Here is a 140791-nt window from a genome sequence, read left to right on the forward strand (position 1 = left end):
TGCAACAGAGTTCAGGGCCACTATGAGGGCCTTAAGATATGAGGAGTTATTGATTCCACCCTAACTTTCCTTTACCCAGGTGTTTGGGGAAGGTCTATAGAAAGGTACTAAAGTAATACCTGCGGGAAAGCAGGGTTCCACACCGACGTACTGAGTAAACCACAAACTAGGGAATCTTTATATCATGTTTGTTTTGCTTATGGTAATGTGTTTTTTGATTTGTGGTGATAAAGATTTGCCCCGACTCAGCACTACTGTTGGATTTGTGCTGAGTCTTTCCACAGCTATGGAACTGGTCAAATATTGCAAACAAAAAAAAGTTTTTCAAATACATTATTTGATGTCTCATTTATCTAGAGGAAATTGCTTACTCTTAATAGCCCAGATGTTGTCCTACAAGGGAGAGTTGTACTATAAACTGCCAACACATTCTCTCCTCTCGTGTCATAGATATATCGAAAATACTGGCATCTTGAGCATTAGTACTGGCACATGGGTGTTCCACATCAGTGTGTCTTTCCGTGCAGCACAGTTGCTGCAAGGCGATATTTTTGGAAATAATGCTGTAACTGCTACCCTTGCACTGTGTAAGGTCATACACAGAAACAGTGTATGTTTTTTATGTTGAGTTCTTCACTCAAGTAAGCCCCAGAAGTCAAAGCAAAAACTTAGATAAATCTTCTTTTTTTCCTGCTTTCTGGTCAAAATAATATGTATCCATTGCACTTTACATGGCTTCAACCCAAACCATAACTGTTCAGGCTTGCTCTAATCTTGATGCAGGTTCACAAAATGTAATGCATGAATTTCAGCGAGCCCTTGGGAGTACCTGAACCAAGCTTTAACTATTGCATGTTTCCAAGCTTACGTACACACACACACACCCTCTTGTGGGCGGTATGATGGCCCTGCCATGAAAACTTTCTCACTAAACTCAAATTAAAAAAAATCCCAATACTATATAAAAATCAAGTTACAAGCACATCTTAGAGATTTTGGCAGTGGCCTTTCCCCACCTGCCACAGATGTTAATCTAAAATAACTTTCTATCTTATTTGTTGGGCTTTTTTGGGAACCTCACCACAGTCTCTGAGCATCAGTTTGAAAGTGGCAGATTCATATATACTTCTTCAGAGAAAGAAAAAGTGGGATACACTTTTTGGGCTAAGTTGTCATAGAAGCTGTGTCTCCGACTCAGAGTTTTGGGTCCATAAAGCTAGGCATAAATGGAATGTCTATCCACTGTGTATTTTCAGAAATGAGACCTGGTTGTCACTTTTCAAAGTTTTGGTTAGTTTTATACCCATAAAAGCCCTAGTGTGGAAGTGGTTATACGAGTATGAAGGTGCTTTAAACTGGTAGTTATTTCCCTTCCTGTATGAGAATAGCTATACTGCTATAAAAGAACCTTTATATTGATATAACTGTGCCCACTCTACAGGGGATGCTCTACTTTAATTATACAAGTATGGTAAAGTGGAATAACTTTCTAGTATAGATAAAGCCTCCGATGCAAATTGGTTGTGCTCAGACCAAAATTGAACCTGCCAGGAGTGGCATATATGGGACATGCCCAAAATTTGCCATAGAACTTTTGAATGTCTGCACCCAAAAGAAAGTCAGAGAGGACACACAAAGCTACAGCATCTCTAGCATCCTCCCTTAGGGAAGTGGCCTTGAGGTTAATCTGCAAATCCACAGATTATCCACTTCAAATCCATGGATATCTGCATCTGTGATAGGATATCTGTGGACCGTTTTTGTGGAGAGTGGATCGGATGCAGATACAACTGCGCAGGGCTCTACTCACCGGTGGTGCCTGGCCTGTGACATCTGGCTCGGGCAGCCCGGGGGGCGCAGTGCGCTCTGTGCCGGCAGCCAGCAGTCAGCGGCTGGGGCTGGGTGGCAGGTTGGAATCAGGGCTGTCCAGCACCCGCTTGCCATGCCTCTTCCTGTCCAACAACTCAGGCTCCTCAGGAAGTGCCAGTGTACCCACCATGGCCCAGCCCAGCAGCCCTGGCTGCACTCCCAGTCCTGGGCCCGGCCCGCCGACTCCTGGGCAGCAGGATCTGCTTCCTGCCCCAGGGATTGGAGTGGGCAGAACAATGGCACCCTACCCCTCCGCCCCACGGTGATGCAAGATGTACTGCTGCTTCCGCCGCCATGAGCCTCCGGGAACAGCACACAATGCAACACCCCTTTCCCCAAGTCCCCGCTCTGTACTGCCCCTTCTCCTCAAGACCCCACCCTCGCACTGCCTTTTCCCTACAAGACTCTGTCCCCCCATTTGCTCCCCCCTACCCCATCACTAGCCCTTGTGTGACAGCTTGCTGCTGTGGGTGCGGATGCAGATACAGGTAAAAGATGGCTAGCGGATTGCAGGTTGAATCATCTGTTGATACTGGTGGATGTGGATCCACATTTTTGTATCTGCGCAGGGTTCTACCTGAGATAACTGCTGCACTTCATTGACTCATCACATGACCATGTTATAAAGAGCAGAAGGAAGCACTCAGGCACTCACTGTCATTTCCCAAGGCGGTGGCAAGGTGGCCATGAGGGACACTCTTTGTGGTTGGAGTTGCTGAAGACTAGGATCTGAGCAAAGAACTATTGGTTGTGAGGCCCTGGTGGCAAAATTTTTGCCCTTGGCCATTGCAAGGCAGGCAGGAATTAGTCCTCATTTTCAGTTTCCCCCTAATTCCTTTTAAATTGATGTAGTAAGTTACCCATCTGCAGCCTTTTGCCTCTGTGCACTGGATTGTAGCTATAAAGTCAGTTTGGAAAATGTATCCCATTAAATAGTCTTGTCCACACAGTGGAGGAGCAGATCGGTGGGGGGCATCTTGTAGCCCTGGTCTACACTACGGGGTTAGGTCGAATTTAGCCACATGAGGTTGATTTTAAAATGGATGCGTCTACACAACTAACCCCGTTCCGTTGACTTAAAAATCAACTTCTGTACTCCTCCCTGGCGAGGGGAGTAGCACTAAATATTGACCTTGCTGGGTAGAATTTGGGGTAGTGCAGACGCAATTCAACGGTATTGGCCTCCAGGAGCTATCCTAGAGTGCTCCAATGTGATCACTCTGGACAGCACTTTGAACTCCGATGCACTAGCCAGGTACACAGGAAAAGCCCCAGGAACTTTTAAATTTTATTTCCTGTTTGGTCAGCGTGGCGAACTCAGCAGCACAGGTGACCATGCAGTCCCCCCAGAATTGCGAATGAGCTCCAGCATGGACCGAAAGGGAGACACTGGATCTGATTGCTGTATGGGGAGAAGCATCTGTGCCGGCAGAACTCTGAGCAAAAAGAAGAAATGCAAATATATTTGCCAAAATCTCACAGGGCATGTTGGAGAGAGGCTACAACAGGGACACACAGCAGTGCCACGTGAAAGTTAAGGAGCGGAGGCAAGCCTACCAAAAGACAAAGCAGGCGAACGGTTGCTCCAGGTCAAACTCCCATACATGCCGCTTCTATAATCAGCTGCATGGCATTCTAGGGGGGGACCCTACCACTACCCCACCACTGTCCGTGTACACCTCCCAGGGGGGAGTCTCATGCAACAGGGAGGAGGATTTTGTGGATGAGGAAGAGGAGAAGGAGAAGGAGGAGGAGGATGTGCAGCAGGCAAGCAGTGAATCCATTCTCCCCAGCAGCCAGGATCTTTTCATCACCCTGGACCCAATACCCTCTGAAGGCGGGATCCCCGACCCTGAAGCCGGAGAAGGCAGCTCTGGTGAGTGCACATTGTAAACTACAGTACAGAGTTTAAAAGCAATAGTGTTTAATGTTTGATTTGACCTGAAGAATTGGGATGCATTCGCTACTGGAAAAGTCTGTTCACGTGTCTGGGGATGGAGCGAGAATCCTCCAGGGACATCTCCATGAAGCTCTCCTGGAAGTACTCTGAAAGCCTTTGCAGAAGATTTCTGGGGAGGGCTGCCTTATTTCATCCTCCACGGTAGGACACTTTACTACGGCAAGCCAGTAGCAAGTATTCTGGAATCATTGTAGCACAAAGCATGGCAGCGAATGGTCCTGGGTTTTGGTCGCATTCAAGCAACATTTAGTCTATATTTTTCTGTGTTAGCCTCAGGAGAGTGATATCATTCATGGTCACCTGGTTGAAATAGGGGAATCTTTGTAAGGGAACAGTAGATTCATAGATACTAAGGTCAGAAGGGACCATTCTGATCATCTAGTCCGACCTCCTGCACAGCGCAGGCTACAGAATCTCACTCATCCACTCCTATGAAAAACCTCACCCATGTCTGAGCTATTGAAGTCCTTAAATCATGGTTTAAAGACTTCAAGGAGCAGAGAAGCCTCCCTCAAGTCAACCATGCCCCATGCTACAGAGGAAGGCGAAAAACCTCCAGGGCCTCTCCAATCTGCCCTGGAGGAAAATTCCTTCCCGACCCCAAATATTGCAATCAGCTAAACCCTGAGCATATGGGCAAGATTCACCAGCCAGATACTACAGAAAATTCTTTCCTGGGTAACTCAGATCCCATCCATCTAATATCCCATCTCAGGGGATTTGGCCTATTTACCCTGAATATTTAAAGATCAATTACTTACCAAAATCCCATTATCCCATCATACCATCTCCTCCATAAACTTATCAAGTAGAATCTTAAAACCAGATAGATCTTTTGCCCCCACTGCTTCCCTTGGAAGGCTATTCCAAAACTTCACTCCTCTGATGGTTAAAAACCTTCATCTGATTTCAAGTCTAAACTTCCTGGTGGCCAGTTTATACCCATTTGTTCTTGTGTCCACATTGGTGCTGAGCTGAAATAATTCCTCTCCCTCTCCTGTATTTATCCCTCTGATATATTTAAAAGGAATAAATATTTATTTATTTATATTTAATGTAAAAGGACCCCGTTCATGCTGGGTTGTTTGCGCTTGGCTAAAAGGGATCATCCCAGAGAATAGCCATGTGGTGAGGTGCGGGGGGGCGGAGGTGTGTGCTGCACATCCACCCGAAAACCACAGCCCCTCCTTTTAAATGTGAAACCCAACCCATTGCTTGCTATGGGAAAGGATGGCGCTGCAGTTTGAAACCATTCCCACATGTTATGTGTTAGAAGCCAACCCCTGTGCCTTACCATGGCTGCCTGGAAACCAAATTCTGTTGCCCAGCCGTGTATGATGTGTCACCATACTGTCAGGTGCTCAATATAAAAGGCAAAATGCGACCTTGTACCTAAAGCACATGTGCTGTCTGCTGTGAATTGCTTGATTCACTGTGAAAGAGTCTCTCTTTTGTTCTCAGAAATGTATCTTAAATTTTACTCTCCCTTTTTATCTTCGTCCCAGGTGCAAATGTTTCTACACTCCTCCTATCATCTCTGTCCCTGAGGTTATTGCAGATTAGAAGGTGAAAAAACCCGCACTCACGATGATATGTTTTCCGAGCTCATGCAGTCCTCCTGCACTGACAGGGCATAGCTTAATGCCTGGAGTCATTCAGTGTTAGAGGCCAGGAAAGCATTAAGTGCATGCAAAGAGTGGAGGCAGGAGTGCGAAGAGCGGAAGCTAATAGGGGAGCAAACGGACATGATGAAACATCTGGTGGAGCTACAGGAAAGCCAACAGGAGCACAGACCCCTGCTGCATCCATTGTATAATTGCCTAACCTCCTCCCCAAGTTCCATATCCTCCTCACTCAGACCCCCAAGAACACGGGAGGGGGGTGAGGGGGAGGCTCCAGGCACCCAGCCACTGCACTCCAGAGGATGGCTCAAGCAACAGAAGGCTGTCATTCAAACAGTTTGATTTGTAGTGTGGCTATAAAAAGCAATGTGGCCTTGTCCTTCACACCCCACCTGGGCTACTTTGTCAGTTCTCACTTTTTTTTTTTTTAATTAAGAAAGAAAGAAAGAAAGAAAGAATGCTCGGTTTCAAAACAATAGTTACTTTATTTCAAAGGGGGCAGGGAAGGTGGTTTGGTTACAGGGAATTAAAATCAACCCAGGGGGGTGGGTTTGCATCAAGGAGAAACACACACACACACACGGTCACACTGTAGCCTGGCCAGTAATGAAACTGGTCTTCAAAGCCTCTCTGATGCACAGTGTCTACAGACACATAGGGGTATCTGTTTTAGGTGAGGCCCTCTGGCCTGTAATGGAGCAATACCATTAGGAATGAGGTTTGAGGTACTGCAAGGGTTTCCAAACTGTGGATTGTGACCCTAAGTGGAGTCGCTTATCAACAGATAGGGTTGCAGCAATCCCGTGTGTGCAGAGGATGCCATTTTACAAAATGGCACCCTCCGCACAGCATGACCACACCCACTGTACATGTGAGGTCACGCCGTGGGGAGGATGCTGTTTTGCTCTACAAAATGACTCCTATGTGGCATGACCTCGCACACACTGTATGTGTCTGAGGGTCATGCTGTGCCATTGAAAGCAAAATGGCATCCTTCATGCAGTTGGTGCAGTGTGTGTGAAGTCACGCTGCAGGGAGCATGCCATTTTTAAATGGCATCCTTCAGGTTATCTGGGGGTGCGGAAAGCCATACAGCTGAAAATGGGGTCATGCAGGGAAAAAGAGAAAGCTGAAAGATTCTTTAGCATAGCAAATACAATTTTTCAAGATCACCAGGTTGTGAAGGAGTTTTCCAATAGTGATGGATGAGCTGCAAAAAAAACAGCAGAATCTATAGGACTTAAGATCAATGGTGATAAGCCCAAAGTTATACATGCCTCCTATAAAATGGAAATGAATGACCTGCTGGTGCTGCATATAGATGGAAATGACATTGAATGGTTGACTAGTTTTATCTGTTTGGGTAGCTGGCTGTCAGCAGAAGGTTCTATTTCTGAAGAAGTCACACATCGGATCGGTCTTGTGTCAATGACATTTCAACATTGTCAAATGTCTCTGTTTGGGCAGTGGGCTGTCTTGCGACATTTAAGATTTGAGTGTTCAGCATGGCAATGATGACAACCCAATTGTATGGAGCAGAAATATGGCTCTTAAAAACAGCTGAGGAGAGGAAATTAAACCGTTTTCAGTGTCAAAAGTTACAGAGTATTCTTAACATCCATTGGTTTGATTTTGTCACAGAACAGGAGATATTTAGAGAACCTTGGCAATTTGAAGTGTTGGAGCAGTTGAGAACAAATTGACTGTAATGATTGAGTCATGTCCAGAGTGCAGAAGAAAGTGGGCTTTTACAGAAGGTTGATAGATCTGAGACTGAAGGAAGTTGGAGAGAGGTTGGAACATGCAGTTTTGACAAATTTAAGAAGCCTAAATCCTCCCATACTAGTTCTTGCCGAATGGACCTGTTCAAGATGGAAGTGCATTCTACACCATGACTACATCATGGGCATGTGAATATGCTGCTACTGCTGCTTCCCTGACTGATGTTGCAGCTTGTTGCTCATGAGAGTTTTCCCAGACAATGGAGACAGGACTGTGCAAGCCTTCAGTGAGGCACCAGCAGGTGCCTGTATGATTGCAGGACCATGTATTAATTAGTATGTGCCCCTGATACATGTAGAAACAGCGCCAAAGAACAGTTGCCCCTCCCCCCTTCCATATGAGGACACTTTTAACATGTCATAGAACATGGAATAAGATGTCCTCAAGCATATAGTATCCTGCTACAGCAACTCCACCCCTACTGACTTTCTATCCTCTCCTGCCTGCTCAGTTCTGAGTTTTGTTTTAATCATTGGCCCCTCTCATTCTTAGCCTCTTCCTGTCTCTTAATACTCATGCTTGCAGCCATACAAACCAAGTACTTTTGTATATTTATGAAGGGAGTGGCAGCACTTTTGGAGCCAATTCCCATAATGGTGGGCAAATACATGTAATCACAAAGACACAGGAATACACATTTGCCTGACTAAAATCCTTCTCCCCAAACTAGAGCTGAGCAAGCAGTAGAAAAATGTTCTATGACAGTTTGTATTTGACCATGTTCATTACCTTCTCCTTTCTGCTTGCTATGAAAGAGTTGATCTTTACTAACACAAATCCGCCCAAAAAAGAGATTTTATCTCCTGTTATTGATAGTTCAAAAATAAATTTTACGTTTTGAAAAGGGAATTTTGTATATTTAACTTAATATTCAAAAGCTAACATTTCAGCTGTATTGACTAATGAAACAATAAAGGAATAGAAACAATCTCATGTGATCTCTATTACTAATCAACACACCACAAATTTAAAGGGTGAATATTTACAATTAATTTGTACGAGAGCTTTGCATACAGGAGAAAACACTTTGCAAAGGTTTGGAGATAATTTTCAACAATGAATATACCCGAGAATTTCACAGCATGCTACACACATGGAGAGATGATAGCCATGTGATAAATTGCAGATCCGCATAATAAATCCCATTTTTCATGCACCTCTCACCACTTGCTCTCTGCTCATTAATCTCTCCTGCATTTTGGAACAGCTTCCAACAGTTGCCATTAAAAATAAAAATAAAATAAAAATAATAATAATAAAAAATCAAAACTGCCATCAAAGCATTTTCTTCCCCCTCTCCCCCCAAACAGAATTTCTTCCTAAAATTACCCTGGCCTGAGGCCCACGATGATTCACAATCCTGGACTAGTGACAAGTTTAAGATCTCATGAGCCAACAGGATTTTATACCACTACTGAAAGGTGTGATTCCCAGCTTTCCAATGGGCGATACAACATTTGATTCTAGCTCTGAAAAATCATGAGATGTTGGATCCTCACAATGGACTATTGGACCTTAACAATGGGAAAGCTATTTTAGATAATTTTTAGGTTTCTAAAATGCATTAGTTGTAATCTATTTATAATATTATGTTACTATATTATATATTTTATAGTTTTAATTTTCCATATCTGGCCCAGGCCTGTACAAATGGACTCCTGGGACCTGCTCCTGCACCATTGAAGTCTGTGGGAAATTTGTCATTGAATTCAGCAGATGGTGATGAAGGCTCTTGGTTTGCAGGAATAGAGATATGACATTAATATATTTTAGAGTTTTAAAAAGTTTTTATTTAATATAGTTTCTGTAGCATGCACGGGACACATGATGGTGAAGGATAAAGTTTTTTTTTTTTATTAGTCATCCCAAGCTAATGCTGATAAAGCCTTCACACAATACCATGCCATCATATATTCTTTGAATATACATTGAGCCCTTGGAAGAAGAGAGGTGGGAGAATACAAGAGGAGATCCTGAGCAGCTAAGAAACCAGAGGAAGGGGCAATGTAACAAATGGGGGCAGGGGAGCAATATTTGCATTGCAGTAGAACAGTAAAGTTGACTTAGAAAACCTTTAGTTATTGAGTACTGTTGTTGATGTAATCCAGTGTGATTTATTGGTCTATATCTTCATGTATTGTGATGAAGTAATCTCTTAGAACACGCCAGACGATGCACTTGAGGTAGTTAACTGCACTACCTTATGACTGATTTAGCCAATCACATTGAAGGTCTTTTAAAGCCCATTTTATAATGCTAATTAACTGCCTAAACGGAGAAGTTCCAAGCTGTGACTAATCAGCACAATTCACCACTCAGAACCTATACAACTCAGGGAGGTGAACTGTACTGCTTAGAGTCATTACCATTGCTCATCCAGATCTCTCAGTTTCTCCAGTTCATTTGCTTTAGACATATGCATATCATATGGCATCCACATTAATGCTCAGGGGCCAGATGCACCCAGGCTGTAGCAGGGAAATGTAGCTTACATCTTCCTGCACCCACTTCAGTCAAAGTGAATATCACGCCACCTAATAAAGTCTGAGTGTTCAGGCTCTACACAGGTGAAGTACACGAAGGCTGGGGCAGTCAAGCCCATCTCCCAATCCAGGGCCAGAGTGCAGGCCTCTTTTCTCACCAGGGTCTGCTATGCCATCCTATGGACTGGAGTGGAGGCCACAGCACCTCCATACTACTAGAGAACTGCGGTCACTGGAGATGTGTAAACATAGATCTGCAGCTCCTTCCCATAGCCTGCTCCTTTACCATCTCTAGTCTATTCCAAAGCGAGCTTCTGTGTTGCCCTGGCATAGGCTTGTGTGGAGATCAGTTCCATGGGATATGTTGACTTCACTCCTTATATACCCAGTCAGCTAGCCAGTCTCCCACACGGCCCCTACATTGGAGCTTAAATGGTGTAAAGGGCTTTTTATTGGCCCTCTGCACCAAGGATGAATCTCATCTAAAGTGTACAGGCCGGACAGTGGGCAGTGCATACAGTAGGAATGTGCTCACCGAACAGCAAGGACAAGAGTCACTTATTAAAATAGATTCTATGAAGAAAAGATTATTTTGATTGCTTTAAAATATTTAAAATTAAAATATTTAGTTTGAGGATTTAGTTTCTGTAGAGAAATTAGGTTTGGCTGACAGTTGCTGTTGCAGTTTGTGCCCTGTGCCCCCACACTTCTGTTTCCAATAAGTAATTGTGCAATGTGTACAAGGGGGCAAAGTTAAATTGCACAATCTTCATGTTGACATTTTCTGACTTTCTGATTGCACTTCTAATATATGTTGGGATTTTAAAAGGGACTGAAAAGAGTTAGGCAGTCTCATAGTCTTACAAATTCTTTTTCTTAGTGTGCAAGCACTTTGAAAAAAATGCTGTACTGCTATTTTTGTGATGGCCATTCTTTTTTGGGAGAGTTGTTGCAAGTAGACTGCCTCACTTTGCCACAAGAATTGACTTTAGTTAGTGGGAGTTGCTTTCTTAGCACCAGGCATTGGTGTTTTGGTTGATTTCAAGAAGAGGATTTTCCTGCATGTTGTTTGACCACTCCTGTTTGAGGACTAGTGTATATGCAGCTAACCTGAGTTCTCTAGGTCCCCAAGCTTCTACCTCTAGGCATGCACACTGCTGCCTCATCCTAGGTGCCCACCTAAGCCCCAGCGTGACCTATGAACACGAGAACTATAGACTGAGGAGTGCCTATCTTGCCTGGTCTGTAGGTGTGCTCTGAACACACCTAACAAATCAGATCCCATTCAAAATGCACCCATCCTCTTGCTGCCCTGGCCCAGGGACTCTGCTCCACCAGGCTAGGACTGCAGCCTCTCCTGCACCTTGTGCTTGGGTGTCTTGGGCCCCCTGACCACACAAGGAGGTCAGCACTGCCCTAATCCCCCCCTCCCAATTTCCCACAACTGTAGGTTAGGGTTAGGACAGTGCAGACCCCTGGCCAGGGACACAAGGAGGAGGATGAGCCACTGGCCACTGAGGAGGTTCCCCCTGCTGCTGAATATCTCCTGCTTAGGGATGGCCCCTAGCTGGTGAGTGAGTGCATGGGGCCTATGCCAGAGGAGTTGCAGAGGCCTTCTGCAGAGCCACAGGGCCAGCAACACTGAATCCCTGCAGGGGCCAGGTGCAGTGGAAGAGTTGCACTTGCTGACTGCTATCTGTGTGTGACTAGTGAAATCGATGTTTACCGACAACTAACAAGTTAAATCTAATCTTGACAAGCCTGTTTGCTGAACCATGTTGCCTCCATTCATGTGAATATATCCTGAGTCAAACAGCATTTGATCCGTAAGTTGGGTTTTTATTCTTTTGTTCTTGTTTGCTTTAACTTTGCACACTATAAAACTAAACATATTGGGTAAAATTTTAAAGACTCCTAGGTCCCATTTTCAAAAGTAACTTAGGTTCCTAAGTGCCAAAGAGGCAGATTTTCAAAAGGTATTTAGTAGCGATGTCAATTAATCGTAGTTAACTCATGCGATTAACTCAAAAAATTAATTGTGATTTAAAAAAAATAATCACATAATAGAATACAAATTGAAATTTATTAAATATTTTTGGATGTTTTTCTACATTTTTAATATTGATTTCAATTACAACACGAATACAAAGTGCACAGTGCTCACTTTATATTATTTTTGATTACAAATATATGCACTGTAAAAATGACAAAAGAAATAGTATCTTTCAATTCACCTCATACAAGTACTGAAGTGCAATCTCTTTATTGTGAAAGTGTAACTTAAAAAAAAATCTACATTTCTGTTACATAACTGCACTCAAAACCAAAACTTTAAAACTTTAGAGCCTACAAGTCCACTCAGACCTACTTCTTATTCTGACAATTGCTAAGACAAACAAGTTTGTTTACATTGATAGGACATACTGCTGCCTGCTTCTTATTTACAATATCACCTGAAAGTGCACTTTCATGATAAAGAGTTTGCTCTATAGTACTTGTATGAGGTGAATTAAAAAAAATACAATATTTTGTTTTTTACAGTGCAAATTTGTAATATATAAAGTGAGCAGAGTACACTTTGTATTCTGTGTTGTAATTGAAATTAATATATTTGAAAATGTAGTAAACATCCAAAATATTTAAAACAAATGGTATTCTATTGTTGTTTAACAGCGAGATCCAAGTGGGATTTTCAGAAGGGCCTAAGCATGTTAGGTGCCTAACAGCATCTTTAGGTGCCTAAATACCTTCCAAAATTTAGCCCCAGGTCACTTTTGAAAATGGGATTTATGCTCCTAAATAGAGCTGGTTGGAACGGAGTCTTTTCAGAGGCCATTCAGGGACTCTCCTCCTTATTTAGAGGGATGTCCTATCTCCAGCTGGGAGTTAGTTTACCATATCACCAGCAAGGGTTTGGGCCAGCGCTATTATCAAATTTCTATTCCCCATCAAGGTACTTATACACTATGATTAATTCAACCCTTTACCTTTTCTTTGTTATGCTAAACAGATTGAATTCCTTGAGTCTATCACTGGAAGGCATATTTTTCAATCTTTTAATCTTTCTTACGGCTCTTCTCTGAACGCACTTCAATTGATCAACAGATGGGAAATCTTCTTAACTAATCAAAAGCTCTCAAGGCACTTTACCACAATTTGTATCACATCCCATTGCCTCCTAACCCTTAACTGCCCACTTCATTTTACTTGTCTCCTACAGCATGTGTTAACCCCTTATGCTTAACAATCTAGACCTGAATTGCCTACTTCATTTTAAGTGATCTCTCACAATGTATCAAACCCTTATGTTTAAGTGTGTGTCTCAACTTGTATTTAGCTCAGACACTCTGGTTTCCTTCCCTAGACTGGAAGAAGAGCTCTATGAAGTGCAAAAGCTTGTACTTTCCACCAACAGAAGTTTGTCCAATAAAAGATTATTACCTCACTATGTTGTGTCTCATATACCATGGGACCAATATGGCTACAACAACACTAAAAACTACTTAGCAGCTTTGAAAAATACATATTCTGATGGTTCTGAAAGGACAAAAAAGAGGAGCCCCATCAAAATGTAGCAGCTGATAACTTATTGACTAACATGCAGTATGAAACATTCTAAATGCTTACCAAGGTCAGCAGAGCTTTTACAAGGCTTGTCTGTGCAACTCACAGATGGACATTTGTATCAAAACAGAGGTCGTGATCAGACAGAATGGCCAGTTTGCTGTGGGCTAGGGATTTAAGATGAGCCTTGCTCTTTGTTGAAAACATTCTTCAAGTTTCAGTTCTGCTAGAAGCATTGACAAGTGATGTTAAAATTCCAGTTAGGCCTAATTGGAACCAAATGAACTAATGATTTCCCCAACTTCAAACAGTTAGTTAGGTAGTTCCTTGAGGGAAACACTGGGAGGAGATGGGAACAGGGCCAAAAAAGGTCACAGTTGAAACTCTGTCAGTAAGAGAAAATAAGGGCTTCTTGATACAGAGAGAATGTCTCCATTTATATGCCTCAGACCAGTCCTGTTAGAAGAGGATCCTAGTATAAAGCATTTCTTTGAACCAAAAGCATGTCTCAATGCAACAAAGTGTAATAGTAATTGATACCTAATCTTGTAACGGCTCCTTAGATTACATGCCTATTAACTACAGGGTATTTCACTGGCTATGAGATTCCTGCTTGTGCTTTGGTCAAGCTCCAATTCACAAGACTTATATGTCCAGGCAATGGCAAACTCACTTATTTTATGAGACAGTGTCAGACTTGGCTGCTTCTCTGAAATGTTCAGTCAGTTTAATACCCTGCAGGGTCAATTAAATATATATCCGGCAATATCATTAGTAAAAAACACACAACACACAACCTAAAAACCATTAGGATACAAATGCATGAAAGTGCAAAGCTATACTTGCTGGAATAAAAGGCTGCTGGGTGTTTTCCAGAAGACTTAGAAAATAAAAATGTTTGATCTTCAGCTAACATGGAATGCTCTTTTATACTTTTAACAGCTTTTCTTTTGTTTGTCAAATTCTATTTTCCGGCTCTGAGCAACTGCTATAGTGAAATCTAGGACATTAGAGAGAGCTCTTGGGGTTAACTCTCAGAGACTATTTCAGCAGCAAACAGAGTTCAGTATCAAGTCTCAATACATTCTTCCTTCACCTCTTGTTGGTCTGAAAGACCAGCTCTGTCCAGACTTTGGCCTTATTACAGCAGCAGGTTCTGCACTTCAGCTTTGCTATAGGTACTAAGGGTCCATCTACATAGTTCTCTTTCTTCTTCTTTAGGGCTTGTGAAAGGGGCCAAATAACACTTGTAGCTGGTGAAGTTCTATTATATATCCAAAGACCAGGACAAGGGGAATGCAAGCTTCCCCACTCTGCCCTACTATTATACCTCTGCACTGACCTGGAGGGACCATCTCTAGGGCTGAAGGTAGTTCACTCTCCTTCAACGTTCCCTCTAATTTTTTACGTCCATGTGTGGAATGAATTTTGTTATGTGCACCAATATGGAGCTGATGTGTGGTAGGGGTGGGGCTGAGAGGTTTGGGGTGCAGGAGGGGGCTCAGGGCTGGGGTAGAGGGTTGGGGAGTGGGGTGGGTGGGTTCCAGTTGGGGGTGCGGGCTCTGGGGTGGGGCAGAGGGTTGGAGTGCAGGGGGGGAGGGCTCTGGCTGGGGATGTGGGCCCTGGGGTGGGGCTAGGGATGAGGGGTTTGGGGTGCAGGCTGTGGTGGGGAAAGAGGACTCTCCCTAACCCTGTCTCACTGCAGCAGCCTGGGGCCAGGGCCCTTTCCCCAGCCGCAGCAACTCTGGGGCTGGAGCCGGGGGAGAGGTGCCTCTCCCTGCCTGCATGGCTGTGCAGCTTACAGGGAATGTAGTTCTCCATGCCTGTCTTCATCTTCTCTATGATGGTGGTTTTCTAATGTGGACAACTGTCCACATTAGAAATCTAGGAAATGGGCTGGGACCATCAAATCATAGACTACTGAACAGCCATCATACAGGAGTTACAACAGTGAGAATGCAGTTATAAGGGTAGGGGCTTGTGTGGTTAGAAGTTGAATGCATTGTTGCCCCCCTGTCAGATGGCTGTAGATGTCAGAGCCTTGCAGATTGATTTCCTGTTAGAGGGAAAATCAGTGATGCAAAATCTGGGTATTTTCTTAGTCTATCTTCTTAGTGTAACTTGTTTCATAAATCTGCGCTTTAGGCACCTAAATCCCTTTGTGGATCTAGCCCATTACTACCACCAGTGGCAAATACTATCGTTTTGGACACAAGCACTCCGCTTTGCTTCTCTACAAGGAGCATGGAAAGTCACCTCTACCTCCTGGAAGACATTGTATTAGGAGCAATTTAATGCAAGTTGGAGCTTGCGCATTGCAGGCATACTATAAATCTCAGCTGCCTGCAGCAATGGGTATTGAGATGCCCTTCACTGAAAATGCATGCACCAACATAAACAGAAAATCGTGGCAGCTGCCTTGTGCTTCATATCTAGGGTCCCTTTAGAGCTTTTTAGTCTTATTGGAATCAAGTGAGAGGCCAAATTGGTACTTTTCAGAGCTCTGCCCCCAGTTCATTGCTGTGGAATTTTCCTCATGACGCTGCTCCCATTACAGCAGAACGTTTGCCTAATTGAAGAGCACAGCTTGTAGCAAGCCTCATAAGCCACCTTAAACATTTAACTTAAATTGTGTTGATTAAAAACATTGTGGAGTGGGGGCAACGACTGCATCAATCATGATGCAAATGCCCAGACAATTCAAGATGAACGAAACCTTGAAAAATTCATCTTAAAATCGGAGAGGGAAGCCAACTTGACAGTCACTTGCGTGTTATTGGCTTGTTGCAATCACAGGTTTATTACTACCAGGAACTTTAGGACTCGGTTCAAAAGCAAAAAAGCTCTGCTTCAAGAAAAGGTGAGTAAATTGGAGTGAAAGAAACCCCTCTCTATTAAAAAATCCTCTTCCTCTTATTTGTGGTCTGAGTGGAGAAGGATCTACAAAAGGGAAACTTGTATTCAGTATAACAGTTATTGTGATTGGACTCAAATGAAATTTAGGCTATAAGGGCAAGATTCTGCTCGGAAGTTGGCCTTTCTGTGTGTGCACAGTCGGGGGAAGAAAATAAAGAGTCACTGGGGGGCTTCAATTTAGAAAAATTCTGAAATTCAGGGGGGAGGAGGAAAGATCATGTTCTACATGCTGACATAAATGTGTTTATTTTCTATCCTGAAAAGTATGGGGGTGGCAAATAATGGAGCATACAGACCTATGAAAGTCTGGAGGTGCAACTGTCCCTCTTGCCCCAGAGCAAATGATGCCCCTGATAGGGGCTCCCACCCATACAGGCAGGGGTGAAAGTAACCTAAAGGACTTACCAGTACTCCGAGTCCTGATGAGGGGGCGGGGCCTCAACCAGAAGAGGTGGGGCCTTTAAATCCCCAGGCCCTTTAAATCAGGATTTAAAGGGCCTGGGGCTAGGGCTGTGGGAGCAGCAGCTGGGAGACCTAGGCCCTTTAAATCACCCCTGAGCTCCCAGCTGCAGAGGCAACTGAGAGCCCTGGGGTTCGGGGGTGATTTAAAGGGGGCTATTTAAAGGGCCTGGGGCCACTGCTACCGCCCCAGCCCTTTAACTTGACACCGGAGCCCCACTGCGGCTACCCCAGGGCTCTGGCAACAAGGCTCCAGGGACAATTTAAAGCGCCCGGGCCAGATTAACTTTTTGTGGGCCTGGCACCAAACATATTTGAGGGCCCCCCTGGGGAAACAAGAGGTCAAGGGCAAGAGCACAGCAGGGCATGTGGTGGTGGTGGTGGTGGGGGGGAAGAATTGGTCCCCAGCGGGAGTGAGGCAGGGGCCAGGGAAAGATGAGCACATTGAGGAATGGGGGGAGAATTAGTCCCTGCTGATTGGAGCAAGGCAGGGGCTAGGGGCAAAAACACAGTGGGGCAGGAGCTAGGGTTGGTCCTTGGAGCAAGGAAGGGGCTGGGGGTAAACTGCACAGGCAGCAGGGCTGGGGAGGGGGTAAACAGGATCTCCCCCATGCACCCCACCCACATAGAGCGGGTACCTACCTTCTCCCTGGTTCTAGCCCATTCTCTTTGTCTCTCTCTGCACCAAGCTGAGGGTGGGGGTGCACTGAGAACAGGGCTGGGGATGCAGGGTCTGGGAGGGAGTTAGGGTGCAGGAGCAGGCTGGGAGTTGGGGTGCAGGGTCTGTCCAGGAGCTAGAATGAGGGAGGGGGCTTAGGACTGGGGCAGGAGGTTGGGGTGTGGAACGCTTACCTAGGGCAGATCCCATTCAGTGCGAGGGGTGCAGGTGGGTATGTGGGGCGGGGGAGGGTGCAGGAGCTCCCATTTGGTGCTCAGGGTGGGGGGGAATGTGGGGGGGTGCAGGAGTCAGCGCAGAGGACTGGGGGTGTGGGCTAGGGTCGCTCCCAGCTCCCTGCCCTGAACAGCTCACGGCAGGGGGCTGGAGGGGTTATGCCCCGATACCATCCCTTCCCCAAGGCCCTGCCCCTGCCTCTTCTATGCTTCCTTATGCCAGTAAACAGCTGATAAGTAGCGAGCGGGGGGGGGGGGGCGGGGGAAGGGGAACGCAGTACACTGGGGGAAGAGGCGGGGGAGGGGGGAGCTGGGTTGCCAGCAGAGCCTGCCCTGCAGCAGCAGCAGGACAGAGTCCCAGGAAAAGGCAGCACCAAGCTTCTGCCCCCATAGGAGAGAGCAGGGGGTGGAGAAGAGCGCCCAGGGCCCCTTCTGAGCGTGGGCCCTTTAAATAGCCGCTGGAGCCCCACCGCCGCTACCCCAGGGCTCCGGCAGCGGGGCTCTGGTGGAAATTTAAAGGGTCTGGGGCTCCAGCCACTGCTGGGAGCTCCAGGCCCTTTAAATTGCCTCCTGGGGAAGCCGGTCCACCCTGGTATGGCGCACCGGCTCTTGCCGGTACGCCGTACTGGCTTACTTGCACGTCTGCATACAGGGCAGACAAGGGCTAGCCAAAACTGCTTTCCTTGTGCTCAGGAGATCATAGGATCACTCTTTAATTACTTCCTTGGGCGCCCCCTAGGGGCAGAGGTTCAAAGACATTTGGGCATCTAAAGTTCCAGGTAGCATCTAATGCGATTTTCAAAAGCACCTAAGTACCAGTCGAAGTTAGGCACTTAACCTGCTTACATTGGATTGGGAGTTAGGCATCTAACCAACTTTGGCACTTTTGAAAACCCTGCTAGGTCCCAGATCTTCCAAGGTACCTACTGTAATACCTGGAGGCTCTGGGCCTAGATGCCTATCTGCATAGTTAGGTACCTAAATACCTTTGAGAATTTGACCCTGGGCTCCTTAAGTGGGGGAGAATAGATGGAAACATGGCTCTGCTTCCCTCCCCTGCACTGTTCCCTCCCACTGGCCAGCAGAGTTGTATGTTGACTCTTGTAAAGGAGGGTAGTAGTTGGTGTCCTCCCTTACACACCTCTTGGAGGGAGAATGGGGCAGTGCAGCTCTGCACTACACCTGGAACAATCTAGCACTAGACACGGATAGTGATATTTGTATCAGACCAACTCTTGAAGTCCTCCCTCAAGGGCCAGCTCTGCCAACCACACTCCAGTTGTGCAGTAAATTTCTCCACAGCAACCCCTTTGAAATTCATGGCACTACTTGAGGAGTGAGCAAGTATTTCATGTAAGTAAGGGGGGCAGACTTGGGCCCTATGTTTGTTCAGTCCTTACTCAGGCCAAACTTTCATGGTGGGGGGGAAGGAAGTCTGGTTGAGGGAGGAATGATTAAGGATTTTAGGTTTCAGTCTATTTTAGGGTTACCATATGTCTGGGTTTTCCCGGACATTTCCTCTTTTTTGATCCTCTGCCCTTTGTCCGGATGTATTTTTCAAATAAGAGGAAATATCTGGGATTTTTGTGGAGCACAAATTGCAGCTCAGAAAGAGCCATCTCTGTGCCCTGATTGGTTCCTCCCCTGCATCCGCAGCTGCTGGATCCTGCCCACTGAGGCCCCTGCTCCTGACCCTGGGGAGTGGGAGAGGTAGGGAGATACTGACAGAGAGGCTGGTGCTGTGTCCTGGGCCTGCACCAGCCACCTTGCCACTGTGAAGGGAGTGACATTGCCCCCCACCTTGAGAGTGAGGCTGGAGAGTGCCCCCTCCAGTACCCCTTAAATACTCCTCCCAGTACACACACACACTCCCCTTCTGCACCCCTCAAATACCCATTCCAGCATCCCCTAAATACCTTTCCCAGAGCACACACCCCTCTAGTACCCCACAAATACCCCATCTCCCACCCCACACATACTCCTTCCCCACCCCTCCTGGCAGTGTCCTCTTTTGGGAACCTGAAAGATGGTAACCCTATGATTGGTCCTGTTCTTGATCAGGTAGAATAGTTGGTAGAAAAACACTATAGTTTAGTCTATTGTATACAGTACTATATATTTTTAGGTGGAAGGCACTCAGATACTACAATGATGAATGGCAGTATAAACCCCGAACATCCATATTGTCACCTATATTTTACTCATTTTTCTGTCAAGCTATTTTTTCCCAATTGCATGGATATCCCATAACTTAGCATACCATTCCGGGCTAACTGGCTGTTTCTAGCGAATAGCTATTGTGTTTGTTGCTGGGACTGAGGCATCCTTATGTTGGTGGCCAATCACAGCTGGTAATTAACAGGTTAAAATTTCAGGGTGAAGGATCCATGCATGCTTTACAGTGCACACCCCAGGAAAAAGCTCTGAAGTACTTGCTGGAGCAGGATTTCATTAAACCACCAGGTAGCCACAGCAGAGGGCTCATGGGCATTTACAAAAATAATTAATGAGCACATGTGCAGCTAAGGTGAGTTACAATGCCCCAGTTAACATTCTGAGATACTGCTAAAGTAACCTTGCCATGTGTGTGTGCGTGTTTATATACATACACTAGCCTGAATACACTTGGGGTGAAATCCTGGCCCCATTGAAGTCAAAACAGAATTTTGCCATTGACTTCATTGGCCCAGGATTTCACCAAGGTAGAAGATCTGCTGGTGCTGCATCTACACAGTCAATTTCCAGAGTAGAAATGCAATTTAAATATTTATATTTAACATATAGTATGTGAAGGTAGGCAAATGAATCACATATGATTCATATTATTTGGGTCTGATATTAAATGATTTGAAATTCAGGACCTTTTAAATTTGGTGAATTTTAAGAACTCTAAAGCATGAATCAATACATTGGATCAGCTCCCACCTCCTGTTAAACAAATAGCTCAGAAATGTCCCAGCTGAACTGCACATTGCTGACAGGCATGGCAGATGGTGAATAATCTGTTCCCGTATGAATATTTTTTGATGGCTACTTGACACTTGAGACACACCTTCTCTTTGTGCTAGAGCTAATTTCAGTTTCATTCCCCATTCTGATGCTATTTCCCTCTTGCAATCTGGAAAACCCAAAAGAGAAAAATGATAAGCAAGAAAAGAATTAAAAAGGACTGTTAATTTTGAGATACAAGGTAGGTGAGGTAATATATTTTATTGGACCAACTTCTCTTGGTAAAAGACAAGCTTTCGAGTCACCCAGAGGTCTTCTTCAGGTCTGCGCATCACCATCTATTACTTTTAATGTTGATTCGGGCAGCGATTGTGATAGAACAGCACCTACTACTATGGGGTCCTGGTCTATGACTGGGGCTTCTAAGTCCACCACAATACAAATTACTAATACTACTACTAAAAGTGTTGATGACCCTTTAGTCGTTTTCAGATTTACAGGAACTAAAACGGTCATGTCATCATATGCACCAGTAGGTGGCAGGATAGTGCTGCCAATGCAGCTGCTGTGGCTATGACTGGTAGGAGTCTCTCTTATGCCTTTTAAGGACCAGATTTTTAAGTTCTCCCAGGAATTACTGTATCGTGTTCAGAAGACGTGAGCCTGTGGTAGACATTCATGAGAAAGATCCAATATGTGTCTCTCAATTTAAGAAACCATCACTCCTGACTAGATATTGATCTGAAACAAAATTCCCCAATTGCAAATACACTTAAGCATTTGGAAAGTTCATATTCAGGTCAGAATTTTCAGCTCAGGCCACATCTCTTCTCCTGACTATTTAGTTGCTAGCTCCTTAAGAAGCTAGGACATTCTTGTGCAGTCCCTATACACCACTTGACCCTGGTTTTATCAACACTGCTGTGCCAAAGAAGGTTGTTAGGATCCCTTTGTTAAAATTCTGCTGCTGAATTTCAGAGAAGAGTGGGAAAAATTTGTGTCATTTTGGACACAATCATCTCTAGTGGAGAAAACAAATCCCCTGTAGCTCAAAATATTTTGAAGTACAAATGTTCTGCTTTTGGAATGCATCAGATTGAATCAATAAAAGATTGCATCAAACAGGAAGCATTAAAAAAAAATCTACAGATTCTCAAGATCTACACCTCTTGCCTCCCCCCAACACACTGAAAGTGAGACAAGCTGAATATTCGCAAAAAGAAAAGGAGTACTTGTGGCTTAGAGTACTTAGAGACTAACAAATTTATTAGAGCATAAGCTTTCGTGAGCTACAGCTCACTTCATCGGATGCATTTGGTGGAAAAAACAGAGGGGAGATTTATATACACACACAGAGAACATGAAACAATGGGTTTATCATTCACACTGTAAGGAGAGTGATCACTTAAGATAAGCCATCACCAGCAGCAGGGGGGGAAAGGAGGAAAACCTTTCATGGTGACAAGCAAGGTAGGCTAATTCCAGCAGTTAACAAGAATATCTGAGGAACAGTGGGGGGGGGGGGGGGAGAAATAACATGGGGAAATAGTTTTACTTTGTGTAATGACTCATCCATTCCCAGTCTCTATTCAAGCCTAAGTTAATTGTAGCCAGTTTGCAAATTAATTCCAATTCAGCAGTCTCTCGTTGGAGTCTGTTTTTGAAGCTTTTTTGTTGAAGGATAGCTACTCTTAGGTCTGTAATCGAGTGACCAGAGAGATTGAAGTGTTCTCCAACTGGTTTTTGAATGTTATAATTCTTGACGTCTGATTTGTGTCCATTTATTCTTTTACGTAGAGACTGTCCAGTTTGGCCAATGTACATGGCAGAGGGGCATTGCTGGCACATGATGGCATATATCACATTGGTAGATGCGCAGGTGAACGAGCCTCTGATAGTGTGGCTGATGTGATTAGGCCCTATGATGGTATCCCTTGAATAGATATGTGGACAGAGTTGGCAACGGGCTTTGTTGCAAGGATAGGTTCCTGGGTTAGTGGTTCTGTTGTGTGGTGTGTGGTTGCTGGTGAGTATTTGCTTCAGATTGGGGGGCTGTCTGTGAGCAAGGACTGGCCTGTCTCCCAAGATCTGTGAGAGCGATGGCTTGTCCTTCAGGATAGGTTGTAGATCCTTGATGATGCGTTGGAGAGGTTTTAGTTGGGGGCTGAAGGTGATGGCTAGTGGCCTTCTGTTATTTTCTTTGTTGGGCTCCTTTTCTTTTTGCAAATACAGACTAACACGGCTGCTACTCTGAAAGCTGAATATTGTTAGACTATCAAAATTCTTAGTGTTCAGAAACAAAGCATCAACATTTCAAACTGAGTGTAGTTTAATATATGTTTGCCACGTGGTGTTGTTTCTCTCCTTAGTTATGATTACCAGAGAAGATACTTTGTTTAAATGGAAAAACAATTAGATGGATTTCCTAATCCCCTTTTCTCCTTTAGTCACTCTTGTTACATGAGGCTCATCACCTTACCGAGATTCCCTCCACCCCCAGAAAGCCCTTTTTAAAATATTGGCAGAACATCATTGTTGAGCAATGTCTAGTATATGTAGTTATTTTCCATCCTCTATTAAAGTTCATTATATCAACTCAGTCAGAACTCTTACATTGTCTTGTTCCCGCCCCCCCATCATCTGAGGTAAATCCTTTCCAGGTGAATACAGAAAGTTCTAGTTCATAGAATATCAGGGTTGGAAGGGACCTCAGGATGTCATCTAGTCCAACCCTCTGCTCAAAGCAGCACCAATCCCCAACTAAATCATCCCAGCCAGAGCTTTCTCAAGCCTGACCGTAAAAACCTCTAAGGAAGGAGATTCCACCACCTTCCTAGGTAACCCATTACAGTTCTACTCCATTTTTTAAAATATGGTTTGATTGACTTTACAGTTCATGAAAGGGAAAATGTGATTCACTGTTTGGCATGAGGCACAGTGTGGCAGGCTCTCTGTGAGCCCCCTCCTCACAGGTAAGCCATGATGCTACAAATCAGGACCTACAGCACCATCTGCTACTTCAGATTTCTTCAGCACAGACTGCCAGTTCTTTTGAACTTTGCCAGGTTGTTGGCTCTGTGGACAAACAGCACTAGAATTCATAGATTCCAAGGCCTGAAGGACCATTGTGATAATCTAACCTGACCTTCTGACTAACACTGGCCATAGAACTCCCCCAAAATAATTCCTAGGCATATCTTTTAGAAAAACATCCAGTCCTGAGATTAATACAATTCTGCATCTTATAAAGCATGTAATTCACAGGAGCTAATTGTCGTGCTGGAGTACTCAGCTAGAGTACTGTGTCCAATTCTGGGCAGCACCACACTTTAGGAAAGGCGTGGACAAACTGGAGATCCTAAGGAGAGGAACAAAAATGGTACAAGTTTTAAAAAAACAGAACTATGAGGAAAGGTTAAAAAAAATGGGTATGTTCGGTTTTGAGAAAAGACGGTGTGTGTGGTTTTTTTTAACCCCGTTAATAATCTTCAAATATATTAAAGGGCTGCAATAAAGAAAATGGTGATCAATTGTTCACCATGTCCAGTGAAGGTAGGACAAGTAGTAATGGGCTTAATCGGTAACATGGGAGATTTAGATTAGATGTTTTAACAAGAAGGATAGGTAAACTCTGGAATAGACATCCAAGGGAGGTTGTGGCACCTTCTCATTGGAACTTTTTAAGAACAGATTGGACAAACACCTGTCAGAGATGGCTAAGGTTTACTGGGTCCTGCTTCAGCACAGGGAGCTGGACTTGATAATCTCTAAAGGTCCCTTCCAGTCTTACATTTCTACAGTTCTGAGATTAATTTAAAAATTGCTGGAGATGGAGAATCCACCATGAAGCCAATAAATTGTTCCTATGGTTACACTCACACTCTCTCACACACAGATAACATTTATATCTGTATAGCTTCCACTTCTAGTCATTGGATTGCATTATACCTTTCTTTGCTAGATTCAAGAGCCCATTAGCAAATATTCGTTTCCCATGCAGGTACTTACAGAGTCACTGTAATCAATTCATCCCTTACACTTCGTTAGACTTGAGGAAGTCAGTATATTTAGTTTATCACGGTAAGGCCGGTTTTCTAATCCTTTAATCATTCTTAAGGTTTTTCTCTGAACCCTGTCTAGTTTATCAGTATCGATCTTGAACTGTGGACACCAGAACTGCACACAGCATTCCAGCAGCAGTCACACTGGTCTCAAGCTCCTACTTAGATTCCCTGGTTTATGCATCCCAGGATAGCATTAGTCCTTTTGGGGTCATTTTCAGATGATTATCCACCATGATCCCCAATGACACCTATCAAATTCACTTCTACTTATGGTCCAAGTAAGGCTATGGTAACCTCAGGTCTCCAGAAGTCAAAGGGAAATGCAGTAACCCACTACTCCTCAGTACTGCTTTTTATTTGTTGCAAAATTTCCTGTTCAGTTAGCGTAGATTTGCAAGCTGAAAATGTTTCATCTGAGTGTTATGGATTTTTTTGCTCATCTGAGATAAAAGAGGGAGTGTTGCACACCCAGACTATATCTGCGGAAACCTGCATCTCTCAGGAGGGTTCAGTGAATAGGCTGTCCAGTGTCCCACCTGGGGGAAGAAGGGCTAATTCACCTACTTTTTAAACTGGTTTTTGGAGGGCAGGCTTTTTCTAATTGCAGATGCAGTGGCGTGTCTTGCTTTCTCCCTCATGCTCCACAAACTCCACATATTCAGAATAACCTCTTACTCTTCTTTGTTTTTTAAATAGCTCTAGAGCTCCTGAAAGACTGACAGGGCAGGGATAGCATAAGCATCTTCCCATCAGTCCGCTGAGCGGCTTTAGAAATTATCTTTGGAAGCACAAGAAGACTGCAGAGTGTAACGTAGAGTAGGATGTACCCACAGGCTGGCCAATTGCTAGGTTATGTACAAAACAGCAGAAGAAAGGATGGTCCATGGGCTAGGATGTTAGCCTGGGCCATCAAAGAAATGGGTTCAAATCTTTCCTTGGTGACAGGCTTCTTGTATGACCTTGGGCAAAGTGCTTAGTGTCTCAATTCCCAATCTGTAAAAATGATGACTGCATTTTCCTACTTCACAGCATTGTTGTGGGGCTAATTACATTAGAGATTATAAAATGTTCAGCTCCTATATTAAGGGGAGCCACATACAAGTACTTTAGATTGAAGACCTGATGTCAGCTGTTGCAAGGCAAAACACATAGCTGCAGGTTTCCAACTCTCACCAATGAAAATTGACAAAGCCTTGTTTTTTCTAAAATGTATGCCGATCGTTGTTTTTAACTCCTTCACTGGTGTGCTCATCTGTAGCAGGAAACACCATAGATTTTGAGGCTTCCAGGGAAGGGGAACAGTGTCAAATACTTCACCTTATACATGGGACAGCACCCTGGATGATTCAGTATTCAACAAGGTAAAAACTTCCACTGTCTGATATTGTTATGGGATGGGTTACTTTGTCTGGATCAAGGAAGAAGAAAATAATCTGGGCAGTGCACATTTTTCAGCCCCAGTCAAGAAATGAACAACACAATAAGGTGAGTTTTCAACAGCAGAATAAATGTAAGGTTCCGGATGGATTAATATTTTTGCCAGATTGGACACTTGATAGAGTGGGCTGTGCAGACTATTTGGAAATCTTGATTCAATTATATTTGTTAGGCATTCCCAGATATTTGGTGAGTGCTTTAGAAATGAAAATATATTATGATTATATAGCAAATTATTAGTTACAATAACCGTAATAATAAATAAGACAAGATGACACAAAAGGTCTGATTCCTGAAAATCACAAGGAGGTGAAAGCATCCTTTGAAGCCAATAAAAATTGAGGGTTCTTGGCTCAAAGGACCTGATCCTTCATGTCTGAGACTGTAGGGAATTCAGCAACTTGAAGCAAAAAGGTCCAAATGCTTTACTAAAAAGAAAGGAGGCCTTCACTATTATGTACTTGGCGGGGACCCACATGGGCAGATCTCCCCTCTCCATGTAAGGGGAGGAAGTGCTGACTTGGGGCACTGCTCCCCCTTCACAATATGGAAGGTGCTCCCTGGGACTCCATTGGGTTTAGTGGATAAGGAGGTGGAGACTGAACTCCATGGCATTGTTTCTTGAAAAGCCCCTTGATTTCCATACAGAAATCCATATGGGAACTAGTGCAACTTCATTGAATCATCTTTCTGTGGGTCCTCTCTGTGGCTGCTAATAGGGCAGAGGATCAGTGGAGCCACATGGAGGGACATGTTGACAGGGGCTTTTATAGCAGATCAGGGAGCTCTTTCCCTGGCCCAGCATCTGTGGAGTTGGGGGACTTCCCACTAGAAATTCTCTTTTTTTGCAAGGAGATTTTACAGGAAATCCAATGCAGGGAGGCTGATGGAGTTTTCCGGTTATCTGGCTGTAAAGCAGCTATTTGGATGACCTTATGTCACCAGGACAATAACAATGACAACAACAAAGGATTTGTTGTCTAAGGCACTTGCTGGTATTACAGTACATGCTCTGACACTTGCAAGAGTTATGATAAGACAATCTGTACATTTAGTTCCCAAGCACTGCACATGTTTATAGCTACCACCTTTATATTATCCTCCTGCCAGAGAGGTCAGCACTCAAAACGGCTCCTAAGCTCAGCGTTAAGACATTGACAATCATATTCGACTGAGTGGTGAGCACAGCTAAACTGCTCTGCTGTAGGACAGACACCAGGACCCTTGGCAAAGGGAAAGCCTGTAGTAACATGAAAAGGAAATAGAGTTGCCAGCACGTCAACTTGCTTTAAATAGCCCAATTTACCAAACAGCCGTAGTCTGGCAGTAACAAAGGTAACTCCAAAGGTGAGGAATACATAGATTGGGACATCGGGAAAAAATAGTATTTCCTGTCCCCAAATAAAAAAAGATTCCTGAAAAGATGCTCACATAAAATGGTGCTTCTGCTACCCAAGATAAATTGCCAGTAGTTATTGGAAAGACTTGTTTTGTCCCTTAATTGCAAGGGCCCAGTGGGGTTTACACTATACTAAGGACCCAAACTTAATTGTAATCCTATTTTGCTTTTGCACACAGACAGATTCAGGAAAAGGGAGAGGCTGTAAGAGTCAATTAGGAGAGCTCCTTCTGCCAATACTTAATGAAAGGGGCTGTATTCCACACTGGCCCTGGAAATCAGTTCATTAGCATGATCTCTTGAGTTTTGTCTCAGCAGCAGTTTCTTTTGTTCCGCTGCAGTTCTCTTTTGGTAAGCTTGTTCTTACTTTATTCAGAGGAATAGCTGAGTATGCTTCTAAAAAGCATGCTACATGATTTGAGAGTAATTGCCCAAAGCATGCTAGCATACAAGTGATATTACTCTGTTTTGGGCAATGATTGAATCAAATACTAGAATTTGTTTTATAAAGGATAAACTTGGCGAATTTCAGGAAATCTGCTATTTGGGGAGCCAGCTCACAAAAGTCATAAATATTGACTTTCTGGTACTTTAAAAATGACCAGCAAGTTAAGTCAGTCAGTGGGTAGGGGAAGGAAGCACTTAAATGTGGGGTTTTGAATAGATCAAAGTAACTAACTCAAGAATTGCACCTCTCATTAACATTCACCCATATCTTATGGCTAGACTCAGTACTGCCAACTGTGCATTCAGAAATCATGAGTCTAACATCCAAAATCCTGAGATTGAAAAGAATCTTGTTTTTAAGCCAATAAAAATAATTTTAGGTCTTTTTATTTGGTGTCATTAACTTTAGAAGTTATATTTTCAAGCTTTTCTCTGCAACAGTGAGGGCTAGAAATCTGCACTCTCATTTAATCACATGAATCCTGGATTGTGAGCTTTAAGTACACTATATCACGAACGATGGAAAAACTGTATTAGAATACTGGGAAACTCATTACTAGGGCCTATGCCTAATCCACTAGATGAAAGCAGTCCCACCCAAGGCAGGTAATTTTCTCTTTCAGCCTATTTTCCCAGCTGTAAACGGAGACAATAATATTTACCACTGGTAAATTCTTGAATGCACCCAGTATTTAGCTATCAAATAATGGCAGAAGATCAATGTGGCTGCCATGAAAGATCCCAGCAAACAAGCAAAGTTGGTATAGACATTGGAGACTGAGTTATCTGATGTCCCAGAAAACTCTACAAATATTGAGGCAACCTGGCAGAAGTTCAGAGCCGTGACATAACACGGCATCCAAGGTTTGTGACTTTGTAAGGTGGAAACACCAAGACTGTTTCGATGAGAATGATCCTGAGACAGACCAGCTACAGGAGACCATGCATGCCCCACACAAGTCCTACTGCCTGGACAAGAAATCAGCAATGAAGGAGGCCAGGTACCATTGGCCAAACACACTACAAATCCGATTAAGACTAATGAAGAATAACCACTGGGAGTAGAAGGCTGCAGGAAGCCATTGACAAGCATTGACACATGAAAGCCTTCTATGAATGTCCCAGTGCTGTGTATGACCCCAAGTCGAGTGGTGCAGCCCCTGTCTTCACAGCAGATGGTAACCAGCTGCTCACAGACAAGTGATATTCTCTCTTGCTGGGCAAAGCACTTTGAAAGTCTCTTGAACTGTTAGTCCACTATATAGGATGAAGCCATGACTGCATCGTCCTATCCTAGAGGAGCTGTCCATGGACCCTTCTTTAGACAAGGTTATTAAGGACATCAAGCAGCTGTCCACGGACATGTCTCCAGGTCCTGATGGCATTCCATCTGAATTGTACAAGTGTGGAGGTACCCACCTGGTCAGGAAACTCACCAGCCTTTTCAAGACTATGGGAACTGGATATCATGCCCTAGGAGTATAAGGATGCCTTCCTAATCCTGCTATACAAAAGGAAGGGAGGCATATCTAGCTGTGACAACCATCGCGGAATCTCACTGCTGCCTAAACTGGGGAAGGTTCATGCACGGGTTGTCCTCCAGAGGCTTGTCTCTCACCTAGTGAGCTCAGTGTATCCAGAGCCACAGAATGGCTTTCATGCTGGCCATGGCACTATGGACATAATTATTGCAGCCCAACAAATACAACAGAAGGCTCGTAAACAGAACAAAGAGATGTACATGTTGTTGACCTGTCCAAGGCCTTTGACATGGTTAATCACGAGGGCCTATGGAAACTCCATAAATTTGGTTGCCTAGAGAAGACAATTGCTGTCATCCCCTCATTTCACAATAGCATGACGGCCAGGGTGATGGAGTGTGGTGACTCATCCGAAACCTTCCCTGTCACCAATGGCACCTAACAAAAGTGGGTAATGGCTCCAGTCTTCTTTGCCATTGTCTTTTCAGCCATGCTTTTATTCTCATTCCAAGACTTTGGTCAAGGTCTGCACATCCCGTTTAGATTAGATTGAGGCCTATTCAATCTACAGCAACTCAGGGCCCATATCAAGGTAACTGAACAGCTATTAAGAGAACTTCTGTTTGCTGATGATTGTGCCCTCATTGCGCGAACACACAAGGACATTCAGCTTATTATGGACTGCTTTGCCTATGCCTCAGAATGCTTTATTTTCACAATCAGCCTGAAAAATAGAGGTAATGTACAAGCCACTTACAGAGCACCAGCATAACTAGCATCATGATCCTATTGCGATAATTGACAATACATCCCTCAACTCAGTCATGAAGTTTTGCTACCTGGGTAGCATACTTTCCAGCAATGCTACACTGGATGAGGAGATCATTTGAGCCTGGCAAAGGCCAGTTTAGCATTTGTCAGGTTCCCCTATAGGCTCTTGTGGGAGCATGGAATTTGCGTCAGAAGCAAGATAAAAATCTACCACACTTGTTCTCACCTCACTCCTCTGTGCCTGAGAGACACTGATTCTCTACCGATGTCACATCAAACAGTTGGAGAACTTCCACCTTTGCTGCCTAAGATCCATCTACAACATCAAGTGGCAGGACAGGATTCCCAACACTGAAGTCCTTGAGAGGTGCCAAATCCCTGGTATTGATAGCATAATCAGGACTCACTTTCACTGACCCTTCACTGGGTCAGACACATGGTCTGTATGGAGGCTTCCCATATACCCAAAGTGGTGCTTTATAGCCAACCAGGCATGGGAAGCTGCTCTAAAGGTTGACAAATACTCCGATACAAAGATACCCTGAAGGTCAAGCTCAAAAGCATGCAAAATAGTAGTTAAAACCTGGGAACTCATTTTACTTGACAGATCCAGATGGAGAGGTATGTGCCATGAGGCTGTGTCCGCTTTTGAGGAGTGGCATGTGAGGTCTTTTGTAGGAGAAGAGAGCGCATCGTAAGGCCAACACCTCAAACCCGCCCCTCAACAATGACTACACTTGCAAGACATGCAACTGCATTTGAAAATCCAGGGTTGGACTTGCTTCCCAGGTGAGAAGCCATACAAACAAATAAACCAACAACTTAAGTCAATACTATCTGAACACCCATCCATCGAAGCGATGGGAGAATCCATCTTCAATGCGAGCCTCAATCACTCACTTCTCTGACAAGCACTTTCACACTTTCTCCTGGGCCACCCATTAAAACTGGGGGAAAAAAATCCCTGTTCAAGTTCATCAAGCCACCAAACTTATCCTCCAAGTCCCTCTTCAAAAATGCATGCAATAAACTACAACTTGATAACAGCTAGGCAGATGGCAAATTATGATTATTGCTCTTGATTGGCTAAGAATTGTGCACAGTTTATTATTTGTTACTCTGTCCCTCATGCCCCAACCCCTTCTTCATCTCATCCACTTATGTTTAGTCTTTTAGATTGTAAAATATATAGGGTTTGGAGTGTCATCTTCTATATATTTATAGAATTCCTAGCCCTGAGGTTCAGACCTGGCTGATGCCTCTAGGGCCATCACAATAAAAAGAATCCATAAATATTTTCATGAGTTTACATATTTGAGAACTGATGCTCAAGAACGCTATTGGACTTGTCTAGGGTGACACTGAGATCTAGGGCAGGGGTGGCCAACCTGTGGCTCCGGAGCAATATGCAGCTCTTCAGAAGTTAATATGTGGCTCCTTGTATAGGCACCGACTCCAGGGCTGGAGCTACAGGCACCAACTTTCCAATGTGCTGTGGGGTACTCACTGCTCAACCCCTGGCTCTGCCACAGGCCCTGCCCCCACTCCACCCCTTCCTGCCCCCTCCCCTGAACCTGCCATGCCCTTGCTCCTCCCCAGAGCCTCCTGCATGCCATGAAACAGCTGATCGGGAGGTGTGGGGATGGAGGGGGAGGCGCTGATTGGCAGGGCTGCCGGTAGGTGGGAGGTGCTGGGACCCAGGGGTGGGGTGGGGAGCTGATGCAGGGCTGCTGACGTATTACTGGTTTCAGAGTAGCAGCCGTGTTAGTCTGTATTCGCAAAAAGAAAAGGAGTACCGGTGGCACCTTAGAGACTAACAAATTTGTTAGTCTCTAAGGTGCCACCGGTACTCCTTTTCCTTTTGACGTATTACTGTGGCTCTTTGGCAATGTACATTGGTAAATTCTGGCTCATTCTCAGAATCAGGCTGGCCACCCCTGGTCTAGGGTATTAGACTGCCTCAGGATATCTGAGCTCATAATGCTAGCTTTGGCTAGAGTTGATTGAATAATATTTGTCATCCAATGTACTGATATTACTATGGTTTTCAAATACATTATTTTACAACACCCCCAAAAATTATTGTTCACCCAGCTTTAGGATGAACAGTCTCACTGTGTAGTCCAAGCACTTAAAAGCAAGAAATTTGCTACTTCTCATGTAACAAACATGTTATTCTTATAAAGAAATGCATATTTCGATACAACACACTTAAATCTGACCCCAAATACACACTATTCATCAGAAATCTCAAAATATAAACCACCAAAATATCACAAAAATCCTTTGTGTGGAAAAAAAAATCTAGACCTGATTCTTCAATGCTTTGCACTTTGCGGGGCCAATTTTGCCTGTACAATGTGAGTGCAGAGTGGGTGTAAAATTCTACTTTTCTGATTTAGTAGAGGTTTTACCTCCTCTGTGAATGAAGGTAATGGCTATTGAATGCACAAGACAACAAAGAATTGGGTTCTCTGTATGTACCTATTAATGCACTTCCCAGACTCGCATGTAAATCCACATACATAAATAAATTTACCATTAAGTAATGATATTCTGTGTTGTTTCTGTTGAACTCCATCTGTTTTCAAGAAATAGCATTGTTATCTACCAAAAATTACTGTTTATAAATATAAAAACTTATATTTTCTATTTAACATCCCCCCCCAGAAAAAATACATTAATAAAATGCAACAATTTGTGGGTCAGAGTTAAAGGTGTTGTTTTGTGAGAACATGGATTTCTTTATATTGGGTAAGAATGTGTTCTTTATGATGAGGGCAATGTAAGGTTTGTTAACTTTTCATTTTCTTGTTTTCATGGGCTTGGGTTTGTAAAAGGGTTTGCATGTGAAAGTCAATGAGCTTAGAGCTTTTTGATTTGGTAATTAAAAGTTGCAATTTGTATTTTACCCAAATCAAATGTCTGTATCTGGATTCCTTTCACTGGAAGAGTCTTGTCAGTTTCTGAAATCCTCACTCTCCCTCAAACTATACCTGTAGTTTCTCACTGGCTGCAACTCTGGTTTCAGCTCCCTTCCACAGGCTAGACCTCAGATCCTGTATTCTCTGCTGTCCCTCCCACTGGGAGTTGGAACCTGGATCTACTCTGGATTTCTCAATATTCACTTTAGTATCTTTGTCTTATCACAAGATAATGACTCATCTCAGTGCTGCAGGACTCCATTCTATGACATGGATCTAGTGTGATATTGAACTAAACTAGTTTCAATCCTTGGTATTAGATTGTGGCTCAGCTGTAATCAGGAATGGTCCTGGAAGACTGGAAAAAGGAAAGAATCAGAATGAAGAGGCTCGGTATTTCTAGGCTAGTTCTGAAGCCTCAGTGAATTTTTGCACTATTCCCTTCTGCACCTTTAACTCCAGTCTGCAGGAGCCTAGCCTGGAGTGATGCTTATAAGCATTAATCTTGGTCTCTCAAATACTAATTTTATAGCTATAGAAAGGTATAGTTTTTAGCATGTTTTATAATGTTACAAGAACCACAAATTCCTTCCTGCATTAACAATATGATGCTGTTTCATTCTTGTTATAAACCAACTGTTAGTGAAAAGCTGTTTTTGTTTCAAGCTGCTTTCAGTTAACGAGGTGGAACCATGCAATGGAATATTTAAGAGATTCCTGATAAATCTTTCCCATTGTGCCTCCTTCAGATAGAAGTCATGCAGACCTTAATGGAGAAATTATAGTCATGGCCAGACTTCCCATGGTCTCAACCCATGAACATAACATTTCTTAAAACAAGTTTTATGCTTGTAAAAGGGGCTGGACTGTAACATAAGAACATAGCAATTGCCAGTCTGGATCAAACCCAAGATCCATCTGCCCAGTAGCCTGTTTCTGACAGTTGGCAGCACGAGGTATATTAGAGGAAGGTTTTCATAGATTCCAAGGCTAGAAAGGACCATTATGGTAATCTAGTCTGACTTCCCTATAACACAGGCCATAAAACTTCCCCACAATAATTTCTAGAGCAAATTGCCTGTGATGGAGAATACATTATGACCGTGGGTAAGTTGTTCCAATGGTTAATTACCCTCACCATTAAAAATTTAATCCTTTATTTCCAGACTGAATTTGTCTAGCTTCAGCTACCATCCATTGGCTCTTGTTATACTTTCCTCTGCCAGATTAAAAGCCCATTATCAAATATTTGTCCCCCATGTAGGCACTTAGACTGTAATCAAGCCACTATATTAACGTTCTTTTTGAATCAGTGACACCAGAACTAAACACAGTATTCCAGCAGTGGTTGCACCAGTGCCATATAAAATAACCTCAATACACCTACGCAAGATTCCCTGGTTTATGAATCCAAGGATCTCATTAGTTCTCTTGGCCACAGCGTCACAACGGGAGCTGATTATATATATATATATATATATATATACACACACAGTTGATTATCCACCAAAACCTCCAAATCTTTTTCAGAGTCACTGCTTCTGAGGATGGACTCCCCCCATTCACTAGAAACACACCTGCCCAGTGATGATTTCCCATTTCAATTACATGTTGAGACCTATCAGTTAGCCAGCTTTTAATCCATTTAATGTGTGCTAGCTTATTTTTATACTGTTTTAAATTTTTTTTTAAAACAAAACATCACATGGTTGCAAGTCAAACAGCTTACAGAAGTCTAAGTATTACATCAACACTCTTATGTTTATCAACCAAACTTGTAATCTCTCACACACACAACCCCACAGTAGGCAGACAGTCTCTTCCTAATTTCTAATAGCTAGAGATTGGTTTAAAGCCTGAAGCAGGAGGTTTTAGATCCCTTCCAAAATTTGACTGGGTTGGAAGCCTTGTGGGGAGGGGTGTGTGTGTGTGTTTTTTTTTCTTTTTAAAGGCACAGAACAGCTATTGCATAGGCATTGGGCTTTTCCTCACACTGCATTTTTGAGTCACCTTTAGAGGTGATTACTTCTGATATTGCCAACAAGCAGTTTAGTTAATTCCATTTGTGAGGGTAGTTTTTTGCAGCGTGCCTTGTAGTCCAGTTTCCAATGGAATCATCTAATTTCACCCAGGATATCAAATAATGTAAGATTAGGTGATTTTTGCTTTCTACTGACCTGTGCTGGATGTGAACAGGATACGTAGAAATAAGAGACTATCCTCTTATTGACCTTAGCACATTCTGTAATAATTTTAACCGTTTTGTTCACTGAAACTGTAATGTATGTCCATGCAGTAAGTGTTTTCCTAGGCTATTGATTGGTTATTGCTGAAAATGCTTTGCACCAAGACCTCCATTCTACTCCCATATCAGGACTGCTGCTTTTTGTGTAACTTTTATTGGCCACCCAGCCGCTCTCAAAGTACGTAACATTCTGCTGGGTACAAAAGGCAAGCTTAGCAGCTGGGAAGGACTGTTATAAGCCACATTCACTGTAGCCTTTCCAGAGGTTTCCCCCCTTCACACACTATTTTTTCATCCCTGTTTACAAACAAATCTCATCTTCCTTAGAATCGTTTAACAAAATATTAGTGTTGTGTTAAACTCATGAGTGCCACCTACCTGACTTTAAAAGCTGCTCCCTCTAAATCCTTTCCCCCTTGATCTGAAGAGAGTCAGTTCAACAGTACAAAATCACCTTCTTTCCCAAGAAGCTTAGAAATAAATATAAACACAGAGGTGCCAACAGTGCAGCCCCTGGGCAGAATGTATCCTGAGGAGTTCCAAACTGTGGATTGCAATTGCCTTTTCCAAGTGACTGAAGACAAATCTGATGAAACTGCATCTTTTATTACTAGTGAACTCAAACAAGAACATCTACTCATTTTGTAGATGAAGATAGAAATACCAAAAAATATGGTTGCATATATTTAATTTTGATTAAACATTTTAAAGTTTGTGACATTATTGACATAATCTGTGACCGTATAAATCATTGTTGCAACCACTGTTATATATTTGCAGTAAATATTGTACAAAGGTTGTTATGTGAAGTGTCTATGTAAAGGTTATGATTTGTTGGTTATGATTGTGCTATCTGTATGTGTGTATCAATATTGGCTAGGTACTTGTATCTCAATGTGTTTGATTCTAAGTAATGTAGCAGATTGAGACTCACTGGTGCGGCACCTCCTGCTGGTCATCTTGGGAATTAGCTCTTGTCCAGCTCAGAGCACCCTCTGCAGGCCAGTGTCTTGCATGCCTTCGGGTCCCCATGTCCCTCCCAGACCCCAGTGCCCCCTATCCTGGGGTTCTGGCCCACTACAGTACCCCCACATTCTGGGTCTCCCCTTCCAGGGGAACCCCAAACCCTCTACACCCACCTTGCCTCAATGGCTACTGCCAGTTGTTATCTAGCCCCCTCTCACCGGGGGAAACTGCAGTCTATAATGGCCACTCATCATTGGAAAGGGGGTTGGACTAGCTGCCTCTACCTATCCCCAGGCTGCACCTCTGCAACCCCAGTACCTACTTTGGCCTTTAGCAAGGCCTCAGTCTGTGGATTTGCCAGGCTGGAGCTCCCGAGCTCCTCTTGACTTTCCCCAGCACTGCTCTGCTCTGCTCTGCTGCCAGTACCTTAAGCTCCCACACAGCCACATCCCTCACTCTCCACAGCACACATGAGAGAGACATTCTCTAGTTTCTAGCTCTGCAGCTCTTTTATAGGGTCCTGCTTCACACTGATTGGCTGCCTCCCAGCCCTTTCGTATTGGCTCCCACCCCCAGTCCTCTCCAAAGGCTAGCCTTTAATCCTTTCAGGGCCGGAGCGGGGTGGCCACCCCACTATAATAGCATTAGTGAAGCATTTGGTCAGCTTCTTGAGAAAGGAATTTGCAGATTAAGTGGCCAATCAAGAAACACTTAATTGACAATAGACCCTGGGAGACTCCAATACACATAAGAAGTCTTCCTGGGAACATTCAAGGTAGCATGTGACTAGTGACTGCTCTCCCTGTAAAAGAACTGAGTCATGCATGGACATGTGACTTGCCCATATGACTCCAAACTCCATCTTGCTGCTGTGATTTTCCACAGTAAGAACAAAGGGGTGTCCTTCCACATGGAAGAGACTTTTAAAAGGCAGCTGCATCTCCTCCATTTTGTCTTCAATCCTGCTTCTTACCTCTGGAGCTACAAACTGAAGCTCTGAACAAAGGACTGAATGACCCATCCAAGCTGTGGATGTACTCCAAAGACTAAATTTGAACCTGCAGTTTATTCCATCACTACTACAAGCCTGAATCAAGAACTTTGCCATTACTGTATATAATTGATTCCATTTTACCAATTCTAACTCTCATCTATATTTCTTTCTTTTCATGAATAAACATTTAGATTTTAGATTCTAAAGGATTGGCAACAGCATGATTTGTGGGTAAGATCTGACTTGTATCTTGACCTGGGTCTGGGGCTTGGTCCTTTGGGACCAGGAGAACCTTTTTTCTTTTCTGGAGCATTGGTTTTCATAACCTGTGTCATAAATACAAAGGGAAGGGTAAACACCTTTAAAATCCCTCCTGGCCAGAGGAAAAACCCTTTCACCTGTAAAGGGTTAAGAAGCTAGGATAACCTCGCTGGCACCTGACCAAAATGTCCAATGAGGAGACAAGATACTTTCAAAGCTGGAGGGGGGCGAAACAAAGGTTCTCTCGGTCTGTATGTTGTTTTTTGCCAGGAACAGAACAGGAATGGAGTCTTAGAACTTAGTAAGTAATCTAGTTAGATATGCGTTAGATTCTGTTTTGTTTAAATGGCTGATGAAATAAGTTGTGCTGAATGGAATGTATATTCCTGGTTTTGTGTCTTTTTGTAACTTAAGGTTTTGCCTAGAGGGATTCTCTATGTTTTGAATCTCATTACCCTGTAAGATATTTAGCATCCTGATTTTACAGAGGTGATTCTTTTACTTTTTCTTCAATTAAAATTCTTCTTTTAAGAACCCTAATTGCTTTTTCATTGTTCTTAAGATCCAAGGGTTTGGGTCTATGTTCACCTCTGCAAATTGGTGAGGATTTTTATCAAGCCTTTCCCAGGAAAGGGGGTGTAGGGTTTGGGGAGGATTTTGGGGGGAAAGACGTTTCCAAGTGGGCTCTTTCCCTGTTATATATTTGTTAGATGCTTGGTGGTGGCAGCAATAAAGTCCAAGGGCAAAAGGTAAAATAGTTTGTACCTTGGAGAAGTTTTAACCTAAGCTGGTAAAAATAAGCTTATGGGATTTTCATGCAGGTCCCCACATCTGTACCCTAGAGTTCAGAGGGGGGAAGGAACCTTGACAACCTGTCATCCTCATAAGGAGCGGTGCTGGTGGGGATACAAGGGAACTGGAGTATCTGTAGGAATTGCTTGTATGATTTCTCATCAGCCAATGGGGTAAAACCGAAGTCTTCTCTGTTAGGCTGGTTTGGTGTGCTTTAGTAATATAGGACACTCAGCTTTGGGCTGTGACTGCCCTGCTCTAAGCAATTTGTCCTGAATTGATACTCTCAGTAGTGTCCCACCAAAGGCAGCATCGTTACAGTTACATACAAAGTTGTTTCAGTGCTTAGGCACCTGGCAAATTGGTTGCTCCACATGTATTACAGTAGAGTGGGAACAGCACCATAGCTAAGGTTGCACCAGACTTAATTTTTCTGTCCAAAGTACTTATTTTCACAAATGTCCCCCTCATTATTTTTTCAATAAAAAGCATTTCCTATTGTTTTCATTGAATCAGATTTCCTTAAGAATGTGAGTTAGAAATGATATTTTGGTTTGTTGTGTTGCCAATTGCAAACATTTAGAAATCATGAGTCAGGCCTCAAAAACCATAAGACTTTAAAAGATAATAAAATTTGGGTTCTTTTTATTTGCCTTCTGGTTTTTGAGTTATTAGGTGATGAGTATAGTATAAAAACTATATAGCATAGATATTCAGATTACATTTTTCAAGCTTTTCTTCACAAGTAGGTGGGCACAAAATATAGTTTAAAAGAAAATGAAAGCTAATATCTTCACATGATCACTCATCTCCAGGAGCAGGGGGTTTAAGAAAAACATCTAGTGTCATGAATTGGCAACACTGTTGTTAGATATTATTAGCTATCCTGCCACCTCGCTGACAGGTACAATTTTATAAGATCCTTGACATTTAGTCTTTTTAGAGGATGTTTCAAAATTTTGGGGTTTCCATGATTAGTCAAGGCTATAAGGTCCCAAACTTGCAAATACTGACATACATTTGTACACCTCTGTGCTGTCTGACCAGGATCAATGCCAACCCAGAATCTATTTCAGGCCCTTGCCTCCGGGAACAATTTATTAAACAGAAACTTGGGCAAAATACCAACAAGGGCAACAGTTTCCAGAGGCTTTCCCCTTACTGCTCTCAGCCAGTGTCCTGACCCAGGGACTCCTACTAATTCTCACTCCCCAGTGTCGGACAACAGAACACACACATATCCACCCCTCTCTTCCAGGCTTTTATAAGGACAGGAGCTCTTCATGCTTTTACCTGACCCTAAGCCAACAGCCTCAGCTGGGAGGCAGCTGATCATGGGTGGTGGTAATGGAGGCTTGGGGTGGCTAAGCCTCCACCAACCTCAGCTACTGTTCTCTGCCACGGTCCTGGGGCCAGGCTGTAGTGGGGCTCAGGCCTCCTCTGGGTGGCTGGGGCTCGGGGCAGTGCACATGGGTGGGCTGGGTCTTGTGGCGGCTTAAACAGGCCAGCTGGGGCTCCTCTGTCCACGGTGGGGGGCTCAGGGCTCCTCTGGCTCTAGTGGGTGAGAGTGGAGGGGAGGAGGGCAGGGCCTCGGGTGAAAGGGGTGGGGCCGGTGGCTAACTTCCCTGAATGGGGGGTTCATGGAGCTGATAACTCACAAGGTGAAATGAGCCCGTTTCCCTTTAAAGGGGCCAGTCACCCTGTGAACAGTACTTAACATTAAAACACGAGTACACGCTTGTACACACCACACACTGGCTTCAATGGGGCTATTTAGTCACATGCAAAATTAAGCACATATGTAAATGTTTGAAGGGCCTAAGAATACTAAGGGTGTGTACAAGTATATTCCATCCCACTATAGTGAACATGAAAGAAGAGACTTATCAAATGAGCTCTAACTTATTTTTTAAGGCTGGGGCTTCCAATGGCTTTCAGGGTTTTAGTTGCCCTGCTGCCATTGAAGTCCAGTGAGTTTGATGCCTAATCCCCTAAAGTGTCTTTGAAAATCCCAGCAAAAAATTTACTGAAAGATACAAATGCACAGAAAAGAGTAGGGAGGAAGGGGGCAAATCACACTGAACACTGAGCAACAGACCAATGTATTTTCATTGTCGTTCTTTATGCTTAACTTATTGTTAGAGTCTGATACAAGTTCTTGTTCATTCTACGCAATCCTGCAGTCTTTGATCCCACCCTCACCCCAAACTCCCACTGACTAGTGTAGGAATTTTGGAGGCATAAGGACTATGATCAGGCCTATTGTAGCAATGGTTTGATTCTTTTAATGAAAGTATCGTTTCTCATTACTACTATATGGGCCTTAATTCAAACACCCCCGTTCATGAAAGCACTTAAGCACAGGCACGAGATTATCAAAAGCATCTAAGTGATTTAGGAACATGTATTCTTGTGCTCCTAAACCACCTACATGCTTTTGAAAATCACACATGCTTAAAATAAGCATATGCTGAAGTCCCTTTGAAGTAAATAAGAGTTAAGTGCTTCCCTGAATTAGGACTGTGCTATCTTACTGAATATTGCTATCATGTGTCTATTAACGAGTTGAAAAGATCAATTTTACTTTGCAAGCATTACACAGTGTTTGAATTACTTAGTTATTGTACATTAGAACAACTGTTCATATATTTTATAATTTGCATTTTGAAACTGTCCCTTCCTTTTCTGGGAGAAGATTCAGATCAAATAACTGGCGGTGACTGAGAAAATTGGGATAAATATTCAAACCCATTGTTGGCGAAGATAATTTCTGCAAAAAAAAGAGTGTATTTAATGTATTACAAAAAGCAAAACAAACAAATGTGGAACATTAAACTAAATGTCACATGTTTTACGTCCTGAAAGATACTCCTCATCCGTAACTGATATCTAGGGCTCTGTTTGCATTTGAAATTACACATTTAATTGTGTGGTTCTACACCCTGATAATCCATTTGGCTGAAAGTTGGCAGCATCAAATGCTTGTTCTGGCCCCTTTAGTTCTACTGAGACCAGAAGGGATGGGTGGCCAGTCTCTTCACCACTAGAATCATAAAGCTGGATCCTTTTTGTTGCTCGTTGGTTTTTGTGTTGATTTTAAGAAGTTAACCTAACCTAGAGCACATCCTTCTTAAACAAAGAAAAGCCCGGTTTATATAACAGGGTTCTTAACATACTTTTCTGGGAGGTTAACAGCAGGTGGTTGGAAAGAGGGTTTATTACCTGGAGCAGTTATTTATTAATGAGAACCTGAAGACAATTTGTTGCAAAAACACAAATCTTATCAATGGAGCTGGATGGGAAACTGTTTTCCCATCCTGCAAAAATGTAGGGTTTTTTTTATTGTTTCACATCTGGACCTTTTGCAGTTCTTCACTAAAACCTAGAGTGGGGGCCTGCCCTCCCCATGCAGAACAGCCCAGTGGTTAGAGCACTCACCTGGAGTGTGGGAGAACCAGATTCCACTCCCTGCTCTGCCTGACTCAGAGCAGCAGCTTGAAGCTGGGTCTCCCACATCTCAGGTGAGTGCTCTTACCACCAGGTGGGTACTGTCTCTCTCTTTGGCTTTGACCAGAAATTTCCTCCTGAACATGAAAAACCTTCCCAATGAAAGTTGTTTAGAAACGGATACATTTCCACACACACACAATAATTTAGATGAAAAACCATTTGTTGGAAAATTCCTAGCCAGCTCTGGTCATAAACAGTTTTAAATACTTTCAGTTGAGGCCCTTTGAATATACTAACAGTGGTTAGTTCTGGTATCAGGTGCGAGAAAAGCTTCTCCTAAGGCCTATTGTTTTTTCCTAATGGCCCATTGCCCTGAACAGGCCCTTCCCCACCCACTATCTGGATTGAAAGCATTTTGTCTAGTGGGTGTTACTGAGGCATAACTACATTTAAAATACATATACATAGTCAATATTCATAACTCCAGATACAAAAATGATACATGCCACCTCACATGACTTATCTTGCATAAAATGCATTATAATTATGTCATAATCACATCAAAATAATGTCACTGGGAAGAATATGGGGTGCAGTGTCACACTGGGTATCTCCATTAGGTTTTCCCTTCTTCTTATAGAACTAGATGCTCCTCTCTTCTTCTGTGCTCTCCCACCTTCAGTTACTGCCTGCTGTGCCCCCTCTTCGGTTTCCAGCTTAGCAAACTTGTTCCCGAGCTCTATTTCTCCTTCACTAGACTGTCTTTTCCTCAGCCTGGTTATTGTAGACACATGCTTCCACGGACCACTTTCCTGCCCAAGCAGACTCCTCCCTCCCCAGTCCAGCTTGCATCTCTGAGTCTCGACTTGTCCCTTCCTCCTCCTCTTGCCTTTCCTCCATTATCTGTTCAAACCCACTTCGAAATTAAACCATAGTTTCTACCTGCATGTCTTCAACCTCAGATCTTCTCTTCTATTATAGGCCAAAAACCTAATGGGGAGAAATTGTCTCGAGTAAATAGTACTCCATTTTGCTTATTTTGGTAGCCTTGAGTTAGTGAGAAGAAAATGTTTTTGTTTTATTCTTTGCTCTACCTGTTAATTATTGCTTTTAGTTAGGATAGACGGGTTATGGCTGCAGTTCTTGCTTTTGAAATTATTTACTGGTTTGTGTGTGAGTGAAGAATGTATGACATGCTAGGAGGCACCAGCACTGATGGACTGGATGGTCGAGTGGGGAGTGGAGAAACCAAGAGGCACTAACCTTATTATCAGAATCACCTGTATGGCAGATTGACAACCCTAATGAAAAGGCATACACCCTAAGGACAAGATAAAGAATGGAGCCAGAGGAACAAGATAAGAAACAGCTGCAGGGACTCCCAGTAATAACCCACAGTAATGCTGATTGGGAGCAATCCCGACCAACAGCTCCCATGTGATGCAGCAGAGTCTATAGACTTGTTTGGGAACTTATTATTATAAAAGACAGGTGCATTGCCACGGCTCGGTGGGTTTGTTCTGCATCAACGTCGGAGCTCTTTATAAGCCTAACACCATGAGTTTAATCGGGGATACTGTCCACGAACAAAGCTCTGTTCAGGTACTTGGTCTAGGGTCATATACTTGTGTAGCTTCCACATTTGGTCATGCACACCATCTCTGTCATTGCGCGGGTCACTACTGATACTGTCTGTGTATTGGTTGCTGCTTTCACTACCACATTCCTGTCACGGAGTCACTGACAACCACTATGCACCAAACCTTGCTAGGCTCTTTGCGGCCTGCTTCCAAACTCCCATTCAAACTCCTCTGTTTACAGTTCTGTTGGATAGCTCCTGTGTCACTGCACCTGTGCTGCTTGCTGATCAATTTCCTGATTATAGAGGCCCCCTCATCAGGGAAGCCCCGGTCCCCAAACAAGGCTCTGCTTCCCTCAGAACACGATTGACGACGAGCCTCCACAAGCTAATAAAAAGTCTAAAAAAGTGAAAAACATATGTTGCAGTGCACAAATAGCTGCTTATATGAGCAAAAGCCAATAGTGGGACAAATGGTCGGTATAGTTGTGGGCAAGATCATTCCATACATTAAAAAAACCCAATCCAGCTCCAATAAAATCATAGACAGGGAGCAAGTGACGAGCGAGGCACACGAAAAGAGCCGGGGCCACGGCAAGAGGGCCCTTGGAGAAAGGCAGCAAATAAAGCGCACCTTGGCGCTATGAGGCGTAGGGCGGAGATCTGTTGGTGAGCTAGGCACACCAAAAGAGCCTAGGCCCTGGCAAGAGAGGGGCTGTATTGGCTGTGAATCAAACACAGGCCTCCCGCGTGGTGGGTGAGAATTCTGCCACTGAACCACCAATGCCCTGCTTCTTTGGGTCTTCAAGCAGAAGCGATGCTTTCCACCAGGGGCTTCGGCCAACGCCGGCTAGGCTCCTTCTGCCTCTTGTGCAGCTTGTGTGGAGAAAAGGTCTCTCCTCACAGAGCCGTGGCCTTTGCCTTTAGCAACCCCGCGCAGGGACAAAGAGTTTGCTTTTCCTTTGAAAGAGGTCAAAGGGAGGTGCAAAAGGAGGACCACTGCACCGGACGGGTAGCACGGGATGTGCCACAAGCCAGGTAGGAGTTGAACCTGCACTCTCCTGATCCGTAGTCAGATGCTTTATCCTTTGAGCCAATGGCCCCCGGTGTATGGCCTTTTGCCTGCCGTGGCCTTGCTGCCTAAGTGAGGCGGAATGGTAGCATGAGGAAAGACCTTCTCTCTCCAAGCCCCGCTTTCCTCTCCCACCAGCGCAGGAGAGAACGTAAGAGGAAAGGCAGTGGCGGGCACAGACCAGCAACAGCGAGGATGCAACTCGGCATCTGAGCGCCCCCGAGCACCTGCCCACGCCCCTTCTGGAAGCCTATTTTCTCTCCACTTCATTGGGGGCGGGAGCAAAACCAAAGCCAAAGCCTGGCTGTTTCTGCCTGGTTTCAAACCAGGGATCTTACGCGTGTGAGGCAAACGTGATAACCGCTACACTTCAGAAAACGACGCTACACTGCTGGGGACAGGGCTCTGAGCAGCTCCCTTTCGCTGGCCTGAAGGTTGCCTCGGGCCCCAGCCAGAGGCAGAAGAAATGTGGCCGTCGTTGGTGGAAGCCCTTGGGGGAAAAGCACCGCCTCTGCTTGCAGACCCAAAGAAGCAGGGCATTGGTGGTTCAGTGATAGAATCCTCGCCCACCATGGGGAAGGCCCGTGTTTGATTAATTTCCAAAGCACCCCCTCTCTTGCTGGGGCCCCAGCCCTTTTCGTCTGCCTGGCTCGCCAGCAGCTCCCCACCCTACGCCTTTGAGCACCAAGGTGCGCTTCATTTGCTGAGCTTCTCCAAAGGGGCCTTTTGGCACCGGTTCTGCTGTTCATTGCCCTTTCCTTTCATTTTGAGGAGCCCTGCCACAGGGCCAAGAGCAGCTTGCTGAGAAGCCTGCAGCTTCGTTGGCAGTATTCAGCCCCTTCCCACTCTTCATCTGAGGCCGCAGCACAGTCACACGCGCGGGCTGGGAGACCTCCAGCCACCAGGTCAACCCGCATGTGGCTCAGGAGCCTGCTTCACCCTGAGGGAAGGGCCCGACGGATCACTTCTCAGGCCCGTGGGTGCGGTTCCCATCCCAGCGGCTTGGTTGGACGGTGGGCATGGTAAGTCCTGGCTCACGCAACATGGAGGAAAGTCAGTCTGCCCTTCCACCCCAACTCTCCCAGCCACCCCATGCTTTCCTCGCTGCCACTTGATCTTGTGGTGCAACGTTATCACATCTGACTCCAAATCAGAAGGTTATGTTTTCAAATCACATCGGAGTCAAGCAGGTGACTATTGTGCCTTTGTCCTGGTGCAACTTGTGTGGAAAGAGGGTCTCTCCTGACAGGGCCATGGCCTTTGTCTGTAGCAACCCCGCGCAGGGCCCAGTGAGCTTCCTTTTCCTTCAAAAGAGGTCAAAGGGACGTGGAAAAGAAGGGCCACAACACCGGATGGGCAGCAGGGGGGCGTGTCACAAACCAGGTAGGAGTCGAACCTGCACTCTCCTGATCTGTAGTCAGACACGTTACCCGTTGTGCCACTGGCCCCCGGGGCATAGCCTTTTCCTTGCCGTGGCCGCGCTGCCTAACTGATGTGGAGAGGTAGCGTGAGGAAAGACCTTTTCTCTCCAAGCCCCGCTTTCCTCTCCCATTAGTGCAGGAGAGAACGCAAGAGGAAAGGCAACGGCGGGCACAGACCAGCAACGACGAGGATGCAACTCGGCATCTGAGCGCCCCGAGTACACGCTCCCCGTCTGGAAAACTGTTTTCCCTCCGCTTCATCAGGAGCGGGAGCAAAAGCCAAAGCAAAAGCCTGGTTGTTTCTGCCTGGTTTCAAACTACAGACCTTTCACATATGAGGTAAATGTGATAATCACGACACTACAGAAACTGAGGGCCGGCAACTGCTGGGTACATGTCCCGGAGCAGCCCCCTTTGGCTGGCCTGAAGGCCGCCTCAGGCCACAACCGGAGGCAGAAGGAGCCTCACCGGCGTTGGCCGAAGCCCTTGGCGGAAAGAATCACTTCTGCTTGCAGACACAAAGAAGCAGGGCATTGGTGGTTCAGTGGTAGAATTCTCACTCACCACACGGGAGGCCTGTGTTCGATTCACAGCCAATGCAGCCCCTCTCTTCCCGGGGCCCCTGTGTGTGCCTGGTGTGCCTGGCTCGCCAGTGACTCTCCCCCCTACACTTCTGGGTGCCAAGGTGCGCTTTATTTGCTGAGCTTCTCCAAAGGCCCCTTTACAGGGGTGCTGCTGTTCTTTGCCCTTTCCTTTCATTTTGAGGAGCCCTGCCACGGGGCCAAGAGCACCTTGCTGAGAAGCCTTCAGCTTCGGGGGCAGTATTCAGCCTCTTCCCACTCTTCATCTGGGGCCACAGCACGTGCACACGTGCACAGGTCAACCTGCATGCGGCTCAGGACCCTGCTTCACCCCAAGGGAAGGGCCCGACGGGTCACTTCTCAGGCCCGTGGGTGCGGTTCCCATTCCAGCGTCTTGTTTGGACAGTGGGCATGGTAAGTACTGACTCAGGCAACATGGAGGAAAGTCAGTCTGCCCTTCCACCCCAACTCTCCCAGCCACCACACGCTGTCTTTGCTGCCAGCTGGCCTCGTGGCGCAATGGTAGCGCTTCTGACTCCAGATCAGAAGGTTATGTGTTCAAATCACGTCGGGGTCAAGCAGGTGACTGTTACGCCTTTGTCCCGGTGCACCTTGCTTAGGGAGAGCATCTTTCCTGACAGGGCTGTGGCCTTTCCATTTAGCAACCCCGCGCAGGGCCCAGTGAGCTTGCTTTTCCTTCAAAAGACATCAAAGGGAGGCGCAAAAGGATGGCCAACGCACTGGACGGGCAGCAGGGGCACGTGCCCCAAGCCAGGCAGGAGTCAAACCTGCAGTCTCCTGATCCGTAGTAAAACGCGTTATCCGTTGCGCCACTGGCCCCTGGGGCACGGCCTTTTGCCTGCCGTGGCCGCACTGCCTAAGTGAGGAAGAACGGTAGCGTGAGGGAAGACCTTCTCTCTCTCAGCCCCGTTTTCCTCTCCCACCAAGGCAGGAGAGAATGCAAGAGGAAAGGCAGCGGCGGGCCCAGACCCGCAATGACGAGGATGCAACTCGGCGTCTGAGCGCCCCCGAGCTCCTGCCCGCGCCCCTTGTGGAAACCTGTTTTCCCTCCGCTTCATCGGAAGCAGAAGCAGGAGCAAAAACCAAAGACAAAGCCAAAGCCGGGCTCTTTCTGCCCAGTTATGAGCCAAGGACCTTTCCCGTGTGAGGCGAACATGATAATCGCTACATTACAGAAACCAAGGGCCGGCCGCATTTGGGTATTTGCTGCCTTTCTCCAAGGGCCCTCTTCTTAGGGGTGCTGCTGTTCTTTCCCTTTCCTTTCATATTGAGGAGCCCAGCCACAGGGCCAAGAGCAGCACCTCATCATTGCTGGTCTGTGCCCGCCGCTGCCTTTCCTCTTGCGTTCTCTCCTGCGCTGGTGGGAGAGGAAAGCGGGGCTTGGAGAGAGAAGGTCTTTCCTCACGCTACCTCTCCGCCTTCAGTTAGGCAGTGCGGCCACGCAGGCAAAAGGCCATGGCCCGAGGGCGAGTGGCGCAACAGATAATGCGACTGACTACGGATCAGGAAAGTGCAGGTTTGACTCCTGCCTGGCTTGTGGCATGTGCCCCTGTTGCCCGTCCGTAGTTGTGGCTCTACATTTGTGCATCTCTTTGACCTTTCGAAGGAAAAGCAAGCTCAATATGCCCCGCGCGGGGTTGCTAAAGGTTACGGCCCTGTCAGGAGAGACGCTCTCCCCAAGCAAGGTGCACCAGGAGAAAGACACAACCTTCACCTGGTTGACACCAACGGGATATGAACACAAATCCTTCTGATTTGGAGTCAGATATGATAACGTTGCACCACAAGGTCAGGTAGCAAGGAGGAAAGCATGTGGTGCCTGGGAGAGTTGGGGTGGAAGGGGGGACTGACTTTCCTCCTTGTTGCGTGAGCCAGGACTTACCATGCCCACCGTCCAACCAAGCCGCTGGGATGGGAATGGCACCCATGGGCCTGAAAAGTGACCTGTCGGGCGCTTCCCTCGAGGTGAAGGAGACTCCTGAGCCGCATGCGGGTTGACCTGGTAGCTGGAGGTCGCCCAGCCCACGCGTGTGCACATGCTGCGACCCCAGCTGAAGAGCACGAAGGGGCTGATTACTGCCCCGGAAACTGCAGGTATGTAAGCAAGATGCTCTTGGCCCCGTGGCTGGGCTCCTCAAAATGAAAGGACAGGGAAAGAACGGCAGCACCCCTAACAAGAGGGCCCTTGGAGAAAGGCAGCAAATAAAGCGCACCTTGGCGCTCCGAGGTGTAGGGCGGGGATCTGTTGCTGAACTAGGGACACGAAAAGAGCCCGGGCCCTGGCAAGAGAGGGGCTGCATTGGCCGTGAATCGAACACGGGTCTCGCGCGTAGCGGGCGAGAATTCTACCACTGAACCAAAAATGCTCTGCTCCTTTGGGCTTGCCAGCAGAGGTGGTGCTTTCCGCCAAGGGCTTTGGTCATGCTGGCTAGGCTCCTTCTACCTCTAGCCGGGGCGTGAGGCGGACCTCAGGCTAGCCAAAGGGGGCCGCTCCGGGCCCTGTACCCAAAGGCGGCCGGCCCTTGGTTTCTGTAATGTAGCGATTATCATGTTCGCCTCAGACGGGAAAGGTCCTTGGCACAAAACTGGGCAGAAAGAGCCCGGCTTTGTCTTTGTCTTTGGTTTTTGCTCCTGCTTCCATTCCATTGAAGCGGAGGGAAAACAGGCTTCCACAAGGAGCGTGGGCAGGTGCTCGGGGGCGCTCAAATGCTGAGTTGCATCCTCGTCATTGCGGGTCTGTGCCCGCCGCTGCCTTTCCTCTTGCATTCTCTCTTGCCTTGGTGGGAGAGGAAAACGGGGCTGAAAGACAGAAGGTCTTCCCTCACGCTACCGTTCTGCCTCACTTAGGCAGTGCGGCCACGGCAGGCAAAAAGGCTGTGCCCCAGAGGCCAGTGGCACAACGGATAACGCGTCTGACTACGGATCAGGAGACTGCAGGTTCGACTTCTGCCTGGCTTGTGGCATGTGCCCCTGCTGCCCATAGGGTGTTGTGGCTCTTCTTTTGCGCCTCTCTTTGACCTCTTTCAAAGGAAAAGCAAGCTCACTGGGCCCTGCGCGGGGTTGCTAAAGGGAAAGGCCACAGCCCTGTCAGGAAATGGCTGTGAAAAAAGCTAATGCGGTTTTGGGATGCATCAGGGGAGGCATTTCCAGGAGGGATAAGGAGGTTTTAGTACCATTATACAAGGCACTGGTGAGACCTCACCTAGAATACTGTGTGCAGGTCTGGTCTCCCATGTTTAAAAAGGATGAATTCAAACTGGAGCAGGTACAGAGAAGGGCTACTACGATGATCCGAGGAATGGAAAACTTGTCTTATGAAAGGAGACTTAAGGAGCTTGGCTTGTTTAGCCTAACTAAAAGAAGGTTGAGGGGAGATATGATTGCTCTCTATAAATATATCAGAGGGATAAATATAGGAGAGGGAGAGGAATTATTTAAGCTCAGCACCAATGTGGACACAAGAACAAATGGGTATAAACTGGCCACCAGGAAGTTTAGACTTGAAATCAGATGAAGGTTTTTAACCATCAGAGGAGTGAAGTTTTGGAATAACCTTCCAAGGGAAGCAGTGGGGGCAAAAGATCTATCTGGTTTTAAGATTCTACTTGATAAGTTTATGGAGGAGATGGCATGATGGGATAATGGGATTTTGGTAAGTAATTGATCTTTAAATATTCAGGGTAAATATGCCAAATCCCCTGAGATGGGATATTAGATGGATGGGATCTGATTTACTATAGAAAATTCTTTCCTGGGTATCTGGCTGGTGAATCTTGCCCATGTGCTCAGGGTTTGGCTGATTGCCATGTTTGGGGTCGGGAGGGAGTTTTCCTCCAGGGCAGATTGGAGAGGCCCTGGAGATTTTTTTGCCTTCCTCTGTAGCATGGGGCATGGTTGACTGGAGGGAGGCTTCTCTGCTCCTTGAAGTTTTGAACCATGATTTGAGGACTTCAATAGCTCAGACATGGGTGAGGTTTTTCATAGGAGTGGTGGGTGACATTCTGTGGCCTGCGCTGTGCAGGAGGTCGGACTAGATGATCAGAATGGTCCCTTCTGACCTTAGTATCTATGAATCTATGAATCTATAAAGATGTTCTCCCCAAGCAAGGTGCACCGGGACAAAGGCGCAACAGTCACCTGCTTGACCCCGATGTGATTTGAACACATAACCTTCTGATCTGGAGTCAGACGCGCTACCATTGCGCCACGAGGCCAGCTGGCAGCAAAGAGAGCGTGTGGTGGATGGGAGAGTTGGGATGGAAGGGCAGACTGACTTTCCTCCATGTTGCGTGAGCCAGTACTTACCATGCCCACCGTCCAACCAATCCGCTGGGATGGAAACCGCACCCACGGGCCTCAGAAGTGACCTGTCGGGCCCTTCCCATGGGGTGAAGCAGGCTCCTGAGCCACATGTGGGTTGACCTGGTGGCTGGAGCTCGCCCAGCTCATGCATGTGCACGGGCTGCGGCCCCAGATGAAGAGCGGGAGAGGGCTTAATACTGCCAATGAAGCTGCAGGCTTTTCAGCAAGCTGCTATTAGCCCCGCGGCAGAGCTCCTCAAAATGAAAGGAAAGGGCAAAGAACAGCAGCACCCCTGCCCAGAGACCCCTTTGGAGAAGCTCAGCAAATAAAGCGCACCTTGGCACTCAGAAGTGTAGGGGGGAGAGCCACTAGCGAGCCAGGCACACCAAAAGAACTGGGGCCGTGGCAAGAGAGGGGCTGTATTGGCTGTGAATCAAACACAGGCCTGCCGTGTGGTGAGTGAGAATTCTGACACTGAACCACGTATGCCCTACTTCTTTGGCTCTGCAAGCGGAGGTGGTGATTTCCCCCAAGGGCTTCCGCGAATGCCGGCTAAACTCCTTCTGCCTCTGGCCGGAGCTCGAGGCAGGCTTTGGGCCAGCGAAAGGGAGCCACTCAGGGCCCTGTACCCAGCAGGAAAGGGTCGGTTTCTGTAGTGTAGCGGTTATCACGTTCGCCTCACACGCGAAAGGTCCCTGGTTCAAAACCAGGTAGAAACAGCCAGGCTGTGGTTATGGTTTTGCTCCCGCTCCCGATGAAACGGAGAGAAAATAGGCTTCCAGAAGTGGTGTTGGCAGGAGCTAGGGGGCGCTCAGACGCCGAGTTGCGTCCTCATCGTTGCTGGTCTGTGCTTGCCGCTGCCTTTCCTCTTGCGTTTCCTCCTGCGCTGGTGGGAGAGGAAAGCGGGGCTTCGAGAAAGAAGGTCTTTCCTCACGCTAGCTCTCCACCTTCAGTTAGGCAGTGTGGCCACAGGAGGCAAAAGGCCATGCCCTGGGGGCCAGTGGCGCAACAGATAACGCGTCTGACTACGGATCAGGAGAGTACAGGTTTGACTCCTTCCTGGCTTGTGGCACGTGCCCCTGCTGCCCGTCGGGTGTTGTGGCTCTTCTTTTGCGCCTCTCTTTGACCTCTTTCGAAGGAAAAGCAAGCTCAGTGGGCCCTGCGCAGGATTGCTAAAGGCTACGGTGCTGTCAGGAGAGACGCTATCCCCAAGGAAGGCACACCAGAAGAAAGACACAACCTTCACCAGGTTGACATCAACGGGATATGAACACAAAACCTTCTGATTTGGAGTCAGATACGCTAACGTTGCACCACAAGGTCAGGTGGCAGTGAGGAAAGCATGTGGTGGCTGGGAGAGTGGGGGGTGGAAGGAGGGACTGACTTTCCTCCTTGTTGCATGAGCCAGGACTTACCATGCCCACCATCCAAGCAAGCCGCTGGGATGGGAACGGCACCCACGGGCCTGAGAAGTGACCCGTCGGGCCCTTCCCTCGAGGTGAAGCAGGCTCCTGAGTCGCATGCGGGTTCACCTGGTGGCTGGAGGTCTCCCAGATCACACGTGTGCACGTGCTGCGGCCCCAGCTGAAGCGTGCGAAGGGGCTGATTACTGCCCCCGAAACTGCAGGTTTCTAAGCAAGCTGCTCTTGGCCCCATGGCTGGGCTCCTCAAAATGAAAGGAAAGGGAAAGAACAACAGCACCCCTAACAAGAGGGCCCTTGGAGAAAGGCAGCAAATAAAGCGCACCTTGGCGCTCCGAGGTGTAGGGCGGGGAATCCGTTGCTGAGCTAGGCACATGAAAAGAGCCCGGGCCCTGGCAAGAGGGGGCTGCATTGGCCGTGAATCGAACACGGGTCTCCCGCGTGGCGGGAAAGAATTCTACCACTGAACCACCAATGCTCTGCTCCTTTGGGCTTGCCAGCAGAGGCGGTGCTTTCCGCCAAGGGCTTTGGTCATGCTGGCTAGGCTCCTTCTGCCTCTGGCCGGAGCGTGAGGCGGACCTCAGGCTAGCCAAAGGGGGCCGCTCCGGGCCCTGTACCCAAAGGCGGCCGGCCCTTGGTTTCTGTAATGTAGCGATTATCATGTTCGCCTCACACGGGAAAGGTTCCTTGGCACAAAACTGGGCAGAAAGAGCCCGGCTTTGTCTTTGTCTTTGGTTTTTGCTCCTGCTTCTGCTTCCATTGAAGCGGAGGGAAAACAGGCTTCCACAAGGAGCACGAGCAGGTGCTCGGGGGCGCTCAGACGCCGAGTTGCATCCTAATCATTGCGGGTCTGTGCCCGCCGCTGCCTTTCCTCTTGCATTCTCTCCTGCCTTCGTGGGAGAGGAAAACGGGGCTGAGAGAGAGAAGGTCTTCCCTTACGCTACCGTTCTGCCTCACTTAGGCATTGCGGCCACGGCAGGCAAAAGGCCGTGCCCCAGGGGCCAGTGGCGCAACGTATAACGCGTCTGACTACGGATCAGGAGACTGCAGGTTCAACTCCTGCCTGGCTTGTGGCACGTACCCCTGCTGCCCGTCCAGTGCGGTGGCCATCCTTTTGTGCCTCCCTTTGCCCTCTTTCAAAGGAAAAGCAAGCTCACTGGGCCCTGCGTGGGGTTGCTAAAGGGAAAGGCCACGGCCTTGTCAGGAGAGATGCTCTCCCCAATCAACGTGCACCGGGACAAAGGGGCAACAGTCACCTGCTTGACCCCGATGTGATTTGAACACATAACCTTCTGATCTGGAGTCAGACACGCTACCATTGCGCCACAAGGCCAGCTAGCAGCAAAGAGAGCATGTGTTGGCTGGGAGAGTTGGGGCGGAAGGGCAGACTGACTTTTCTCCATGTTGCGTGGGCCAGGACTTACCATGCCCACCGTCCTACCAAGCCGCTGTGATGGGAACCGCACCCACAGGCCTGAGAAGTGACCCGTCGGGCCCTTCCCTCAGGGTGAAGCAGGCTTCTTAGCCGTATGCGGGTTGACCTGGTGGTTGGAGGTCTCCCAGCCCACGCTTGTGCAGGTATTACTGCCCCAGATGAAGAGTGGGAAGGGGTGAATACTGCCCCCAAATCTGTAGGCTCCTCAGGAAGCTGCTTTTGGCCCCGCGGCAGGGCTCCTCAAAATGAAAGGAAAGGGCAAAGAACAGCAGCCTGCCAAGAGGCCCCTTTGAGAAACTCAGCAAATAAAGCGCACCTTGGCGCTCAGAGGCGTAGGGCGGGGAGCTGCTGGCGAGCCAGGCAGAGGAAAAGAGCCGAGGCCCCAACAAGAGAGGGGATGCATTGGCTGTGAATCGAACACAGGCTTCCTGCGTGGTGAGTGAGAATTCTACCGCTGGACCACTAATGCCCTACTTCTTTGGCCCTACAAGCGGAGGCGGTGCTTTCCCCCAAGGGCTTCTGCGAACATTGGCCAAACTCTTCTACCTCTGGCCGGAGCCCGAGGCAGGCTTCGGGCCAGCGAAAGGGAGCCACTCAGGGCCCTGTACGCAGCAGCATAGCATCAGTTTCTGTAGTGTAGTAGTTATCACATTTGCCTCACACGCAAACAGTCCCTGTTTCAAAACCGAGCAGAAACAGCCAGGCTTTGATTTTGGCTTTTGCTCCCGCTCCCGATGAAGCGGAGGGAAAACAGGCTTCCACAAGGGGCACGGGCAGGTGCTCAGACGCGCTCAGACGCTGAGTTAAGTCCTCACCGTTGCTGGTCTGTACCCGCCGCTGCCTTTCCTCTTGCGTTCTCTCCTGCGCTGGAGGGAGAGGAAAGCGGGGCTTGGAGAGAGAAGGTCTTTCCTCACGCTACCTCTCCGCCTTCAGTTAGGCAGTGCGGCCACGCAGGCAAAAGGCCGTGGCCCGAGGGCCAGTTGCGCAACAGATAATGCGTCTGACTACGGATCAGGAGAGTGCAGGTTCGACTCCTGCCTGGCTTGTGACACGTGCCCCTGCTGCCCATCCGGTGTTGTGGCTCTTCTTTTGCACCTCTCTTTGACCTCTTTCGAAGGAAAAGCAAGCTCAATGGGCCCTGCGCAGGATTGCTAAAGGCTACGGCGCTGTCAGGAGAGACGCTATCCCCAAGGAAGGCACACCAGAAGAAAGACACAACCTTCACCAGGTTGACACCAACGGGATATGAACACAAAACCGTCTGATTTGGAGTCAGATATGCTAACGTTGCACCACAAGGTCAGGTAGCAAGGAGGAAAGCATGTGGTGGCTGGGAGAGTGGGGGTGGAAGGGGGGACTGACTCTCCTCCTTGTTGCGTGAGCCAGGACTTACCATGACCACCGTCCAACCAAGCCGCTGGGATGGGAATGGCACCCATGGGCCTGAAAAATGACTTGTTGGGCGCTTCCCTCGAGGTGAAGGAGGCTCCTGAGCTGCATGCGGGTTGACCTGGTATCTGGAGGTCGCCCAGCCCACGCATGTGCACATGCTGCGACCCCAGCGGAAGAGCGCGAAGGGGCTGATTACTGCCCCCGAAACTGCAGGCTTCTAAGCAAGCTCCTCTTGGCCCCGTGGTTGGGCTCCTCAAAATAAAAGGAAAGGGAAAGAACAGCAGCACCCCTAACAAGAGGGCCCTTGGAGAAAGGCAGCAAATAAAGCGCACCTTGGCGCTCCGAGGTGTAGGGCGGGGATCCGTTGCTGAGCTAGGCACACGAAAAGAGCCCGGGTCCTGGCAAGAGAGGGGCTGCATTGGCCGTGAATCGAACACGGGTCTCCCGCGTGGCGGGCGAGAATTCTACCACTGAACCACCAATGCTCTGCTCCTTTGGGCTTGCCAGCAGAGGCGGTGCTTTCCGCCAAGGGCTTTGGTCATGCTGGCTAGGCTCCTTCTGCCTCTAGCCGGGGCGTGAGGTGGACCTCAGGCTAGCCAAAGGGGGCCGCTCTGGCCCTGTACCCAAAGGCGGCCGGCCCTTGGTTTCTGTAATGTAGCATTTATCATGTTCACCTCACACGGGAAAGGTCCTTGGCTCATAACTGGGCAGAAAGAGCCCGGCTTTGGCTTTGTCTTTGGTTTTTGCTCCTGCTTCTGCTTCCAATGAAGCGGAGGGAAAACAGGTTTCCACAAGGAGCGCGGGCAGGTGCTCGGGGGCGCTCAGATGCCGAGTTGCATCCTCGTCATTACGGGTCTGTGCCCGCTGCTGCCTTTCCTCTTACATTCTCTCCTGCCTTCGTGGGAGAGGAAAACGGGGCTGAGAGAGAGAAGGTCTTCCCTCACGCTACCGTTCTTCCTCACTTAGGCAGTGCGGCCACAGCAGGCAAAAGGCCGTGCCCCAGGGGCCAGTGGCGCAACGGATAACGCGTCTGACTACGGATCAGGAGACTGCAGGTTCGACTCCTGCCTGGCTTGTGGCACGTGCCCCTGCTGCCCGTCCGGTGCGGTGGCCATCCTTTTGCGCCTCCCTTTGACCTCTTTCGAAGGAAAAGCAAGCTCACTGCGCCCTGCGCGGGTTGCTAAAGGGAAAAGCCACAGCCCTGTCAGGAAAGATGTTCTCCCCAAGCAAGGTGCACCGGGACAAAGGCGCAGCAGTCACCTGCTTGACCCCGATGTGATTTGAACACATAACCTTCTGATCTGGAGTCAGACGCGCTACCATTGCGCCACGAGGCCAGCTGGCAGCAAAGAGAGCGTGTGGTGGATGGGAGAGTTGGGATGGAAGGGCAGACTGACTTTCCTCCATGTTGCGTGAGCCAGCACTTACCATGCCCACCGTCCAACCAATCCGCTGGGATGGAAACCGCACCCACGGGCCTCAGAAGTGACCTGTCGGGCCCTTCCCACGGGGTGAAGCAGGCTCCTGAGCCACATGTGGGTTGACCTGGTGGCTGGAGCTCGCCCAGCTCATGCATGTGCACGGGCTGCGGCCCCAGATGAAGAGCGGGAGAGGGCTTAATACTGCCAATGAAGCTGCAGGCTTTTCAGCAAGCTGCTATTAGCCCCGCGGCAGAGCTCCTCAAAATGAAAGGAAAGGGCAAAGAACAGCAGCACCCCTGCCCAGAGACCCCTTTGGAGAAGCTCAGCAAATAAAGCGCACCTTGGCACTCAGAAGTGTAGGGGGGAGAGCCACTAGCGAGCCAGGCACACCAAAAGAACAAGGGCCGTGGCAAGAGAGGGGCTGTATTGGCTGTGAATCAAACACAGGCCTGCCGTGTGGTGAGTGAGAATTCTAACACTGAACCACGTATGCCCTACTTCTTTGGCTCTGCAAGCGGAGGTGGTGATTTCCCCCAAGGGCTTCCGCGAATGCCGGCTAAACTCCTTCTGCCTCTGGCCGGAGCTCGAGGCAGGCTTTGGGCCAGCGAAAGGGAGCCACTCAGGGCCCTGTACCCAGCAGGAAAGGGTCGGTTTCTGTAGTGTAGCGGTTATCACGTTCGCCTCACACGCGAAAGGTCCCTGGTTCAAAACCAGGTAGAAACAGCCAGGCTGTGGTTATGGTTTTGCTCCCGCTCCCGATGAAACGGAGAGAAAATAGGCTTCCAGAAGTGGTGTTGGCAGGTGCTAGGGGGCGCTCAGACGCCGAGTTGCGTCCTCGTCGTTGCTGGTCTGTGCTTGCCGCTGCCTTTCCTCTTGCGTTTCCTCCTGCGCTGGTGGGAGAGGAAAGCGGGGCTTCGAGAAAGAAGGTCTTTCCTCACGCTAGCTCTCCACCTTCAGTTAGGCAGTGTGGCCACAGGAGGCAAAAGGCCATGCCCTGGGGGCCAGTGGCGCAACAGATAACGCGTCTGACTACGGATCAGGAGAGTACAGGTTTGACTCCTTCCTGGCTTGTGGCACGTGCCCCTGCTGCCCGTCGGGTGTTGTGGCTCTTCTTGTGCGCCTCTCTTTGACCTCTTTCGAAGGAAAAGCAAGCTCAGTGGGCCCTGCGCAGGATTGCTAAAGGCTACGGTGCTGTCAGGAGAGACGCTATCCCCAAGGAAGGCACACCAGAAGAAAGACACAACCTTCACCAGGTTGACATCAACGGGATATGAACACAAAACCTTCTGATTTGGAGTCAGATACGCTAACGTTGCACCACAAGGTCAGGTGGCAGTGAGGAAAGCATGTGGTGGCTGGGAGAGTGGGGGGTGGAAGGAGGGACTGACTTTCCTCCTTGTTGCATGAGCCAGGACTTACCATGCCCACCATCCAAGCAAGCCGCTGGGATGGGAACGGCAACCACGGGCCTGAGAAGTGACCCATCGGACCCTTCCCTCGAGGTGAAGCAGGCTCCTGAGTCGCATGCGGGTTCACCTGGTGGCTGGAGGTCTCCCAGATCACACGTGTGCACGTGCTGCGGCCCCAGCTGAAGCGTGCGAAGGGGCTGATTACTGCCCCCGAAACTGCAGGTTTCTAAGCAAGCTGCTCTTGGCCCCATGGCTGGGCTCCTCAAAATGAAAGGAAAGGGAAAGAACAACAGCACCCCTAACAAGGGGGCCCTTGGAGAAAGGCAGCAAATAAAGCGCACCTTGGCGCTCCGAGGTGTAGGGCGGGGATCCGTTGCTGAGCTAGGCACACGAAAAGAGCCCGGGCCCTGGCAAGAGAGGGGCTGCATTGGCCGTGAATCGAACACGGGTCTCCCGCGTGGCGGGAAAGAATTCTACCACTGAACCACCAATGCTCTGCTCCTTTGGGCTTGCCAGCAGAGGCGGTGCTTTCCGCCAAGGGCTTTGGTCATGCTGGCTAGGCTCCTTCTGCCTCTGGCCGGAGCGTGAGGCGGACCTCAGGCTAGCCAAAGGGGGCCGCTCCGGGCCCTGTACCCAAAGGCGGCCGGCCCTTGGTTTCTGTAATGTAGCGATTATCATGTTCGCCTCACACGGGAAAGGTCCTTGGCACAAAACTGGGCAGAAAGAGCCCGGCTTTGTCTTTGTCTTTGGTTTTTGCTCCTGCTTCTGCTTCCATTGAAGCGGAGGGAAAACAGGCTTCCACAAGGAGCACGAGCAGGTGCTCGGGGGCGCTCAGACGCCGAGTTGCATCCTCATCATTGCGGGTCTGTGCCCGCCGCTGCCTTTCCTCTTGCATTCTCTCCTGCCTTCGTGGGAGAGGAAAACGGGGCTGAGAGAGAGAAGGTCTTCCCTCACGCTACCGTTCTGCCTCACTTAGGCATTGCGGCCACGGCAGGCAAAAGGCCGTGCCCCAGGGGCCAGTGGCGCAACGTATAACGCGTCTGACTACGGATCAGGAGACTGCAGGTTCGACTCCTGCCTGGCTTGTGGCACGTACCCCTGCTGCCCGTCCAGTGCGGTGGCCATCCTTTTGTGCCTCCCTTTGCCCTCTTTCAAAGGAAAAGCAAGCTCACTGGGCCCTGCGTGGGGTTGCTAAAGGGAAAGGCCACGGCCTTGTCAGGAGAGATGCTCTCCCCAATCAACGTGCACCGGGACAAAGGGGCAACAGTCACCTGCTTGACCCCGATGTGATTTAGAATCATAGAATCATAGAATATCAGGGTTGGAAGGGACCCCAGAAGGTCATCTAGTCCAACCCCCTGCTCAAAGCAGGACCAAGTCCCAGTTAAATCATCCTAGCCAGGGCTTTTTCAAGCCTGACCTTAAAAACCTCTAAGGAAGGAGATTCTACCACCTCCCTAGGTAACGCATTCCAGTGTTTCACCACCCTCTTAGTGAAAAAGTTTTTCCTAATATCCAATCTAAACCTCCCCCATTGCAACTTGAGACCATTACTCCTCGTTCTGTCATCTGCTACCATTGAGAACAGTCTAGAGCCATCCTCTTTGAAACCCCCTTTCAGGTAGTTGAAAGCAGCTATCAAATCCCCCCTCATTCTTCTCTTCTGCAGACTAAACAATCCCAGCTCCCTCAGCCTCTCCTCATAAGTCATGTGCTCTAGACCCCTAATCATTTTTGTTGCCCTTCGCTGTACTCTTTCCAATTTATCCACATCCTTCTTGTAGTGTGGGGCCCAAAACTGGACACAGTACTCCAGATGAGGCCTCACCAGTGTCGAATAGAGGGGAACGATCACGTCCCTCGATCTGCTCGCTATGCCCCTACTTATACATCCCAAAATGCCATTGGCCTTCTTGGCAACAAGGGCACACTGCTGACTCATATCCAGCTTCTCGTCCACTGTCACCCCTAGGTCCTTTTCCGCAGAACTGCTGTCGAGCCATTCGGTCCCTAGTCTGTAGCGGTGCATTGGATTCTTCCATCCTAAGTGCAGGACCCTGCACTTATCCTTATTGAACCTCATTAGATTTCTTTTGGCCCAATCCTCCAATTTGTCTAGGTCCTTCTGTATCCTATCCCTCCCCTCCAGCGTATCTACCACTCCTCCCAGTTTAGTATCATCCGCAAATTTGCTGAGAGTGCAATCCACACCATCCTCCAGATCATTTATGAAGATATTGAACAAAACGGGCCCCAGGACCGACCCCTGGGGCACTCCACTTGACACCGGCTGCCAACTAGACATGGAGCCATTGATCACTACCCGTTGAGCCCGACAATCTAGCCAGCTTTCTACCCACCTTATAGTGCATTCATCCGGCCCATACTTCCTTAACTTGCTGACAAGAATGCTGTGGGAGACCGTGTCAAAAGCTTTGCTAAAGTCAAGAAACAATACATCCACTGCTTTCCCTTCATCCACAGAACCAGTAATCTCATCATAAAAGGCGATTAGATTAGTCAGGCATGACCTTCCCTTGGTGAATCCATGCTGACTGTTCCTGATCACTTTCCTCTCCTCTAAGTGCTTCAGGATTGATTCTTTGAGGACCTGCTCCATGATTTTTCCAGGGACTGAGGTGAGGCTGACTGGCCTGTAGTTCCCAGGATCCTCCTTCTTCCCTTTTTTAAAGATGGGCACTACATTAGCCTTTTTCCAGTCATCCGGGACTTCCCCCGTTCGCCACGAGTTTTCAAAGATAATGGCCAAGGGCTCTGCAATCACAGCCGCCAATTCCTTCAGCACTCTCGGATGCAATTCGTCCGGCCCCATGGACTTGTGCACGTCCAGCTTTTCTAAATAGTCCCTAACCACCTCTATCTCTACAGAGGGCTGGCCATCTCTTCCCCATTTTGTGATGCCCAGCACAGCAGTCTGGGAGCTGACCTTGTTAGTGAAAACAGAGGCAAAAAAAGCATTGAGTACATTAGCTTTTTCCACATCCTCTGTCACTAGCTTGCCTCCCTCATTCAGTAAGGGGCCCACACTTTCCTTGGCTTTCTTCTTGTTGCCAACATACCTGAAGAAACCCTTCTTGTTACTCTTGACATCTCTTGCTAGCTGCAGCTCCAGGTGCGATTTGGCCCTCCTGATATCTTTCCTACATGCCCGAGCAATATTTTTATACTCTTCCCTGGTCATATGTCCAACCTTCCACTTCTTGTAAGCTTCTTTTTTATGTTTAAGATCCGCTAGGATTTCACCATTAAGCCAAGCTGGTCGCCTGCCATATTTACTATTCTTTCGACTCATCGGGATGGTTTGTCCCTGTAACCTCAACAGGGATTCCTTGAAATACAGCCAGCTCTCCTGGACTCCCTTCCCTTTCATGTTAGTCCCCCAGGGGATCCTGGCCATCTGTTCCCTGAGGGAGTCAAAGTCTGCTTTCCTGATGTCCAGGGTCCGTATCCTGCTGCTTACCTTTCTTCCCTGCGTCAGGATCCTGAACTCAACCAACTCATGGTCACTGCCTCCCAGATTCCCATCCACTTTTGCTTCCCCCACTAATTCTACCCGGTTTGTGAGCAGCAGGTCAAGAAAAGCGCTCCCCCTAGTTGGCTCCCCTAGCACTTGCACCAGGAAATTGTCCCCTACGCTTTCCAAAAACTTCCTGGATTGTCTATGCACCGCTGTATTGCTCTCCCAGCAGATATCAGGAAAATTAAAGTCACCCATGAGAATCAGGGCATGCGATCTAGTAGCTTCCGTGAGTTGCCGGAAGAAAGCCTCATCCACCTCATCCCCCTGGTCCGGTGGTCTATAGCAGACTCCCACCATGACATCACTCTTGTTGCACACACTTCTAAACTTAATCCAGAGACACTCAGGTTTTTCCACAGTTTCGTACCGGAGCTCTGAGCAGTCATACTGCTCCCTTACATACAGTGCTACTCCCCCACCTTTTCTGCCCTGCCTGTCCTTCCTGAACAGTTTATAACCATCCATGACTGTACTCCAGTCATGTGAGTTATCCCACCAAGTCTCTGTTATTCCAATCACGTCATAATTCCTTGACATCACCAGGACCTCCAGTTCTCCCTGCTTGTTTCCAAGGCTTTGTGCATTTGTATATAAGCACTTGAGATAACCTGTTGATCGCCCCTCATTCCCAGTATGAGGCAGGAGCCCTCCCCTCACAGACATTCCTGCCTGTGCTTCCTCCCGGTATCCCGCTTTCCCACTTACCTCAGGGCTTTGGTCTCCTTCCCCCGGTGAACCTAGTTTAAAGCCCTCCTCACTAGGTTAGCCAGCCTGCTGGCAAAGATGTTCTTCCCTCTCTTCGTAAGATGGAGCCCGTCTCTGCCCAGCACTCCTCCTTCATGGAACACCATCCCATGGTCAAAGAATCCAAAGCCTTCTCTCCGACACCACCTGCGTAGCCATTCGTTGACCTCCACGATTCGACGGTCCCTACCCAGGCCTTTTCCTTCCACGGGGAGGATGGACGAGAACACCACTTGCGCCTCCAACTCTTTTATCCTTCTTCCCAGAGCCATGTAGTCCGCAGTGATCCGCTCAAGGTCATTCTTGGCAGTATCATTGGTGCCCACGTGGAGAAGCAGGAAGGGGTAGCGATCCGAGGGCTTGATGAGTCTCGGCAGTCTCTCCGTCACATCACGAATCTTAGCCCCTGGCAAGCAGCAGACTTCTCGGTTTTCCCGGTCAGGGCGGCAGATAGATGACTCAGTCCCCCGGAGGAGAGAGTCCCCGACCACCACCACCCGCCTTCTCCTCTTGGGAGTGGTGGTCGTGGAACCCCCAACCTCAGGACATTGCATCTCATGCCTCCCAACCAGCGGAGTCTCCTTCTGCTTTCTCCCCCCAGACATATCATCTGGTCCACTCTCCGCAATGGTACCTGTGGAGAGAACATGAAAGCGGTTAGTTACCTGTGTCTGTGTTACTGGAACCCGGACATTCCGCTTACCTCTTCTGGAGGTCACATGTTGCCAAGCTTCTTCACTGGCCTCTTGGCTCCTCTGTGCAACCTGCTCTATATCTTTAGAGCTTTGTGCCCCTAGAAGCCTATCCTGAGTTTGGTCCAGAAAATCCTCAGTCTCTCGTATACAACGCAGGGTCGTTACCTGTTGCTCCAGACCTTCAATCTTCTCTTCCAATATGGAGACCAGCTTGCACTTTGTACAGACAAAGTCGCTTCTGTCCTGTGGAAGAAAGACAAACATGGCACATCCAGTGCAGGTCACAACAGCTGAACCCCCCCCCTTCCATATCACCTACCTACTATGAGCTTCCTCAGAGGCGTTGGCAAGATGTAAGCCTCACTGGGCTCACTCCAGGCGAACTCCCAGGCAAACTCCTGCTGTGAGCTGCTCTGCTGTCCCCGCTGCTCAGCTGGTTCGCTGCCGCTCCGCTGGTTCGCGAGGCTCTGGCTATTTTTAAACAGCCAGGCTTCCCTGACGCATAACCTCAACAAATAACAATTTGAACACATAACCTTCTGATCTGGAGTCAGACACGCTACCATTGCGCCACAAGGCCAGCTGGCAGCAAAGAGAGCATGTGTTGGCTGGGAGAGTTGGGGCGGAAGGGCAGACTGACTTTTCTCCATGTTGCGTGGGCCAGGACTTACCATACCCACCGTCCTACCAAGCCGCTGTGATGGGAACCGCACCCACGGGCCTGAGAAGTGACCCGTCGGGCCCTTCCCTCAGGGTGAAGCAGGCTTCTTAGCCGTATGCGGGTTGACCTGGTGGTTGGAGGTCTCCCAGCCCACGCTTGTGCAGGTATTACTGCCCCAGATGAAGAGTGGGAAGGGGTGAATACTGCCCCCAAATCTGTAGGCTCCTCAGGAAGCTGCTTTTGGCCCCGCGGCAGGGCTCCTCAAAATGAAAGGAAAGGGCAAAGAACAGCAGCCTGCCAAGAGGCCCCTTTGAGAAACTCAGCAAATAAAGCGCACCTTGGCGCTCAGAGGCGTAGGGCGGGGAGCTGCTGGCGAGCCAGGCAGAGGAAAAGAGCCGAGGCCCCAACAAGAGAGGGGATGCATTGGCTGTGAATCGAACACAGGCTTCCTGCGTGGTGAGTGAGAATTCTACCGCTGGACCACTAATGCCCTACTTCTTTGGCCCTACAAGCGGAGGCGGTGCTTTCCCCCAAGGGCTTCTGCGAACATTGGCCAAACTCTTCTACCTCTGGCCGGAGCCCGAGGCAGGCTTCGGGCCAGCGAAAGGGAGCCACTCAGGGCCCTGTACGCAGCAGCATAGCATCAGTTTCTGTAGTGTAGTAGTTATCACATTTGCCTCACACGCAAACAGTCCCTGTTTCAAAACCGAGCAGAAACAGCCAGGCTTTGATTTTGGCTTTTGCTCCCGCTCCCGATGAAGCGGAGGGAAAACAGGCTTCCACAAGGGGCACGGGCAGGTGCTCAGACGCGCTCAGACGCTGAGTTAAGTCCTCGCCGTTGCTGGTCTGTACCCGCCGCTGCCTTTCCTCTTGCGTTCTCTCCTGCGCTGGAGGGAGAGGAAAGCAGGGCTTGGAGAGAGAAGGTCTTTCCTCACGCTGCCTCTCCGCCTTCAGTTAGGCAGTGCGGCCACGCAGGCAAAAGGCCGTGGCCCGAGGGCCAGTTGCGCAACAGATAATGCGTCTGACTACGGATCAGGAGAGTGCAGGTTCGACTCCTGCCTGGCTTGTGACACGTGCCCCTGCTGCCCATCCGGTGTTGTGGCTCTTCTTTTGCACCTCTCTTTGACCTCTTTCGAAGGAAAAGCAAGCTCAATGGGCCCTGCGCAGGATTGCTAAAGGCTACGGCGCTGTCAGGAGAGACGCTATCCCCAAGGAAGGCACACCAGAAGAAAGACACAACCTTCACCAGGTTGACACCAACGGGATATGAACACAAAACCGTCTGATTTGGAGTCAGATATGCTAACGTTGCACCACAAGGTCAGGTAGCAAGGAGGAAAGCATGTGGTGGCTGGGAGAGTGGGGGTGGAAGGGGGGACTGACTCTCCTCCTTGTTGCGTGAGCCAGGACTTACCATGCCCACCGTCCAACCAAGCCGCTGGGATGGGAATGGCACCCATGGGCCTGAAAAATGACTTGTTGGGCGCTTCCCTCGAGGTGAAGGAGGCTCCTGAGCTGCATGCGGGTTGACCTGGTATCTGGAGGTCGCCCAGCCCACGCATGTGCACATGCTGCGACCCCAGCGGAAGAGCGCGAAGGGGCTGATTACTGCCCCCGAAACTGCAGGTTTCTAAGCAAGCTCCTCTTGGCCCCGTGGTTGGGCTCCTCAAAATAAAAGGAAAGGGAAAGAACAGCAGCACCCCTAACAAGAGGGCCCTTGGAGAAAGGCAGCAAATAAAGCGCACCTTGGCGCTCCGAGGTGTAGGGCGGGGATCCGTTGCTGAGCTAGGCACACGAAAAGAGCCCGGGTCCTGGCAAGAGAGGGGCTGCATTGGCCGTGAATCGAACACGGGTCTCCCGCGTGGCGGGCGAGAATTCTACCACTGAACCACCAATGCTCTGCTCCTTTGGGCTTGCCAGCAGAGGCGGTGCTTTCCGCCAAGGGCTTTGGTCATGCTGGTTAGGCTCCTTCTGCCTCTAGCCGGGGCGTGAGGTGGACCTCAGGCTAGCCAAAGGGGGCCGCTCTGGCCCTGTACCCAAAGGCGGCCGGCCCTTGGTTTCTGTAATGTAGCATTTATCATGTTCACCTCACACGGGAAAGGTCCTTGGCTCATAACTGGGCAGAAAGAGCCTGGCTTTGTCTTTGTCTTTGGTTTTTGCTCCTGCTTCTGCTTCCAATGAAGCGGAGGGAAAACAGGTTTCCACAAGGAGCGCGGGCAGGTGCTCGGGGGCGCTCAGATGCCGAGTTGCATCCTCGTCATTACGGGTCTGTGCCCGCTGCTGCCTTTCCTCTTACATTCTCTCCTGCCTTCGTGGGAGAGGAAAACGGGGCTGAGAGAGAGAAGGTCTTCCCTCACGCTACCGTTCTTCCTCACTTAGGCAGTGCGGCCACAGCAGGCAAAAGGCCGTGCCCCAGGGGCCAGTGGCGCAACGGATAACGCGTCTGACTACGGATCAGGAGACTGCAGGTTCGACTCCTGCCTGGCTTGTGGCACGTGCCCCTGCTGCCCGTCCGGTGCGGTGGCCATCCTTTTGCGCCTCCCTTTGACCTCTTTCGAAGGAAAAGCAAGCTCACTGCGCCCTGCGCGGGTTGCTAAAGGGAAAAGCCACAGCCCTGTCAGGAAAGATGTTCTCCCCAAGCAAGGTGCACCGGGACAAAGGCGCAGCAGTCACCTGCTTGACCCCGATGTGATTTGAACACATAACCTTCTGATCTGGAGTCAGACGCGCTACCATTGCGCCACGAGGCCAGCTGGCAGCAAAGAGAGCGTGTGGTGGATGGGAGAGTTGGGATGGAAGGGCAGACTGACTTTCCTCCATGTTGCGTGAGCCAGTACTTACCATGCCCACCGTCCAACCAATCCGCTGGGATGGAAACCGCACCCACGGGCCTCAGAAGTGACCTGTCGGGCCCTTCCCACGGGGTGAAGCAGGCTCCTGAGCCACATGTGGGTTGACCTGGTGGCTGGAGCTCGCCCAGCTCATGCATGTGCACGGGCTGCGGCCCCAGATGAAGAGCGGGAGAGGGCTTAATACTGCCAATGAAGCTGCAGGCTTTTCAGCAAGCTGCTATTAGCCCCGCGGCAGAGCTCCTCAAAATGAAAGGAAAGGGCAAAGAACAGCAGCACCCCTGCCCAGAGACCCCTTTGGAGAAGCTCAGCAAATAAAGCGCACCTTGGCACTCAGAAGTGTAGGGGGGAGAGCCACTAGCGAGCCAGGCACACCAAAAGAACTGGGGCCGTGGCAAGAGAGGGGCTGTATTGGCTGTGAATCAAACACAGGCCTGCCGTGTGGTGAGTGAGAATTCTAACACTGAACCACGTATGCCCTACTTCTTTGGCTCTGCAAGCGGAGGTGGTGATTTCCCCCAAGGGCTTCCGCGAATGCCGGCTAAACTCCTTCTGCCTCTGGCCGGAGCTCGAGGCAGGCTTTGGGCCAGCGAAAGGGAGCCACTCAGGGCCCTGTACCCAGCAGGAAAGGGTCGGTTTCTGTAGTGTAGCGGTTATCACGTTCGTTTCACACGCGAAAGGTCCCTGGTTCAAAACCAGGTAGAAACAGCCAGGCTGTGGTTATGGTTTTGCTCCCGCTCCCGATGAAACGGAGAGAAAATAGGCTTCCAGAAGTGGTGTTGGCAGGTGCTAGGGGGCGCTCAGACGCCGAGTTGCGTCCTCGTCGTTGCTGGTCTGTGCTTGCCGCTGCCTTTCCTCTTGCGTTTCCTCCTGCGCTGGTGGGAGAGGAAAGCGGGGCTTCGAGAAAGAAGGTCTTTCCTCACGCTAGCTCTCCACCTTCAGTTAGGCAGTGTGGCCACAGGAGGCAAAAGGCCATGCCCTGGGGGCCAGTGGCGCAACAGATAACGCGTCTGACTACGGATCAGGAGAGTACAGGTTTGACTCCTTCCTGGCTTGTGGCACGTGCCCCTGCTGCCCGTCGGGTGTTGTGGCTCTTCTTGTGCGCCTCTCTTTGACCTCTTTCGAAGGAAAAGCAAGCTCAGTGGGCCCTGCGCAGGATTGCTAAAGGCTACGGTGCTGTCAGGAGAGACGCTATCCCCAAGGAAGGCACACCAGAAGAAAGACACAACCTTCACCAGGTTGACATCAACGGGATATGAACACAAAACCTTCTGATTTGGAGTCAGATACGCTAACGTTGCACCACAAGGTCAGGTGGCAGTGAGGAAAGCATGTGGTGGCTGGGAGAGTGGGGGGTGGAAGGAGGGACTGACTTTCCTCCTTGTTGCATGAGCCAGGACTTACCATGCCCACCATCCAAGCAAGCCGCTGGGATGGGAACGGCACCCACGGGCCTGAGAAGTGACCCGTCGGGCCCTTCCCTCGAGGTGAAGCAGGCTCCTGTGTCGCATGCGGGTTCACCTGGTGGCTGGAGGTCTCCCAGATCACACGTGTGCACGTGCTGCGGCCCCAGCTGAAGCGTGCGAAGGGGCTGATTACTGCCCCCGAAACTGCAGGTTTCTAAGCAAGCTGCTCTTGGCCCCATGGCTGGGCTCCTCAAAATGAAAGGAAAGGGAAAGAACAGCAGCACCCCTAACAAGAGGGCCCTTGGAGAAAGGCAGCAAATAAAGCGCACCTTGGCGCTCCGAGGTGTAGGGCGGGGAATCCGTTGCTGAGCTAGGCACACGAAAAGAGCCCGGGCCCTGGCAAGAGAGGGGCTGCATTGGCCGTGAATCGAACACGGGTCTCCCGCGTGGCGGGAAAGAATTCTACCACTGAACCACCAATGCTCTGCTCCTTTGGGCTTGCCAGCAGAGGCGGTGCTTTCCGCCAAGGGCTTTGGTCATGCTGGCTAGGCTCCTTCTGCCTCTGGCCGGAGCGTGAGGCGGACCTCAGGCTAGCCAAAGGGGGCCGCTCCGGGCCCTGTACCCAAAGGCGGCCGGCCCTTGGTTTCTGTAATGTAGCGATTATCATGTTCGCCTCACACGGGAAAGGTCCTTGGCACAAAACTGGGCAGAAAGAGCCCGGCTTTGTCTTTGTCTTTGGTTTTTGCTCCTGCTTCTGCTTCCATTGAAGCGGAGGGAAAACAGGCTTCCACAAGGAGCACGAGCAGGTGCTCGGGGGCGCTCAGACGCCGAGTTGCATCCTCATCATTGCGGGTCTGTGCCCGCCGTTGCCTTTCCTCTTGCATTCTCTCCTGCCTTCGTGGGAGAGGAAAACGGGGCTGAGAGAGAGAAGGTCTTCCCTCACGCTACCGTTCTGCCTCACTTAGGCATTGCGGCCACGGCAGGCAAAAGGCCGTGCCCCAGGGGCCAGTGGCGCAACGTATAACGCGTCTGACTACGGATCAGGAGACTGCAGGTTCGACTCCTGCCTGGCTTGTGGCACGTACCCCTGCTGCCCGTCCAGTGCGGTGGCCATCCTTTTGTGCCTCCCTTTGCCCTCTTTCAAAGGAAAAGCAAGCTCACTGGGCCCTGCGTGGGGTTGCTAAAGGGAAAGGCCACGGCCTTGTCAGGAGAGATGCTCTCCCCAATCAACGTGCACCGGGACAAAGGGGCAACAGTCACCTGCTTGACCCCGATGTGATTTGAACACATAACCTTCTGATCTGGAGTCAGACACGCTACCATTGCGCCACAAGGCCAGCTGGCAGCAAAGAGAGCATGTGTTGGCTGGGAGAGTTGGGGCGGAAGGGCAGACTGACTTTTCTCCATGTTGCGTGGGCCAGGACTTACCATGCCCACCGTCCTACCAAGCCGCTGTGATGGGAACCGCACCCACGGGCCTGAGAAGTGACCCGTCGGGCCCTTCCCTCAGGGTGAAGCAGGCTTCTTAGCCGTATGCGGGTTGACCTGGTGGTTGGAGGTCTCCCAGCCCACGCTTGTGCAGGTATTACTGCCCCAGATGAAGAGTGGGAAGGGGTGAATACTGCCCCCAAATCTGTAGGCTCCTCAGGAAGCTGCTTTTGGCCCCGCGGCAGGGCTCCTCAAAATGAAAGGAAAGGGCAAAGAACAGCAGCCTGCCAAGAGGCCCCTTTGAGAAACTCAGCAAATAAAGCGCACCTTGGCGCTCAGAGGCGTAGGGCGGGGAGCTGCTGGCGAGCCAGGCAGAGGAAAAGAGCCGAGGCCCCAACAAGAGAGGGGATGCATTGGCTGTGAATCGAACACAGGCTTCCTGCGTGGTGAGTGAGAATTCTACCGCTGGACCACTAATGCCCTACTTCTTTGACCCTACAAGCGGAGGCGGTGCTTTCCCCCAAGGGCTTCTGCGAACATTGGCCAAACTCTTCTACCTCTGGCCGGAGCCCGAGTCAGGCTTCAGGCCAGCGAAAGGGAGCCACTCAGGGCCCTGTACACAGCAGCATAGCATCAGTTTCTGTCGTGTAGTAGTTATCACATTTGCCTCACACGCAAACAGTCCCTGTTTCAAAACCGAGCAGAAACAGCCAGGCTCTGATTTTGGCTTTTGCTCCCGCTCCCGATGAAGCGGAGGGAAAACAGGCTTCCACAAGGGGCACGGGCAGGTGCTCAGACGCGCTCAGACGCTGAGTTAAGTCCTCGCCGTTGCTGGTCTGTACCCGCCGCTGCCTTTCCTCTTGCGTTCTCTCCTGCGCTGGAGGGAGAGGAAAGCGGGGCTTGGAGAGAGAAGGTCTTTCCTCACGCTACCTCTCCGCCTTCAGTTAGGCAGTGCGGCCACGCAGGCAAAAGGCCGTGGCCCGAGGGCCAGTTGCGCAACAGATAATGCGTCTGACTACGGATCAGGAGAGTGCAGGTTCGACTCCTGCCTGGCTTGTGACACGTGCCCCTGCTGCCCATCCGGTGTTGTGGCTCTTCTTTTGCACCTCTCTTTGACCTCTTTCGAAGGAAAAGCAAGCTCAATGGGCCCTGCGCAGGATTGCTAAAGGCTACGGCGCTGTCAGGAGAGACGCTATCCCCAAGGAAGGCACACCAGAAGAAAGACACAACCTTCACCAGGTTGACACCAACGGGATATGAACACAAAACCGTCTGATTTGGAGTCAGATATGCTAACGTTGCACCACAAGGTCAGGTAGCAAGGAGGAAAGCATGTGGTGGCTGGGAGAGTGGGGGTGGAAGGGGGGACTGACTCTCCTCCTTGTTGCGTGAGCCAGGACTTACCATGCCCACCGTCCAACCAAGCCGCTGGGATGGGAATGGCACCCATGGGCCTGAAAAATGACTTGTTGGGCGCTTCCCTCGAGGTGAAGGAGGCTCCTGAGCTGCATGCGGGTTGACCTGGTATCTGGAGGTCGCCCAGCCCACGCATGTGCACATGCTGCGACCCCAGCGGAAGAGCGCGAAGGGGCTGATTACTGCCCCCGAAACTGCAGGTTTCTAAGCAAGCTCCTCTTGGCCCCGTGGTTGGGCTCCTCAAAATAAAAGGAAAGGGAAAGAACAGCAGCACCCCTAACAAGAGGGCCCTTGGAGAAAGGCAGCAAATAAAGCGCACCTTGGCGCTCCGAGGTGTAGGGCGGGGATCCGTTGCTGAGCTAGGCACACGAAAAGAGCCCGGGTCCTGGCAAGAGAGGGGCTGCATTGGCCGTGAATCGAACACGGGTCTCCCGCGTGGCGGGCGAGAATTCTACCACTGAACCACCAATGCTCTGCTCCTTTGGGCTTGCCAGCAGAGGCGGTGCTTTCCGCCAAGGGCTTTGGTCATGCTGGCTAGGCTCCTTCTGCCTCTAGCCGGGGCGTGAGGTGGACCTCAGGCTAGCCAAAGGGGGCCGCTCTGGCCCTGTACCCAAAGGCGGCCAGCCCTTGGTTTCTGTAATGTAGCATTTATCATGTTCACCTCACACGGGAAAGGTCCTTGGCTCATAACTGGGCAGAAAGAGCCTGGCTTTGTCTTTGTCTTTGGTTTTTGCTCCTGCTTCTGCTTCCAATGAAGCGGAGGGAAAACAGGTTTCCACAAGGAGCGCGGGCAGGTGCTCGGGGGCGCTCAGATGCCGAGTTGCATCCTCGTCATTACGGGTCTGTGCCCGCTGCTGCCTTTCCTCTTACATTCTCTCCTGCCTTCGTGGGAGAGGAAAACGGGGCTGAGAGAGAGAAGGTCTTCCCTCACGCTACCGTTCTTCCTCACTTAGGCAGTGCGGCCACAGCAGGCAAAAGGCCGTGCCCCAGGGGCCAGTGGCGCAACGGATAACGCGTCTGACTACGGATCAGGAGACTGCAGGTTCGACTCCTGCCTGGCTTGTGGCACGTGCCCCTGCTGCCCGTCCGGTGCGGTGGCCATCCTTTTGCGCCTCCCTTTGACCTCTTTCGAAGGAAAAGCAAGCTCACTGCGCCCTGCGCGGGTTGCTAAAGGGAAAAGCCACAGCCCTGTCAGGAAAGATGTTCTCCCCAAGCAAGGTGCACCGGGACAAAGGCGCAGCAGTCACCTGCTTGACCCCGATGTGATTTGAACACATAACCTTCTGATCTGGAGTCAGACGCGCTACCATTGCGCCACGAGGCCAGCTGGCAGCAAAGAGAGCGTGTGGTGGATGGGAGAGTTGGGATGGAAGGGCAGACTGACTTTCCTCCATGTTGCGTGAGCCAGTACTTACCATGCCCACCGTCCAACCAATCCGCTGGGATGGAAACCGCACCCACGGGCCTCAGAAGTGACCTGTCGGGCCCTTCCCACGGGGTGAAGCAGGCTCCTGAGCCACATGTGGGTTGACCTGGTGGCTGGAGCTCGCCCAGCTCATGCATGTGCACGGGCTGCGGCCCCAGATGAAGAGCGGGAGAGGGCTTAATACTGCCAATGAAGCTGCAGGCTTTTCAGCAAGCTGCTATTAGCCCCGCGGCAGAGCTCCTCAAAATGAAAGGAAAGGGCAAAGAACAGCAGCACCCCTGCCCAGAGACCCCTTTGGAGAAGCTCAGCAAATAAAGCGCACCTTGGCACTCAGAAGTGTAGGGGGGAGAGCCACTAGCGAGCCAGGCACACCAAAAGAACTGGGGCCGTGGCAAGAGAGGGGCTGTATTGGCTGTGAATCAAACACAGGCCTGCCGTGTGGTGAGTGAGAATTCTAACACTGAACCACGTATGCCCTACTTCTTTGGCTCTGCAAGCGGAGGTGGTGATTTCCCCCAAGGGCTTCCGCGAATGCCGGCTAAACTCCTTCTGCCTCTGGCCGGAGCTCGAGGCAGGCTTTGGGCCAGCGAAAGGGAGCCACTCAGGGCCCTGTACCCAGCAGGAAAGGGTCGGTTTCTGTAGTGTAGCGGTTATCACGTTCGCCTCACACGCGAAAGGTCCCTGGTTCAAAACCAGGTAGAAACAGCCAGGCTGTGGTTATGGTTTTGCTCCCGCTCCCGATGAAACGGAGAGAAAATAGGCTTCCAGAAGTGGTGTTGGCAGGTGCTAGGGGGCGCTCAGACGCCGAGTTGCGTCCTCGTCGTTGCTGGTCTGTGCTTGCCGCTGCCTTTCCTCTTGCGTTTCCTCCTGCGCTGGTGGGAGAGGAAAGCGGGGCTTCGAGAAAGAAGGTCTTTCCTCACGCTAGCTCTCCACCTTCAGTTAGGCAGTGTGGCCACAGGAGGCAAAAGGCCATGCCCTGGGGGCCAGTGGCGCAACAGATAACGCGTCTGACTACGGATCAGGAGAGTACAGGTTTGACTCCTTCCTGGCTTGTGGCACGTGCCCCTGCTGCCCGTCGGGTGTTGTGGCTCTTCTTGTGCGCCTCTCTTTGACCTCTTTCGAAGGAAAAGCAAGCTCAGTGGGCCCTGCGCAGGATTGCTAAAGGCTACGGTGCTGTCAGGAGAGACGCTATCCCCAAGGAAGGCACACCAGAAGAAAGACACAACCTTCACCAGGTTGACATCAACGGGATATGAACACAAAACCTTCTGATTTGGAGTCAGATACGCTAACGTTGCACCACAAGGTCAGGTGGCAGTGAGGAAAGCATGTGGTGGCTGGGAGAGTGGGGGGTGGAAGGAGGGACTGACTTTCCTCCTTGTTGCATGAGCCAGGACTTACCATGCCCACCATCCAAGCAAGCCGCTGGGATGGGAACGGCACCCACGGGCCTGAGAAGTGACCCGTCGGGCCCTTCCCTCGAGGTGAAGCAGGCTCCTGTGTCGCATGCGGGTTCACCTGGTGGCTGGAGGTCTCCCAGATCACACGTGTGCACGTGCTGCGGCCCCAGCTGAAGCGTGCGAAGGGGCTGATTACTGCCCCCGAAACTGCAGGTTTCTAAGCAAGCTGCTCTTGGCCCCATGGCTGGGCTCCTCAAAATGAAAGGAAAGGGAAAGAACAACAGCACCCCTAACAAGAGGGCCCTTGGAGAAAGGCAGCAAATAAAGCGCACCTTGGCGCTCCGAGGTGTAGGGCGGGGAATCCGTTGCTGAGCTAGGCACACGAAAAGAGCCCGGGCCCTGGCAAGAGAGGGGCTGCATTGGCCGTGAATCGAACACGGGTCTCCCGCGTGGCGGGAAAGAATTCTACCACTGAACCACCAATGCTCTGCTCCTTTGGGCTTGCCAGCAGAGGCGGTGCTTTCCGCCAAGGGCTTTGGTCATGCTGGCTAGGCTCCTTCTGCCTCTGGCCGGAGCGTGAGGCGGACCTCAGGCTAGCCAAAGGGGGCCGCTCCGGGCCCTGTACCCAAAGGCGGCCGGCCCTTGGTTTCTGTAATGTAGCGATTATCATGTTCGCCTCACACGGGAAAGGTCCTTGGCACAAAACTGGGCAGAAAGAGCCCGGCTTTGTCTTTGTCTTTGGTTTTTGCTCCTGCTTCTGCTTCCATTGAAGCGGAGGGAAAACAGGCTTCCACAAGGAGCACGAGCAGGTGCTCGGGGGCGCTCAGACGCCGAGTTGCATCCTCATCATTGCGGGTCTGTGCCCGCCGCTGCCTTTCCTCTTGCATTCTCTCCTGCCTTCGTGGGAGAGGAAAACGGGGCTGAGAGAGAGAAGGTCTTCCCTCACGCTACCGTTCTGCCTCACTTAGGCATTGCGGCCACGGCAGGCAAAAGGCCGTGCCCCAGGGGCCAGTGGCGCAACGTATAACGCGTCTGACTACGGATCAGGAGACTGCAGGTTCGACTCCTGCCTGGCTTGTGGCACGTACCCCTGCTGCCCGTCCAGTGCGGTGGCCATCCTTTTGTGCCTCCCTTTGCCCTCTTTCAAAGGAAAAGCAAGCTCACTGGGCCCTGCGTGGGGTTGCTAAAGGGAAAGGCCACGGCCTTGTCAGGAGAGATGCTCTCCCCAATCAACGTGCACCGGGACAAAGGGGCAACAGTCACCTGCTTGACCCCGATGTGATTTGAACACATAACCTTCTGATCTGGAGTCAGACACGCTACCATTGCGCCACAAGGCCAGCTGGCAGCAAAGAGAGCATGTGTTGGCTGGGAGAGTTGGGGCGGAAGGGCAGACTGACTTTTCTCCATGTTGCGTGGGCCAGGACTTACCATGCCCACCGTCCTACCAAGCCGCTGTGATGGGAACCGCACCCACGGGCCTGAGAAGTGACCCGTCGGGCCCTTCCCTCAGGGTGAAGCAGGCTTCTTAGCCGTATGCGGGTTGACCTGGTGGTTGGAGGTCTCCCAGCCCACGCTTGTGCAGGTATTACTGCCCCAGATGAAGAGTGGGAAGGGGTGAATACTGCCCCCAAATCTGTAGGCTCCTCAGGAAGCTGCTTTTGGCCCCGCGGCAGGGCTCCTCAAAATGAAAGGAAAGGGCAAAGAACAGCAGCCTGCCAAGAGGCCCCTTTGAGAAACTCAGCAAATAAAGCGCACCTTGGCGCTCAGAGGCGTAGGGCGGGGAGCTGCTGGCGAGCCAGGCAGAGGAAAAGAGCTGAGGCCCCAACAAGAGAGGGGATGCATTGGCTGTGAATCGAACACAGGCTTCCTGCGTGGTGAGTGAGAATTCTACCGCTGGACCACTAATGCCCTACTTCTTTGACCCTACAAGCGGAGGCGGTGCTTTCCCCCAAGGGCTTTTGCGAACATTGGCCAAACTCTTCTACCTCTGGCCGGAGCCCGAGGCAGGCTTCAGGCCAGCGAAAGGGAGCCACTCAGGGCCCTGTACGCAGCAGCATAGCATCAGTTTCTGTCGTGTAGTAGTTATCACATTTGCCTCACACGGAAACAGTCCCTGTTTCAAAACCGAGCAGAAACAGCCAGGCTTTGATTTTGGCTTTTGCTCCCGCTCCCGATGAAGCGGAGGGAAAACAGGCTTCCACAAGGGGCACGGGCAGGTGCTCAGACGCGCTCAGACGCTGAGTTAAGTCCTCGCCGTTGCTGGTCTGTACCCGCCGCTGCCTTTCCTCTTGCGTTCTCTCCTGCGCTGGAGGGAGAGGAAAGCGGGGCTTGGAGAGAGAAGGTCTTTCCTCACGCTACCTCTCCGCCTTCAGTTAGGCAGTGCGGCCACGCAGGCAAAAGGCCGTGGCCCGAGGGCCAGTTGCGCAACAGATAATGCGTCTGACTACGGATCAGGAGAGTGCAGGTTCGACTCCTGCCTGGCTTGTGACACGTGCCCCTGCTGCCCATCCGGTGTTGTGGCTCTTCTTTTGCACCTCTCTTTGACCTCTTTCGAAGGAAAAGCAAGCTCAATGGGCCCTGCGCAGGATTGCTAAAGGCTACGGCGCTGTCAGGAGAGACGCTATCCCCAAGGAAGGCACACCAGAAGAAAGACACAACCTTCACCAGGTTGACACCAACGGGATATGAACACAAAACCGTCTGATTTGGAGTCAGATATGCTAACGTTGCACCACAAGGTCAGGTAGCAAGGAGGAAAGCATGTGGTGGCTGGGAGAGTGGGGGTGGAAGGGGGGACTGACTCTCCTCCTTGTTGCGTGAGCCAGGACTTACCATGCCCACCGTCCAACCAAGCCGCTGGGATGGGAATGGCACCCATGGGCCTGAAAAATGACTTGTTGGGCGCTTCCCTCGAGGTGAAGGAGGCTCCTGAGCTGCATGCGGGTTGACCTGGTATCTGGAGGTCGCCCAGCCCACGCATGTGCACATGCTGCGACCCCAGCGGAAGAGCGCGAAGGGGCTGATTACTGCCCCCGAAACTGCAGGTTTCTAAGCAAGCTCCTCTTGGCCCCGTGGTTGGGCTCCTCAAAATAAAAGGAAAGGGAAAGAACAGCAGCACCCCTAACAAGAGGGCCCTTGGAGAAAGGCAGCAAATAAAGCGCACCTTGGCGCTCCGAGGTGTAGGGCGGGGATCCGTTGCTGAGCTAGGCACACGAAAAGAGCCCGGGTCCTGGCAAGAGAGGGGCTGCATTGGCCGTGAATCGAACACGGGTCTCCCGCGTGGCGGGCGAGAATTCTACCACTGAACCACCAATGCTCTGCTCCTTTGGGCTTGCCAGCAGAGGCGGTGCTTTCCGCCAAGGGCTTTGGTCATGCTGGCTAGGCTCCTTCTGCCTCTAGCCGGGGCGTGAGGTGGACCTCAGGCTAGCCAAAGGGGGCCGCTCTGGCCCTGTACCCAAAGGCGGCCAGCCCTTGGTTTCTGTAATGTAGCATTTATCATGTTCACCTCACACGGGAAAGGTCCTTGGCTCATAACTGGGCAGAAAGAGCCTGGCTTTGTCTTTGTCTTTGGTTTTTGCTCCTGCTTCTGCTTCCAATGAAGCGGAGGGAAAACAGGTTTCCACAAGGAGCGCGGGCAGGTGCTCGGGGGCGCTCAGATGCCGAGTTGCATCCTCGTCATTACGGGTCTGTGCCCGCTGCTGCCTTTCCTCTTACATTCTCTCCTGCCTTCGTGGGAGAGGAAAACGGGGCTGAGAGAGAGAAGGTCTTCCCTCACGCTACCGTTCTTCCTCACTTAGGCAGTGCGGCCACAGCAGGCAAAAGGCCGTGCCCCAGGGGCCAGTGGCGCAACGGATAACGCGTCTGACTACGGATCAGGAGACTGCAGGTTCGACTCCTGCCTGGCTTGTGGCACGTGCCCCTGCTGCCCGTCCGGTGCGGTGGCCATCCTTTTGCGCCTCCCTTTGACCTCTTTCGAAGGAAAAGCAAGCTCACTGCGCCCTGCGCGGGTTGCTAAAGGGAAAAGCCACAGCCCTGTCAGGAAAGATGTTCTCCCCAAGCAAGGTGCACCGGGACAAAGGCGCAGCAGTCACCTGCTTGACCCCGATGTGATTTGAACACATAACCTTCTGATCTGGAGTCAGACGCGCTACCATTGCGCCACGAGGCCAGCTGGCAGCAAAGAGAGCGTGTGGTGGATGGGAGAGTTGGGATGGAAGGGCAGACTGACTTTCCTCCATGTTGCGTGAGCCAGTACTTACCATGCCCACCGTCCAACCAATCCGCTGGGATGGAAACCGCACCCACGGGCCTCAGAAGTGACCTGTCGGGCCCTTCCCACGGGGTGAAGCAGGCTCCTGAGCCACATGTGGGTTGACCTGGTGGCTGGAGCTCGCCCAGCTCATGCATGTGCACGGGCTGCGGCCCCAGATGAAGAGCGGGAGAGGGCTTAATACTGCCAATGAAGCTGCAGGCTTTTCAGCAAGCTGCTATTAGCCCCGCGGCAGAGCTCCTCAAAATGAAAGGAAAGGGCAAAGAACAGCAGCACCCCTGCCCAGAGACCCCTTTGGAGAAGCTCAGCAAATAAAGCGCACCTTGGCACTCAGAAGTGTAGGGGGGAGAGCCACTAGCGAGCCAGGCACACCAAAAGAACTGGGGCCGTGGCAAGAGAGGGGCTGTATTGGCTGTGAATCAAACACAGGCCTGCCGTGTGGTGAGTGAGAATTCTGACACTGAACCACGTATGCCCTACTTCTTTGGCTCTGCAAGCGGAGGTGGTGATTTCCCCCAAGGGCTTCCGCGAATGCCGGCTAAACTCCTTCTGCCTCTGGCCGGAGCTCGAGGCAGGCTTTGGGCCAGCGAAAGGGAGCCACTCAGGGCCCTGTACCCAGCAGGAAAGGGTCGGTTTCTGTAGTGTAGCGGTTATCACGTTCGTTTCACACGCGAAAGGTCCCTGGTTCAAAACCAGGTAGAAACAGCCAGGCTGTGGTTATGGTTTTGCTCCCGCTCCCGATGAAACGGAGAGAAAATAGGCTTCCAGAAGTGGTGTTGGCAGGTGCTAGGGGGCGCTCAGACGCCGAGTTGCGTCCTCGTCGTTGCTGGTCTGTACTTGCCGCTGCCTTTCCTCTTGCGTTTCCTCCTGCGCTGGTGGGAGAGGAAAGCGGGGCTTCGAGAAAGAAGGTCTTTCCTCATGCTAGCTCTCCACCTTCAGTTAGGCAGTGTGGCCACAGGAGGCAAAAGGCCATGCCCTGGGGGCCAGTGGCGCAACAGATAACACGTCTGACTACGGATCAGGAGAGTACAGGTTCGACTCCTTCCTGGCTTGTGGCACGTGCCCCTGCTGCCCGTCGGGTGTTGTGGCTCTTCTTGTGCGCCTCTCTTTGACCTCTTTCGAAGGAAAAGCAAGCTCAGTGGGCCCTGCGCAGGATTGCTAAAGGCTACGGTGCTGTCAGGAGAGACGCTATCCCCAAGGAAGGCACACCAGAAGAAAGACACAACCTTCACCAGGTTGACATCAACGGGATATGAACACAAAACCTTCTGATTTGGAGTCAGATACGCTAACGTTGCACCACAAGGTCAGGTGGCAGTGAGGAAAGCATGTGGTGGCTGGGAGAGTGGGGGGTGGAAGGAGGGACTGACTTTCCTCCTTGTTGCATGAGCCAGGACTTACCATGCCCACCATCCAAGCAAGCCGCTGGGATGGGAACGGCACCCACGGGCCTGAGAAGTGACCCGTCGGGCCCTTCCCTCGAGGTGAAGCAGGCTCCTGTGTCGCATGCGGGTTCACCTGGTGGCTGGAGGTCTCCCAGATCACACGTGTGCACGTGCTGCGGCCCCAGCTGAAGCGTGCGAAGGGGCTGATTACTGCCCCCGAAACTGCAGGTTTCTAAGCAAGCTGCTCTTGGCCCCATGGCTGGGCTCCTCAAAATGAAAGGAAAGGGAAAGAACAACAGCACCCCTAACAAGAGGGCCCTTGGAGAAAGGCAGCAAATAAAGCGCACCTTGGCGCTCCGAGGTGTAGGGAGGGGAATCCGTTGCTGAGCTAGGCACACGAAAAGAGCCCGGGCCCTGGCAAGAGAGGGGCTGCATTGGCCGTGAATCGAACACGGGTCTCCCGCGTGGCGGGAAAGAATTCTACCACTGAACCACCAATGCTCTGCTCCTTTGGGCTTGCCAGCAGAGGCGGTGCTTTCCGCCAAGGGCTTTGGTCATGCTGGCTAGGCTCCTTCTGCCTCTGGCCGGAGCGTGAGGCGGACCTCAGGCTAGCCAAAGGGGGCCGCTCCGGGCCCTGTACCCAAAGGCGGCCGGCCCTTGGTTTCTGTAATGTAGCGATTATCATGTTCGCCTCACACGGGAAAGGTCCTTGGCACAAAACTGGGCAGAAAGAGCCCGGCTTTGTCTTTGTCTTTGGTTTTTGCTCCTGCTTCTGCTTCCATTGAAGCGGAGGGAAAACAGGCTTCCACAAGGAGCACGAGCAGGTGCTCGGGGGCGCTCAGACGCCGAGTTGCATCCTCATCATTGCGGGTCTGTGCCCGCCGCTGCCTTTCCTCTTGCATTCTCTCCTGCCTTCGTGGGAGAGGAAAACGGGGCTGAGAGAGAGAAGGTCTTCCCTCACGCTACCGTTCTGCCTCACTTAGGCATTGCGGCCACGGCAGGCAAAAGGCCGTGCCCCAGGGGCCAGTGGCACAACGTATAACGCGTCTGACTACGGATCAGGAGACTGCAGGTTCGACTCCTGCCTGGCTTGTGGCACGTACCCCTGCTGCCCGTCCAGTGCGGTGGCCATCCTTTTGTGCCTCCCTTTGCCCTCTTTCAAAGGAAAAGCAAGCTCACTGGGCCCTGCGTGGGGTTGCTAAAGGGAAAGGCCACGGCCTTGTCAGGAGAGATGCTCTCCCCAATCAACGTGCACCGGGACAAAGGGGCAACAGTCACCTGCTTGACCCCGATGTGATTTGAACACATAACCTTCTGATCTGGAGTCAGACACGCTACCATTGCGCCACAAGGCCAGCTGGCAGCAAAGAGAGCATGTGTTGGCTGGGAGAGTTGGGGCGGAAGGGCAGACTGACTTTTCTCCATGTTGCGTGGGCCAGGACTTACCATGCCCACCGTCCTACCAAGCCGCTGTGATGGGAACCGCACCCACGGGCCTGAGAAGTGACCCGTCGGGCCCTTCCCTCAGGGTGAAGCAGGCTTCTTAGCCGTATGCGGGTTGACCTGGTGGTTGGAGGTCTCCCAGCCCACGCTTGTGCAGGTATTACTGCCCCAGATGAAGAGTGGGAAGGGGTGAATACTGCCCCCAAATCTGTAGGCTCCTCAGGAAGCTGCTTTTGGCCCCGCGGCAGGGCTCCTCAAAATGAAAGGAAAGGGCAAAGAACAGCAGCCTGCCAAGAGGCCCCTTTGAGAAACTCAGCAAATAAAGCGCACCTTGGCGCTCAGAGGCGTAGGGCGGGGAGCTGCTGGCGAGCCAGGCAGAGGAAAAGAGCTGAGGCCCCAACAAGAGAGGGGATGCATTGGCTGTGAATCGAACACAGGCTTCCTGCGTGGTGAGTGAGAATTCTACCGCTGGACCACTAATGCCCTACTTCTTTGACCCTACAAGCGGAGGCGGTGCTTTCCCCCAAGGGCTTTTGCGAACATTGGCCAAACTCTTCTACCTCTGGCCGGAGCCCGAGGCAGGCTTCGGGCCAGCGAAAGGGAGCCACTCAGGGCCCTGTACGCAGCAGCATAGCATCAGTTTCTGTCCTGTAGTAGTTATCACATTTGCCTCACACGCAAACAGTCCCTGTTTCAAAACCGAGCAGAAACAGCCAGGCTTTGATTTTGGCTTTTGCTCCCGCTCCCGATGAAGCGGAGGGAAAACAGGCTTCCACAAGGGGCACGGGCAGGTGCTCAGACGCGCTCAGACGCTGAGTTAAGTCCTCGCCGTTGCTGGTCTGTACCCGCCGCTGCCTTTCCTCTTGCGTTCTCTCCTGCGCTGGAGGGAGAGGAAAGCGGGGCTTGGAGAGAGAAGGTCTTTCCTCACGCTACCTCTCCGCCTTCAGTTAGGCAGTGCGGCCACGCAGGCAAAAGGCCGTGGCCCGAGGGCCAGTTGCGCAACAGATAATGCGTCTGACTACGGATCAGGAGAGTGCAGGTTCGACTCCTGCCTGGCTTGTGACACGTGCCCCTGCTGCCCATCCGGTGTTGTGGCTCTTCTTTTGCACCTCTCTTTGACCTCTTTCGAAGGAAAAGCAAGCTCAATGGGCCCTGCGCAGGATTGCTAAAGGCTACGGCGCTGTCAGGAGAGACGCTATCCCCAAGGAAGGCACACCAGAAGAAAGACACAACCTTTCACCATGTTGACACCAACGGGATATGAACACAAAACCGTCTGATTTGGAGTCAGATATGCTAACGTTGCACCACAAGGTCAGGTAGCAAGGAGGAAAGCATGTGGTGGCTGGGAGAGTGGGGGTGGAAGGGGGGACTGACTTTCCTCCTTGTTGCGTGAGCCAGGACTTACCATGCCCACCGTCCAACCAAGCCGCTGGGATGGGAATGGCACCCATGGGCCTGAAAAATGACTTGTCGGGCGCTTCCCTCGAGGTGAAGGAGGCTCCTGAGCCGCATGCGGGTTGACCTGGTATCTGGAGGTCGCCCAGCCCACGCATGTGCACATGCTGCGACCTCAGCGGAAGAGCGCGAAGGGGCTGATTACTGCCCCCGAAACTGCAAGTTTCTAAGCAAGCTCCTCTTGGCCCCGTGGTTGGGCTCCTCAAAATAAAAGGAAAGGGAAAGAACAGCAGCACCCCTAACAAGAGGGCCCTTGGAGAAAGGCAGCAAATAAAGCGAACCTTGGCGCTCCGAGGTGTAGGGCGGGGATCCGTTGCTGAGCTAGGCATACGAAAAGAGCCCGGATTCTGGCAAGAGAGGGGCTGCATTGGCCGTGAATCGAACACGGGTCTCCCGCGTGGCGGGCAAGAATTCTACCACTGAACCACCAATGCTCTGCTCCTTTGGGCTGGCCAGCAGAGGCGGTGCTTTCCGCCAAGGGCTTTGGTCATGCCGGCTAGGCTCCTTCTACCTCTGGCCGGGGCGTGAGGCGGACCTCAGGCAAGCCAAAGGGGGCCGCTCCGGGCCCTGTACCCAAAGGTGTCTTACCCTTGGTTTCTGTAATGTAGCGGTTATCATGTTCGCCTCACACGGGAAAGGTCCTTGGCTCAAAACTGGGCAGAAAGAGCATGGCTTAGTCTTTGGCTTTGGTTTTTGCTCCCACTTCCGCTCCCGATGAAGCGGAGGGAAAACAGGCTTGCACAAGGCGCGCGGGCAGGTGCATGGGGACGCTCAGACACCGAGTTGCATCCTCGTCATTGCTGGTCTGTGCCCACCGCTGCCTTTCCTCTTGCATTCTCTCCTGCCTTGGTGGGAGAGGAAAGCGGGGCTGAGAGAGAGAAGGTCTTCCCTCACGCTACCGTTCTGCCTCACTTAGGCAGCGTGGACAAGGTAAGCAAAAGGCTATGCCGCAGGGGCCAGTGGCGCAACGGATAACGCGTCTGACTACGGATCAGGAGACTGCAGGTTCGACTCCTGCCTGGCTTGTGGCACGTGCCCCTGCTGCCCGTCCGGTGTGGTGGCCGTCCTTTTGGACCTCCCTTTGACCTCTTTCCAAGGAAAAGCAAGCTAACTGGGCCCTGTGCGGGGTTGCTAAAGGGAAAGACCACAGTCCTGATAGAAAAGATGCTCTCCCCAAGCATGGTACACCAGGACAAAGGCACAACAGTCTCCTGCTTGACCCCGATGTTATTTGAACACATAAGTTTCTGATCTGAATTCTGACGCGCTACCATTGTGCCATGAGGCCAGCTGGTGGCAAAGAGCGCTTGTGGTGGCTCGGAGAGTAGGGGTGGAAGGGGGGACTGACTTTCCTCCGTGTTGCGTGAGTGAGTACTTACCATGCCCACCATCCAAGCAAGCCGCTGGGATGGAAACCGCACCCACGGGCCTGAGAAGTGACCTGTCGGGCCCTTCCCTCGGGGTGAAACAGGTTCCTGAGCCGCATGCGGGTTGACCTGGTGGCTGGAGCTCGCCCTGCCCATGCATGTGCACGTGCTGCGGCCCCAGATGAAGAGCGGGAGAGGGCTTAATACTGCCAATGAAGCTGCAGGCTTTTCAGCAAACTGCTCTTAGCCCCGCGGCAGAGCTCCTCAAAATGAAAGGAAAGGGCAAAGAACAGCAGCACCCCTGCCCAGAGACCCCTTTGGAGAAGCTCAGCAAATAAAGCGCACTTTGGTACTCAGAAGTGTAGTGGGGAGAGCCACTAGCGAGCCAGGCACACCAAAAGAACCGGGGCCGCGGCAAGAGAGGGGCTGTATTGGCTGTGAATCAAACACAGGCCTGCCGCGTGGTGAGTGAGAAATCTAACACTGAACCACGAATGCCCTACTTCTTTGTTCCTGCAAGCGGAGGTGGTGATTTCCCCCAAAGGCTTCCGCGATCACCAGCTAAACTCCTTCTCCCTCTGGCCGGAGCTCGAGGTAGGCTTTGGGCCAGCGAAAGGAAGCCACTCAGGGCCCTGTACCTAGCAGGATAGCATTGGTTTCTGTAGTGTAGAGGTTATCACGTTCGCCTCACACGCGAAAGGTCCCTGGTTCAAAACCAGGCAGAAACAGTCAGGCTGTGTCATTAGTTTTGCTCTCGCTCCCGATGAAACCGAGGGAAAATAGGCTTCCAGAAGCGGTGTGGGCAGGTGCTAGGGGGCGCTCCGATGCCGAGTTGCGTCCTCGTTGCTGGTCTGTGCTCGCAGCTTCCTTTCCTCTTGCGTTCCCAACTGCGCTGGTGGGAGAGGAAAGCGGGGTTTGACCTCTCTCTTTGACCTCTTTCGAAGGAAAAGCAAGCTCAATGGGCCCTGCGCGGGGTTGCTAAAGGCCATGGCCCTGTCAGGAGAGACCATCTCTCCATGCAAGCTGCAATGGAGAAAGACACAACCTTCACCTGGTTGACACCAATGGGATATGAACACAAAACCTTCTGATTTGGAGTCAGATACGCTAACGTTGCACCACAAGGTCAGGTGGCAGTGAGGAAAGCATGTGGTGGCTGGGAGAGTGGGGGGTGGAAGGAGAGACTGACTTTCCACCGTGTTGCGTGAGCCAGGACTTACCATGCCCACCATCCAAGCAAGCCAATGGGATGGGAACGGCACCCACAGGCCTGAGAAGGGATCCGTAGGGCCCTTCCTTCGAGGTGAAGCAGGCTCCTGAGTCGCATGCGGGTTGACCTGGTGGCTGGAGGTCTCCCAGACCACACGTGTGCACGTGCTGCGGCCCCAGCTGAAGCGCGCGAAGGGGCTGATTACTGCCCCCGAAACTGCAGGTTTCTAAGCAAGCTGCTCTTGGCCCCATGGCTGGGCTCCTCAAAATGAAAGGAAAGGGAAAGAACAGCAGCACCCCTAACAAGAGGAAAAAAGAAAAGGAGTACCGGTGGCACCTTAGAGACTAACAAATTTATTAGAGCATAAGCTTTCGTGAGCTACAGCTCACTTCATCGGATGCATTTGGTGGAAAAAACAGAGGAGAGATTTATATACACACACACAGAGAACATGAAACAATGGGTTTATCATACACACTGTAAGGAGAGTGATCACTTAAGATAAGCCATCACCAGCAGCAGGGGGGGGAAAGGAGGAAAACCTTTCATGGTGACAAGCAAGGTAGGCTAATTCCAGCAGTTAACAAGAATATCAGAGGAACAGTGGGGGGTGGGGTGGGAGGGAGAAATACCATGGGGAAATAGTTTTACTTTGTGTAATGACTCATCCATTCCCAGTCTCTATTCAAGCCTAAGTTAATTGTATCCAGTTTGCAAATTAATTCCAATTCAGCAGTCTCTCGTTGGAGTCTGTTTTTGAAGCTTTTTTGTTGAAGTATAGCCACTCTAAGATCTGTGATCGAGTGACCAGAGAGATTGAACATTTTTATGGCTGACTTAGAACAACGCTTCCTCAGCTCTCGTCCCCTAATGCCCCTACTCTACTTGCGCTACATTGATGACATCTTCATCATCTGGACCCATGAAAAAGAAGCTCTCGAGGAATTCCACCATGATTTCAACAATTTCCATCCCACCATCAACCTCAGCCTGGACCAGTCCACACAAGAGATCCACTTCCTGGACACTATGGTGCTAATAAGCGATGGTCACATAACCACCACCCTATATCGGAAACCTACTGACCGCTATTCCTACCTACATGCCTCTAGCTTTCATCCAGATCATACCACTCGATCCATTGTCTACAGCCAAGCGCTACGATATAACCGCATTTGCTCCAATCCCTCAGACAGAGACAAACACCTACAAGATCTCTATCATGCATTCCTACCACTACAATACCCACCTGCTGAAGTGAAGAAACAGATTGACAGAGCCAGAAGAGTACCCAGAAGTCACCTACTACAGGACAGGCCCAACAAAGAAAACAACAGAACGCCACTAGCCATCACCTTCAGCCCCCAACTAAAACCTCTCCAACGCATCATCAAGGATCTACAACCTATCCTGAAGGACGACCCATCACTCTCACAGATCTTGGGAGACAGACCAGTCCTTGCTTACAGACAGCCCCCCAATCTGAAGCAAATACTCACCAGCAACCACACACCACACAACAGAACCACTAACCCAGGAACCTATCCTTGCAACAAAGCCCGTTGCCAACTCTGTCCACATATCTATTCAGGGGATACCATCATAGGGCCTAATCATATCAGCCACACTATCAGAGGCTCGTTCACCTGAGCATCTACCAATGTGATATATGCCATCATGTGCCAGCAATGCCCCTCAGCCATGTACATTGGCCAAACTGGACAGTCTCTACGTAAAAGAATGAATGGACACAAATCAGACGTCAAGAATTATAACATTCAAAAACCAGTTGGAGAACACTTCAATCTCTCTGGTCACTCGATCACAGATCTTAGAGTGGCTATACTTCAACAAAAAAGCTTCAAAAACAGACTCCAACGAGAGACTGCTGAATTGGAATTAATTTGCAAACTGGATACAATTAACTTAAGCTTGAATAGAGACTGGGAATAGATGAGTCATTACACAAAGTAAAACTATTTCCCCATGGTATTTCTCCCTCCCACCCCACCCCCCACTGTTCCTCTGATATTCTTGTTAACTGCTGGAATTAGCCCACCTTGCTTGTCACCATGAAAGGTTTTCCTCCTTTCCCCCGCCTGCTGCTGGTGATGGCTTATCTTAAGTGATCACTCTCCTTACAGTGTGTATGATAAACCCATTGTTTCATGTTCTCTGTGTGTGTGTATATAAATCTCTCCTCTGTTTTTTCCACCAAATGCATCCGATGAAGTGAGCTGTAGCTCACGAAAGCTTATGCTCTAATAAATTTGTTAGTCTCTAAGGTGCCACCGGTACTCCTTTTCTTTTTGCGAATACAGACTAACACGGCTGCTACTCTGAAACCTAACAAGAGGGCCTTTGGAGAAAGGCAGCAAATAAAGCGCACCTTGTCGGAGGGCGGGAAATCCGTTGCTGAGCTAGGCACACGAAAAGAGTCCGGGCCTTGGCAAAAGAGGGGCTGCATTGGCCGTGAATCGAACACGGGTCTCCCACGTGGCAGGCGAGAATTCTACCACTGAACCACCAATGCTCTGCTCCTTTGGGCTTGCCAGCAGAGGCGGTGCATTCCGCCAAGGGCTTTGGTCATGCCGGCTAGGCTCCTTCTGCCTCTGGACGGGGCGTGAAGCGGACCTCAGGCCAGCCAAAGGGGGCCGATCCGGGCCCTGTACCCAAAGGTGGCTGGCCCTTGGTTTCTGTAATGTAGCGGTTATCATGTTCGCCTCAGACGGGAAAGATCCTTGGCTCAAAACTGGGCAGAAAGAGCCTGGCTTTGGCTTTGGTTTTGGTTTTTGCTCCCACTTCCACTCCCGATGAAGCGGAGGGAAAACAGGCTTGCACAAGGCGCGGGCAGGTGCATGGGGACGCTCAGACACCGAGTTGCTTCCTCGTCATTGCTGGTCTGTGCCCACCGCTGCCTTTCCTCTTGCATTCTCTCCTGCCTTGGTGGGAGAGGAAAGCGGGGCTGAGAGAGAGAAGGTCTTCCCTCACGCTACTGTTCTGCCTCACATAGGCAGCGTGGACAAGGTAAGCAAAAGGCTATGCCGCAGGGGCCAGTGGCGCAACGGATAACGTGTCTGACTACGGATCAGGAGACTGCAGGTTCGACTCCTGCCTGGCTTGTGGCACGTGCCCCGGCTGCCCGTCCGGTGTGGTGGCCGTCCTTTTGGACCTCCCTTTGACCTCTTTCGAAGGGAAAGCAAGCTCACTGGACCCTGTGCGGGGTTGCTAAAGGGAAAGACCACAGACCTGTTAGGAAAGATGCTCTCCCCAAGCAAGGTACACCAGGACAAAGGCACAACAGTCTCCTGCTTGAACCCGATGTTATTTGAACACTTAAGTTTCTGATCTGATATCAGACGCGCTACCATTGTGCCACGAGGCCAGCTAGCGGCAAAGAGCGCGTGTGGTGGCTGGGAGAGTGGGGGTACAAGGGGGGACTGACTTTCCTCCGTGTTGCGTGAGTCAGTACTTACCATGCCCACCGTCCAAGCAAGCTGCTCTGATGGAAACCGCACCCACGGGCCTGAGAAGTGACCTGTCGGGCCCTTCCCTCGGGGTGAAGCAGGCTCCTAAGCCGCATGCGGGTTGACCTGGTGGCTGGAGCTCACCCTGCACATGCATGTGCACGTGCTGCGGCCCCAGATGAAGAGCGGGAGAGGGCTTAATACTGCCATTGAAGCTGCAGGCTTTTCAGCAAACTTAGCCCCGCGGCAGAGCTCCTCAAAATGAAAGGAAAGGGCAAAGAACAGCAGCACCCCTGCCCAGAGACTCCTTTGGAGAAGCTCAGCAAATAAAACGCACCTTGGCACTCAGAAGTGTAGTGGGGAGAGCCACTAGCGAGCCAGGCACACCAAAAGAACCGGGGCCGCGGCAAGAGAGGGGCTGTATTGGCTGTGAATCAAACACAGGCCTCCCGCGTGGTGAATGAGAATTCTAACACTGAACCACGAATGGCCTACTTCTTTGTTCCCGCAAGCGGAGGTGGTGATTTCCCCCAAGGGCTTCCGCGAACGCCGGCTAAACTCCTTCTGCCTCTGGCTGGAGCTGCAGGCAGGCTTTGGGCCAGCGAAAGGGAGGCACTCAGGGCCCTGTACCTAGCAGGACAGCGTCAGTTTCTGTAGTGTAGCGGTTATCACGTTCGCCTCACACGCGAAAGGTCCCTGGTTCAAAACCAGGCAGAAACAGCCAGGCTGTGGCTTTGGTTTTGCTCCCGCTCCCGATGAAACCGAGGGAAAATAGGCTTCCAGAAGCGGTGTGGGCAGGTACTAGGGGGCGCTCAGATGCCGAGTTGCGTCCTCGTCGTTGCTGGTCTGTGCTCGCCTTTCCTCTTGCGTTCCCTCCTGCGCTGGTGGGAGAGGAAAGCGGGGCTTGGAGAGAGAAGGTTTTTCCTCACGCTACCTCTCCGCCTTCAGTTAGGCAGTGTGGCCACAGCAGGCAAAAGGCCATGCCCTGGGGGCCAGTGGCGCAACAGATAACGCGTCTGACTACAGATCAGGAGAGTGCAGGTTCGACTCCTTCCTGGCTTGTGGCACGTGACCCTGCAGCCCGTCCGGTGTTGTGGCTCTTCTTTTGCGCCTCTCTTTGACCTCTTTCGAAGGAAAAGCAAGCTCAATGGGCCCTACGCGGGGTTGCTAAAGGCCATGGCCCTGTCAGGAGAGACCCTCTCTCCATGCAATCTGCACCAGGAGAAAGACACAACCTTCACCTGATAGACACTAATGGGATATGAAAACAAAACCTTCTGATTTGGAGTCACATACGCTAACGTTGCACCACAAGGTCAGGTGGCAGTGAGGAAAGCATGTGGTGGCTGGGAGGGTGGGGGGTGGAAGGAGGGACTGACTTTCCTCCGCGTTGCATGAGCCAGGACTTACCATGCCCACCATCCAAACAAGCCGCTGGGATGGGAACGGTACCCACGGGCCTGAGAAGTGACCCGTCGGGCCCTTACCTCGAGGTGAAGCAGGCTCCTGAGTCGCATGCGGGTTGACCTGGTGGCTGGAGGTCTCCCAGACCACACGTGTGCACGTGCTGGGGCCCCAGCTGAAGCGCACGAAGGGGCTGATTATTGCCCCCGAAACTGCAGATTTCTAAGCAAGCTGCTCTTGGCCCCATGGCTGGGCTCCTCAAAATGAAAGGAAAGGGAAAGAACAGCAGCACCCCTAACAAGAGGGCCCTTGGAGAAAGGCAGCAAATAAAGCGCGCCTTGGCGCTCCGAGGTGTAGGGCGGGGAATCCGATGCTGAGCTAGGCACACGAAAAGAGCCCGGGCCCTGGCAAGAGAGGCTGCATTGGCCGTGAATCGAACACGGGTCTCCCGCGTGGCGGGCGAGAATTCTACCACTGAACCACCAATGCTCTGTTCCTTTGGGCTTGCCAGCAGAGGTGGTGCTTTCCGCCAAGGGCTTTGGTCATGCCGGCTAGGCTCCTTCTACCTCTGGCCAGGGCGTGAGGGAGACCTCAGGCCAGCCAAAGGGGGCTGCTCCGGGCCCTGTACCCAAAGGTGTCTTACCCTTGGTTTCTGTAATGTAGCGGTTATCATGTTCGCCTCACACGGGAAAGGTCCTTTGCTCAAAACTGGGCAGAAAGAGCATGGCTTAGTCTTTGGCTTTGGTTTTTGCTCCCACTTCCGCTCCCGATGAAGCGGAGGAAAAACAGGCTTGTACAAGGCGCGCGGGCAGGTGCATGGGGATGTCAGACACCGAGTTGCATCCTCGTCATTGCTGGTCTGTGCCCGCCGCTGCCTTTCCTCTTACATTCTGTCCTGCCTTGGTGGGAGAGGAAAGCGGGGCTGAGAGAGAGAAGGTCTTCCCTCACGCTACCGTTCTGCCTCACTTAGGCAGCGTGGACAAGGTAAGCAAAAGGCTATGCCGCAGGGGCCAGTGGCGCAACGGATAACGCGTCTGACTACGGATCAGGAGACTGCAGGTTCGACTCCTGCCTGGCTTGTGGCACGTGCCCCTGCTGCCCGTCCGGTGTGGTGGCCGTCCTTTTGGACCTCCCTTTGACCTCTTTCGAAGGAAAAGCAAGCTCACTGTGCCTTGTGCGGGGTTGCTAAAGAGAAAGACCACAGCCCAGTTAGGAAAGATGCTCTCCCCAAGCAAGGTACACCAGGACAAAGGCACAACAGTCTCCTGCTTGAACCCGATGTTATTTGAACACATAAGTTTCTGATCTGAAGTCTGACGCGCTACCATTGTGCCACAAGGGCAGCTGGTGGCAAAGAGCGCGTGTGGTGGCTGGGAGAGTGGGGGTTGAAGGGGGGACTGACTTCCCTCCGTGTTGCTTAAGTCAGTACTTACCATGCCCACCATCCAAGCAAGCCGCTGGGATGGAAACCGCAGCCACGGGCCTGAGAAGTGACCTGTCGGGCCCTTCCCTCGGGGTGAAACAGGTTCCCGAGCCGCATGCGGGTTGACCTGGTGGCTGGAGCTCGCCCTGCCCATGCATGTGCACGTGCTGCGGCCCCAGATGAAGAGCGGGAGAGGGCTTAATACTGCCAATGAAGCTGCAGGCTTCTCAGCAAACTGCTCTTAGCCCGGCGGCAGAGCTCCTCTAAATGAAAGGAAAGGGCAAAGAACAGCAGCACCCCTGCCCAGAGATCCCTTTGGGGAAGCTCAGAAAATAAAGCACACTTTGGTACTCAGAAGTGTAGTGGGGAGAGCCACTAGCGAGCCAGGCACACCAAAAGAACCGGGGCCACGGCAAGAGAGGGGCTGTATTGGCTGTGAATCAAACACAGGCCTCCCGCGTGGTGAATGAGAATTCTAACACTGAACCACGAATGCCCTACTTCTTTGCTCCTGCAAGCGGAGGCGGTGATTTCCCCCAAGGGCTTCCGCGAACGCCAGCTAAACTCCTTCTCCCTCTGGCCGGAGCTCGAGGCAGGCTTTGGGCCAGCGAAAGGGAGCCACTCAGGGCCCTGTACCTAGCAGGATAGTGTCGGTTTCTGTAGTGTAGCGGTTATCACGTTCGCCTCACACGCGAAAGGTCCCTGGTTCAAAACCAGGCAGAAACAGTCAGGCTATGGCTTTGGTTTTGCTCCCGCTCCCGATGAAACCGAGGGAAAATAGGCTTCCAGAAGCGGTGTGGGCAGGTGCTAGGGGGCGCTCTGATGCCGAGTTGCGTCCTCGTTGTTGCTGGTCTGTGCTCGCAGCTTCCTTTCCTCTCACGTTCCCTCCTGCGCTGGTGGGAGAGGAAAGCGGGGCTTGGAGAGAGAAGGTCTTTCCTCACGCTACCTCTCCGCCTTCAGTTAGGCAGTGTGGCCACAGCAGGCAAAAGGCCATGCCCTGGGGGCCAGTGGCGCAACAGATAACGCGTCTGACTACGGATCAGGAGAGTGCAGGTTAGACTCCTTCCTGGCTTGTGGCACGTGACCCTGCTGCCCGTCCGGTGGTGTGGCTCTTCTTTTGCGCCTCTCTTTGACCTCTTTCGAAGGAAAAGCAAGCTCAATGGGCCCTGCGCGGGGTTGCTAAAGGCCATGGCCCTGTCAGGAGAGACCCTCTCTCCACGCAAGCTGCACCAGGAGAAAGACACAACCTTCACCTGGTTGACACCAATGGGATATGAACACAAAACCTTCTGATTTGGAGTCAGATACGCTAACATTGCACCACAAGGTCAGGTGGCAGTGAGGAAAGCATGTGGTTGCTGGGAGAGTGGAGGGTGCAAGGAGGGACTGACTTTCCTCCGTGTTGCGTGAGCCAGGACTTACCATGCCCACCATCCAAGCAAGCCACTGGGATGGGAACGGCACCCACGGGCCTGAGAAGTGACCCGTCGGGCCCTTCCCTCGAGGTGAAGCAGGCTCCTGAGTCGCATGCGGGTTGACCTGGTGGCTGGAGGTCTCTCAGACCACACGTGTGCACGTGCTGCGGCCCCAGCTGAAGCGCGCGAAGGGGCTGATTACTGCCCCCGAAACTGCAGGTTTCTAAGCAAGCTGCTCTTGGCCCCATGGCTGGGCTCCTCAAAATGAAAGGAAAGGGAAAGAACAGCAGCACCCCTAACAAGAGGGCTCTTGGAGAAAGGCAGCAAATAAAGCGCACCTAGGCGCAGGGCGGGGAATCCGTTGCTGAGCTAGGCACATGAAAAGAGCCCGGGCCTGGGAAGAGAGGGGCTGCATTGGCCGTGAATCGAACACGCGTCTTCCGCGTGGCGGGCGAGAATTCTACCACTGAACCACCAATGCTCTGCTCCTTTGGGCTGGCCAGCAGAGGCGGTGCTTTCCGCCAAGGGCTTTGGTCATGCCGGCTAAGCTCCTTCTGCCTCTGGACGGGTCGTGAGGCGGACCTCAGGCCAGCCAAAGGGGGCGCTCCGGGCCCTGTACCCAAAGGCGGCCGGCCCTTGGTTTCTGTAATGTAGCGGTTATCATGTTCGCCTCAAACGGGAAAGGTCCTTGGCTCAAAACTGGGCACAAAGAACCTGGATTTGGCTTTGGCTTTGGTTTTTGCTCCTGCTTTCGCTCCCGATGAAGCGGAGGGAAAACAGGCTTGCACAAGCCGTGCAGGTAGGTGCATGGGGATGCTCAGACACCGAGTTGCATCCTCGTTATTGCTGGTCTGTGCCCGCCTTTGCTCTTGTATTCTCTCCTGCCTTGGTGGGAGAGGAAAGCGGGGCTGAGAGAGAGAAGGTCTTCCCTCACGCTACCGTTCTGCCTCACTTTGGCAGCGTGGACAAGGTAGGCAAAAGGCTGTGCCGCAGGGGCCAGTGGCGCAACGGATAACGCGTCTGACTACGGATCAGGAGACTGCAGGTTCGACTCCTGCCTGGCTTGTGGCACGTGCCCCTGCTGCCCGTCCGGTGCGGTGGCCGTCCTTTTGGACCTCCCTTTGACCTCTTTCGAAGGAAAAGCAAGCTCACTGGGCCCTGTGCGGGGTTGCTAAAGGGAAAGACCACAGCCCTGTTAGGAAAGATGCTCTCCCCAAGCAAGGTACACCAGGACAAAGGCACAACAGTCTCCTGCTTGACCCCGATGTTATTTGAACATATAAGTTTCTGATCTGAAGTCAGACGCACTATCATTGTGCCACGAGTCCAGCTGGCGGCAAAGAGCGCGTGTGGTGGCTGGGAGAGTGGGGGTGGAAGGGGGGACTGACTTTCCTCCGTGTTGCGTGAGTCAGTACTTACCATGGCCACCGTCCAAGCAAGCTGCTGGGATGGAAACCGCACCCACGGGTCTGAGAAGTGACCTGTCGGGCTCTTCCCTCGGGGTGAAACAGGCTCCTGAGCCGCATGCGGGTTGACCTGGTGGCTGGAGGTCTCCCAGACCACACGTGTGCATGTGCTGCGGCCCCAGCTGAAGCGCGCGAAGGGGCTGATTACTGCCCCCGAAACTGCAGGTTTCTAAGCAAGCTGCTCTTGGCCCCATGGCTGGGCTCCTCAAAATGAAAGGAAAGGGAAAGAACAACAGCACCCCTAACAAGAGGGCCTTTGGAGAAAGGCAGCAAATAAAGCGCACCTAGGCGCAGGGCGGGGAATCCGTTGCTGAGCTAGGCACACGAAAAGAGCCCGGGTCCTGGCAAGAGAGGGGCTGCATTGGCCGTGAATCGAACACGGGTCTCCCGCGTGGCAGGCAAGAATTCTACCACTGAACCACCAATGCTCTGCTTCTTTGTGCTTGCCAGCAGAGGCGGTGCTTTCCGCCAAGGGCTTTGGTCATGCCGGCTAGGATCCTTCTGCCTCTGGCCGGGGCGTGAGGCGGACCTCAGGCCAGCCAAAGGGGGCCGCTCCGGGCCCTGTACCCAAAGGCGGCCAGCTCTTGGTTTCTGTAATGTAGCGATTATCATGTTCGCCTCACACGGGAAAGGTCTTTGGCACAAAAGTGGGCAGAAAGAGCCCGGCTTTGTCTTTGTCTTTGTTTTTTGCTCCCACTTCCGCTCCCGATGAAGCGGAGGGAAAATAGGCTTCCACAAGGTGCGTGGGCAGGTGCTCGGGGGCGCTCAGACGCCGAGTTGCATCCTCGTTATTGCTAGTCTGTGCCCGCCGCTGCCTTTCCTCTTGCATTCTCTCCTGCGTTGGTGGGAGATGAAAGCGGGGCTGAGAGAGAGAAGGTCTTCCCTCACGCTTCCGTTCTGCCTCACTTAGGCAGTGCGGCCATGGCAGACGAAAGGCTGTGCCCCAGGGGCGCATCGGATAAGGCTTCTGACTACGGATCAGGAGACTGGAGGTTCGACTCCTGCCTGGCTTGTGGCATGTGCCCCTGCTGTCCGTCCGGTGCGGTGGCCGTCCTTTTGCACCTCCCTTTGACCTCTTTCGAAGGAAAAGCCAGCTCACTGGGCCCTGCGCCGGGTTGCTAAAGGGAAAGGCCACGGCCCTGTCAGGAAAGATGTTCTCCCCAAGCAAGGTGCACCGGGACAAAGGTGCAACAGTCACCTGCTTGACCCCAATGTGATTTGAACACATAACCTTCTGATCTGATGTCAGACGCGCTACCATTGTGCCACGAGGCCAGCTAGCGGCAAAGAGCGCGTGTGGTGGCTGGGAGAGTGGGGGTACAAGGGGGGACTGACTTTCCTCCGTGTTGTGTGAGCCAGTACTTACCATGCCCACCGTCCAACCAAGCCGCTCGGATGGAAAGCGCACCCATGGGCCTGAGAAGTGACCTTTCGGGCCCTTCTTTCAGGGTGTAGCAGGCTCCTGAGCCGCATGCGGGTTGACCTGGTGGCTGGAGCTCGCCCAGACCACGCATGTGCACGTGGTGCAGCCCCAGATGCAGAGCGGGAAGGGGTTGAATAGTGCCAACGAAGCTATAGGCTTCTCAGCAAGCTGCTCTTGGCCCTGCGGCAGGGCTTCTCAAAATGAAAGGAAAGGGCAAAGAACAGCAGCACCCCGCCAAGAGACCCCTTTGGAGAAGCTCAGCAACTAAAGCACACCTTGGCACTCAGGAGTGTAGGGTGGAGAGCCACTGGCGAGCCAGGCACACCAAAAGAACCGGGGCCCTGGCAAGAGAGGGGCTGTATTGGCTGTGAATCAAACATAGGTCTCCCACGTGGTGTGTGAGAATTTTGCCACTGAACCACCAATGCCCTGCTTCTTTGGGTCTGCAAGCAGAATCGATGCTTTCCACCAGGGGCTTCGGCCAACGCCAGCTAGGCTCCTTGTGCCTCTGGCTGGGGCCTGAGGCGGTCTTCAGGCCAGCCAAAGGGGGTCGCTCTGGGCCCTGTACCCAAAGGCGGCCGGCCCTTGGTTTCTGTAGTGTAGCGGTTATCATGTTCGCCTCACACGGGAAAGGTCCTTGGCTGAAAACCGGGCAGAAAGAGCCCGGCTTTGGCTTTGGCTTTGGCTTTGGTTTTTGCTCCCGATGAAGTGGAGGGAAAACAGGCTTCCCCATGGGCGCGGGCAGGTGCTCGCGGGCGGTCAGACGCCGAGTTGCATCCTCGTCATTATGGTCTGTGTCTGCCGCTGCCTTTCCTCTTGCATTCTCTCCTGCACTGGTGGGAGAGGAAAGCAGGGCTGAGAGAGAGAAGGTCTTCCCTCACGCTTCCGTTCTGCCTCACTTAGGCAGTGCGGCCACGGTAGGCAAAAGGCTGTGCCCCAGGGGCCAGTGGCGCAACGGATAACGCGTCTGACTACGGATCAGGAGACTGCAGGTTCGACTCCTGCCTGGCTTGTGGCACATGCCCCTGCTGCCCGTCCGGTGCAGTGGCCATCCTTTTGCGCCTCCCTTTGGCCTCTTTCGAAGGAAAAGCCAGCTCACTGGGCCCTGCGCGGGGTTGCTAAAGGGAAAGGCCACAGCCCTGTCAGGAAAGATGCTCTCCCTAAGCAAGGTGCACCGGGACAAAGGTGCAACCGTCACCTGTTTGATCCGATGTGATTTGAACACATAACCTTCTGATCTGAAGTCAGACGCGCTACCATTTTGCCACGAGGCCAGCTGGCAGCAAAGAGAGCATGTGGTGGCTGGGAGAGTTGGGGTGGAAGGGCAGACTGACTTTCCTCCATATTGCGTGATCCAGTACTTACCATGCCCACCGTCCAACCAAGCCGCTGTGATGGAAACCGCATCCACGGGCCTGAGAAGTGACCTGTCGGGCCCTTCTTTCAGGGTGAAGCAGGCTCCTGAGCTGCATGCGGGTTGACCTGGTGGCTGGAGCTCGCCCTGACCAGGTGTGTGCACGTGCTGCGGCCCCAGATGAAGAGCGGGAAGGGGCTGAATACTGCCAACGAAGCTGCAGGCTTCTCAGCAAGCTGCTCTTGGCCCTGCTGCAGGGCTTCTCAAAATGAAAGGAAAGGGCAAGAACAGCAGCACCCCTTCCAAGAGACCCCTTTGGAGAAGCTTAGCAAATAAAGCACATCTTGGCACTCAGAAGTGTAGCGGGGAGAGCCTCTGGCGAGCCTGGGAGACCAAAAAGAGCCGGGGCCCCCTCAAGAGGGGTGCTGCATTGGCTGTGAATCAAACACGGTGCTTGAGAATTCTACCACTGAGCTACCAATGCTTTTTGTGATAGTTACCCAAAGTGCACTGTTGTGCTTTACTGACATAATGAGTGTCACATGAACACACCTGCCCAACTTAATTACTTCAGCGGCTGGATGTCAACTTAAATTATTTTTACTTAACCTTGTTTTTAGGCCTGTTCTTTTTTAAATATGTAATTTCCCTTGACTCAGTGCGAACTATGATTTTGTTTATTACATCTCTATAAGTTTTGCTCTACTTTTCTGTGATTAATCTTCCCCGTATTTTCCTGAGTCCTGTAGTTTAGCTTTGCCAGCTTTGTATTTCCTGGATCTCCCCTAGATTCCTTTGTTAATAAAGTTATTGTATTTACTCCTTTTTTCAGCTCTTCGGGTCCTTAGTCTTTCTTAAGGAATTTGATGTGGAGGAATCTATATTGTTAAAATGGGGCAGAGTTCTTTGTAGTAGTTTTTTCTTCATTGTATCTAGAGATGCACCAGGTTTTTCTAACAGTTCCTGGAATTTTAGATGAGTTGGAGGTCTGGTTTTCCTTTCTGTGATCTCTCATTCCCTGCTTTCCAGACTGTCTTGGCATGTCAGCTGCAATATTTTACAGCAACTGCCAACATTCCCACAGATGGTGCTTAGGAAGACTATAAAAGCTTTTAAGAAGGCCTGTGAAAAGCTGGAGTGTTTTTGTTTTTTTTTATAGCAGGTGATGAAATAATCCTTAATACATGTTCACAGTGCTCTTTGTATTTAAATAGTAGCAAAATGCACCCTTTATAAAAGTGAGGTTAGATCTTGAGCTGTAGTCTTAAATTTCCAAATCTAAAAAAGGCAATGCCTGTGCCAGCTTGAGAAACCCTTGCACTCCACCAGTGATGTGCTGCCAATATTTTAACAAGGGACTTAAAAAAAAACCCAAAACATTTTTCTTTCCCTGTGACAAACCACATGCAGCAGGAGTTTGTGTGTTTTCACAGAGAACTAGTGAAGAACTGTGGAATCTGTTCATTTTTCTTCCCATATAAACAAAAATGCCTTATTTTAAACTGTAACCGAGAAGAGACTGCACCACAGGACAAGCACATCTAGCTTATTGACAGCAATGCAGTATTCAACTTGTGCAACCTAAAGAGGTTATATGTGTGTATGCAAAGACCTTTTACGAGGCTTATAATTAATTTTGGTGAGCTTGCTTAGATATAATCATAAGTACTCATAAGGAAGTGATGCTCATTCAAGAGAGAGATTCACTCAGAATGGGCTTTACTGATGATACGTACTCACTTCCTAACATAAATTGTAAACCAGACATTTCTCCAAGAGCTAATTCAGACAAACAGAAAATACTTAATATATTTCAGTTGTCTTCAGTGCAATGCAGTAACTAGAAACAAAGAGGCGAACCAATACCATGTAGTCAGCCAGCTCTCTGAGTACCATCATACATGACCATAGCATTCAAAATTTAGATTCCAATTACTAGCAACTGGAGTATGGTGACCAGATAGCAAGTGTGAAAAATCGGGACTGGGAGTGGAGAGTAATAGGCATCTATATCAAGACAAAGCCCCAAATATCAGGACTGTCCCTATAAAATCGGGACATCTGGTGACCTTAAACTGGAGCAATGTAAATCAGTGCTTCTATGAATAATAAATCTAATAATGATTGCATTTAGTATCACTAGGAGGCAAGATGCAATAATTTTATACTGGAGAAAAAGTACTGGAACAGCCTTAGACTGAAAATAATTTCTATTTCAGAACAGCTGATCCTGATCTAGTCAACCAGACAAATGAGTATCGCTCAAATGGTGAGACTAAACTGTCACCAAAGGGGCTAACCTGTGTTCCATTTTGCAGCAGCATCCTCTGGGGTTAGATAATCTCCTAAACCACATTGATGATGATTTAGATAAAATATCTTGGTATGTGGATAACAATATAGCTCCTATCACGGAATTAATATCTCATAATGAAACCTGCAGGATTACTCATTGTGCTTCCTTGATTGGTTTATTTTACCCTAAAAGTTAACTCCCGCCCCATCCCCAGAAATTGTGGAGTATTTTTTTTATTGGCACATGCACATGGCAAAAAATATAGCCTATCAAGATGGAAAATAATCTGTCCTTCTTTATTGTTTCAGCTGAATGGTGCAGTTTTTAATCCTACCATGGTATTGCCAGTTCATCTATGTGCTGACATATACCCCAGAGACTAACTTCCATCAATGGAAAAGGGGTGACTTTATGTTCAAAATATTTTTGTATTAGCAGATCCCACTGGGTTTTCCAGGATTTAACAGCTGGGTATGGTGAAAAAATTGCTGTGGTAGAGAAAGTGGGAAACAGTCTCAATCTTTCTAACATATGCTCAGATGCAAGGAATTTTAGATTTAATATACTTTACTAGGGGGTCAAATTCTGCTCTCCCTATGGTCATAAGTCAGAACCAATTTAGCCCTGAGATGCAATGATCTGGTGCATTTAAATGGCCAAATTTTATTCTCAGTTGCACCCATGTGTAGAAGAAGGAATTCACTGCTGATGCAACCCCTAACGGCTGGGCTTTCCACACCAGCTCTTTCTTCTCTAGCAGCCCCTCCTGACAGTCACTCTGATCTAATGGTGGTTAGCCTCTTCTTGTGACTTGCCACTCATGCTTTAGTTCCTCCCCTTCTGGGGTAACAGAAAGTCCAGCAGAAAATCCAGCATCTGGTCCTCAGATCCAACTCTCACCCCCCAGGTCCTTCCAAATCATCCTTATGCCTTGAGGTCAGGAGCTTCATGCCATCTTCCTGCTGGCTAGTTGGGAAAGTCAGGCCCACCCTCTACACCAGCCGGGCTCCAGGCCAGGGACCCTATGATGGGCAGCCAAGGCCTATTCCATCAGACAACCTTGCAGCTGCCTCCCTGGACTCCTTCCTACCACTAGCCTTTCTCCCATCCCCTTCCTGGGCTCTTTGTAATGAACAGCACCTCCCAGGGCTTCTCCCCAGAGGTCCAGTTCCTGCCCTTGTGTCAGGGTCTATGATAAATGAGAGGTGGGGTAGCTCCTTTTTATGGACACCCAGCCAGCCAGTTAGCTATAAAGTCTATCTTGGTGGCTGTTCTCTTCTGGTTTTACCTGTAAAGGATTCAAAAAGTCTCTGCATAGGTAAAAGAAAGGGAGTGGGCACCTGACTTCTTAAAGTTGGGGAAAAAACTTTCCTTTGTCTGGGTGTTGTGGTTCTCGGGAGAGAGGTGACAGAGCAGAGACAGGTCTGAGACTATGCTGCAAAAAGCTTTTTGTCAGGTATGGAAATCATCAGATCATACCTAAAACCTACCCATAAATCAGAAAATGTCTAGAAAGGCAAGATTAGGTTTATTTCTGTTTATTTCTTATTGGCTTGTGGACTCCTCTGTGCTAACCCCAAATGCTTTTTGTTTGGCCTGTAACCCTTAAGCTGGGCCTCAAGAAGGTTATTCTTGATGTTTAATTTTTGTAAGTGGGTTTTTTAAATCTAGCAGAAGCCTAAGATCCAGATGTATTTTCTTTCTTTTTGTTTTTAATAAAATTTACCTTTTTTAAGAACAGGATTGGATTTTTGGTGTCCTAAGAGGTTTGGGTATATGTTGTTTAATTAGCTGTGAGCAACAGCTAATTTCCTTTGTTTTCTTTCTCAGCTCTTCCCTGGAGGGAGGGCGAAAGGGCTTGAGGGTACCCCACAGGAAGGAATTCCCAAGTGTGCCTTCCTGGATTCCAAGGGGTTTTGCATTTGGGTGGTGGCAGCATCTACCCATCCAAGGTCAGAGAGAAGCTGTAACCTTGAAAGTTTAATACAAGCCTGGAATGGCCAGCATTAAATTTTAGAATTTAGAATCCTTGTGGGCCCGCACTTTCTGCACTCTGAGTGCCACAGTGGGGAATTAGCCTTGACAAGGTCAGACACAGGAGCTTGCTCCAGCTCTGTGACTTTCACGCATCTTCCCCCCCTGGGCTTCCTCCTCACTCTGAAGATGACTTGTTCCCCACTGATCTCTCTACTACCAAGAGTGATGGCAGAGTTCTTCCCTTTCTCCCTGCAATCTCTCAAACTTCAGTCCAAACACCCCTTAAGTTTTACTTGCACTTTTACTGATGCTGGCTCTGGTGGGACATAACTGAGAGTATCAATTCAGGACAAATTGCTTAGAGCAGGGCAGTTTCAACCCAAGGCTGGGTTTCCTTTACCATTAAGGCACACAGAACTAGCCAAACAGAGAGGACTTTGGTCTCACCCCACTGGCTAACCATAAGTCATACAAGCAATTCCCTTAGACACTCCAGTTTCCCAGTATCACCATCAGTGCCACTTGTTATGGGGATGAATGGTTATGAACCCATACCACAGTAAAAGAAAAATGGTTCTCCCTATCCCAAAGGACCAAGCCCCAGACCCAGGTCAATATACAAGTCAGATCTTACCCACAAATCATGCTGTTGCCAATCCTTTAGAATCTAAAATCTAAAGGTTTATTCATAAAAAGAAAGAAATATAGATGAGAGCTGAAATTGGTAAAATGGAATCAATTACATACAGTAATGGCAAAGTTTTTGGTTCAGGCTTGTAGCAGTGACAGAATAAACTGTAGGTTTATATCAAGTCTCTGGAGTACATCCACAGCTGGGATGGGTCATTCAGTCCTTTGTTCAGAGCTTCAGTTTGTAGCAAGTTTCCTCTAGAAGTAAGAAGCAGGATTGAAGACAAAATGGAGGGGTGTCCAGGGCCTTTTATATTTTCTTCCCTGTGAAAGGACACCCCTTTGTTCTTACTGTGGAAAATCACAGCAGCAAGATAGAGTTTGGAGTCATATGGGCAAATCACGTGTCCATGCATGACTCAGTTTGCACGCCGATGCCATTGTTTACATGTTAGTTTGAACGTTCCCATGAAAGCTCAGATGTGGATTGGCATCTCCCAAAGTTCATTGTCAGGTAAGTGTTTCTTGATTGGGCACTTACTGAGAATAGTCCTTTCTCAAGAAGCTGACCAAATGCTTCACTGAGGCTACTTAGAATCAAAACACTTTGAGATACAAGTACATAGCTAATATTCATAACTTCAACTACAAAAATGATACACACATACAGATAGCATAATCATAACCAGCAAATCATAACCTTTTTATAGACACCTCACATGACAGCCTTTGTACAATATTTGCTGCAAATATATAACAGTGGTTGCAGCAATGATCTATACGGTCACAGTTTATGTCAATAACGTCACAAAGACCCAGGTCCTTCTCAGCTGTATTTGATCACCTGTTAGGCCTGACACCAGACCAAGTGCAACCCAGTGGCTGAATTGGGCTCAGGATCCTGTTAACCCAGGGTTATCCAGTGCAGGGTTTATACACTTCATCACACCAGGCAACCCCATGGTTGCATGAGTATAACACAGATTAGAGTTTGGCCCAAAGACTGCACAGTTATCATAGATTTTAAGGCCCAAAGGATCACTAGTCCTTACCAACATGAATTGTTTACTACACATACCTGTTAACAGTAATCAAACATAATGCAGTCTTGTTTATCCTCTGGAAAGCTGTCCTTAAGTGATCTCTGCTGAGGTGGCAAAGTTATTTTACGGAGAGACCAGAAATGCCTAGGTCCCCAACACCATTTCAGCTGGACAAATTGTTGGCAGAACCTGTGTAATTTTCCTTTTCCATTCAGAACAAACATTTTGGGACAAACGGTACTCTCCCTTAGGAGCATTGTCATGTAATGAATTATTTCTTGTGATCTTCTGGAGTTCTGTTTTGGGTTAGGGTTTTTCATGAGGGATTGTCATCTGAGGTGCTGCATTCCTATTCCTGAAGCACTATACTCTTCTAGTGTAGAAGTGGACAGTACTATTGTCAGGATTCATCCCCCACTCTGAACTCTGGGGAACAGATGTGGGGACCCACATGAAAGACCCCCCCCCAAGCTTATATTCTACCAGCTTAGGTTAAAACTTCCCCAAGGCACAAATTCCTTTCCTTGTTCTTGAACAGTATTGCTGCCACCACCTTGTGATTTTCCCAAAAATTCAGAGAAGGGTCACTTGGAATCCCTATCCCCCCCCCCCAATATATCCCCCTAAGCCCCTTCACTCCCTTTCCTGGGGAGGCTTGAGAATAAACTACCAACCAGTTGCCTTAGCAATGTGAGCACAAACCAGACCCTTTATCTTCAGGACACTGAAATCAGTCAGGTTCTTAAAAGAAGAACTTTATTTAAAAGCAAAAAGTAAAAGAATCACACCTGCAAAATCAGGATGGAAGGTAACTTTACAGGGTAATAAAAAGATTTAAAACACAGAGGATTCCCCTCCAGGCACAGCTTCACAGTTACAAAAACAGGAATGAAATTACCTCTGTAGCATAGGAAAATTCACAAGCCAAAAGAAAAGATAACCTAATGCATTTCCTTGCCCTACTCACAGTTTCTCTGGTTTTAGATGGATTATTCCAGGTATATTTTCAGGAGATGTTGTACCTGCTTGGCTTCTCCCTTTGCCAAGAGAGGGAACAACACACAGAACAAAAAAACAAATCCTTCCCTCCCAGATTTGAAAGTATCTTCTTTCCTCATTGGTCCTTCTGGTCAGGTGCCAACTAGATTATTTGAACTGTTTAACCCTTTAAAGGTAAAGTAATCCAGTGCAGTTGCCAAGGAGGGATTTTATGCTACTGCATACATAAAGGTTGCTACCCTTCCCCCTATATTCATGACAGCTATCGATCTGCCTTTGCCTTGATTATTCATTAATGCTATATTACACAACTGGAGGAGCAGTCTGCTCTTCCTGTACTAGGCAACACACTAACTATGTCTCAGACATGCATTTATTTTAATGATAAGTTCTACCCCTTTGCATAGGCAAAAAACATAGGGTTTTTTTGACGCAACAAGGGTTGGTCTAAAAGTATACACAATTAAGTCCTATCAATCTTGACATATGAGAATGATAAGGTAAAGGATAATTATTTTTTAAAACATCAGAACAACTTATGCATGTTTTTTAAATTCTGTGTTTAAGAAATATTCCACCTTAATGAGCATGTACATGGACGTAGAGTAAAAAATGTCTGTTACTCTGCAAAATAGTCTACCCACCATGATAAGTTTCTTTCAACCAAGAGCATAGCTAATGATATGAAATTTATACTCACACTGGCAGATACATTGCTAACCTCTTCACCCCCATAGTCTCCTTCGGTAGACCTGGCATTATAGATGTATATGTAATTATTATATCTTTGGCTTGTGTGTGCTGTGTCCTTTAAACCACCAAGAACTTGGCAAAGATGACATTTTGTGTTCATTTCAGGGAAAACTGACTCAGACACACATACACACTGTGTGTTCTCTTCTGAACAGTTTATGTTAACATAAAGAATGATACCAAAGGTAATTCTAATGAAAGTATCTGTTGTTCTTTGTATATGGAAAATATCTAATAACAAAGAGTGGCATTAGTAACACAACTGTTACAGAAAACTACAACAAGTGTGTGGCAGCATGTTAACAAAAGGCTGGATGAAGAATAAAAAACATACAACAAATCACTTAAGAAACAAACTCCATAGGAAATTTAAAGCAGACTCATGGTGCGTATGGAAGTTGCCTGCCAACACCCAGGATTTTAAGTGAGAATTACTTGTGTCACATTTTCCACTGTCTCTCTAAGCATCATCATCTTTACCACCATCAAATCTCTTAAAGAACCACCAATGTCTACACTGGTTACACTAGCAAGACAGGTGTAACCCATACAATGTGTTAGGTTAAGAAATATGTAGAAATTAGGCTTTGGCTGAAGTTAGGCTCAGTATAGAGGAGCCTGGGAAATTGAGTTTGTTAGTGTGAGCAAAAGTTAGAGATAAGTTGGAGACAGTACAATGGGAAAACTGAAGTTAGCAAGGACATGACCCAGGGTTACGTTGTGGGGAGGTTTTGGTTATAACTGATTTTAGCAGGGTTTCTAATGAGTGTTTTTGAGAATTTGGAATGTTTTATTAAAATGCTATCAATATTGACAGTATGGGAAGGATACTGGTGCAGATATTAATTTAAATATTGTACTGTAAAGAGCCAATAAACAGGTGGCAGAAATGTGACTATGGTAATAGCTAGGTTTAATGTTAATTAGTATTTTAATGGGGTATAAAAGGAGTACCCTTGCTAAATTGGGGGAGTCCAATTAACAGCTTAAGGATAACTTCATTCAGTTATCAGTGGACTGATCACCCTGTTACACCATTCCATCTTTTAATGTGAGTATAATTGTAGTACCTGTGTAAATGTTAATTGCTTGCCTGTTTGCATAACTAATCATTCTTTTAAATAAAGTTTGGTTTTATCATTCAAAGTGCCATCCAAGGTTCTCTACTAAATTAAATTGTCTGTAACCATCCTAGAGTTTGACCCTGAGCAACTAAGTTTGATTTATTGCCTCCTTAGATATAACTATTTAATATTAACTTGAACAATTAAAAATCAAGATTACACATTGGGTTAGCAAGTTGGTATCCTCCAGTTCCATGTATTTATAGCTTTATTTGGGGCTCAATAAAAAAGCCAAAAAGAAATGCCATTGCAGGTACTTTATGGTAAGGTAATTTACTTTGCAGATGACAGGGCACTTATTGTTTCAACAACTCTATGAAAGCAAGAGAGAAATATCTCACAGCAGGATGTTCATTTCAGCTGGCAAACAGTATTCTCCTTGCTTCCAACTGAAATTGCTTGGAAACAAGTTGCAGCAAATGAAAGATCTTTTGTGTTAACTTAACTCTGGGAGATTTAATCTCCAACAGCACTCAGAGGTATTGGGCTTTCATATTCCTAGATTATGACTTGACTGTTGTGGTTTTGAAATATTCTTCCCCCCTCCCCATCTTTTTAGCTGAGTGAATTTTTAGTGCTGATGAGATTGTCAGATTCATTGCCCTAGGGCCTGAAGGCATCTATTATCCACAGAACAGGTAGAGAACGGACATCAGTAGCTCATCCATCCTCACCCTGTTCTACAAATATGCCTCAACCCAGATCTGGAAGGAGCACCTCTAGAGTGTGAGAGGGCATAATTCAATCTCTAAATCCCTTCACACACTGGCTTCTCTATTAAGACTGCTAACAAGCAGTACAGGTTAGTGCCCGTTGTAACTGTGGATTTTGTGTGGATATTTGTCCACTAGGAATTGTCAAATCACCCATGCATTTGATAAAGGCCACCAAAGAGCCTTTGGATTATAATGACCTTCAGTCACACGCCATCAGAACTAGAAGTGAAAGGCTTCAGGCAGCGTATGTCTACCCTGCAATGTAAGCTCAGAGTGAGTAGAACTTGAGTTAGCAGACCCTGGGTTTGTTAACCTAGGGCTTGAGAGTCTACACTCATTTGTAGCCCCAGCTTAGGAACTGTTGAAGCCTGGCTTTACACTGCATTATGTGGGCCTGAGTCCAACCATCCGCATCCCAGACTTCCTAGTGCCCTCCCAGAATGTGGCCACCTTTGTTCATGATGTAGTGTGGGAAAACTTGACTCTCCATCTAACTTGACTATCAAGACGACAAAGGAAGTCAGCCTATGGGACTGTGGAATACTTTTGGTGAACTCCCAGAACATGAGTCCAATGGGGCTGCATCTACACTGCAAAGCAATAGGGCTTAAACCCTGGATCCCAGCTTGACTCAGGCTCAGACCTTGCACTCCATGGGGTTCCAGAATCCTGGATCCAGGCTCTAGGTTAGAGCAATTTATGTGTAACAGAAGCGGGGTTAGCCTTGAGCCTGAGTTTGATTCCTGGGCTTACATTGCAGTGTAGACATACCATAAGGGTATGTAAACTTGTGCTTGAGCCTGTGTTCAAGGCTATTCCCTTTTATGTCTACACTGCAATAGCATTAACCCAGGGCTTGGACCCAGGATTCCAAGACCCTGCAGGGCTGGAAGATCCAAGCTCAAGTCAAGCTGGGACGCAGAGTCTGACCCCTATTTCTTTGCTGTGTAGCCACAGCCCTAATTGACTCAAGCCCCAGGACTCATCTGGAAGTATCCCTCAGTTCCATGGGACAACTTCCTGAAGCCTCTCTATCCCAACAATCTGCAATCCACTGTACTGAAAATGGAAGTCTCTCTCCCAAACCACCACCCTAGTAGGCAGCAGCAGCTCAGGTCAGTGTTAACCCATTCTTTTCTGATCATTGATCTGCAAGCACACTATCAGAGAGCTTTCTCAGTTTGCAATGGAGAGAGAACTGATCAAGCCTTTTGCAAAGCGAGCTGCTTCCAGGTAATGTGCAGGGCAGGCAGTAAAGTTTTCCCACAGTGCACCAGGATCGTAAGGATAGAGTGGCCACATTTCAGGTGGCGGAGGAGGGAGGCCCTCAAGGGACTCTGGGATATAGTTACTTTGACTTGGGTCTTGCACACTGCAGTGTGGAAACCAGAGCCTTAGATTTGAGCCTGGGTCGGAAAATTCTTAAGGTAGGGTTAAAATACAGTGTCGGTGCTCAAGCCCAGGGTTCCCTAACATGGGTCACTTGAGTCCCACTAACTCTGGGTTTACATTGCAGTGTAGACATATCCTCAGTGACCAATTAGCAGTCTTGTGAGTTATCCAGCGCCTTCCCTCTAACTTTTGGAGTTTTGAGTGATCATGATCTTGTGACCCAATCAGATGAAAATTCAGCCAATGAATCCTTAAAAAAAAAAATCAGGAAAATAATGTCTCAGACTCCTTGACTTTCAGGTGACCATTAGAATACTTCCCTCTGCATTCAATGCAAACACACTGTGACTGGCTCAAAAAGACCTTTCTTTATGAGAAGTTATTTTTGAATTTTAACATTTTAGAAAATGAATGCGACTCAACAGTAGAGTTAAAAAAATTATTTACTATTTTCAGAAATCACAAATTAAAGGCAAACAGAGAGAACTTGGGAGAGACATCTCTGACCCTTTTTGAGTAGTAAATAGAACCTAAAGTAACTTCCTTCATAACAACCTCACCTTTTTATTGGCAAGTAGCATCCCTCCTTATCTCTTTTGATGGCAGAGGCCTAAAATTGCAGAGATTGTGGACAGGAGAACAGTTAACCCTCTTTGTTTGTTTAAATATTCTCTGAGGCAAAACTCCTGGCCAAACTAATCAAAAGCTAGTTTATTCTCCTGGAACTTGACTGTGCACCATTGAAATCAATGGGAATTCTGCAGCTGATTTCTCTGGTTGTTGGACCTGCTCCCTGATTTTATTTATGTGTTTTCTGTATACAAACAAATTCAGAAACTGTTTAGGTTCCTATACAGATGCCCATCCTCATAATATCGGAACATCTCTCAGATGTGAGAACATGAATGATATCTCTCTCCTCCTTCCCTGCTGACAAGAGGCAGGTTTAGTTTTCTGTTTCTCTGCTTGTTTTTAAATTAGTATTGAATGGGGGTGGTGGTTGGGGCAAGTAGAGGTACTGTTACAGGAAAGCTTGAGCACAGAGATGGGTGTAGCGTCCAGTTCTGAGTGTTGTGAGGTTTTCAATCATTCTTGTGGGGCCTTTTCAATTCTGAAGGGGCCATTTTTCTTCAGAACTGAATTGGTGATGGCATAACTTCTTCATTACAATGTGAGGACACGCATTTGGATGTTCCTGGTTAAAGTCCTAGCCTCAGCTATCAGGCATGATGCAGACTTATGGTCTCTTGACTGCCTGTTATCTTTAGTCTATTTGTGAGAATGACATAGTTCCCCTACAGATCTGAATTAAGAAAGGAGGGTGTCAGTGGGGCAGCCTGCAAATTATTGCAAGAACCATCTTGGCAGCAGGAAGTCCTTTCTTCCCAGTCCTTGTATCATGCCTTTTCTTAAGCTCTTTCAACACATACACAAATGGCAAAGCTCATCAATGAGTCATGTGGTGGTGTAGAGTAGTCATTGAGTGTGAATTATTAGAAAATGGATGTAAAGTTAGCAAAGTTATGGTAACTTGCATGGATTTGGCATTCCGTGAGATGCCACATTCATGTCAATGGCGTGTAAGTGGGGTAAGTATCAGAAAATAAGGAGATGCGATTGGAAAAATAAACCTGGATCAAGGGGGAAGTTCCACTAAGCCTAAACTGCAATGGTGTAAACAATCCAAAAATGAATAATAGAAAGCCACAAAATAAAGCAGCCACACAGCATTATGATCCACCAGTGCCACTGGAAACATCCCCAACCTCCCCAGCAGCACGCAGGGTGGCTCTAGACGATGTGTATAATTCTCCATGGGATGTTTTGAGAATGGGATCTTCTGTGGGGTTGCTTTGTCCAAGCAGCTGCAAATTATACTTTTTCTTTCCACATTAGTTCTTGGCTAACTGACAGCCTCTCTGAAAAGTGATGCATCTGAGAACAGCTTTTGCAATGGACTCTGCAAGCCAGGCAGTGCCACAAACCTGGCCAATAAATCACATTACTGAGCTGCTTCCTGGATCCGCAATCCAGACCACACCTGTCTCATTTTGTACACTCTGCACCACAAAATCTGACTCACATTTAATCTTTGATCACAATTTACTTACACAGGTGGGATTAATTTATACCTTACTTCCAAAGGACTAAAGTCTTCATGCAGTCATAGCCACACAAATAAATTGGGCCAAATTTATCTGTGGTATGCAGTGGAGAAATAACAAGGATAACTTTGGATACAACTGCTTGTCTGTACCTAATTTAAAGGGTCTATTACAGAAAGGGCATATAAGAAAAATATTTCTATCAAAAGACAACCTTGTAGTAGGGAGAGTTAGTAAGGACCAGGGAATTGCAGAAGAAGGTTCCTGTGGGCAAGGGGCTGCTTCTGCATTTTTTCAATATACCCCAAACAAATACCAAGCAAACACATTCTCCATGTTTTAATATTTTCAGTTGTAGTTGGTAAAAAGCGGACATGGTTACTGTTGTAACAGGATCATCCAACAACAACTGGGGGTCTAAAGTTGCCCCTAAGTTATGAACCCTAGTAACTAATAATAGACACACACTCTATCAAAGGGACCAATATTAGCTCCACCAACTCCGTTGGCTCCTTCTCCTAGCCCAGCATCATCACTTCCTTAGCTTCAACCACTTGCCCTCATCCATGCCCCTGTATTAATTAGAGATTGACTAAGGTGCTGAACTGCATCATCTGAGTTGGATGAGACAGAGATGTACAGTTGGGTGTCATCAGCATACTGAAGTCACAGCACTCCATGCCTTCTTACTAATCCTGCTAATAACCCCATATATAAACTGAACAAGAAGGGTGACAGAGTGGCACCCTTTGTCATCCCACACTTCTCTTCTTCTCTTACCATCTCCATCTCCTCTCTCATTTCCCACTCCTTAGCTTCCTTTGAACAACACTACATCTGACTCTTCTCTCTCTCTTCATGTAGCTGTCATCTACAGTCTGCTCCAGCTACTTCTAAACCTCCTTCCCCATCAGTTTTGACTCTTGGCTCTCCCACTTCATTTCTTCACAGTCCACTATCCTCATCACATACTGACATCTCATCCAATCCTTTTGTCACCCATCTCCTTAACCTTACCTCCTCATTTGCCATGGAACAATCTGGGAGAGTGTTTCAGGAAGAAAGGGAGGCCCAGAGACCAGCAGGAAGATATACACTGGGGAGAAGAGAAACATGTAGTTGAGGTTGTTAGCATTGGTAGAACAGCGGGGGCCCAGGGAACAAAGTTGTAAGAGACAAAAGTCCTAATATGAGTAAAAGTATTGAATACTTCTTTTAGTTAGTAAAGTCAGCAGATAGGACTCTGAATACACACAGGGAACAGATCCTGCTGAATAAGAAGACATCACCTTTCAGTGTAGAGCCACCCTTTAAACCATCAGAGTTCTGTTTGCTAATATTAGGAGGAGTGTCAACACTGCAAAAATAAGGGCTTGACCCAGCAACCCTTATTTATGTCAGAGAGCCTGGCTCATGAACAATATGACTGACTTCATTGTGACTGTGTTTGAAGAAGGGTTGTAGAATTGGGCTCCAAGCAATTACAATACAGATCACAACTGACTGATGTGAATGATTTATGATTCCCAATTTTAGTATAAAGTATTTGGAAAGATGCCAAGATGCTAATTGGCTTGATTAAAAAAAACTCCAAACAAATCCCAGACCCAACACAGATGGCTTCTTTGTCTCAATTATTTTTCATTTTGTTACATGCTTCCCTGTGTCACCACTTAATTAGTGACTAGACCTTTGCAGGAGAGCTTGTTATTTATTTATTTATTTTTAAGGTGATTAGTTACACATGCAATAGTAAAACCAAAGCCCTGCTCCTTCAGTGAATGACATGTACACTGGGCTTATACGGTGAGGATGGAGGGTTCAGTGGGCAGGGCACTAGCCTGAGACTTAGGAGACCAGGGCTCAGTTCCCTGCTGCTGCTGCCCCGGGCCCGTGGGACCTTGGGTTAGTCATGTAGTCTCTCTGTGGCTCAGCTCATCACGTGTACAATTGGGATAATCGTATTATTCTAAGGCATTCTGAGGATAAATACATTACAAATTGTGTGGTGCTCAGATACTACAGTGACGGGGGGCCCTATAAGTACCTAGATCAATAGCCCCTTGCATGAATAACAAGTTATATCCACAGAGCTCATTGAAGGACTGGGGCCCAAACTGCACCTAGTTCAATCTCAGACTAGGACCAGGAACAAGTATCTCTCAGATAGATTCACCCTCCAATCCATTTTCCAGTTTGTTTCATTTAGAAACAATGGGTCAAATTCTGCTCTGATACACCTGTGTAATCTCCCACACTGAAATCTATGGGAATGGTCCTGTGTAGTAGAGAGCAGAATGTCGTCCAGTGAATCTAATTTATACTACTTAAAATGAATAGTTTTAGGAGCTAATGCAGATGATGGGCCTGTTGCTCCCTTGAGAATTATGGGGTTTAAAGGGCCAGAGCTTCCTCTAGCACCTAGTACTCAGTTGATGACATTAGCAGATTAATGTTTGTTTGCATTTCCCCAACAAAATAGGTGTGAGATCAGAAACAGAACCCTTACCATGGCTTCTGAACCAGTTAGTCAGTATTACAAATCACCTGACAGATTAAGGTGCCTATGGAAGTGTCTATGTGTCTGGGGATTTACACAGCTCTTAAAACTATCCAGTGTCCAGCTTAACATGCCTGGGTTTAATCGACAGTGAACTATTCTATTTCCAGCACTATTTAATAGAATAATAATATGTGAAACTGTTGATCTGTGTAATAAACTATGGGCCAGGTCCTCATCTGGAGGAAATAGGCTTGGCTGATTTACACTAGCTGAGGATCTGTCCCTACCTCTCTAGTTCTGACTGAATTTGGTGAGTGGCGTTTCTTCTGAAGCACATTTTTCCGTTGTTACACACAGCTAAATACATGTTTTGCTATCTAAATAGGTGGTCTCATTTTCAGAGCTGCTACGCAACTCCAGATCCATAGTCTTCCATTTAGGTGCCTAACACAGAGCTAAGATCAAGATTTTAAAAATTGACTAGTGATTTTAGGTGCCTCTGTTTTTGGACTTTTGGTTTAATTTCACCTAGAGTGCCCTTGGAGAAAAGGGGGTTCAAGAGCAGGAAAGAGTGAGAGAGATTTCCAAGATGGGCAGCTAAAATTTTGGCATGTCTCAATAGAAATTAAAAGCACGTTCACCTGCACTACACCTAATTATCGATTAAATGATAGTAAAAAAACCCAAACCCAGTCCATTATATTTACATCAAACAATTAAATTCTGTTCTTTTTACTGAATGTCCTATAGTTACAAATAGTACTTTATGACCATTTAGCAGCCAGACTGAATATTTACAGCTTAATTAACCCCAAACGGTCTTGAATAATGTTTTGTTTACAACTGAAGTAATAAACTGAATGCATCAGGGGACTGAAGGGGCTAATTAAAAGGAACAAATAGAGAAACAACTCAGTGTTGGATATCTGGGTGCATGCTGTTATTATGCTGTGCTTCCATATGGGGAGATTTATACTAGAGGTGATTCAACCACAGTTCTATCTGGACTCAATGCATGCAATTCTCATTTACACTAAGGCCCCTTTGCATCAAGAGGCTTTAAAGTGGGATATCTGCTGCCAGAGGGATATAAAAGGTTGTTAGTGTAAATGAGAATCAGGCCAAATAAGAATAGAACTGAATAAAAAATGCTAAAAGTAATAGCTTACCTTATCTTAAATGCTCAATATTTTATAAGTGGCTTATGATTATTACTACCTGATCAATCCAAATTAATATCATCCAGATGTTTCATGTCTACATAACAGCTGCTAAACTCCAAGCCTGGGTCAAACTCCCCCTGAGATCTGTGTCTTGCTACAGCATTCTGTCGGTGATCTGCAGCATAGCCAATCTCAAGCATTCAACAAACAGGAATGAGGCTCCCAAGAATCAGGAGATTGGCTTAAAAATCAAGAGATTTTAAAAATAATAAAATTGGGGTTCTTTTTATTTGCCTTCTGGTTCTTGAGTTTCTAGTTTTGAGTCTTAATGTTTTCAAGCTTTTCACTGCAGCCAGGAGGACTGGAACTATTTTTTAAAAGATGAAACCTGAGATCTTCTGGAAGTCACATGACTCCAAAAGCTGGGGCTTTCTACACTGAATATTGTAAGAAAATTGCAAGAGTTGGCAACACTGGCTATGAAACAAGCAGTTTTTTCTCAGTTTGCCTTGTAGCTGAAGACCACAATTCTGCTCCCATTGAAATCAATGAGAGTTTTGCCACTTCAACAGGAGCAGGAGCAGACCTGAAGTGAAATCAAGGTCATGTTTACACTGGGAAAATATACCAGTTACAGAATATATTAACTAACATGATTTACACAATCTAGCCACTAGTGGCCCAGTGCACATGACAAAAATGTGCTTTTAAAAATAGCTCCACATGACTGTGGAGTCCCCTTAACAGTCAGGTAGACCCAGTCTCACTCCTTTGCAATCATTTTAGCTGGCCATGCTGTAACATGATTCTTAGGTGTTAAAGTGTGTCTACAGCGCATGAAAGGGGTTTTCTGACTATGTCAAGCTAACTTCAGGTATGTCTTCCCTGAAAAAAGGTGTGTTTTTAACTCAGGTTAGCTAACTTATGTGAACAAACTAGGGTTATAATAGCAGTGAAGACATGGCAAGTCAGCTTTTAACGTAGGTTAGCAGCTCAAGATAAAGCCGATAGGGGCATCTGGGGTTGAACTCAAACAGCTAACCTCAGTTAAAAAGGCCAAGCTCCCATGTCTTCACTGCTATTATAACCCAAGTTAGCTAACCTGAGTTAAGAATACACACCCCTTTTTGAAAGCACTCTTCTTCATTGTCTAGACATAGCCACTGTGAAGAAAGTTCCCCAGGATTATCCATGACCATCTAACACATTTTTAAACATGACTTGCCCCTGTCTACATGTTTTGTTTTGGGTCACATTCAACACCATGTTAGTTAAAATGTGTTAGTAAACATATTTGTAACATGACGCATGATACATTTCCCCAGTGTAAACATGGCCTAAGAGACAGGTTGTACCAACCCCACTTCAGACCAATTCATTTTCACACCAGACTCAAATTATAGTGGGGCCCATTCGTTTCTGTCATAACTTTGTTTAAGCTGATAAGAGTCACATCAAGGGTACGATATTACTATAGAGCTGTTGTCTTCCCAGACATAAGGGTTGTAGACAAACCTGAGTTACAGCCAACAAGAGTTTATGAAACACAGATCAAGCCAATATAACTTGCTAGTCTTTTTTAGTGCAGTGGAGTGGGTGGGTAATGAGAATGTGATGGACATATTTTGTCTTTATTTCAGCAAGACCTCTCAGACAGCACCATTCTGGAAGCTCCGAGAGGCTGGATATTTATTTTCTGAATTATAATACAATAAAAGTAGACAAAAAACAGTTGACAGCTAGGAAACAACAGATGGCGTGACTGTTCTGTACATCAGGATAAGCTGGTGGGTGAGGGAGTAGGGTTGCTTGGGTAGGGATATGAAAGGAATCCATTCTGCAATGAATGTTATTCAACATATTCACTAGAGACCTAGTGTAAATGCTGATTATATAAATCTGGGAGATCTAGCAAGTAAAGAAGAAAGCAGAACACAAATACACATTTAACTAGGCAACTGGGAGATCTTGTTGGACTAACGTGAGATGAGATATAGTGTGCAGAAGCATAAGATAATACATACGGGGAGAATGTTACCTAGAAAACAATCATGTCTAAGGAGACATATGGGAAACTGTCAATAACAAACTGGCTATACATTCTTAGTGTAATTCTGCTGAAAAAGGCCAATTCACTCCTGGGATATGTATATACTGCAGAGGGATTTCATAAAGGACAAGAAAGGTTATATTATCCTTTTTTTTTACTTTAACGGTAAGAATCCTGAGTGTAGTTTTGGTTGGTATACTTCAAAAAAGATGTGGAAAAGACAGGGGAAGTTAAAAGTTAATCAAAATAAACTAGGCAATCTATCATGGAATTTGATCTCTGAGGAAGTCACAAAATCTGGATCCTGATCTAGATTTCAGCGGTGTTTGGATCTGGGTATTTTAATTGTAAAGTCAGGAATCTTTTGCAAAATTCTTGTGTGCATCTGGGATCAGATTCCAAACACCTCAACACTGCAGAACTGGGATCTTGGTTCAGGCCCACTTACTAGTAGGAGCAGCTTGTTAGAAGGTATTTCCAACACAGGTATCTATCTATCTGTAGGAGCTCTGGTTTATTCACAGTGTTGAGGTGATAAAAAGGTCGGTTAAACAGAGCAAGATTTTATGGGAAATGTCACTCACAGAGAGTGGCAAATTACATTTGTTTAGGCTGTGCTAAAATCCATTTTTTTTTGTTGTTGCTTTCTGTTAGTAGCTATGCTTTAGGGAGCAATGCTATGAAAAATCACCAGAGACTTAATGCTTTTAAACACATTTAAGTTTGGAGCAATCCATAAAAACTGATGGTGCAAAAAGCCCACAGCACCAGGTTTAAATGTGTTTTGGCACAACTTCACAGCCAGCAGCCTGTGCTAAGGGCTTTATTATACAAATTAAGTGAGGGATTTATCACAGACAACATGAATTTATATATGACAGGGAGAGAGGTGGGAAGAGAGATTAGTTTTTAAAATTTTGTTTAAATTGTATCTTGTCTTATCAGGAGTGCCACATTGCTTTATATCTCTATACAACAGATAGACAAAGGGGAAGAGTAGAGGACAGAGCAGATGTAACTGTTTTAGTACTTGAATGCAACACTTGCGTCTTCATTTTCTGTAGACACATTCATTTTGTCTATTTTTGGAATTTCAGGATGGAATTTTCAAAAGCACCTTGATACCATGTGTTTCAAGGCTCCTTCCAAATCAATATAGGCAAGTGGACTAAGCAGTATTTGTATCTGCTCCCAAGTCTTACTAGTGAATGGTGTTATTGCACAGTAACAGTACTACATAGCTTTGAATACAGTGAGGCACTGGATGGTTCAGATTGTAAGTAATAGGTTGAAGAGCTTTTTACCTCAAAGTCATTGGTAAAAATCTATCAAGCAATCTTGGGTGATAGAGAAAGGTTGGGACTTTTTAGCCCTGAATCTTCATGGAGTACTTACAGTTTCTACATTAAATTTTCTATATGCAGTGACACCCTAGGCCAGGAACTGAATCCAAGACCTCTGCATCTAAAAGTGTAAATGTTTTTTGGTTGAGCTAACGGACCACCTGTATTAGCTCAAACAAAGGAACAGTCATAAATTTCTACACATAAATAGTCTAGCCACTAGAGGGGGATAAAGAATCACATGGTGTGAACGTTGGTTAGACTTGCACTCTCTGATTCTCACACTGAAGAACTCATCCCCCGACAGGGGCCTATTTTGGCCCTGCAGAGCAAACATCCTCATTGCCCTGTGTCTTGTGTGCAATCCATTGCAATTAACCTCCCCTCCAAATTCAGTGACATTAGAAGCAGAGTTCCGTTTGTCACTCATCATCTGTGCCCCAATGCTAATAGTAAAGATAAAAGGTGTAGCAGAATGGTCTCCTTCTGGCACTACTAGTATCTTTTTTGCAGTACTCCAAATAAGAACAGTTAAGCAGAGATTCAGACTCAGTCATGGTTATATGTTGCATTCCCTCCTACCAGTGGGTCCAGTGCTTATTTCTTTTCTTCCTATGCTTTTACTTGAATTGTAAGGGCTTTAAGAAAGCACCTATGCTTTCTCCAGATTTTTATACAGTGCCCCAATCACATAGTATATGAATAACCAGTGCTGATAGCATATCCGTTGTGTCTAGGGTGATAGACGTCCCGATAAAATCGGGACTGTCCTGATTTTTAGTTCTTTGTCCTGCATCCCTGACTGGGTCGCCATTTTTCCCGATATTACGGCTTTGGCCGCTCTGGCCACTTTTTATTTTTTTGCTTCGGTAACTCTGCTCCAGCCACTTTCCTTCCCCCAGCCCCCACACCCCATGTGTCCCGATATTTTGTCCGTTTCATCTGGTCACCCTAATTGTGACATTCATCAAGACACTATAATAAATGGTTTCAGAGTAGCAGCCGTGTTAGTCTGTATTCGCAAAAAGAAAAGGAGTACTAGTCTCTAAGGTGCCACAAGTACTCCTTTTCTTTTTATTATAATAAATGGTTCTTAGATTGGGCTGTAGTTTCCAAAGGGATGCAGGGGAGTTAGATGGCCCAACTCCCACGGACTTTCAGTGGGAGCTGAGAATCAAACTTCCTTAAACCCCTTTCAAAATTCCAGCTTTAGAGAACAGCAGCTTTCAAGAAACACATCATGAAGAAGAAAACATGATGCATCTAAATTAATAAGTAGTGAATTTGATTATCCTCAGTGCTTGTACATGAAGTAATGGTACCATTGCTCATGAGACACTTCTGAATGGAATTTCCCTGTAGCGCACAAGGACTATTATGCACTGAAGGCCCTTCTAACAGCAGGAGTTGTATGCCCATAACCCTTCATGTGCTACAATGAAAGCCTGGCCCTTACAATGGAATTCCTACAAAATTATACAGTGCACTTACATTAACACCCAAAAAGGAGTTTATGATTCATGTTAGTGCAGTGACTATCAAGACAGTTAATAATTAAGCCAATAAGAGGATGCACATGGGGTGTGGAGCTTTGTCTAATGCTGCCAGTTCCAAGTGGTTGCAATGACGTACTAAGCCAGGACCAGACATGCTTTAATCAACTCCATCTTTATTATATGGCAAACAAACTCTCATGCTAAAGCAGGAAAAGCCATACAAATGTGTAAGCCCTGTGGTTTGAAACTTTAGAGCAGGGGTGGGCAAACTGCAACCCGCAAGCCAGATCCGGCCCACCACCTGTTGTAATCCGGCCCCCGAGCTCCTGCTGGGGAGCAGGGTCTGGGGCTTGGCCTGCTCCAGCCGGGGAGCAGGTTTGGAGGCTCCTCCACACAGCTCCTGGAAGCAGTGGCTCCAGCGCTCCAGCTGGGAAGCAGGGTCGGGAGCCGCCCCATGCAGCTCCTGGAAGCAGTGGCTCCAGCACTCCAGTGGGGGAGCAGGGTCGAGGGCCGCTCTGCACGGCTTCCAGGAGCAGCAGCATGTCCCCCCTCTGGCTCCTACATGTAGGGACAGACAGGGGGCTCTGCACGCTGTCCTCCACCCCAAGCGCCACCCCCGCAGCTCCTACTGGCTGGGAACTGCAGCCAATGGGAGCTGCAGGGGTGGCGCCTGCGGACAGGGCGGTGGCTGTGGATGGGGCAGCGTGCAGAGCCGCCTGGCTGCACCTCCACATAGGAGCCAGAGAAGGGACATGCCCCTGCTTTTGGGAGTTTCTTGAGGTAAGCACCGCCTGGAGTCTGCAACTCGGAGCCTGCCCCCGCACCACAAGCCCCTACCCCAGCCCTAAGCCACCTCCCATGCTTCAAACCCCTTGATCCAGCCCAGAGTACTCTCCTGTACCCCAAACCCCATATCCCCAGCCCCACCCTGTAGCCCACACCCCCAACCAGAGTCTGCACCCCTTCCCACACCCCAACTCTCTGCCCCAGCCCTGATCCCCTTCCCGCCCTTTGAACCCCTCTGTCCCAGAGCACCCTCCTACATCCCAAACTCCTCCTCCCCAGCTCCAGCCCAGAGCCCGCATGCCCCCTGCACCCCACTCCCAAGCCCCAGCCCAGAGACCCCTCCCACACCCTGAACTCCTCATTTCTGGCCCCATCCCAGAGCCCTCACCCCCTCCCACACCTCAACCCCAATTTTGTGAGCATTCATGGCCGTCATACAATTTCTATTCCCAGATGTGTCCCTTGGGCCAAAAAGTTTGCCCATCCCTGCTCTAGAGGGTAAGGAGCTCTCTGCTCCCATCTGTTGGTGAACAGGTAAGGAATGGCCACAGAGCTGATTCCTCTGCATAAGTGATTTACCCAGAACTCCAGATAGATGGAAGTGCCAGACTGAAAGGAGCTTTCTGCCCCCATTGATTAATGAGAAGTGAGAAGTATGGCTAAATTTGTATAAACCTTCTACCCAGAACTCCTCCAGTGACACCCTGGAAGTCACCATTACGGTACACAAACTCAGAATTGGTTGTTTAGTGGAACTGAACTGAGAGTAGAGAGGAAGAGTCCTTATTTTATGGCAAGGACTCTGCTCAAGGGCTGTATATGCTACCGGTTCTCTTCCACTGAGGATCCTGCACTGTTGGGAGGACTCAGCAATGACAGATGGCTCCTTGGTAGGGTGCAATGCAGAGAGGGCTCTTTGCTGAAGATGCAGAGGACAGCAGCAGGGCTGAGTGAACTCCAGTGAGGACCCCCCGCCCAGCCATGAAATAAAGCTGAAATTGCTATAGTTGGGTTAGGTGGTGGAACCTCAGAACAGGATCTGGCAGCACTTCCATCGGGGACTGTAGACAGGCCTACCTTAACCACTGATTCCAAACCATGAGTGGGGTTTAGCTGATGGGGCAGAGGGAAGTGACGTGGTAAAAAGACATATGCCTGTTGGATGTTCACTCCGGCAGGTGGGGAACAGTTAGAGGACAACTGCCAAAGTTACCCTGTGGGAGTGTTTATTGATCATTTGCATAGGTAAACTGGTACTGTGTTTTCCCAAGCTGATGCTGTGTTCCCTTTTCTCCTAATAAAGTTTTCCTTGTTTCATACACAGAGTCAACATTGTGAGTGGTGAAGTTTTGCCAATTAAGGGTGCCTAGTGAAGATATTTAAGGATACCAGAAATTCTAGGTGGGAGCTGGAACCAGTGATGTTTGTCAGTTTTAAAAGGGACCCCTGGCTATTTGAATTTGGCCCTTGCTGAGGCTGACAATGAAAGGTTACAAGTAGAAGCTCTTACGGATGGTGGTTTGTGACAGTAAAGTCTCAAATGCTTTACTCATATGACACTCTAGGTCAATCTACTTACTTCAGTTGGAGCAGAGAAGTGGGGATCTATTGGCTTAGTACCACTAGAGCACTCACATAAACTGACAACATGTTACTGGTGCTCCCTAGTAAACTAACTCTGTTAAACTTGCATTGCTGTCTGCCTACAAGTAGGGGCCCTCTAAGAAAAGAGTGTGACTTTGCACCCCATAATGCTTTATAGAAATATGCCTATGAATGTATATATGACATAACTGGAATATGTTTTATGCTACATATGCTATGTAACATATCTCTGTAAAAGCTCCTACTGAATATATTCATCCTATTTGCATGCATGTATCATTTTTGTATTCAAAGTTATGAATATTGGCTGTGTACTTGCTTTATTTTAAGTAGCCTCAGTAAAGCATTTGGTCAGCTTCTTGAGAAAGGAATGTGCAAATTAAGTGCCCAATCAAGAAACACTTAACGAACAATGGCTTGTGGAAGATTTGAATCCACATAAGAAGTCTACTTGAGGATGTTCAAGGTAGCATGTGAACCATGGCTGCTACCTGTAAGTTCTGAATCATACATGGACATGTGACTTGCCCATGTGACTCCAAAACTCCATCTTGTAGCTGGGATTCTACACAGGGAGAGGGAAGGGTGTCCACCCACAAGAGAAAGTCTATTTAAACCCCTGGGAGACCCCTCCATTTTGTCTTCAGCTGGCTCAAGAGATATCCTTTAGAGGTGGAGAGGCTACCTGAGAGAAACTGGAACAAAGGACAGTAACCACGGGGGTGTGAGTGATTGCTGGACCCAGACTAGAAGGAGGCTAGTCTATAAAAGAAGCTTACTGGAACATCTCTGAGTTAAATTTCATCTGTAATCACTTTCTTACTGTATTAGACTTAGACTTGAGTGTTTTATTTTATTTTGTTTGGTAATTTAATTTGTTCTGTCTGTTACTACTTGGAACCACTTAAAGCCTACTTTCTGTATTTAATAAAATCACTTTTTACTTATTATTTAACCCAGAGTATGTATTAATACCTGGGGGGGGGGGACAGCTGTGCATATCTCTCTATCAGTGTTACAGAGGGGGAACAATTTATGAGTTTACCCTTTATAAGCTTTATACAGGGTAAAACGGATTTATTTGGGGTTTAGACTCCATTGGGAGTTGGGCATCTGAGTGTTAAAGACAGGAACACTTCTTAAGCTGCTTTCAATTAAGCCTGCAGTTTGTGGGATGCGGTTCAGACCTGGGTCTGTGTTTGTAGCCAGCAAGCATGTCTGGCACATCCAGGCAGGGTTCTGGAGTCCCAAGCTGGAGTCCCAAGGCAGGGGCAGAAGTAGTCTTGGCACATCAGTTGGTAGTCTCACTGAATGCATCTGATGAAGTGAGCTGTAGCTCACAAAAGCTTATGCTCAAATAAATTTGCTAGGCTCTAAGGTGCCACAAGTACTCCTTTTCTTTTTGCGAATACAGACTAACACAGCTGCTACTCCGAAAGGGGTTTTCCGTGATCCAACCTGTCACAATGAAAACCAGGCTATTAATGTTTCCTCAGTAGGGTTGGCTTTTCAGTCCATAAGGAGAGAACTATGATGCTTGGAATGTTTACTCCATTCCACTTGGGTAAACCAAAAATCTGCATTGACAATTGGGTTTGCAGGTCACTGAAGCACAGATTCTGCTGCTCTGTTGAGAGCAGGCTAATGTGCTTGATGATATGCTCACCACCGGGCATTAGGGGAGCAAAATTTCACTTCCCAATCTCTCCCCTAGTAATACCCGGAAACAGGACATGGGCACTTAAAATTACCTGGAGTTAAGAATACTCTTCCCCAAGCTTGGAACTCATAGGTCAGACACCTCACCAGTGTGCACTGGGCCTCCCCTATCCTCTTCAGTGCAGTGTAGATTAACAAGGTACTACTGTATATTTGTTTGATGCAGTATTGCTCTTTATTAATGGAGTTTTTAGGTATACCCGCTGAACTGCAAAATCTGGTAAGCTCCAATGCCACCGGTGAACATAGTATTCCATAGATGTTTCCAAAGGCAAAAGTGAAGATTTTCAAAAGTGACTAGTGATTTTGGGTGCCTCAACTAGAGACACCTTGAAGGGGCCTGATTTTCAGAATGGGCTAAGGATCCACATACTGAAAATCAAGCCCCTTTAAGATGTCTCAAGTTGACCACCTGAAAATTAAGGCACCCAAAATCACTAGCTGCTCTTCAAAATCTTGGCCAATTTCCTGTCCCTAAAATTTTACAATCTGGCCTATACAAACTACAGACAAGATGGGAGAACAGGGATGTAATATTAGAGAACTGTCATTTATTATTATTTATTACTTGGCAAAGTGATTTAATGCACAAAGTAATATCATATAAACAAGCTCAACATGAAAGCAGAGTGAGGAGCACCTTGGGGTAACAGATTTATGGATTCCTGAATTTAATGGCAGGGATGTAGGCCAGGATGGGACTGAACAACAAACTTGTTAAAATGAAGATCACTTATAAAGGGAGCTAACCCCAACTGGGAGAAGGTAGACGCTAAGAACTGTGGGGGGCTCTTGCTCACAGCTCTGATTTATCTAATCAGAATAAATTATTTTGCTGAAAAAGCCAGATGTTGCCCCATTTAATTTGTTTCTTTCACAACATTGGGGGTGGTTGTGAAAGGAACACAGACTAACAAGGATAACTCCGGAGAGTCTAGACTAGATTTTCATTGAAGTTGTAACTACAGGCTCACAAATGCAATTAACACATTACTAAGGAAGGAAAATTGTGGCTCAGGCTGACATCATATATTTTTTTGAAAAACTGTTTTAGAGAATCACAGTTAGGGAAGAAAAAATAAAAGGATGTAAAATGTTAAGAAAATAATAATTGAAAATAGGCAATCACATAACAATGGACAGAATGCTGCAAGTACACTGCACAGTCACAACAGTCAGAATACATTTCAGTATAACAAAATGGGTAAATAAAGTACAAATAATAAGGTAGTTTGGCTCCCGCATGCCTGAGTCAGGATGGTGAGTAAAGGTTGCCAATGAGCAAAATTAAATGCACAGAAAATCTTTTCTTTAGCATCCTCCATGCAACCTCAACTGCGTTAGAGTCTGCGTGCACACGTGTGTACTGTAACAAATCACTTCAGTTTATTCAGTTTTATCAGTTTATACCAGGTAATTCCTCAAGGTTGAAAATTCACTCCTATGCTGAGGGCCAGCACAAATCTTATGCTTCATTTAAATCCTATCTAATTCCTAAAAATAGGGTTGAAGTCAGACTTAAGTGGTGTGTAGGTCTGAATTTTACCCTTAGAGAATTATCTGGTATTGTTTCAACTTTTTATTACTGCAATAAACTTAATGGATTTGTAGTTGTATGAACACAGGTGTGTGCACACACACTTTTGGGCTGGTAAAAATTATTTGAAATATTCATGTATTTCACAATTTCACCCATTTTAAATTTCTTGCAGCCATCTTTGGCAAATTCCTTTGAGAGAAGGAACAGGGCACCACAGACATATTTATAATCAGAACATAAGCTCTTTGAAGAAAGGATTGATTCTTAAGAGCCAGACACCAATGATTCTCAAGCTTTATCACAGAGAAATGACCTTCTGTACCATGATGCCTCCTTTCCAATCATGAACACATAACATCCCTGTGACAACTATAGCAATGGCTTCCATAGACAAGTAATATTAGAAAATCATTAAATTTATTTTGAGCTCTTTTAAACTAAAGTTAGTACTTGGAAATAAGGAGGAGAACCAACACCATGTGACCAGACATGTCTTCTGAAATCACCAGTAATAAGTGCTTCATTGACCACTAGTGTCTTCTCTTTTATAAACTTTCAAGGGGAGCAGTACCCCTGCATTAACATTGCCAAATTTCACTCACAAACAAAAGACTTGCCACATATATACACTACATACACATCTAGTGATGTAAGGAACTTAAAATGTTTAAAAGCCTGGATGTTTGGCTGAACTTATGGAGGAACCCACCAAGGCATGCAATACTCTTCCTCATATAGCTCCCTAGCTATCCTACCTGATGTCTCCTTGTGGGAGGAAGCTCTAGTGTTCTGCTACCTCATCTCAGGTATTTTTGGTGGATGGATTATTCTCTCCTCCAATGTCTCCTGCACATGAGTTCCACTCTTGAGGCTGACAGCAAATTGTTCCAGTGTAACATAGCTGTTGAATGAGGTCATGATCATGCAGTAAGGAGATTCGGCTGGTAGCTTGGATCAGTCCTTAAAACCTTGATTTGGTGGCCCATGTCAATCAGCAGATAGGGTTCTGTGTTATGGAATAGTTGTAAAAATGGCAGTTTCATTTCTAGGTACAGAAAATAATAATGAAGCCTGGAGGTCATGAGGATTTTAACAGACATGGCAATATCCTGCATATCTTTGGGAGACCTTTTTGAATTAAGTTTAAAATATGTTTGGGCTCCATTTTATTAAATGAATGATTTATGTGTTACTGTAGGCTGGGATTGTACATAACCTCTGCAGGGAGGGAAATGTGACAGATGTGAGACCTGGGAGTTCAAAAGGCTATATTGAAAATATACCAGACAAGTATGAACTTTTGGGAAAATATTTATTAAGTGGATTTCCTGGGGAATCTCTAGGGAGAGGTTAATGCAAATTCCCCAACTCCAGTCATGCAAAATCCCAGCCTCCTGAAGCTTCACCCTGAGAAGAGGGTTTTTGTCTGCTGATTACCTATTCCCAGAGACTGGAGATCGAAGGCCCAAGCTGTATAAAGAAATGGCTGAAGTACCCAGCTTGATGTTCTGGTTCTGAATGTAAGATAGTTATGAATTAACTGCAGGAAAAAACCCATTTATGGGCATTGAAGGACTGACACCTACCAGAGCCCCAAGTTGGATTTGTGGGTGATGTCTTGTGTAGATTCTTTTATTGTTTTAAAATATGTTCTCTCTGTAATGCTTTCACCTGCAGAATAAATGTTCTTGCTTAGAAAGAGCTGTGTGATAACCTGTGACTGTTGGCAATACATTGGTCATAGCCTCCAGAGAGAAAGCAAAGTGCAGATTCTGGGTTTTTAGGCAGGCAGTCTGGCTTGCAGGGGATACCACAGTGTAGGTATGGAGCTATGCAGCCTGGAAATAACTTGGTCAGTGGGGAATGAGATGTGGGCCTCTGCCCAAGCCAGGGAATATCTGGGAGCCAGAAGCCTGCAAGTGGGTGCCAATAGTGGACCAAGGAGGTGGGAAACAGATGCTGTTTCCCTGCAATTATCATGAGGATCAACATAAGAACGGCCATACTGGGTCAGACTAAGGGTCCGTTTAGCCCAGTATCCTGTCTTCTGATAGTGATCAATGCCATGTGCTCCAGAGGAAATGAATAGAATGGGTAATCATCAAGTGGTCCACGCCCCTTCGCTCATTCTCAGCTTCTGGCAAACACCACATTTGGCAGACAGCTTGTGAGTTTTACAACAGATAACTGTCAACAATTGTTTGTGGTGAATATTTTGGCCAGCTGAGCACATTATCCCCACTCATTTTTTCTTAATTCATCAGAACCAATCTTCTACGTCAGAAGCTTTTGGTTGGGTTCTTAAGTGTCTGATCTGTCATATTCAAACTAACAGACAGCCATACAGTAGAATAATGCTTTGATAGATGATCTCGTGTCAAAGGCTTTTGTCTTAATTAAATTTCTCTCTTATCAGGTACATGTCATGATGGATAATGAATCACAAGATGGTAAGATCAGATAGATCTGAAGTGTGACAGAGTGGGAGGAAGAGATAAAATAAAAAGGCTACAAATTAGAGGATAAACAGGAATCTTACATGATCAAAATTACTGCATATTTCATCATCAGAATGTAAAAATAGATGGGAATAAGAAGTAAAAACAGAAGAGCCACATCAGGTGAAGCTATATATTTAAGATAATGTGGAGCATGCTGCCATAATATTAAATTTGATCAATATTTAGTATTAGCTCCTATTTAGATAGGAAAATATCCCTAACAGAGTAATTAAACTCAAAATTAAAATTCCTGTGAGAGGAGTGGCCAAAAAGAGCCTTTGAAGTACATTGCTTGGTCCTACCCAACCAGAGAGAAATTTGAGTGTAGTTCAGGGGTCTCAAACATGCGGCCCATGGAGTTATTTTCTGTGGCCTGCCAGCTCCCCGCGGCACCCCCCAGCATTTACCTAGAGCGGCTCCAGCCCGGCTCCCTGCCTGCCTGCCCTGCCCCCACGCCGCTCTGGGAAGCGGCCAGGTCCTGGGGGAAAGGAGGCACAAGGATCTGTGTGTTTCCCTGTCCGCGCCTCCAGGTACCTCCTCTGAAGTTCCCATTGGCCGTGGTTCCCCGTTTCCGGCCATGGGAGCTTCGGGGGAGGTACCTGGAGGAGCGGCCAGGGCAACACACAGACCCGTGTCCCCTCCCCTCTCCCCCAGGTCCCGGCTGCTTCCCAGAGTGTTGCGCGGGGAGGTCAGGCAGGCAGGGAGCCTGCACTGCCCCTGGTGCACGCCGGTCTGGACCCACCCCCCAAACTCCTCCTGCAGCTGAACCCCCTGCCCTGAGCCCCCTGCTGCACCCCACACCCCTCCTGTACTCCGACCCCCTGCCCTAAGCCCCCTGCCGCATCCCTCCTGCACCCAACCCTCTGCCCTGAGCCCCCTACTGCACCCTGTACCCCTCCTGCTCCCCAACCCCCTACCTGACCCCCCTGCCGCACCCTACACCCCTTCTGCACACCCTGGGGGCAGGGAGGGGGTGTATTTCAGGTGGGGATTTCAGGAAAGAGGTTGGAATGGGGCAGGGAAGGAATGGGAAGAGGGGTGGAGTGGGGGCAGGCTAGGGCAGTGTGGGGGGTGGTCAGTGGTGCGGCCCTTGGGCCAATGTACTAGTCCTCATGTGGCCCTCGTGGTCATTTGAGTTTAAGACCCCTGGTTTAGATACTAGGAGGTGATTGGACAAGTTTTCTGCAGCTATTGCCACAGCACATGGAATACATTGATTTCCTTAAAAAACAACCCCCACACATATGCTTTAGCTTTTGGGCCAATATTTTTCAAACCTGGGTGCCTAAAGTTACGCTCCTAACTCCATATTTAGGCACTTAAATAGACATTAGCTCTTTCAGTTGTGTATGCATTAATCAGAAGGTCGAGACAAACCCAGAGTCAGGAAAATCTTCCAGGAGAAATGGTGGAAACAAGTCTGGACAACCGATTGAAATGGAAAAGCTGACATCTGAAAAAAAACCCAACAGACTTTCATAACACCACCTGCTCAAGGCTTTTATTTTTCAAACTTGATGAATGGCAGAGGTTTCATTTGAAGAGAGCTGTGAGTTGCAATGTGTCCTAAATATTAATTACATTTCTTTTCAATGTAGTAATATACTCTAACATGGTGTCTCCTGCTACACTATTCCTCTATGCCATGTACATGTTTTGCACACTGTGCCAAGTTGCAACTGCATCCAGTTTTAACTATTAAAATTATAAAAAAACATAGTGTGCCAAAATCAACGGCACTGCACAGGGTGTGAGAATAAAATGTAGCTCAGCATGTTTTATTCTCTATATAATGGCCCGGTTTCAGAGGTCAGTTAGACATAGTGATTGGATTCTCTTTTATATTATGTTGTGTTTTTCTTTTGAGAAGTGGTCAGGCTGGGACAAAAATCACATCCTTAATTATAACCTTTATGAGATTCACCCACTGTCCCAGGAGCCTAATCTAAACAGAATCTTGAGTAGCTAGCAAGGCAGTGTTAAGTCCTATCAATTAGCATTGCTAATTGACATAGCTAAGGGCTGGTCTACTACACTACACAGTTAGGTTGACATAAGGCACCTTATGCCGACCTCATTATGTCAAAGTCTACACTACAGCCTTCCTCCTGCAGATGTAAGTGGCTTGTGACATTGACATCATAATTTCACCTCCCTTACATCAGCTTCTCCTGGCTCCCATCAGGGAATGAGGAGGGGAGAAGCCCCGGGCAGTTTCCCTTGTTCCCGGTGCAGAATCGGAAGTGGAGGGCAGGCAGTCCACCGGGAGCCTGTGGGGCAGCCGCGCTCCCAGCAGGAAGCCGTCAGTGAAGCTGAGAGATTGGCTCTCAGCTCTCCACACTGCCTTTCTTAGGTGGGTGGAAATGCTCCTGGTGAGGATGCGTAGCACGGACCCAGGGAAGGTAGAGTGTACATACACCACCACAGTAATTATTGCAGTGGCTGTGAGTCGACCTAATATAGGTTGACTTACATTTCTAGTGTAGACATACCCTAAGTCACTTCCATTTCTCTTGGTCAGGTGCCTCATCTGCAAAATTGGGAGAGCAATACTGTGTCTGACATGGGAGTTGTGAGGATTTGTGAATGTTTGTATGCCACTTGGAAGATGGGATGTGCTATAGATACGAAGTATTAATTGTCATTCTTCTTACTGAATTTGCTTTACCAAGAGCAGTGAAATAGCATCTGTGCCTGGTTCATCTTCACCACAGCTTGTGAAAGTTTCTTGGAAATAGCAGGAAAATGCTGTGGGAGCTAGTTAAACTGCTTGATTTCTCTCTTAATCTGGGCATTTGAAAGATCACATCAGAAACTAAACCTCATTTTATGTACATGCAGCATTACTTTATTAATGATAATCTGATTTTTTTTTTAGAATCAAAATAAAAATTGTGTTTAAACTGATCTGTATTAAGCACTCATGATGTGTAATTGCTCCTAGTAAATATACTCTCTGGTGCTGGACATCAGGAAAAAAGATTAACAAGTGGAACTAGATGCTTAAAAGAATTATTTTCTATTTTTATTTATCACATCCAAATAATACAGTGACTTGCTATTAAATGACAAAAGCTTTTTGTTTGAGTTTTTCAGTCACCATCAATTATCATGTAGACAAAATGTTGGTAATAACACTCCAAATTCCCCTCCCAGGACCATTTCTTTGGCAGCATTACTGCAGTCTGTTTACCTTGGGGCAAGCAAGTACACCATCAGAGGACTTAATCTTGAGTTCCTGAAACTCCTTTACACCTGTAACTCACTTACATCAATGGAAATTTTGAGTATTCAAAATACACAAGATTAGACCTCAAATGTGAATGTTATGATAGGGGAAAAACTACAAGATATCACGTGATTCAGTTTGTGAGGAAAAAAACAAGGTCTGTAAGTGATGTATGAAAACACTGTTTTAACAGATGAAGCTGGCAGTGCACTCTTTGAGGAAGGGCTGCCAAATTTAGGGGTGGAAAGGATTTTGGGGGATTTGGAAAGACCTCAAAGAAAACAGCAAGCTGGGCACTTCCCATTAGAGGTCCACTCAGGCCTAATTTTGAAGTCCAATCCAAACCCAACTAGACCCCGCTCTCCCTCCCCCCGCCCCGGCACTGCATAGCAAGACATGGGGCCATGGGCAGGGCTGCTACAGCCATTTCAGACTGGGATTGGCGCCAGGGGAGCGGAGGTGATTGCGCCCTGGCTGGAGGGACTAGGCAGCCTCCCTCCCCAACACCCGCTGCTTGCTCTTGCCGGCATGGGGCCACGACACCCAGCTCCAAAGGGCAGCACCAAGCCCCCGGGCATGCTCGGTGGGGAAGGAGACAGGACCGGCTCTAGGCACCAACAAAGCAAGCATGTGCTTGGGAGGGCCGGAATGCCGCCCCTGGAAATGTGCCGCCCCAAGCACGTGCTTGCTTTGATGGTGCCTAGAGCAGGCCCCACTGTTGGGTTTGGGTCAGATTGCAAGCCTCTACTTCCCATGTTCTTCCACCAGCTGTCCTCAGATAATGGCTCACTAAACTGATGCTGCTCCCTGGCTCCAGTCTTCCGTTGTAACCAGTCCTCAGCTGCCATTAGGCACTGTGCCAGTTTCCACCGATGTGCCATAGGACCCAGCTCCTTTTGGATGCTGGAGGAAGGACTCCGAAGCACCAGTTGTAGTGAGGGTCACAGTGGCCAAAATGTTTAAACTTTTGTTACCAAAGTAGCTGCACCAGTGCAAACCCTAGTTGTGTTGCACTTAAGTAAAAAGTGATTTACACAAGGGTAATTTATGGTGTGATGAGCTTGGGTACTACATGGGTGCAACCTTCCAGTGTAGACAAGGCCTTAAGCACTTAAATGACAGAGTTCTGCTTTTCAGAGGTGCCAAACTCCCACAACAGCCACAAAGTGTATGGGAGTGATGAATACTCAAGCATCTCTCAAAACAGCAAGCACTTATTTAGGTGCCACTAGTGACCAAGCAGGCACCCATCTATGGCTTTTTTGGCCACTGTGAAAAGGGATGGAGCGCCCTAATTCTGCACCCAGCAAGATAACCAATTTTGATGAAATGCATGAACATCTTATGTGACAGTCCAGCCAAAAATATGACGACATACCTATGGCCTTCCATCCAATCTCCAACCGCCCTGTGTGTCAGGCTGAGCTAATCTCCACATACACTGATTGGTGCCCCCTGGCTGCTGAAATTAGCTTAATAGAACCAAAAGATGCTGTACATTTTCAAAAGTACCTTTAACTGAGCTGAGCTGTAATTACCAGATGTAAGACTCACTCCAGCAGAAGCAAGTGTAAAGTTATGCAAGATGAACCCCTGAATTTGTCAACTACAAGAAGAAGCATGTTGCCTATACAGTTGATTACATATAATTTGGATTCAAAGGATGCACAGATGGAAAAGGAAAAGAACTAAAAACTTAACTAAGAATGAAATTACTCATCATTATTCAGTCATTTTCACAGCAGGCATCAATTGTCAAGAGATTTTTTTTTTGAAATGCACACTTAGAACTGAAAATTATTTTAATTGGATTAAATTGCTGCAACACATCTGCCTCAATGTGGTCTCAGCCATGCAGCCAATACATTATTTCATGCCTTTTTCAATTGAAATCAATGGAAGGAGTCTCTTGGACTTTCCATTGGGTCCTTAGTGTGTCAGTAGGTACCCGTCAAATAAGTGAGGAAAGATGTCATGTAGTTGAAGCAACAGACTGGGACTCCCAAAACCTGGGTCTTGTCTGTGTGACGTTGGGGAAAATAATTAACTTCCCCCTACCTCCGTTTTTTCATCTGCAAAATGGAGATAATATTTCCTTGCCCTATGGAGTATGGAGAGGTATAACTAATTAACATCAGTAAATTGCATTTGAGATCCCCAGGTGGAAGGTGCTTTAGAAGTTTAGAATATTATTAATAATAATAATTATTACACAAAGGAGTAAACACAGGAACAATACAAACTGACAGGGCAATATAGTAATTAAGGGGTTAATTTATCCTACTCCGTTGAGTTTTCCTACAAATTACTTCCATGGAAATAGAATTACTTCCTGGGAAATAGAACTTCAGAGATGTTTGCATGTAGTTTTGGGGCTGTAGAAGGTTATAAGAGAAAAGGTTAAACTGGACCCCCTACCATCCTCCCACAGAAATGTGCAGTTTCAGAAACTAGAGCAGACTGCACAAAGAGAGGTGAGGTGCCTGCACTGTGATTTTAAAGGTATTTTCAATGTTACTGAGATATTGGGGTGCTTTGCATAGCAAGGTTATGCCATGGTTACTGGATAGTGGGAAGAGGGTTTGAGTTAGAGGGCTTTTTATAACTGATTATAAAATACATGTACCTGAATGCCCTGTGACCCTCTATTTCTTTTAAAGAGAAAATTTCTCTGGGGATCTGCACTATTTAGAGGTGCACAAGAAACAGGCTGATGGAAAGATTCTGATATTTCAGAAGTAAATTTCACCCCACATCTATTATTTTGTTGTATTGTACAATGGCACCATAATAACACAGCTTGGGGAGTTTCCAAGGCACAGTTTTATAACCACAGAAAATCCTGGATTTGAGAGCCATAAAGTAAATTCTGGATACATTTTGCTGGGAATTAGAAATGTGCTGGAGGCTCCTCTGAGACAGAATTAAAAATGTGGAGGTTATGAAACATGATGATTTAAATAACACCCTCATCTATTGTGAAATACCTGATATTTGTGGATATCCAGTGATTTTCACTATGGATCACAGAAATCAGGTAATAAAGACCTAGTAGGCTGTCAAATTAATTTTCCTGATAGTACATTTGCCAGTGGTGGTCCTTACAGTAGTTTTTTTAGTCTTTGGATCAAGACTTCTAGGTCTCTAGTACTGGAACCCAGGATGACAATGTGACTATAAAAATTTTAGCTTTTTGTGATAAATTATGTATATGTTCAAAAAATGTTAGTTCTCTTGTGAAAGATATTATTCTCCTACCTGAGTACCTCCCACCTAAACTTTAATCAGCTTTCTCATGCAGACCTTTTACATTAATTACATGGCAGCAAAACATCACTGTGACATCTACAAAAAGTTGACAATGATTATGCTGTTGGTGTGCAGAGATCACAGCCCATCATGCTGACAGTTATTGCCTCGTTGTCTCCCTGCACTCCCCCATCTGTCTGTATCCATCTTTTGTCTCTTGTCTAATACTTACATTGGAAGCTTCTTGGCGCAGGGACCATCTTTTTGTTCTATGTTTGAATAGTGTCTAGCACAATGGGGTCCTGGGCCATGACTGGGGCTCCTGGCACTATGGTAATATAAATACATAAAATAAATCCTCCTCCTCCTCACTAATCTCTATGCCATTAGACTAGGTTCTCCTGCATTTATGATAAGTGAAGCAAAAGATTTGGCCTTAAAGCCAGATCTCCTGCATGTTAGAGGAGAGCACTAATCCCTACACTGTCATGCTAGTTCCCTCCATTTAAGAATGTATTACTTGACTGTAAACACTCTGATGACCTCCTGCTTTCCTACTGGCTCCTTATCCAGAGCAGAACTTACAGTGTCCTACCAAGAAGAGGTATCCCTCTTATAGGGCCTGACCTGAAGCTCAGTGGAAAGACTCCCATTGGCTTCAGTAGGCTTTGGATGAGGTCACAGTCGCCAAGTCTGTGGCTGCTCTGGGCCCGGCGCATCCATGGGGAAAAATTAGCGGGTGCTCTGCACCCACTGGCAGCCAAGCTCCCTGCCGCACCTAACCTCCTTCTCCTCCCTTGAGCCCGCCATGTCCCCGCTCCTGTGCCTACCTCCCAGGGCTTGCCACTGCCAAACAGCTGTTTGGCGGCATCGCAAGCTCCGGGAGGGAGCGGGAGGACCGGGAACATGGTGCGCTCAGGGGAGGAGGCAGGGAAGAGGCGGGGCCAGGGCGGGGATTTGGGGAAGGAATAGGAATAGGGGCAGAGAGGGGGCAGAATTAGGGCGGGGACTTTGGGGAAGGGGTTGGAAGAGGGGTGGAGGTGGTGTCAGGGCAGGGGCGTCGAGCACCAACTGGCATGAGCAGAAGTCGGCATGAGCAGAACCGGCATGAGTAGAACCTATGGATGAGGTTACAAAGAAAAATGGAATCAGGATGTAGGACGTGGCACACCATCAGGCCATTGAAACATCATCCCTATGGCAGATATGCAAAAAGAGGGATAGATTCTCTCCCCTGTGCTAGCCTCTCTACGCTGCACCTGTGGCATACAGGGAATGTAAAGAGCTTGATAATGGCCTGGCGAGGATAACACTGGTGAAGGCATAGCATAGGGCCTCCATAAACTGCCCTATCCTTGCTCCCTTATAAGCCTTGGCACAGGGGGCATGCTAGAGGTGGAGCCAGGCAACCAGATAGCAAGTGTGAAAAATCAGGACAGAGGATTGGAGGGAGAGAGGTGAAATAGGTGCCATATAAAGACAAAGTCGCAAATATCGGGACAGTCCCTATAAAAATTGGAACATCAGGCCACCTGAGATGGGGGCATGTCCATAGTGCTTCTGCTGTGGGGATTCTCGGTTGCATTGGAACCCAGAGGTAGTCTGGGATGGACTGCTGTAATTTACTCCCCCTTTGTTTCAGCCTTCTTTACTCCTCTTCTCCTGAGCTGCTCCATTTGTGCTCCTGGAGGCACAGCACAAGAATCTTATCCACACAATGAGCTATTTTGTGTCTTAGAACCCAGCATTTTAAATAGATTCCCTACCCTGCCCCTCACAGCCTCTCCAAAGAATATATTTTTCTCTACTAGTGCTCTCTTGTGCCATAAAAGTAAAAGTCACTGTAAGAATGAAAAGCAGTACATAGTCACTCACAAACCTTCCATTGGGACTGCTTAACAAGTTACCCTCCCCATTTCTGCCCCAAGATTTTCTTTTGTTAGCTCTAGGCAGGCTATGCGCTCAAGCAGAAATTTGATTTAAAGACGCTTAGCATGAAAATATTACTTCTGCCCTAACTGTGAGGGTTGCATTATTATAAAACAACTATAATTAAAGGCAACATAAAAAAGATACCATCACTCCAAAACCAACGCTTTTGCACTAAACAAGATCAAACAGACTCCCTTGCAACCAAAACAAATGGTTCCATCACAAGGCATTGTGTGGTTCTGAAATGTAATGGTTATAAAAGGGAGGGACTGCCAGCAAATGTGATGCTGGAATATTTTTCTGAGTCATTTGAAAAGCTAAGTGTTTGCAAAATGCACACTAAGTACTCATGCCATCTATCAATAATATGACTCTGCATATACTAGGCTTTTTCACCTTCACAAGGCTTACCAAGCTATGGAATCTGGGCCAAAGCCAAAGCTACATATCCAATTCCCTGAACCATAAGGGAGTTTGAATTCCATTCCAAATTATTTTTTATTATTTAGTAGCCCTACTAGTGCCTACATGTCCCAATGTGGGATCAGGGTCTCATTTTGCTAGGTGAGGTACATACACATGGTAAGAGACTGCACCTGCCCTGAAGAAGGATCTAAGCATGACTCAGCAAGCAGATTTAACACATAGGGTACATCTACACTGGAACTGGAAGGTATAATTTCCAGCTCAGGTAAACATACCCGCATAAGCACTGACTGAGCTAATGTGCTAAAAATAGAAATGTAGCCATGGCAGCACAAATGGCAGGATGGGCTAGCTGCCCTACATATGACCCTGTCTGAAACCCTAAATATACCCTCGGGGCTGCTAGCCACTCCTGCTGCTCACCCTGCCATGGCTACACTTGGTCAAAGTTAGAGCGGGTATGTCTACAGACATACTCTTTGGAATGAAGGTAATAGTGGTAAGATCATGTGGCCACTTAGGCTAGTCAGTGTACAACAAATAAATCAATACAAATAATCAAGAGATTCCTTGAGCATGGAAGAGAGTGGTTAAAATCAGGAGCGATCACTAAATGCAAGCGTGGGTTGGATGTTTAACTGAAAGGAACCACAGAATCCTTGGAACCTGTCCATTGCTGTCCTGTTTCAACAAAGAAGATGGAATATATTTACCCTTCTCTGCATTATGATGTCAAGTCCTAAAGCCAAGGAAGGAAGGGAGTGGGCAGAAGAAAGGGAGAATGGAGCATGAAGAGAGAAGATGAGGTATGAAGAACAGGAAAGGTGTTGATTGGCTGATTTAACCCCACCCCCAACCCCTTGTCGTAATCCAACTGGAAGAATGTCACAATCCTACCCACCAGTAATAAGGATTTTCTCAGGGGAGCAGGAAAGAGATGGGGAGAAAAAGAGAAGGATATTATATCACCAGTCAGTACCAACCTATTCATAGGGCAGCACCAGAAAGCAGAGGAAGAGGAACAGCAGAAGAGGATAAACCCCAATCTTACCCATTTTGGGGCAGGGTCCCACTTAGCATAACAAACTGATTTTGTGTACAGCCACATTTAAGGCCATCAAGCACAGGTGCCTTACCTGGAGTCATCATAAAACTGCAAGCAATGTACTGCAGATTCAAAGCCCTAGCTGAGATAATTTACATGACTGCTTCTACTGTGGTAGAGGGTGTTTTGTTCATCCAAAAATTTGTATTATACTATAGCTTGACTTTATTTTGGGATACACACATCTGGAGATCCCATCTGACATAGCAGCTGTTTTCTGTTAATATTGATAAACGACTCATTGATCCTTTTTGCTCTCATTTGGGTTGTTGGCTCCGGCTTGACACAGCAATGTTTCCTATTCTATTTATTGCCACAAGTTAGCAGATAGTTTAAATCCTATAGTCCATGGTGTTCAGCAGGTCACTGCTTAAGGAAACTTGTTCTAGAAAGGTTGCTCAATCCTTTACATAAATAATTAACTTTATCACTAATATAGACCAAAAGGCCTGAAGTTAGGAGTTCTTACTGTAAAATACACTATAAAGTTAGCCATATTAAAACATTAGGATAAATTAATTCTGAGGATAACTCTAGTGACTTGGGGGATACATTTGGTCCTTAAATTCAGAGGATTAATATGTAAAACTATATCAAGTTTAGTGCATCCCAACATGATACAGTCAACTGACATCAAGTTTTAAAACAGAGAGAAAACATGCATGCTACCTGAAGGATTTAGGAAGGAATTTTCTCTTATGTACTACCTGATAACCAGTGCAGTTGTCTAGATATTTTGTTGAAAAATTGGGGTTGGGAATTGCTGTGAACAGTCTGTGCAGGAAAGAAGTGATATGAATGAACAGCTGCACAATGTCAAATAATTCATTACAAGTCATAAGCAGGAAGTGTTTTTACTTTTCTGGAGTGTGATTGGATGAAATCCTTGTCACTGTATAATATCATTTGTAATGTAATGGACATCTAGCTTTTAAGTTCAATGAATGGTGTCAAAATTGAGTCCCTCAATGCGGAAATGACTAAAAGATGGATGGTGTTGGTTATGTGATTGCTGAGCAAGTGCTCGGGATAATTTTTTGCTGTTAGACTCACTTTGTATTAAAGATAAGCCACCAGAACCATTTATCTGAACCTCTTCTCCTGATCTTCGGTGACTCGGGTAAAGGGGAACCTGGATCTGAATTACCCCAGGTTTGGGCTCTGCAAATCCAAAACCTGGCTGATGAGATTTTGTAAAACCAAAATCTCTCCCAAATTATGCCCTGGTGCCTCAGTAAGAGGCACAAGGGGCATAATTTATAAACTTTGGATCAGATAAAACAAGATCCAAATGTGAAGCATTCCTGGTTCTTCAAAAACAAAACCACAATCCCACCATGTCTGCCCATATTTTCTTATAATCTCATATTAGATTTTATAGGTCATCTTCATTCAAGATGTAATACCTTCCAATCAATGGAGTTATACAGGGATTAATTTAGCCCTTTATAATGAATGTGCTCAATGTCTGTCAGTTCTGCTTAAAAAGTTTGACAAACTGCTGTCCATCTATGCTGAGCTGAATTAAAATTGTTTAAACCCAGACTGCTGGGGGCTGTTGTACATCAGAGAATTATGCTTTCTTGTCTGTTGCACTGGTCTCTACATTGCCATTTGCTTCACACCTTTTCTCACATTATAACACAATTAGTCATCTTTTCAAATCACAGTGAGCACTTTATTTTCACCTTGACCACAAATTACCCGTTATCCAGGGGCACCCACTGGAAATTCAGCTATCCAAACATGTGGTTAACTTAATGACCTTAGGATAGGATTATGTTTTTAAAAAGGAAACCACTGTTCAACTTTAGCTGCTGAGACTTTCCAATCCTGACTCAATGTCATGATGATGTGTTTCACCCTTTTCTAGTTTGACAATGCAACCACATGTTTTGAAACATCTTAGATCTGATGACTCATCTGCTGTAAATTATATCAGCATGGCATGCCCTAATACACAACCAGCACTTTGTAAGATACTTAGAGTGGATTCGCAAAGGTATATATGTGCTTAACTTCCCAATGGGTATGTTTGAAACAAACATCTTATTTGAACTAAAACTTATCTATACACCCCTTTTTGGCAACACTTTCTCCTTTGCACAAGTATGACAGCAGTGAGGGTCAAATCCTGGCCCTTCCTCAGCAGCTGCAGGAGGACCGTACCCAGGGGAACTGGGATGGTTCTGGTGCAGAGTGAAGGGGCAAAATTTGGGGACTCCATTCAAAGGGGTCCTAGCCTTCTGCATATTGTGGAATTCTGCACCACAGGAGCTTCCCCCACACTCCTCCCTGCTGTAGGGGCTTTTTACAAAATGTGCTGTCCCCATTTTTGCTTAGAAAAAGGTTATTGTGATAAGCACTGTGTACAAGTTGCATAATAAAAAATGAATAGAAGGTTTTGACACCTTGAGCCAAATCCATCCCTGGTGTAACTGTTCACTCCAGTGCAGTTACATCAGCGATGAATTTGACCTCTCAAGTTAAATAACCAAGCCATTGACCTTGACTACATCTCTTGCTATGGAGATAAGCATCTTTGCTTGTCTGTCATGCTAACAGAAGGGGCCCAAATTCATCTCTGAAGTAAAACCATTTGCTTCAGTGAAGTTACATTCTGCATGCATTTAGCTTATTGTTTATAATAGAATAAGGGCTAATCTACACTAGAAGCACTACAGCAGTGAAGACGCTCTATGCCGACGGGAGAGAGCTCTCCTACTGGCATAATAAAAGCATCTCCACAAGCAGTGGTAGCTATGTCAGTGGGAGAAGCTCTCCTGCTGACATAGCACTGTTTACACCAATGCTTAAATTGGTGTAAATTACATCGCTCAAGGGGGTGGCTTATTTACACCCCTGAGCGACATAAATTATACCAACATACATAGTAGCATGTACAAGCCCTAAATGAAAACACTACCTGTTCAAGTTTCACTCAGAATCAACATGTACATATTTAGGGGTTCAATCCCACTAGGGGCAGATCACCCCAACTCTTCCTGACTTCATTCAGTGCTTTGTGTGACTGTGTGCTCAGTGTTGGAACTACAGAATTAACATAAATAGCTTAAATGATTTGTCTGATCATTGCAAATAAAACTGTTTTAGGATACTTTTGCTTTTTTCCTGCTTTGTCTATTTCTACATCACACACAACAGTTTGTCTTAATCACTGGTTAAGGAGGGGAGGAAGGGAAAGAAACTTTAAATATACAGTAAGGCTATTGATCAAATAGATGTTTTTCCTTTAGTGAGCTATCCCTTAGCACTGCAAATCACACAGCTGAGTGGATTTACATTTCTTCAATTAGCAATCAAGCCTCTCCCTATATATTAGTGTTGGAAATCAATATCTCTAAGTCAATTGCTTCCTGTAGGTCAAAGATGCAACTAAAACAACAGTGACAGTGAAATAAACGGATATGGAATTTCATTTTTAAAAACCCACACATGCCTCTAAGTGAGAATGGATGAAAGTTGTCTCAGTGCAGAGGGCCAGCAAAAGACCCATTCACCAGCAAGGCCTATGCATTACTGAAGTCCCAATTAAGCCCCATTTTGAGTGCTTAAGTAGTGCACAGGTCTTGTCTTGGCCCTTTGCACATGAATAATTTCTTCACCTGTAATCACACACATGGACCCCCTTTCCCAAATATAATGGCTAGAACTTAACATATACTCACTATTATTTGTAGCTCTGCTTATACACTTTTTTTTTAAACCTCTGATGTTCCAAAATGTAAAACTGTAGTAGGACTACTGGCACAAAAAATAAGCTAAAGATCCTTTGCAAAGCCTGTCTCCTGAGCAAATTTACATAGGTGGAGCTATACTCCTGAATCTGACTTTCAAGTGAGAGACTTACAGTGATTGTATCTCCCCCCCCAACTTTTAAACACTTATTTCAGACACTCTTTTTTTCCAGGTTATAGATAGAAAAATTCCAGCATTTCTGCCACAAAGACCTTCTTTAGGGATATAGCATCCCACTTTACAGGTTCAGAGCCATTAGTCCTTATTGGTGTGAGAGGAATGCATCTCCTGTTCTCTAAGTCACTCAGCACAGAGCACTAATACATCTACTTGGAAAGGCTTCAGTCTGCCACTTCCCAGTGCTCTGGGCTTGCTTCAGTTAAACACAGCAGTCTGTTTATTAACTCTACCTGCCATTCGGAGTGGCGAAGTTAAAGTACTGAAAGAATGGTTAGCCATCTGATAAGAGTAGATTTGCTAATGCTCCCCCTTCTGAATTAATGAAACTGATATGCTTGGCCACAGCTGAGCAGGCAAGGTAGCGCAGTCATCTAGTCCTGTACTTTTACGGCGCAGAATGAGGTAAATCAGGGAGGGCTTGCAAATTTCATTGTAAATTCTACTGAACATTGAATTTGTACCACTGAACTGTCCAGCACTATTTGGATTCTGAGTTATTAGCAAAAGCAAATATACTCATATTAACTGACAGAGGCAGCGAGTTGTATGGGCCCGTGGTGCCTGGGCTCCAGGAATATTCAGGGCTCGGCTACACCAATGTTTGGAGCAGGGTCTCTCACCTGGCCCTGTCTGCCGCCAGCATGTGCCTCTCCCAGAGTGTCCCCTGGCCTACGCCTGCTGCCATCCTGTGCACCTCCCCGGACCGTCCCTGTCTGAAAGCAGGCAGCTTCCTTGC

General features: G+C 48.1%; 36 non-coding genes across 36 annotated transcripts; 18 read left to right on the forward strand and 18 right to left on the reverse strand.

Annotated features, from left to right (window-relative positions):
- The first annotated feature begins 46884 nt into the window (after positions 1 to 46884).
- TRNAW-CCA lies at positions 46885 to 46956 on the forward strand. The gene has a single exon. It is a non-coding gene; the product is annotated as a tRNA-Trp (tRNA).
- Positions 46957 to 50542: 3586 nt separating this feature from the next.
- Positions 50543 to 50614, reverse strand: TRNAW-CCA. The gene has a single exon. It is a non-coding gene; the product is annotated as a tRNA-Trp (tRNA).
- Positions 50615 to 51348: 734 nt separating this feature from the next.
- TRNAV-CAC lies at positions 51349 to 51421 on the forward strand. Its single transcript has one exon. It is a non-coding gene; the product is annotated as a tRNA-Val (tRNA).
- A 1963-nt stretch (positions 51422 to 53384) lies between these two features.
- On the reverse strand, positions 53385 to 53456 carry TRNAW-CCA. The gene has a single exon. It is a non-coding gene; the product is annotated as a tRNA-Trp (tRNA).
- Positions 53457 to 55364: 1908 nt separating this feature from the next.
- Positions 55365 to 55435, reverse strand: TRNAG-GCC. Its single transcript has one exon. It is a non-coding gene; the product is annotated as a tRNA-Gly (tRNA).
- Positions 55436 to 55953: 518 nt separating this feature from the next.
- On the forward strand, positions 55954 to 56026 carry TRNAR-ACG. The gene has a single exon. It is a non-coding gene; the product is annotated as a tRNA-Arg (tRNA).
- A 189-nt stretch (positions 56027 to 56215) lies between these two features.
- TRNAW-CCA lies at positions 56216 to 56287 on the reverse strand. The gene has a single exon. It is a non-coding gene; the product is annotated as a tRNA-Trp (tRNA).
- Positions 56288 to 57021: 734 nt separating this feature from the next.
- Positions 57022 to 57094, forward strand: TRNAV-CAC. Its single transcript has one exon. It is a non-coding gene; the product is annotated as a tRNA-Val (tRNA).
- Positions 57095 to 65248: 8154 nt separating this feature from the next.
- TRNAG-GCC lies at positions 65249 to 65319 on the reverse strand. Its single transcript has one exon. It is a non-coding gene; the product is annotated as a tRNA-Gly (tRNA).
- A 518-nt stretch (positions 65320 to 65837) lies between these two features.
- Positions 65838 to 65910, forward strand: TRNAR-ACG. Its single transcript has one exon. It is a non-coding gene; the product is annotated as a tRNA-Arg (tRNA).
- A 189-nt stretch (positions 65911 to 66099) lies between these two features.
- Positions 66100 to 66171, reverse strand: TRNAW-CCA. Its single transcript has one exon. It is a non-coding gene; the product is annotated as a tRNA-Trp (tRNA).
- A 734-nt stretch (positions 66172 to 66905) lies between these two features.
- Positions 66906 to 66978, forward strand: TRNAV-CAC. Its single transcript has one exon. It is a non-coding gene; the product is annotated as a tRNA-Val (tRNA).
- A 1963-nt stretch (positions 66979 to 68941) lies between these two features.
- Positions 68942 to 69013, reverse strand: TRNAW-CCA. Its single transcript has one exon. It is a non-coding gene; the product is annotated as a tRNA-Trp (tRNA).
- Positions 69014 to 70921: 1908 nt separating this feature from the next.
- On the reverse strand, positions 70922 to 70992 carry TRNAG-GCC. The gene has a single exon. It is a non-coding gene; the product is annotated as a tRNA-Gly (tRNA).
- A 518-nt stretch (positions 70993 to 71510) lies between these two features.
- Positions 71511 to 71583, forward strand: TRNAR-ACG. The gene has a single exon. It is a non-coding gene; the product is annotated as a tRNA-Arg (tRNA).
- A 189-nt stretch (positions 71584 to 71772) lies between these two features.
- Positions 71773 to 71844, reverse strand: TRNAW-CCA. The gene has a single exon. It is a non-coding gene; the product is annotated as a tRNA-Trp (tRNA).
- A 734-nt stretch (positions 71845 to 72578) lies between these two features.
- TRNAV-CAC lies at positions 72579 to 72651 on the forward strand. Its single transcript has one exon. It is a non-coding gene; the product is annotated as a tRNA-Val (tRNA).
- A 1963-nt stretch (positions 72652 to 74614) lies between these two features.
- Positions 74615 to 74686, reverse strand: TRNAW-CCA. The gene has a single exon. It is a non-coding gene; the product is annotated as a tRNA-Trp (tRNA).
- Positions 74687 to 76594: 1908 nt separating this feature from the next.
- TRNAG-GCC lies at positions 76595 to 76665 on the reverse strand. Its single transcript has one exon. It is a non-coding gene; the product is annotated as a tRNA-Gly (tRNA).
- Positions 76666 to 77183: 518 nt separating this feature from the next.
- On the forward strand, positions 77184 to 77256 carry TRNAR-ACG. Its single transcript has one exon. It is a non-coding gene; the product is annotated as a tRNA-Arg (tRNA).
- Positions 77257 to 77445: 189 nt separating this feature from the next.
- On the reverse strand, positions 77446 to 77517 carry TRNAW-CCA. The gene has a single exon. It is a non-coding gene; the product is annotated as a tRNA-Trp (tRNA).
- Positions 77518 to 78251: 734 nt separating this feature from the next.
- Positions 78252 to 78324, forward strand: TRNAV-CAC. The gene has a single exon. It is a non-coding gene; the product is annotated as a tRNA-Val (tRNA).
- A 1963-nt stretch (positions 78325 to 80287) lies between these two features.
- TRNAW-CCA lies at positions 80288 to 80359 on the reverse strand. The gene has a single exon. It is a non-coding gene; the product is annotated as a tRNA-Trp (tRNA).
- A 1909-nt stretch (positions 80360 to 82268) lies between these two features.
- TRNAG-GCC lies at positions 82269 to 82339 on the reverse strand. Its single transcript has one exon. It is a non-coding gene; the product is annotated as a tRNA-Gly (tRNA).
- A 519-nt stretch (positions 82340 to 82858) lies between these two features.
- TRNAR-ACG lies at positions 82859 to 82931 on the forward strand. The gene has a single exon. It is a non-coding gene; the product is annotated as a tRNA-Arg (tRNA).
- A 996-nt stretch (positions 82932 to 83927) lies between these two features.
- TRNAV-CAC lies at positions 83928 to 84000 on the forward strand. The gene has a single exon. It is a non-coding gene; the product is annotated as a tRNA-Val (tRNA).
- A 2944-nt stretch (positions 84001 to 86944) lies between these two features.
- TRNAG-GCC lies at positions 86945 to 87015 on the reverse strand. The gene has a single exon. It is a non-coding gene; the product is annotated as a tRNA-Gly (tRNA).
- A 517-nt stretch (positions 87016 to 87532) lies between these two features.
- On the forward strand, positions 87533 to 87605 carry TRNAR-ACG. Its single transcript has one exon. It is a non-coding gene; the product is annotated as a tRNA-Arg (tRNA).
- Positions 87606 to 88596: 991 nt separating this feature from the next.
- On the forward strand, positions 88597 to 88669 carry TRNAV-CAC. The gene has a single exon. It is a non-coding gene; the product is annotated as a tRNA-Val (tRNA).
- A 1102-nt stretch (positions 88670 to 89771) lies between these two features.
- TRNAG-GCC lies at positions 89772 to 89842 on the reverse strand. Its single transcript has one exon. It is a non-coding gene; the product is annotated as a tRNA-Gly (tRNA).
- Positions 89843 to 90360: 518 nt separating this feature from the next.
- On the forward strand, positions 90361 to 90433 carry TRNAR-ACG. Its single transcript has one exon. It is a non-coding gene; the product is annotated as a tRNA-Arg (tRNA).
- Positions 90434 to 91429: 996 nt separating this feature from the next.
- TRNAV-CAC lies at positions 91430 to 91502 on the forward strand. Its single transcript has one exon. It is a non-coding gene; the product is annotated as a tRNA-Val (tRNA).
- A 1099-nt stretch (positions 91503 to 92601) lies between these two features.
- Positions 92602 to 92672, reverse strand: TRNAG-GCC. Its single transcript has one exon. It is a non-coding gene; the product is annotated as a tRNA-Gly (tRNA).
- Positions 92673 to 93184: 512 nt separating this feature from the next.
- On the forward strand, positions 93185 to 93257 carry TRNAR-ACG. Its single transcript has one exon. It is a non-coding gene; the product is annotated as a tRNA-Arg (tRNA).
- Positions 93258 to 94014: 757 nt separating this feature from the next.
- On the reverse strand, positions 94015 to 94085 carry TRNAG-GCC. Its single transcript has one exon. It is a non-coding gene; the product is annotated as a tRNA-Gly (tRNA).
- A 1935-nt stretch (positions 94086 to 96020) lies between these two features.
- Positions 96021 to 96093, forward strand: TRNAR-ACG. The gene has a single exon. It is a non-coding gene; the product is annotated as a tRNA-Arg (tRNA).
- The last annotated feature ends 44698 nt before the right edge of the window (positions 96094 to 140791 follow it).

This window comes from Dermochelys coriacea, chromosome 3, assembly GCF_009764565.3.
Source record: "Dermochelys coriacea isolate rDerCor1 chromosome 3, rDerCor1.pri.v4, whole genome shotgun sequence".
Taxonomy (NCBI): Eukaryota; Metazoa; Chordata; order Testudines; family Dermochelyidae; genus Dermochelys; species Dermochelys coriacea.